The sequence below is a fragment of the Nicotiana tomentosiformis genome, chromosome 9 (assembly GCF_000390325.3).
Source record: "Nicotiana tomentosiformis chromosome 9, ASM39032v3, whole genome shotgun sequence".
In the NCBI taxonomy this organism is placed as follows: domain Eukaryota; kingdom Viridiplantae; phylum Streptophyta; class Magnoliopsida; order Solanales; family Solanaceae; genus Nicotiana; species Nicotiana tomentosiformis.
The window spans coordinates 57,921,260-58,065,438 of record NC_090820.1 but is presented as its reverse complement, the minus strand read 5'-3'; the positions used below and the strand labels follow the sequence as shown (position 1 = coordinate 58,065,438).

The window sequence follows — 144,179 nt, the reverse complement described above, 5'->3', positions numbered from 1 at the left end:
AACCTTCGGGCTCCCCGGTCCCTGAGGCGAAACCAAAAAAGAGGGTGCCTCGTAAGCCTAGAAAGAGCTCTATCTCCTGGGTGCTAGACTTTGATTCTCTTCTTCGGCTCAAGGACGAGCCGGAAGGAGACCTCATTTTCATCGCCCACATAACGACCCTTCCCGGGGGCAGGAGGCATCCGATTGGGAGACTCGTGAGGCCGACCTCCCTCAGACTCGAGAGGTCAAAATAGAGATCTGGGGTGGAACTCCCCAAGACGCCGGCTTCGCTCCGAAGGAAGTGCCCGGTATAATAAAAATTATAGGGACGCCCTTTTACACCGAGTCCATACTCGAGGAGGCCCAAGTAGGAAAGGGGAAGTCCAATGAAGGGATCCATAGCACGGACGATCCCCTTCATTCCTTTTTTGATGGTGTGGACTCGTCCATTTTAGAATATTTTTCTGGGCTAGGTGATCTAGAAGTCCCTAGGAAGGATAGATAGTTGGAAGCTAGTGGGCCGAGTTCGAGCCCAAAACTGATTAATTAGTTCCCTGCTCCGAGTGTGGACCCCGGTTGCAAGAGATCGGTTATCTTCATTGTTCCAGAGGATGCTCGGGTTGTATCTGCTTAAGGAGCAGGCTCAGAAAAGGGATGCGTAGAAATGCCTCAGCGAGCAACAAGACGGGGTCATTAAGGAACTTCAAGCCGAGCTGGATAGGGCTCAAAAAGAAGTATCGGTCCTGAGGCGGGAGCATGCTGACTTGGTTGAAAAGGTAAAGGTCTTCGAAGTTAGAAACGAGGAACTAGTCGTAGTGGCTAACGATAATACCTCGCAGGTCCAACAGAAGATTGACCAGATCAACCAACTATGAAAGGAGATGGATGAGATCCAAGTCATGACCGATGGGTGGAAAAGTATGATGGATCTGCTAGCCTCGGAGAAGGAAACCGCCCAGGCAAAGTTTTCTTCGATAGAGGTTAAACTTTGGGTGGCGAAGTAGAAAGCTAATAAACGAGCTCAACTAAATGAGGATCTCCAAGCACAACTAGGCTCGAACATCGCAGAATGGGACGCCCTTGGTAAAGAGCTCGAAGCAACGAGGTCCAAGTTGGAGACAACCTCGACCGATGTTGAAGAGATGGTGGCCCAATACAAGGCCGATAAGGAGTCTAAGGCCCGACTGAAGACCAATGCCGAATACGTGAGATGACTATCTCAAAGGGAGACTCTCGAAGCGATCCATGCTCGAGGCTTCTACCTATCTGCCGATATCAAGGAGGAAACAAGACTTGAGGCCGAAGCGAAGAAACTAGTCGAACCCGAAGGCTCCGAGGGTTCCGAAGAATCCGAAGGCTCCGGCGGCTCTAGCGACGAATTGGGCTCCGGTGAAGATCATGTGTGAATGCCTTAGAATGTTTTTCTTTGTTTTTGTGTAGATATTTTTTTTTTTATTTCGAGGCCATTTTTGTTGGGCTTATGTAAAGATATTCCGGAATATAAAACATTTCCCTCTTTCGGCAATTTCAAGTCTCTACCTTTTTAGCATCTTTTCATAGTTTCTAATCTTGCAAATATTTCTAATGCCTTAGAATATAATCAAACGTAGTGATAATTCATTTGTTCTTTGGAGGTTCGAACAAAACCTGACCTCGATCCAGTTTTTATTTGCTCGAAGCTTTGAAAACTCAGATCGACCGGAAGTTTTCTCAAGATGCTTAAGTGTTCTTAGATGATACTTTTGCCGAGGGTAACCTTTTGTTAGGTTTTGAATTTTTAGTGAAGGCCTTACGTTTTGATTACGGGCTTCAGACGTCTCCGAGCCATTTTTAGGGGCGGCCATAGCCTTTTAGGTTTAGGCACTATCCATTAGGTTCTGTGCCTCCAGGTTTTGAAAACCCGAGTTTCCCGAACTTATTTCAGACGATAGTCCCCGAGTGAGAGTAGCCCTTGGGCTTAATAGTCCCCGGGTAGGGATAGTCCTTAGGCTCGATGCTCTAAGAGGCAAAAATACGTAATAACAAGGTGGAAACTTTCTTTCATTTCTGTGTGTAAAATACAAGACTGAAAGCGTGTAAAAGCTTGTATTATGGCTAAGGTAGCCTACGCAGGCACGGTTCACTTGACCGTTTGGCCCTTACAATAAATCCTAACCACCGAGCCTAGGCTGTTCAAGCACAAAGTTTCCTTCTTTCCTTGCTAAGAAGCTTGACCCGAGGGTGATGGCCCCCAGTATTCAAGGTCGATCTTGAGAGGGATCGGATACTGTTGATGAGACCATTGACTCCGATTTAAAATTGGTCTTCGATTCTACGTTAGCATGATTTAATGTTGCCTCGTTAAAAACCTTGCCGGAAAACCCATTTGGGATAAAACTGGTTCAAGGGAAAAAGAGTGCAACGCGTGCTTTCAGACCTTATAGTCACATTCTCCTTTAGTTGTTGCCTACAAGGGTTAGTTCAATTCGCGATATTATAAAAAGGTGAATGACATCGTACCTTAGAAGTAGTATCGCTTTAAGTGTGTCATGTTCTAGTTGTTCGGTAGCTGTGCGTCATTTCCTGCTTCGAGTTTGTACGAGTCTTTATCGGTAATCCCAATGACTTGATACGGTCCTTACCAATTCAGCCCCAGCTTCCCCTCGTTCGGGTTCCGGGTGTGCAGTGTTACTTTTCTTAACACTAAGTCCCCGATATTGAAGTGTCGGAGGTTGGCTCTTCGGTTGTAATACCGTTTTATCCGTTGTTTCTAGGCGACCAACTGGACTAGGGAGGCCTCGCGCCTTTCATCCAATAGTTCCAGGCTCATGCTCATGGCCTCACTGTTTGATTCTTCGGTCGCATATCAGAACCTAAGGCTCGGTTCTCCCACTTCGACCGGTATTAGTGCTTCGGCACCGTGGATCAATGAAAACGGAGTGGCCCCGGCACTAAATTTTGAGGTTGTACGGTATGCCCACAAGACTTCGGGCAGAATTTCCTTCCATTTCCCTTTGGCATCGGTCAACCTTTTATTTAGGTTTTGAAGTATGGTCTTATTTGTTGACTCCGCCTATCCATTCCCTCTAGGGTGATATGGTGTTGACAAGATCTTTTTGATCTTATGATCTTCGAAAAATTTGTTTACCTTGCTGCCGATGAACTGCTTCCCGTTATCACACACTATCTAGGTCGGTATCCCAAACCGGTATATTATGTGGTCCCATATGAAGTCAATGACTTCTTTTTCCCAGACCTTCTCGAACGCTTATGAATTGAGCCAAACCAAGTTCCCATGATAGGGGACTGTCAATGTCCATTCCATACTTCATAAACGGCCAAGGTGACAAGACCGAATGTAGTATCTCTCTGGGTTGATAAATCATAGGTGCATGCCTCTGACAGCTGTCGCATCTTCGTGCAAAGTCCTTTGCATCTTTCTCCATGTCGATCCAATAATAGCCGGCCCTGATTATCTTACGAATCAAATATTCTGCCCCCAAATGGTTTTCGCAGGTGCCTTCGTGAACTTCCCTCAAAACATATTCGGTAACTCCCGGCCCCAAGCATATGGCGAGTTGGCCATTGAACGTTCTTCTGAATAGAGTACCTTCGGACAGGCTGAACCTGGCCGCCTTCGTGCGTAGAGCTCTTGATTCTTTAGGATCCGAGGGCAACTTCCTAGTCTTCAAGTAGTCTATATACTTGTTTCTCCAATCCCAAATTAAACTTGTTGAGTTTATTTCGGCATGGCCTTCTTCCACTACCGATTTTATGATATGTACGACCGTTCCTAAGCTGAATTCATCATCATCAACCGATGACCCCAAGTTAGCCAGAGCATCGGCCTTGCTATTTTGATCTCGGGGTACGTGTTGTAGGGTCCATTTGTTGAAGTGATGCAGCGTTACCTGCAATTTGTCTCAATACCTTCGCATTTGTTCCTCTTTTACTTCAAACGTCCCATTGACTTGATTTACCACAAGGAGGGAATCGCACTTAGCTTCGACCACCTCGGCCCCCAGGTCGTTAGCCAATTCGAGACCTACAGTCATGGCCTCATACTCAGCCTCATTGTTAGTCAATTTCATAGTTATAATAGATTGTCTAACTACGTTACCCGTAGGCGGCTTCAATACGATGTCGAGTCTAGACCCCTTTGTGTTCGAGGCACTAGCCGTAAAGAGGGTCCAAATTCCCGAGAAAGTACCCGAGGTTAACAACATTCCTTTTTGACTTCGAGTATTAAGACCGGCGTAAATTCGGCCACGAAGTCTGCCAAAATTTATGATTTGATGGCAGTCCGGGGTCGATATTCGATATCGTACCCGCAAATTTATACGGCCCATTTGGGAAACCGGCCCGAGAGCTTGAGTTTATGCATTATGTTCCTTAGTGGTTAATAAGTTACGACACATATGGTGTGGCATTAAAAATACGGCTTTAACTTTCTAGAGGCGCTTAGTAGAGCGAGCGCCAATTTTTCCAAGTGAGTATACCTTGTTTCGGCCTCGCCTAGAGTTCTACTAACATAACAGATAGGAAATTGCATACCTTCCTCTTCCCAGACTAAGACTCCACTTACCTCTACCTCGGATACTGCCAAGTACAGGTACAGTTGCTCATCCGCCTTTAGAGTATGGAGCAAGAGTGGACTAGAAAGGTACCGTTTGAGTTCTTCCAAATCTTGTTGGCATTCCGGGGTCCAAGAAAAGTTATTCTTCTTCTTCAATAGTGAGAAGAACCGATGGCTCTTATCGGAAGACCTCGATATGAACCAGCCCAGGGCGGCTATGCGCCTGGTTAGCCTCTGAATGGCCTTGACACTATCCACCACGGTGATACCTCGTCTTAACTTCCCGAATGGAACCTATTATAAGGAGCTTGGATACCTCATCTTTGATGAATGCATGCTTGACTCCGAACTGAGGCTGTAAGGCCCCGTAAAATTTTTCTAATGATTTAAGTTTTTAAAGTGCGCCAACGGTATTTGGGAATAACGTATTTGAGTATTAAAGGAGACCTATGGTATAGAGCCACTTCATGTTGAATTGATAATGTATGTTTAAGGTGTGTTGGAACATACTAAGGAGTTTTGGGAATGGCAAGAACTTGTGTGGAACAAGTTGGACACATTAAGTGGAAAGGATGTTTCAATTGGCATAAGACCCAACTTCAAATGAATAGAACTCCCTCAATATAATGACTTAGATGGTGATCTACCTATACAGAAAGTTATGGCCATTTTACTGGACATGTTTCATATGCGCGCCCAGATGCGCGGCCATGCATATTTGAGAGTTTCTGCCTCAGGTGCGCGGCCAATGCGCGGTCGCGCACGTAGGAGCTCATTTAATACCCCCAAGACGGGTAGAGAGAGGGGTTAAGTCATTTTTGACCTAAAACCTAATATTTTAGAGAGAAGTGAGAGTGTTCTAGAGAGAGAAAGTAGATGAAGTATTTTGTTCATCAATATCTTGTTCAAGCCTTGCAATCAAACTAGGAAATCTCACAAGATCTTTACTCAAGAGGTAATATTCAAACCCCTAGTCTTCAATTTCGAGTTTGGGGTAAAAGATGGGTGATTTGGAGTATGATATTTTGGTGTAAGAGTGTTAATTATACATGCTTGTACCAATAAGGTTTGTGGGAAGATTGTTGAGCTAAAATAAGTAAAGATTGGGTTGTGGAATGAAGAAAATCTTGTACAAGAACCTTGTAGCCAAATTTGCATACCTAGTATTTGATAAAATGCTCAAATGAGCTGAAACCATGAATATCTCCATAATTTGTGTTCAATTTTGTTATGTCTCAAATAGATTGGGATTGCTAGAATATCCGGAATGTTGTAGTAATTTAAGGAAAGCTCAAAGCGAGGTATGTTGGCTAAACTTCTCTCCTTGAATTGAATCTCGTGATGTTCTTGTAAGTCCCGAGTTATTCATTATAAATTGACTATTCCGAATAAGCTTTGTGTCAAAAGGTATATGTTCAAAATGTGTTCTGAACGCTCTTGTCATATTATGGTATCATACGAGAATGTGTTCAAGTATGGTATGTGTGTTAAGATGTTATGACTTCAAGTAATGTTTTGAATGAAGGCTATTATGCCAAATTGCGTAAGAAGTCTCGACGTGCTTAAGACTTTTAATTACTCGTGTGCATAATGAAAGTCGTGAATAGAGTTGTTTTGTTGTTGATAATCTATAAAGATGCGTGAAAGTGAAAGGAGAGAGTGGGGGATATAAAGTGTGGTCACCATGCCAAGAATGAAAGTTATACTTCTGGCTAATGGTGCCAATGAAATAAAATAATGTGAGAAAGGTTAAGAAATGAGTCTTGATTCAACTATTCCAAATTGACTCTGAAAATAGAATTATCCAAAAACTCATGTACTCAAGTCATGTCCAAATGTGGTTGTTCTAACTAATGCTATGCTTGGTAGGTATTTCCAATATGTTTTGAGTTCTAACATATTCATGAGTTGAAATTCTGTATTGCCCTTTTGGGGAAAGGTATTTCAAGAGTATTTTATATGATGATGTTTATGATGATAATCCTTGAAAGTAAGGAAATGACAGTGCAGAATATGATATACGGCCACAGTGCCATGAATGAAGAATAATATGTATGGCCAAGGGAGCCAATGAAATAATAATGTTGTAAGTAGTTGAAAGTAATTGTGAAGTAATATATAGTGGGAAAGGTTATGAGACGAATGTATTTGTACTTATATTTCCAATGTGTTATAAGCTCTTACGCCCTCATGAGGAGAGGCTATAGTGTTCCTAAATATTTTAAATGTTCTTGATGTCCTATGATCACCTATGGCAAGTACAAGTAAGTAATGGTATGAACATGAAATGTTGTCGTTTACCAAATGAGAATTATGAGGTGTTATATGTCCCTATGGTTTCTATCATAGTATGTATGCTACTAAAATAATTAATGTAAATGACTTTGATGTTAAGTCCCAAGAATCATGAACATAGCTAATGACCATAAGTTGACAGGAGGGTATATATGAGGTGGAAGAGAGATGTCCTATGCTAAATGATGATAAATCTTACAAAAACGATTTTGGGCCATGTGCCACTGAAATTGGCTTATTGATTCACCATACATGTGCTAATGTAATGAGCGATGTTTATCCATAATGAGCATGAATGTGAAGTTTCCCAATGATCCTATGGACGGTCTATGAAATGCATAGGTGCATTGTATATGAAATCCTATGAACGGTCTATGAAACGCATAGGAATGTTGTGTTATGAAACCCTATGGATGGTCTATGAAATGCATAGGAATATTGTGTTATGAAACCCTATGGACTGTCTATGAAACGCATAGGTATATTGTGTATGGAACCCTATGAACGGTCTATGAAATGCATAGGTGCATTATATATGAAATCCTATGAACGGTCTATGAAACGCATAGGAATATTATGTTATGAAACCCTATGGACGGTCTATGAAACGGATAGGAATATTGTGTTATGAAACCCTATGGACGGCCTATGAAACACATAGGTATATTGTGTATGGAACCTTATGGACGATCTATGAAATGCATAGGTGCATTGTATATGAAATCCTATGAACGGTCTATGAAACGCATAGGTGTATTGTGTATGGAACCATATAGATGGTCTATGAAACGCATAGGTGCATTGTATATGAAATCCTATGAACGGTCTATGAAATGCATAGGAATATTGTGTTATGAAACCCTATGGACGGTCTATGAAACGCATAGGAATATTGTGTTATGAAACCTTATGGACGGTCTATGAAACGCATAGGTATATTGTGATATGAAATCCTGTGGACGATCTATGAAACGCATAGGTATATTGTATTATGAAATCTTGTAGATGGTTTATGAAATGTATAGGTGCATTGTGTATGAGAAGTATAGGTGTACGGTATGAATAAACACTATGGACGATCTATGAAATGCATAAGTGTATAATATGATATGTGAACACTAAGGACGGTCTAATGAGACACTATTAATGCAGACAATAGGTGCCACTGTCGTTGTACTTGTTTGTACATGTTGTTTCAATTACATTATATTATGTGTTCCACATATAAATCATATGGTCATTCTATTTTGAAAGAGGATGTTTTTTGCTATACGTACTAGTGCTATTCGGCAGTACTAACATCCTTTTTACCGGGGGCGCTGCATCTTTAATGGATGCAGGTGGTTCTACAGCAGGTGACATTGATCAGTGATAGCAGTACACTCTTTTCAGCTGATTTGGTGAGCCCCACTTCATTTCGGGGTCATGTATCTTTTGTTTCTCATGTACTGTATTTTGAGGTATAGTTGGGGCCTTGTTGCCGGCATTTCCATATTACTCTTCTATTGTACTTAGAGGCTCCATAGATAGGTTGTGGGTTGTGGTTGATGTTGGGAATTGAACTAGAAATGTTGGTATTTAGAAATCATATTTGTTTTCATTAATTCTATAAACTCATAATATTTTGGAAATTATGAATGAAGCTTCTAATGGGAATAAAAAGGAAGTTGTTAATAAAATCTTTTCAGTGTTTGATTAATGGAGTACATCTCCTCTTTATTCATGGATGAGTTTGGGTAGAAGGAAATCTAACAAGCTTGCTCGGTCGGGTTCTTACGGTTGAGCGCCGGTCGTGCTCCCCAAGTTTGGAGCGTGACAGAGGCCTCTTCTTCTGTTTAACTGGATGGAACTTCGGATCCAAGTTTAGCTTATGAGTGGTTTATGGCGTAATCCGTGTCATATCAAGGTGGGACCAAGAGAAGAAATCTATGTTAGCTATAAGGAATTTAATGAGTTTTTTTCTGAACTCGGGCGTTAACCCTGTGCCAAGGTATACCTTCCGATCGGGCAAGTGTTTGATCAATATGACTTGATCCAGCTCCTCGGCCGTTGATTTGGTGGCATCGGAATCGTCAGGGGCGATGAACGACCTAGGAACTTCGTAGTCATCATCCTCGCTTGCTTCTTGCTTCTCCGGTTCAATCGGAACCGGTGTCGGTGATTACTATTTAGTTCCTTCCTTCCTAAACGGCTCTGTGTTCTTTGATGTCGGGAATGTGGACATTGGGATCACCTCATCGACCACAAATATTTCTTTTGCGGCTGGCTAACCTCCGTAAACCATCTTGACCCCTCCCGGTGTGGGGAATTTCATTGCCTGGTGTTGTGTTGAGGGTATTTCCCTCATGTTGTGAATCCATGGCCTTCTAAATAGAGCATTATATCTCATATACCCTTCAATCACATAGAACTTCATTTCATGAATGGTCCCGACGGTGTTCACCGGTAGGGTTATCTCCCCTTAAGTAGTTTCGTATGCCATGTTGAATCCGTTTAAAACCCAGACTGCAGGCATTATTTGGTCTTGTAGACCCAACTGCTTTATGACCCTCGATCTGATGATATTAGCCGAGCCACCTGGATCAATTAACACACACTTAACTCGATATTTATCTACGAGTACAGACATTACCAGTGCATCATTATGCGGTTGCACGGTGCCTTCAGCGTCCTCATCGTTGAAAGAGATGGCCCCCTCCATTATATAATCTTGGGTTCGTTTTTCCTTTATGATGGACACCTTAGTGTTCTTGAGAATTGGCCCCTGGGGGACGTCGAATCCACCAATGATCATGTTAATGACGTGATGAGGTTCCTCATGTTCGATCTGTTTGTTGGAGTCCCTATTCCTTAAGTGATTTTTGGCTCGATCTCTCAAAAATTCCCGGAGGTGCTCGTTATTGAATAACCAGACCACTTCTTATCTTATTTGTCTGCAGTCCTAGGTCATGTGTCCATGAGTGCCATGTTACTTACACATCGGTTAGGGTCTATTTGGGTAGGGTCGGACTGCAATGGTCGGGGCCCACTTGGTATCTTTGATGCGCCCGATGGCAGATACGATGCTGGAAGCATCGACATTGAAGTTATATTCTGATAATCTCGGTGCCTCCCTGGCCCCAAGTGGCCTGTCGAAACCATTTTTGTTCATGATTCCCCGGCTATTGTGGCCTCGATCGTTCCTTTTTTCATTTCTCGTAGGGTTACGCCCAGATCCGCTACCCATTCGATCTCCGCTATATGGTTGATATCGATCTCTGTTCGGTCTTGATTTATGATCGATGGATCTATTAGACCTGTCATTAGTTTTGATGAGATACACAGACCCGTAGGGGGGCCCGAGTTGATCGTCCTCGACTTTGATTTTTGATTGGTACCTGTTATAGACATCGGCCCAGGTTACCTATTATATCCTGTGCGTCCCAAGATGACGTGATGAATATGAAACTTGTTAATCATGATTTAATTGATTTTAAAGTCATAATATGTCTATATATGATGTTTGGATAGAAAATACGAAGTTTGGGGAAAATCGGATTAAAGTTGCGGAAAAGCCGACTAAGGATTTGCCTAGTAACAGAGCTTTTTGAGAAATACATTTTGTGTGCTATATGATATCTTTTTGGGACATATTATATACCAAATTGAAGGTATTGGAATTTAGTTTACAACGCTCTTAACCGTTTATTCATATGACACCCGGATAAAAGGTTATAAGGGTTAGAAGAAGGACCAATGCTAGGGTGCCAAGTAGCACCTTTTGACTTTTTAAACAAAATGGATATTTATATCCTTATCTAGTTTTTTTCTTCCATTTTCCAGAACACACAACCAAATAAGACCCCTAACTTTACTCTTAAGCTCTCTACAAGATTGTCAAACAAGATTATCATCCCGAGCACAGAATCAAGAAGCGATAACATTAAAATGAACCCTACGACGTAAGTATCGCTATATCGCCTCCCTTTTTCTTTGTAGTTTGAGTTTTGGAAGGTACTTCATAGTTAAGAAAATGTTTACTTTCTGTATTTAAGTGTTTAAATATCACGGAAGGTTGATAAATTTGATTCCTAATAGTTAGAACTCACGGGACGGTGATCGGAAGCCGTGAGTTCGAGTTATTCACTTGTAGCGGACTATTTTGTGGATTGTTTTGTGTTGCTGTTAGGCTGCGTGTTTTACTACTGTTTTGTGGAGTTTTGGAGGATTAAGGTTGTGTATAAACACCACATAAATGCAGGGTGTTGGGCTGGTCATTCGTCGTAATATTTTCGGGCCGTTTGACACTACTACGGTGGTCGTTTTGTGTATGAAGAGATTGGGGTGTGTTGGGCTGTTTTGTAGTATTTTGTGGTGTATATAAGGTTGTAAAATAATGTATAAATGTTGATATTGTTGTGCGATAGTTGTACCTTTCGTAACTTAATGATAGTATTATTGTTGTTGTTGTAGATTAAGGTACGAAGAGTCGAGTTCAACTTGGGGATCAAAAAGATTGTGATAAGGTATGTTAAGTCTATCCCTTCTTTCTTTTGGCATGATCCATACGATACAAACGAAATGAGCAAATGCACAACTTTCATAAATGACTCTATTCATAGAAATGCTAGAGATGCTTATGCTCTTGATTCCCCATGTGTCCTATTATTCTATCATCTGTTCATGGGTCTCAGAAAATACGTAAGTTGATAAAGTTCACTTCTTGATATTAATCAAAGGCATAGTGGTCTTATGACATTCCGAAAGATTTTATTGACGTATTTCTCATGCATTGCATTCATTTATACATGTACATTGACCCATGACCAGATGGCGTTATATACGCGTATATATGTATATATATGTATATGGGATATGGCAAAATGTTACGGCATTATATACGCACCACCACCTGATCAGCTAGTATACGTTGATGATTTGCCCACAGTGGCCGAGATGATATGATGGGATGCCCTCAGAGGCTTGATGATGTTATGAATGCATATACCTAAGCATGGTATGACATTTATACACATATGCATGACATTGTAAATATTAATGATTCACATAGTTATTCAGACATGCATGTCGAGTCTTTTACTCCATGTTTCTCTCATGTCTATTGCTTACTGATTTTCATTCCTTACATACTCGGTACATTATTTGTACTGGCATTCCTTTGCCTGGGAACGCTGCGTTTTATGTCTACAGGTCCCGATAGACAGGTTGAGAGTCCTCCATGTAGGTTATCATCTCAGCGGAAGGTGTTGGTGCGCTCCATTTGCTCTGGAATTGCTTATGTGGTCAGTATGATTAGGACATGTATTGATTAGTATGGCAGGGCCCTGTCCCGGCCTTTATGACATTTATATACTCTTAGAGGCTTGTAGACATATGTCATGTACGTGAAAGATTGTATGGCCTTATCGGCCTATGTTCAGTATACGAGTGATCATTTTGGTCTTATACCGTATGTCACATTTATAAGTTTTATATCAGCTTGGGTCGTCCTATATTGAGTATTCCCTTATGTTTATTCTAGTTAGCCCATGACGGCCCCTTTGGCCCATTTTCCAATGATAGTACGATAAGAAAGATATGTTACATTGGTATTCGGTTAAGTAAGGCACCAGGTGCCCGTCGCGGCCCATCGGTTTGGGTCGTGATAGAAGTAGTATCAGAGCAGTTCTGTCCTAGGGAGTCTACAAGCCGTGTCTAGTAGAGTCTTGTTTATGGGTGTGTTGTGCACTACATTTATAGCATGAGGCTACAGGGCATTTAGGACTGTTACTATTTCTTCTTACTCTAGATCGTATGGTAGAGCACAGTTGTAATAAATTCAAACTCCTAAATTCTATTTTATTTGTTATACAACGACATCTACATCCAGAAAGACAGTTGGTAAGAGATTGAACGTGGTTGTGGAAGAGTTGAGTCCGAGGAACTCGATTTTGCGTCATGCTTATGATGAGTAAATGTAAGGCCTTCAGTAGATTATGTGTGTACTACGACGTGTGAGCTTCTTGATAAGGAGATCTAAGGCATGAATATCTATCTACCCCTATGGTAAGAAGCAACGAGAGAATCAGAAGGTAGATACAAGTTTCAACAAGTAAAAGAAGCTAGGTGAAGAAGGATACGAGGTACCCAGTTAGTGAAGATTATCTGTATTTACAATTCAAGCAGAGAAATATAAGCATTCTGAGTTACTTTCAACAATAACACAGATTTATTCACTTGACAACACCCATTTCAGTTATGCCATGTGGGAGCTAACAGATATTATTTAAGAGAAGGATGGGATATCAGCATCCAGTTGGGGTTAGAGTAACCCAAAATTGTGGATGGATTGTTATCATTAGCTCACATTTCCGAGGGATATTGCAAACGTGGTAATGGTTCTCCCTGTGAGACACCCAGATGGTGCACTCTAGAATAGTACAGTCAGATATGAATACTAGAATGTTCAGAAATTTCAGAAGATTGGTATTGAAATCCTAGAAGGGATAAATATTTACCTTTGTATAGCTCCCGTCCCTAGTAAAGAGAGAGTGTTAGGCGACCCGAAGAGCCAGTGAGTTGAATCAAGGGGGGGTAAAAGTGAAAGAATGTTTTGAAGAAGTTTTCATAATAAGGTGATAGATAGAAATATTAGCAGGAGAATAAAAAGAAAGTAAATGAAGCATTATGAGTAAGATGTGATAAATGGATGATAACGGTAAATCAAAATATGACAGGACTACAGATTCTATAGTCAAGTGAAGGAAAATACAAGAAGTTACAAGCCTTGAGACAATAAAAGAGTATAAGCCATAAAGTCATGTCCCTATTTCGAGAAATGAGTTGGTGACTCATACGTGATTACCACCCTACAGTAATAGAAATTAGTATGGACTAGTGAATAAGATAAATTGAACATGAATTCGGGACCAAAGGATTTGATAATAGTTGACATCGTGAGAACTTCAGAGATCGCGTTTCGGGCGATAATTGAATGGACAACAGAAGAATAACCTTTAAAGGTCATTCAGGAAGACGTTTCCCTAAAACAAGCGGTGTGAGAAGAGTTCAGCTTAAGGGACTAAGTGTGTCAGTTACACTAGGTGTCACCTTTTTGTGTAAGAAATTAAATTATCCCTGGTACAGAAGGGTTACCGCAAGGCAAGAGTCCGTGAAGATGTGAAAAGACGCCAAATATAAAGAGGTGAAACATTTATAGGTAAATCTTCATAGCAATAAATGTTAGTACTCCCCAGGAAGATGGTGTGATATGGTATTAAGTCGGAGTTATGTGGTTAAGGTAACTATGGAATAGTAAAGGAAAAATATGGTAGAAAGGCGAAAGGAATGAGATTGTATTTATTCAAATCCTACGGATATGATAGGACTCCAGAACATTATGTAAGCATGACGACGAGGAGAGGCAAAAAGGGTTCCATCACTAGATGTTATTGATAAATAAGTGCAAATGAACACTGGATACATAAGGAGCCAGTGTGCGGGGTAAGTTAAGACAAAGGATATAACCAAAGAGAGATTACACAGAATATATATATGAGAATGGACTAACGTGTAATTAGTAGTTGATTCAGGAAGAGCCCAGCCATGGATAAATAAGAGGATACAGACAAATCAGCAGGTTGTGCAAAATAAATATAGTGAAACCCAACATAGGGAATTCAGTCTCGCAAATATGATGACATCGTAATCCTTCAGAAATATTCAGATAGGAGTTGGGGTTGTTAAAGGTACCGTATAAGTGTTACGAAAAAAAATGGTGCCACTGAGAAGACAGTCAAAAATTTAAGTTCAGAAGAAACCTTACGAGCACAAGGGCGTGGAGGTAAGTATTTAAGGATAATTATAGGCGAGTAAGAACATCAAAAATTCTTTCGGGTATACGATGTAATAAGTTCGCAGCTTTACAGGAGTTAAAGGGTCCCCCCTAAGTCTACCAAGAAAGACTAGCTAAGGAAATAAGGAAGAAGGCTTCTACTTAAGCATAGTGACATAAAGAAGAAATGGTCTTGTAACAACAGTCTCACAACAACATTGTATGTACTACATAAGAAAGTGGCACCTATCGTGGCTAATGAACGGGAAGAAAAAAATCAAAAGATGATATTTGAAATCATATGAGTTACAGAAAATTCCAATATTTGTGGGCAATGAGATAAGCCATGTATTCATGCAACAAGTGGTAGAACGACCATGAAAAGTAATTGCTTATGTTTAAAGACAACTAAGAAAGCACGAGAAGAATTATCTGACCCACGATTTAGAGTTAGCCACGGTGATTCATGCACTAAAGATGTGGAGGCACTATTTGTATGGCATTCATGTTGATATCTATACGGATCATAAGAGCCTTCAATATATCATCAATTAAAAGGAATTGAATTTACGCCAAAGGAGATGCTTGGAGCTACTGAAAGACTATGATGTTGATATTTTATACCATCCGGGGAAGGCAAATGTAGTAGCCGACGCCCTCAGCCGTAGATCTATGTGTAGCCTGTCATATTTACAGCCAGAGAAGTGTGGGATAAGCCCATGAGATTCATCAGCTAGCTAGTCTTGGAGTTCGATTACTGGACTCGAGTGAAACCGAAGTTACTATCCAGGACACGAAAATATCCTCTTTAGTAATTGAAGTGAAGGAACGCCAGTATGAGGATCATGTGCTAACTCATTACAGAGATACATCCCCTCAAAAGGATAATACACCATTTGAGATTACAGGAGATGGAGTCCTCAAATATCGATGTCGATTATGTGTTCCTAATATGGCAAGGTTGCGCCAGCAGGTTATGGGAGAAGCTCATTATTCTCGTTATTCTATTCATCCAGTAGCGACGAAGATGTATCATGATATCAGGGGAATATACTGGTAGGACATAATGAAGAAGGATATAACAGAGTTTGTTTCTCAGTGCCCTAATTGTCAGCAAGTTAAGATTGAGCATCAGAAACCTGGTGGATTATTACAGGCTATAGAGATTCCGACTTGGAAATGGGAAGTGGTTAATATGGATTTCATCATAGGCTTACCTCGTACCCAACGTAAGTTTGATTCTATATGGGTTATTGTCGATAGATTTACAAAATCATCCCATTTTCTGCATGTCAGGACTACTTATTCAGCAGAGGATTATGTAGGGCTTTACATTAGGGAGATAGTACGACTTCATGGTATCCATATATCTATTATCTCAGATAGAGGTGCTCAATTTACAGCTAATTTCTGTAGGTCCTTTCAAAAAGGATTGGGGACTCCGGTAAGTCTTAGTACAGCATTTCATCCCCAGACAGACGGTCAGGCTGAACGTACTATTCAAACACTGGATGATATGATACGGGCTTGTGTGATGGACTTCGGGGGTATCTGGGATGATCATCTTCCACTTATTGAGTTCGCATATAATAATAGTTATCATTCCAGCATTCAGATGGCTCCATACGAAGCTCTTTACGGATGGAAGTGTAGGTTTCCTATAGGATGGTTCGAGATTGGGGAAACTAAGTTAGTAGGACCAATGTTGCTATAGCAGGTAGTTGAAAAGATTAAGCTTATAAGGTAAAGGCTATTAGCAGTACAGAGTCGTCAGAAGTCCTATGCAGATAATCAACGACGAGACTTGGAGTTTCAGGTAGACGACTGGTATTCCTAAAGGTATCACCGATGAAAGGCGTTATGAGATTTGGTAAGAAAGGAAAGCTTAGCCCACGCTACATTGGACCTTATACGATCATACACAGAGTAGGCTAGGTAGCATATGAGTTAGACTTGCCTTCCAACTTAGAGTCAGTACATCCTGTTTTTCACGTGTCTATGCTCCGTAAGTGTATTGGAGAACCTTCTAGAGTCGTTCCAGTTGACGATGTTTAGGTCACAGAGCAGCTATCATATGAGGAAGCTCCCATTGCTATACTAGATATACAAGTTCAGAGATTGAGAACTAAGGACGTAGCTTTAGTTAAAGTACTTTGGAGGAACAAGAATGTGGAGGAGATGACTTGGGAAGTTGAAGAAGACATGAAGTCTAGGTATCCTCACTTGTTTCCACTTTCGGAGGAGGATCATACTGAGACATCACAGCCTTTAGGTTGGTAGTAGTACCGTTACAGAGGAGACTCTGCCAAAATTTCTATAGATTTCAAGGAGTTTAACATTCGAGGACGAATGTTTCTAAGGGGGAAGATTGTTACACCATGTGTGTCCCAAGGTAACGTAATGAATATGAGACTTGTTAATCATGATTTAATTGATTTTAAAGTCATAATATGGCTATATATGGTGTTTGGATAGAAAATATGAAGTTTGGGAAAAAACGGATTAAAGTTACGGAAAAAACGACTAAGGATTTGCCTTGTAACAAAGTTTTTTGAGAAATAAATTTCGTGTGCTATATGAGGTATTTTTGGTACATATTATATACCAAATTGAAGGTATTGGAATGCAGTTTCCAATACTCTTAACCGTTCATTCATACGACACCCGTATAAAAGGTTATAAGTATTGGAAGAAGGACCAATGCTAGGGTGCCAAGTAGCACCTTTTTGACTTTTCAAACAAAATGGATATTTATATCCTTATCTCGTTTCTTTCTTCCATTTTCCAGAACACACAACCAAATAAGACCCCTAACTGTACTCTTAAGCTCTCTACAAGATCTTCAAACAAGATTATCATCCCGGGCACGGAATCAAGAAGCGATAACATTAAAACGACCCCTACGACGTAAGTATCGCTATATCACCTCTCTTTTTCTTTGTAATTTGAGCTTTGGAAGGTACTTCATAGTTAACAAAACTTGTATTTTCTGTATTTAAGTATTTATATATCAAGGAAGGTTGATAAATTTGTTTCCTAATAGTTAGAACTCACGAGATGGTGATCGAAAGCCATGAGTTTGAGTTATTCACTTGTAGCGGACTGTTTTGTGGATTGTTTTTTGTTGCTGTTGAGTTGCATGTTTTACTACTGTTTTGTGGAGTTTTAGAGGATTAAGGTTGTGGAGAAACACCACATAAATGCAGGGTGGTGGGCTGGTCGTTCGTTGTAACATTTTTGGGCCGTTTGACACTACTATGGTGGTCGTTTTGTGTATGAAAAGATTGGGGTGTGGTGGGCTGTTTTGTAGTATTTTGTGGTGTATATAAGGTTGGAAAATAATGTATACATTTTGATATTGTTGTGTTTGTATTATCTTGAATTTGAAGTAAGTAAGAATTATAGGGGAGATGCTGCCCGTTTTAATAAAAAATAAGCATGTCGTTCGTTATGCGATAGTTGTGCCTTTCATAACTTAATGATAGTATTATTATTGTTGTTGTAGATTAAGGTACGAAGAGTCGAGTTACACTTGGTGATTGGAAATATTGTGATAAGGTATGTTAAGGCTATCCCTTCTTTCTTTTGGCATGATCCATACGATACAAACGAAACGAGCAAATGCACAACTTCCATAAATGACTTTGTTCATAGAAATGCTAGAGATGTTTATGCTCTTGATTCCCCATGTGTCCTGTTATTATATCATCTGTTCATAGGTCTCAGAAAAAACGTAAGTTGATAAAGTTCACTTCTTGATATTAATCAAAGGCATAGTGGTCTTATGACATTCTGAAAGATTTTATTAACGTACTTCTCATGCATTGCATTCATTTATACATGTACATTGACCCATGACCAGATGGCATTATATACGCGTATATATGTATATATATGTATATGGGATATGGCAAAATGTTACGGCGTTATATACGCACCACCACCTGATCAGCTAGTATACGTTGATGATTTGCCCACAGTGGCCGAGATGATATGATGGGATGCCCTCAGAGGCTTGATGATGTTATGAACGCATATACCTAAGCATGGTATGACATTTATACACATATGCATGACATTGTAAATATTAATGATTCACAAAGTTATTCAGACATGCATGTCGAATCCTTTACTCCATGTTTCTCGCATGTCTATTGCTTACTGATTTTCATTCATTACATACTCGATACATTATTCGTATTGATGTCCCTTTGTCGGGGGATGTTGTGTTTCATGCCCGCAGGTCTCGATAAACAGGTTGAGAGTCCTCCAAGTAGGCTACCAGCTGAGCGGAAGGTGTTGGTGCGCTCCATTTGCTCCGGAGTTACTTATATGGTCAGTATGATTAGGACATGTATTGATTACTATGGCGTGGCCCTGTCCCGATCTTTATGACATTTATGTACTCTTAGAGGCTTGTAGACATATGTTATGTACGTGAAAGATTGTATGGCCTTGTCGCCCTATGTTCAGTATACGAGTGATCATTTTGGTCTTATACCGTATATCACATGTATAAGTTTTTATATCAGCTTGGGATGTTCTATATTGAGTATTCTCTTATGTTTATTCTTGTTAGCCCATGACAGGCCGTTTGGCCTATTTGCCAATGACAGTACGATAAGAAATATATGTTACGTTGGTACTCGGTTGAGTAAGGTATCGAGTTCCCGTCGCGGCCCATCGGTTTGGGTCGTGACTTTACCGCCGAGTATTCTATCAAATTCTGTTTCAGCTTCTGTGAAGCCAAGGAGCTTTGGGGGTTGAGTCCTTGAGTGAATGCCTGAACGGCCCAATCGTCCGCAACCGGAGGCAGGTCCATTCGTTCCATTTGAAACCTCGACACGAATTCCCTAAGAATTTCGTTATCTCTTTTTTTTACTTTAAAAAGGTCTGATTTTCTGGTCTCAACCTTGATGGCCCCGGCGTGCGCTTTTACAAAGGCATCTGCAAGCATAGAAAATGAATCAATAGAATTAGGGGGTAAGTTGTGATACCATATCATTTCTCTTTTTTATAGGGTTTCTTTGAACTTTTTCAGTAAAACCGACTCGATTTCGTCATCTTCTAAGTCGTTTCCCTGGATGGCACACGTGTAGGAGGTCACGTGCTCATTTGGATCCGTAGTTCCGTTATACTTCGGAATTTCGGGCATGCAGAGCTTCTTAGGGATTGGCTTCGGTGCCGCACTTGGGGGGAAAGGCGTTTGGACAAATTTCTTGGAATCTAGGCCTTTCAATATCGAGGGTGCTCCTGGGATTTGATCAACTCTGGAGTTATAGGTCTCCATTTTTTTGTCGTTGGCTTCAATCTTCTTCTCCCCCGATTCCACCCACTTTGTCAGTTCCTCAAGCATCCTTATTATTTCGGGGTTGGTCCCGGGCTCAACTTCACCCGGCCTTTCCGTGGCTTGTTCATTCCTACAGGTGTTTTCCCGGGATGGTTTGGGCTTAACTCTGGTGGGGGCGCGCCTTTGGTTCTGCAGCTGGGCAATAGCTGCCTGTTGAGCTTGTAACATTCTGAAGATTGATCTCGTCGCCTTCACCGTTGTGCGTACCCCGAGCTGTTGATCGGGGTCCTCCGTGAACGTTATTCTTGGGGTCGGCCGGTAGGTTTGCATCGATGGCCACATGTGAGTTGGCATCGATCGGGTCCGCAACTGGGACTCAGTTGGGGTCAACAAGGGGCACCTCGTTGCTAGGCACTATATTGTTGTTTTCTCCATGGTGGCCAGACTCAGCATCAACGTTCAAGTGAGCAAATTGAGAGTTTGACATTCTTAAGTTGACCTGAAATTAAAATCTCAAAGAACAAGCGTAAAACATAGTGCGTTATGAAAATTTGTATCAAATTACCACTATTATCCTTAGCATCACGGTGCCAAATTGTTTACCCTTAAAAATGGATAACAATTGAATTGATATGCGATTTTAAAGATATGTGGACTAATTCAATACAAGTGATTAATAGCGTTAGATGAGCAAATTAAAGATGGAATACAAGTAAGACCGAGTTCGGGCTCGATTATGATCAAAATAATCAGCCAGCTCTACTTGTTCCTATTGTATGAAATTTACCACGCCAGCTCTAAGCTTAGTGCATTTATGCCATTCCAATTAAAACATCTAAATTTCATCGGTAAAGACTACACTTACGCCTGCTGCCCAAAGTTTGTAAAAATTGCATGGGGCGCCCTATTTGGTCGCCCACATTTAACCTATACCCATATTTTTAAAATTATTTAACCTATACCCTAATTTTGACAACTTTAGATCCTGCGACCTATGCGCTCCTTTCTTCCTCCTCTTCTTTTCCTCTTCTTCTTCTTCTTTTCTCTCTCAAACATGTTATCTTGTACATGTTATCGTTTCTGAAAATTGGACAAAGCGACAAATCAAGAAGAAAGAAAGACTCGCCACTGCCTCTCAAACATTAATACATCCCAACACAAAGTACGTAAATAATAAAACAAGAGTTTATTGTCAAAACTTGAAGAAGCATCAACTGAAGTTTGGGACTACAGGGACAAACTTCAGACATTACCAGGTTAAATTTTATCTGAAGTTTGCAACTATCATGCCAGAAAAAATTATCTGAAGTTCAAATATAACAAGCTGATTTGTCTGAAGTTTGCACTACAAACTGAAGAACTTCAGACTAATTTATCTGAAGTTTGCACTACAAACTAAAAAACTTCAGACCAATTTGTCTGAAGTTTGCACTACGAACTGAAATTTTTTTTATTGCTTTTGCAAGTCAGGCCAAACTTCAGACGAAAATATCTGAAGTTTTACTTTGATAAGGTCACACTTCAGGCAAAAAATTCTGAAGTTCAAACTTCAGACATAAATTCTTGCTACTTCAGGCCCCGTATGTTTGAAATTACCCGAAAAGTGGGTACGCTTGTAATTTGTTTTACAAAGCGGGTATAAGTTAAATTGTGACCCAAAAACTGGTATAGATGCAAATCTTCCCCCCCCCCAAAGTTTTGAGGTTGCTCATGCAAGAAGACACTAGTTCATCGTTTTAGTTTTTTCGCCTTGTTTTGCGTATAAAGTCATTTGGTTCATGAAAATAATTTCGGGATTAGTTATATTGCAATTTTGATACTAATCATACAGTTTTGGCATGTTTGTCTAATCAAGTAATTACTTGGTCAGCATGTAATTGGATGTAATTGAGGGTGTGTAATTACACTATGCAATTCTCAATGGGGGATTGAGAATTGCTGGTGGTGTAATTACAAGGTTATTTTTTGAATCTCTTTTCTTTTCTTTTAAATTTACTTTTTATTTCTATTTTTTTTTTTAATTTATTTTTTATTTTAACTTTTTAAATTCTTTTTTTCAAATATTATTCTTTTTACATTATTTATCTTTTATTTCCGTATTGTTCATTTACCAACCTTTACTTCACGTGTTTCTACATAATTTATCATGTTTTATTTCTTTTTAATTATTTTTTTTATTTTTTTATTATACTTAGCTATGTTATTATTCTAATTTGCTAAAATATTATACCTCGTAATCTTAGAAAAAATGAGTCATCCGCAAACTTGACTTATAATGAATAATGTCATTAAAGTTGAACTTTGTTATTGGATGAGATTATATGCAAACTTAACTAAGTTAAGATGATAGATTAGCTTTTAACATTTAAATAATATTCTCATTTTCCAACTTTTATTTTTTGTCATTCCATGTAGTTGCTCATATTTTTTATTTCTTTATTTTCTTCATTTAGCATAATTATGCTATTATTCTAGTTTTGAAACTACACCTTATAATATTAGAAATACTAAATCATTAATAAACTTGGCTAATAATGAGTGATATCATTAAAGTAGAATCTCATTATTGAATGAAGTTACAGAACTTATGTCTTCCTTTTCTTTTGAATTATATTTACTTAAATTATGTTGAAACTTATTTATGTTATGTTGTAATTTTACATAAGAGTATTATGTTAATTTTTTTGGATTTTGAATTTATGTTATATTTTCGATTCTATTTTATTTGCTTTAGTAGTATTAACTTATTAATTCAAATTGCATATTATTCATTTTTCCGTTAGAATTGATAGATTATTTTTTCTTAAAACATTTGTGTAATGTTATGACGTTATATTTGTAAATATTAATCTTTTTATCAAGCCTGTGGTCCAGGATATTCTTACAAAATATGTACTTTTAGTTTTTAAATTAATTAAAGTTAAATATTATTAATTTAAAAATTATATGTCAATTATTTTTATAGTAATAGTTACAAATATATGATTAGTAATTAATATATTTTCAAGAAACTATATGTATCTTAAATGTTAAATTTAATATCATTTATAACGGCATATATTTGTCAAGATTCTCCAAGTCGAACAATAAAGAGACTAGATATACTGGTACTGGGACTGGAACGCCAGCCAACACCCAAAATTTGTAACTTTCTCCAAAAATTGTCCAAGGGCAAAATAATGCAATCAGAGCAACGACGTCAAAGTAAGAGAAATTCACATTTATAACTACTCTAATGAACGGTTAAGTTCGACCAAGCTCGAACAACACCTATCGGCCCTCGGCCACGACCTAATGAACAGTTAAGTTCGACCAAGCTCGAACAACACCTATCGGCCCTCGGCCACGACTCAGTGAACGGTTAAGTTCGACCAAACTCGAACAACACCTATCGGCCCCTGGTCTCGACTTAACTTAAAAGAACGTTCGACTAGCTCGATCAACACCTATCAGCATCTGGCCTCAACTTAACTTAAATGTGTGTTCGACCAAATCGAAAAACACCTATCGATCTCTGGCCACATCTCAACTAAGAGACATACTCGACTTGTTTAAACAAAGAGCCGATGCGGCCCACGGCTATTCGGCCAAACAGCTACGGCCATCTAGAGGATAAAAGCAAAGGGAATAAAGAAGCAAAATACGCAAGTACAAAAGTAAAACATGCAAGTACAGAAACAAAATGCAGGAATGAAAAAGGTGCGTATAAAACAGAAGACAACTTTGATATTCAGACGAAGAGTTCTTACAAAAAGCGCTTGAAGACGCCAACAAAAAAAATACAAGAAGTTAAAACTAAAACTAGTGGCCATCACCATCCCGGCCTTCGACGCCCTCTTCATTCTCGCCTTGGCTGTAAGCGGAGTCAAACCAAGCACCGTCCGCAAGCCGGTCTACACCCTCATCCTCATCCTCCTCGGAACCAGATTGAGGCGTAGCAGGATCATAATCACAAGCGAGCCGAACCTTACGAGCTTTTACTCGAGCATCCTCGAAGGCCGCCTCAAAAATAGACCCCGTCGTATTCAAATTACGGAGCACATCCAGTCGGGCCTCAGCGTGGATCCACTCCTCGTACAGCTTCCGAGGAATGTTAGGATACTCAGACGCATTAGACGAAGAGGATCGCGCAAGCAGCTAGGCTTTCTCGGCCTCAAGAGCAGCAACTCGATCATGCAGCTCAGAGTTTTCCTTGTCCAGTTCCCCAATCCTCTCCTCAAGTCGTTCCTCTTTAGCTCTAGCCATTGACAGAACATTATCCCGCTCAGAGCAGAGAGTCCTATTCGCCAGCTCGAGGATGTCAACCTTTCTCCGAGCATCCAGTCGGGAAGACTCCGCCTGCTCGAGCAACTGTTGCTTCTCAGCGACCTCCCCCCTAAGAGTGTCGATTTCGAGCTGGCACCCGTCCAACTGGCTTCGCAGTTGAACCAGCTGAATTTGAAGAATGCTGCATTGGGCCTACAGGCCCTTACTTACCTCGAGTTCTTCTTCTTTTCTCTTCAACGCTCCCGCAAGAACATTGAACCTCTCCACTGCCACCATGAGCTCTTCGTCCTTTTTCTTCAGTTCTTCTCTCAAGACCGGCACATCACCCTCTTCGCGAAGTCGCCTCCGAAGGTCCAGTACTCTCTACGCTACTCTTCGTACTTACCCTTCAACTTCACTTAAATTTCTTTACGTCTCTTCTCCCTCCGAGCACTTTCAATTTCCAGAATGACCGTCTACCAATCAAAGAAAAGGCGAAAGTTAGAACTTAAAAATAAGTTAAGGCAAAAGAAAAAGAACAGACAACAGCCATACTTACCCTGAGAGCGAGACCGGCAATGTTCTTTGACAAGGTACCGCCAGTTATCTCCTTTAGGGTCACACCCTCGGGGTCGGAGCAGAGAGAACCGAGAGCGGGGAACACCTCAGTACTTCACAGTAAATCACGATCCATTGGGATCGTGATGGTCCTAGAACCTCCCTCCATCCTCATCTCAATTTGAGTGAGCCCCTCATTGATCATCCTATGATCGTCAGGGTCCATGTCGGAACCTGACTCATCGCCCTCATCAATGACGTCATTTCCCCTGTCCTCGACTGACGGAGAAGCATCCGCTACCGGCCTAAGATGAAGCCTCCTCCTACCTCGCCAATATGGAGACATCATCAAGTGTCCTCTCGACGACCATCTCCCCCCCCCCCGGGACACCAGCACGCCTGCATTCGCCTCTTCCAGTTGTGGGGCCTCAGAGGTCAACCCAACATCGTCACAGATGTGTATCTTCGCCGTCTCTCAAAGAGTAAAGTCATCCTCCACCAAATCGACGGCCACGAGGACTCCCCCTGCCTTCCTCTTGCGAGGCCTTAGGTCCCCATCACGAGGGGATACAGCAGCTAGGACGGGGGCAGATACAGAAGAATTAAAATTTGTTGCAATATTATAATTCGAATAACTAAACACGTTTATTGCAATTAAAATGCCCTAAGCTTTGAGGTTGCTCTTGGCAATGACCAATCACAAATTTCATTGGACGCATTCCCATCGCAGCAGTTGCACTAGTCCAGCATAACATCATGGGAAGGTCTAAATTTTCATTCAACAAAGAAGTAAAGAAGAATTACATTTGTCCATTAATGGGCTGCAAATGGAAAAGTTATGTTTTTACTTTTTCTTTTTTTGGAGAGATATAGAGGGGACGTATTACTGTTTTCCAATCAAAGTTTACCGCAAATAAAGAAAAACTGTGCTGAGTATTTATCTATTTTGCTTTGTTTCCTCGTAATGATGAGGACAGGATTTCATATCCTGAATTTGTTGAAACAAAATGACAAAAGGGACAACTTACATTGTATTTAAAGCAAAATCTCTGCCAACCATCCGACCCCAACACAACCTAAAATTAGAACCTCCACCGCACCCTTGATGAAAGGTAAATGAACACACAATTCCTCAGAAAAGTGACTGCAGATCAACTATGAGCGCACCAATTATAATACACAGCTGGAAAGTAACTCTGTTCAATGCTTCTGGACATTATGCTTGCATCACTTGAGAACAATTTTTCCAGATCCACTTGCCTTGTCACGCTGGAGAGCTCTAGGGTCCAGTGGAATTGTTCCAATTGATATAAAACCAGAAGATTCAGCAAATCCATTAACTTTTACTGGCATAGACCCCACAGTGACAACATCAACCGACTCCGCACTTGCCAGAGTAATAGCAGTAGTGCATTTAGCTTCTGGGGAATGAGATTTCAAGTCCTTTGGATTGATTGCTAAGGAAGCAATCCTCAACGCACTCTTAGTATTGGGATCTCCATCTACCACGAATTTGTCACCATCACTTGCATTCCCCCTGTTGGTTTTGGAATCTTTCAAATCCAGGTCTGCAGGAACCGCACAAATTTCAGATTGCACGGAATCATTGTGCTTAGATATTGTCTCACCTTCACTGGAAGGGAAATCAAAAATAGAATTTAGCTTGCGTGGAGGATCTAATACAGGCACAAGAAATGGATTTTTATAGCTCATTAGCAACTTGGCTTTCTCTTCCTGCAGGATCTTCTGTCTAGTTTCATAATACATGAAGTCATCTAGTAAAGATGTCCTTGATGCATAATTCTTGAATACTTTCAGCATCTCAATGCCTTTCTTGTAGTGTATCTGCACGTTAACAAATAACGTCAGACTTTCTGTTTTATCTGGAACATCAATGACCTTCCTCGAGTTCACATAAAATGTCATTATAAACTTCTCCTAGACCCAAAAAAAAGAAATATACGACATAGACCCAAAACAGATAAACAACTGCAATATGATCAAAAGCAGTGACCCAAAAAGCGAAAAGTGCAAGAACAACACAATCACAGGGTTTGAAGCGAAAAGTGAAGCAACATGCTTCCTTGAAGTGAAGCGCACAATTTATGGAAAAATAGAAACATATAAAAACAAATATGAATTTAGTACTATAACAATCAAATTATAACTAGACTGACTTATTTCACTATCCAATATAGGACAATGTATCAGCTCCTCAAAGTTGAAATTTAAAGAAAAAATTCAGTTTTAGTTTGGATCACTTTATGTGTCATTGTTTGGAGCGCACACTTCAATGAAGAACAACACTTCCTTGCTTTGCATCGCTTTAAGCGATGAAGCGAGGGCTTTTAATAACACTTATAAAAAAAGGTACCATGAGCGTAAATCCCCTTGAGTTCATTGTCAACGGAGAGAATAGTTGAGTGTGTCTAGTTGAGTGTGTCTACTAATTTCCAGATTCGAAGATATGGAGCTAGATGACAATAAACTAGACTCGATGCAATAGATGGCTAAAGGGATAGGGTTTTATCAGCTTAATCAAGCTATGAGTGGTTGTTGAAGGCAGCACTAGGAGAGTACCCTCAGTGGCCATGGAAGCTTTAGCACATTAAATGATGCACCAACAAAAGTGGCTGGATTAGGATAGATAACACTCCATGAGGCTTCCTGTACACATGATAATCTTTCAAATAAGGCATGGAATTATGCAGTATATGCTACTTTTGTGGAAAACAGTGATTAGTCAAACACCTATTAACATCGCAGATTCATCTGGCAAATTCAATGTGTGTTTCTCAGAATGTTTGTGGTAGTATGGGTGATGCCCGGAGCTTGAAAGACTCGATGCAAGCTCAAATGGACTAAGAAAGAGCAGAAGACTACTATGCCTAAATCCCAAGCTAGTTGGATCGGCAATATGAATCACCACAACCATGTCCCTTCATTTGGACCCGTCTCAATCCAATATTCACGATTTTAGGTTGTCTAAGTTCTAACACCAGAAATTCTCTACAATTTCTATCGGAATGGAAACTTCTTAAGAAGACTAAGAAACCCGACCGAAGTACTGGACGTAAAGAAGCGTACCAACATAACTAAGCCTTGATTCCAACTAATTGGTGCCACCTATGTGAATCTTTTTTATTTTATTTTTTACTCTGTTGTACCCTACATTTTGCTAACTCTGTATGAATCTTTGGTTTACCTCGTGCTCTTTTAATACTTTTAATCACCATGGATAGACACCTACGGACCAATGCATCTCAAGCGACATTCTCTTATTTTATCCTAAGTGTGTTGCTTGCACTCTCTGCCGAATACTGCATTTCCAATTGTGTCTAATCTTGTAATAGCGCACATCCATAAGATCAAACAATCAAGTGACATTCTCATTTAATTTTTTGTGTGCGCTACTTGCAGTTACTGACGAATACGATCATTTCTAATTCTGCTCATCCATCTAAATATCCGCATTTATGTGAAATTCATCTTCTGGATATATTGGACCTTAAAGGGCCAACATTCACTCTCATATACATTGTCAATCTTGCAATCGTTCTTTAGAACTTGTCTTTCACTTTTGTAGATATCATCTTGTGGGATAACACTCCAATAGCACTGCTCCATTTCAACCATCCTATTTTGATTATGTGCTACATCTTCATCTATGATAACATTCTCATCGAATGTTGAGCCTAGCTATCTGTATTCTTTGTGTTTAAGCATCCCGTTCCATCTAATCCCACATCACCTTCACTATTCTTATGACAGCACTCCAATAGCACTGCTCCATTTCAACCATCCTATTTTGATTATGTGCTACATCTTCATCTATGATAATATTCTCATCGAATGTTGAGCCTATCTGTATTCTTTGTGTTTAAGCATCCCGTTCCATCTAATCCCACATCACCTTCACTATTCTTATGACAGCTAAACATGCAACGCGTAAATTCTGTCTTCTATTACAATGCAGCATGGGAGCCCATCCTACGTACATAATGGGTAAGCAAGCACCAACTACCAGCCCAATGCATATCCCTGGTGACAATTACAGGAAATCCGTTGTATGTCCAACCACTATTCCTATAATAAACAGCTCCGCCAATGCAGATTCTTCATGGCATCATCAAAGGACTTTTCTTGGCACTGTATCACAAGCTGTCTCCAGGCCAGTGAATACCATATGTAAGTCCTCCATCTCCCAATAAAGTTTCATCAATCTTCTTAAGAATATATAGCCTGCACTAAAGATCTACTAGGCATAACTTAGAGCCTGTTTGGACATAAAATTTGATGGAAGTTTTTTCCAAAACAATTTCACTTTTTTTCGAAATCGGCGTTTGTTCATAAAATTTCCAATTTTCACTCGAAGATGCATTTTGGAAATTTTCGAAAATTTGAAAAACTCCAAAAAGCTGTTTTTCAAAATTTTCACTCAAATCACTCACAAAACTTCAAAAACAGCCCAATCTAAAATTTATGTCTAAACACAACTCTAAATTTCAAATACCATTTTCACTTGAAAAAACTTTTCACCATTTTTTCGAATTTTACAATTCTTATGTCCAAGAGCCTACTTAAATTGGCTCTCTGGCATTCTTGTAGTGTCCCCACGTTTATGCTGTCATTTAAAAATTTATCATATGGCCCATAATTTTAATGCCATGTTTATTCGCACAACTTTGAATCTCTTTTCTTATATATTGGATCGATGTATTCTTTCTCCACTCGCCAGGCATCCTTCCAATCACAAATATAGCATTAAATAGCTTGATAAGTTATACTATTCCAACACATTTCCAAATCTCTATGGGATAACATCTGCACCACAAGCTTTTTCTTCCCCTCATACTCTTCATGGCATCCTTCATTATTATGTGCAACTAAAGTTTTTTCTATGCATATATATGGAGATATGAAAATTTATCATAGCAATTTGAGTTGAACAATGGAGAAGAGCATAAGAACTTATGGAAAAAGTATTTCACAATGCATACTTAGGGCAACTTGTGATAGAGAGGAATAGTAGAAGTTTTGAGGATAAGTTGTCACCCTTATCTTTGCTGAAGTTCAAATGTCACAAAACTTGTATTTTTGGTGTAACAAAAAAGCTATTGATGCATTAGATCATGTACTGGGGTTCATGGAATATTTGCATGTCTAGCGGATTGAATTCTATCCATTTTTGTAACAACTAACAAGTACAACACAAAGGCATATTCTGCAGAAGGTATTTGTTGGTACCATGAATCCTTGTCCATCCTGATAAATAGACTGAGTAATTGAATAAACAACCTGTTATAATGAGTTTGGAAGAAAAATGTTCATGGAAAGTGAAACAGCTAGCTGATAGGATATCAAATCAAGTTAGAGTAATATAACGCAGTATTAGTTTATATTTGTTCGAATTGTTAGACAAATTTTAATAATTCAAGAAAAGAGGTCAATTTTTTTGTGGAAAAAGGCCAGTTTCATTGGGACAATAAAACTTTTTCCAAGAGACCATCCAAAAGGTTGAAATTAGTTGGTAACAAAATATCCTGCACTCAGTTAATCAGGCATTCAGGCCCATCCTAGATGACTTCCTCAGTGTATTCCCGGCTATTTTTCTTATCTACCAGGACAACCAAAGACCATTTGAATTTTCATGTAATTACATTCACCTATGAAGATAATCTTTCCACATAAGCTCTGCATAAAGAAACAAGAGAAAGGCTAAAGAAAACAAGTAAATGCTGCAGCACTGAAATCATGAGAAAATATATGAGCAAAGCCAATATCCAACCCAGCAAGACAATACTTTTTAGGGAGAAGCACCTCATTGGAAGCCCCTATGCAAATTTATGGAATTGCAGTTCCTTGAATATGGCTTTAATAAACTTCCTAAAGATGTTCACATAGTCAACCAACTTAATATTTCCGGGTCAACCAATAGAAAACGAATTACAGGACAGCATATCAATAGTAAAACAAGAGTAAAAAAAATAAGAATCACAGTACGCCAAATAAGTAACAAACCTCTTGTGTGTCTCTGCTGTTAGTCACTGGCTTGTTCTCATTGTTCTCTAATATAATATGCCTAAAGTTATGATTTGGGACATCCTTTATGATGTGCCACTTCACAGGGAAGCTACCAGACCACTTATCTTGCTGCCAAAAATCCATGTCCTTACAGAAGTTTACAGGGCCAGTCATTTCCGCAACACCACAAAACTGCCCACTAGCATTCACCTTCATTTCATATTTAAAAACAAAACCAATTTAGTGAATTGATTTGAACAATGAAAAGATCTGTGCAATTGAATAATCATAGTTTTGCTTCATGCTTAAAAACTGACCAAACTTGGGAGTAGTAATCACTCACCGAGAAAAAGAGGAATACTGGGCAGCCTCTTGGATTTCCAGCAGCAATTCTCTGAGCATCTTTGAAAGCGCTATTGAGCTTTTTGTTTCCATTAGGTGTAGATGACCAAACATTGTATTTCATACTCTTATGCACATCATCCTCGCTATATGATTTAATAACAAAGAACTTAGCATTCAGAAGATCCAGCACAAAATCATCTCTATTGTACTCATCAGCATGAATAACAATATTCCCTTGTGCATTAACATTCCCTGCTCTTGTTGTGTAGGCCTTAACAACCAACTGATTTTCTGATGTATTGGTCCTAGGTCCTCGATTCTGTTCGTTCAATGAATCAGATCTAACTTTCACATCATTTGGCACTGTCCCATACAGAAACTTGGATCCACCTTTTCCTGCACTAGCCCGCTCATGAGCATCAGATCCAAGATTAAACGAACCACTCGAAGGAACAGTAGCTCTCAGTTGAACATGATTAGACAAAACCTTCCCATGCATAACACATCCTGTAGCTTGAGAAAGTTTACCCTGTCCAAGGATTAAGATATGAACTCAGGAAGCGATCCAAGGGCCACACTCCCATTAAAGAGAAAAAATAATAAATTCACAAATTTTGGAATTAGAATATAAACAGATTGTTGCGGAAGCCGAATATATAAAGAGTGATTAAATCACAACTACTATATCTAAATGGTAGCTAATAAATAGTAAATGAGACAATAATAAAAAGGAACAACAGAAGTTTACGAGATTCAGCAAAATTTGATTTTCTGCCTAGTCCTCGGACACAATCAACTCAAACTTTATTTTACTCCAAAATTACAAGTGAAATACTACAAGAGAGAAAGAAGACTCAAATGCCTTAGGAGATAAGAAGGCAAGTGAGAAGTGTTTACAAATGAACAAAACCCTTGCTATTTATAGAAGGGAAATGACCTTAATAATGGCATACATGACATTACATAGATTGTGATCATGCAATGTAAATGCATGGAAAATGCATCTACCAATTTCCTCCTAAAAGGAGGCTTTCAAATGTTCACACTAGTTCACATTAATCTTGTCAAATTTAACAAATTGGTCTGACCTGCCGGACCAATTTGCTCTGGTGCACTGGTGGTAATGAAGGGAATTCGGAGAAACAATAACATGTACCACTATCACGGTAGTACAGTTATTGGGACAGTAACATTGGCATCCAGTGATGACAAGGAGGAAGAAACAACCAAGCTATGGCACATGCACTTGGGACATGTTGGAGGAAAATCCTTGAAAATTTTATCAGATCAAGGATTGTTAAAAGGTGTAAAGACTTGCAATTTGGAATTTTGTGAGCATTGTATCAAGGGAAAACATACAAGGGTTAAATTTGGAACAAGCTATCCATTATACTAAAGGTATTTTGGATTATGTTTACTCTGATGTTTGGGGTGCTTCCAAAACACCTTCATTAAGTGGGAAACACTATTTTGTAACCTTTATTGATGACTTTTCCCGGAGAGTGTGGGTGTATACGATGAAAACCAAAGATGAGGTGTTGGGAATGTTTCTCAAATGGAAGGCGATGATAAAGACTCAAACAGGCAGAAAGATAGATGATGGCATTTTGAGACATTTCACCTTCAGAAATACACCACAACAGAATGGAGTGGCAGAACATATGAACCGGACTTTGCTGGAGAAGGTTTGGTTTATGTTGTCCAATGCTGGCCTAGGCAAAGAATTTTGGGCTAAGGCAATAACATATGCATGCCACCTCATTAATCGTCTACCATCTGCCGTTATTGGTGGCAAGACAACATTTCAAAATATCAACCAGCAAGCCAAAAAGAATAATAAAGAAACCTGCTCGTCTCATAGAGATAGTGGCTTGTGCAGCCTCAATTGTAGTTGATGGTGTTCCTACCACTTATAAAGATGCAATCGAAAGTTCCGAACAAAATAAGTGGAAGATTGCCATGAATGAAGAAATACAGTCCCTTCATAAGAATCGCACATGAAAATTGGCCAATCTCCCAAAGGGAAAGAAAGCAATTGGGTGCAAATGAGTATTTGCAAAGAAAGAAGGATTTCCTAACCAAGAAGATGTTCTTGGTTAAAGCAAGATTGGTGGCCAATGGATACGCTCAAAAGGAGGGAATTGATTATAATGAGGTGTTTTCTCTAATCGTGAAACACTCCTCCATTGGAGTTTTGTTGGCTTTGGTAGCACAGTTGAATGTGGAACTAGTTCAGTTAGATGTAAAAATTGCATTTTTACATGGACTTGGAAGAGGAAATCTACATGACTCAGCCAAAAGTATTCAAAGTTGCTGGAAAGGAAAATATGGTGTGCGAACTTCAAAAATCGTTGTACGTATTGAAACAATCTTCTAGACAATGGTACAAGGTATGGAAATAAAAAGAGATATGACATTTAAAGAAACTTTGTCTATCTCAGAAAGAATACTTGAAGAGAGTAATAGATCGATTTGTTATGAATGAGAACACGAAGTTGGTTAGCACTCCGCTTGCTCCTCACTTTAAGCTTAGTGTTGCTATGTCGCCGAAGAATGAAGCTGAATGAGAGTATATGTCAAGAGTACCATATGCGAATGTCGTTGGTAGCTTGATGTATGCAATGGTTTGCACAAGACTTGATATTTCACATGTTATCGGAGTTGTAAGCAGTTATACGCATGATCCAGAAAAGGAGCATTGGCAAGCTGTGAAATGGATTCTACGGTATATTCGTAATACTGTAGATGTTGGATTGATTTTTGAGCAGGAAGATAATCAGTATCTGGTTGGATATTGTGACTCGGATTATGCAAGTGATTTGGACAAACGTAGATCAACTACTGGTTATGTTTTCACTTTTGCAAATGCACCTGTTAGTTGGGAGTCTACTTTGCAGTCAATGGTTGCTTTGTCTACTACTGAGGCAGAGTACATGGCAATTACGGAGGCTGTAAAGGAGGCAATTTGGCTTCAAGGGTTGCTTAGAGAGCTTGGTATTGGTCAAGAAAACATCACATCATTTTGTGATAGTCAAAGTGCTATCCAATTAGCAAGGAACCAAGTTTATCATGCAAGGACGAAGCACATTGATGTTCGATATCACTTGTACGAGATATTATAGAAGAAGGTGGAATCATGGTGCAGAAAATTCGGACTACGGACAATCCTGCCGATATGCTAACAAAAGTGATGATTGCGATTAAGTTTTAACATTGTTTGAACTTGATCAACATTGTTGAACTTGGAAGATTGAAATTGAAGACACAATCAAAACTTATCAGTGAGAGAATTGAAAGAGTGGAATCTTGCCAAGTTGGAGATTTGTTAAATTTGACAAGATTAAGGTGAACTAGTGTGAATATTTGGAAGTCTCCTTTTAGGAGGAAATTGATAGATGCATTTTTCATGCATTTACATTGCATGATCACAATTTATGTGATGTCATGCATGACATTATTAAGGCCATTTCCCTTCTATAAATAGCAAGGGTTTTGTTCATTTGTAAACACCTCCAATTCGCCTTCTTATCTCATAACGCATTTGAGTCTTCTTTCTCTCTTGTAGTATTTCACTTGCATTTTTGGAATGAAATAAAGTTTGAGTTGATTGTGTTCGAGAACTAGGCAGAAAATCAAATTTTGCCGAACCTCGTAAACTTCTGGTGTTCCTTTTTATTATTGTCTCATTTACTATTTATTAGCTACCATTTAAATATAGTAGTTGTGATTTAATCCCTCTCTATATATTCGGCTTCCGCAACACAGATAAATCCGTGGGAACACCCTCTCTTTTAAAAGCCAAAACACAATACTGGAAATATCACTAACTAGGATAAATCCTTACAGCATGTACTTCCGAGGATTGAATGGAGAACCTATCAGAAGCAACATATCCATGCATCATAGGCTGCTTGCCTGATCTACCATTAGATTTTGCAATTCCAGATCCTCTGTTAAAACTATTATGACCTGAAGCCGGCTTTAATGGAGCTGGGGTGAAGGTTGGAGATGCTGAAGACAAATTATGCTTGAGACGAGAAACATCAGCTCTATTAGCCGTAGATACGGTACTTTCAACTATCGTACCTGCTCTGTTCACCATAACGTCAGATGTATTCAGTAGCACCACGGGGAAGTACGAAGGAGAAGACACATTGCTTTCATATGATGGGATAGCATAGTACTGTTGTGCTCCTAAATATGAGCCATCAACCCCTGCTACAGCACCAGGGATGTAAGGGTTGTACGGGTTGAACAGAGACTGTGCATATCCGTAGTTAGGTGTATAATACATATATGGGAGATTTTCATTTGGTGCACCCTGAAATGGAAATAAACACGATGTTAGCAAATACAATTAAGAAAGAGACCACAGGAAAATTGAAGAAATTATTTTTTAATAAGACATAAAACTGAGAATGAACTAACCATATACTGAATATCTTGACCATCCAGACCAAAAATTCTTTGGTGGTCATCCCAATCGCTGGGCGATTCAAATCCTAACAAAGTCAAATAATTCTAATTGAGTGTATTGAGGCAATCAATGTCATCTCAAATGGAATTTAAGCAATCCTGTACCTGTACAGAGGTAGCCATAATTGGTGGTAGTAGGATAATATAATCCCTGATCAACAACAAACTCGGGCAGTTCTTCATTGTACATAGTTTCAAAGTTTTGAAGCAGCGGACTGGTGATCTGCATTGGCTCCGTTCCTTGAATCTGTTAAAACAAGGATTCAATCTTCTATCATTACAAAACACCACATTCAAGAATAAATGAGCAATTAATGTCACCGGACATGTTAAAGGCAAAGATGTTTAAGAAAGTCCATTAGTGATCAGTAGCCCAAACTTTACCATATAAGCATCTGCATGTCCTTGTTCAGGAACATTATACATTTCCATACCGGGAACGCCACCTTCACCAGAAATAGAATGCATAAAAATTGTGCCAATCTGACAGTATAGTTTCAAAATAAAACAAAAAGTAGGGAGGAGAGAATATCATTCTTTCTTTCAAAATCCAAACACCATTTGCTTATCAATCTCCAGTATGGACACACACAATTCAAATTGCAAAAATATTCAAGTTATCCACGACCCTAACTAATCCATAGAACGAAAGGAAAAACACATCTTTGTTAAAAAAAAAGCACAAAAATGGAGTAGAAAATTAATAAGTTCAAAATATCAGCAGCACTCCAATGTTCAAATAAGCACAAGTGAAAAAATCACAAAGTTCGACACCCAGATTTCAAAATGACTTAATGGTAAAGCAGCTTAAGAATAAAGCAATAAGCAAATAAATATATTTTGGAACTTAATATTCTTAAATGCAAAAAGTTTAAAATAGCCAATTTCCACAGAATAAGATAAAAACACCAATTGAAGCACACCGTAAAACTGAATACAAAATATAAAATAAAAAGTTACCGAGAGAAGAGCAGAATCAAGCAATAGTTGAGCTGAAGGAGTGAAGACGGATTGAATTAAAGAGCTTTTCACACAAAAAGGAGATTTGCTGCACCATTATTTGATCTCTCAAGGGTTCAAATATAACGCTGTTAAGAAACCATAACCCTAGAGAGAGAGAGAGAGAGAAAAGAAGAAAAAAAGGCGGACTTGTGTTGTGCAAAAATGAGTGTGTTGCCTACACTGCAGGGACGTTCGGTATGGATGTACTTCTCGGCATCTACAGTTTGTATGACGTTACCATAATACCCTCCAACTTCCCCATTCAAACCCACCGAATACTAAAAGGCGGTTGATATCCCTAATCAAGTGATAACATAATAAAACATCTCTTAGCAATTTTAGGACAAAATTAATTAGGTTAGTTAATAATTAATGTCTTTTTAAATTTAAATTTTAAAATAAATAAATTATACACTATGTGTTATTAATAATTAGGAATATTATTTTTGAATTGAATTTAAACATAGAAGAAAAGTTTAATTTGAATTTGAAACAACTACAAGCGATATAGTAAAAAATATATAAAAATTAAAATTTTATATTGAAAATAAAATAGAAGAAAAGTCTAATTGCTTATTCCATATAATGTAGAAAAAAATAATCAAAATATTGATATATTTTATACAAAATAATAAAATAATATATATTTTGGACGAAGTAAGAAATTTATATTATCTAAGTTATATTAAAGGAGATGTCTATGTATTATATATTATATTATCTATACATAATAAAAGGAGAAAAAAATATTATATGAAGCCAAGTGGAAGCATAATAAAAAGCAACTTAACAATTTTAGGATTAAAAATTATTATTCATAAGATTAAGCTAAATGTCAAGATACTACAAAGCCACTTGATAAATTTTATAATTATTCATAAAAATTTTAAAAACCAAAAAAAATAACCAAGATACAATTATAAAGTCAATAAATAATATACAGAAGTATTATTTATAAATTTAGACAAATTGAAGAATGTAAATAATAAAAGGCTTCTCTCTTTAGACTTTTAAACAAAACAATAAAAAGATTCTCTCTCTATAATTTTAATGAATTAAAAATTATAATTTAATAAAAAATTAGGGTATTTAAATTATAAGTAAAATACTAAATGAAAAAACTAATCAAATATAGCTGTAGAAAAAAATATATGAAAAGAGGAAATAAATATAATGTTAGGATATTTATAATTTAAATTAGTTGGAAAAATAATTTCAATAATATAACTCAAAATTTTATTGATAAATTTATACAATTCCTATAAAACACTTAACCACAAAACCCACAGTCTTTTTTAAAAATTAAAAAAAAAAACCTACCGCCCTTAACTCCATCAACAACATCTTCTTAATAAAAACTTATTATTTTCAAAATTTCTATTTGATCCAACTATGCCACCAGATTTCAACATTCTCACAAACGGTGATAATTGTTACGAACAATATATAAATAAAATTTTGTACCATAGCAAGGTTTCTTGGTCGGCCAAAATATTCTCCAATGGATATATATCTATCAAATTATGCAACTTTTCAACCTACTATTTATATTATTACTCGTCTCTTTTCATATTGTTGCACCAATATTTATCAGTTGACGGGTTTATATAATCATATTATCTAATATTTCATGAAGAAAATAAAAAGATGATAAATATTTTAAATACAAATTTTATCTTGAATTTTTTTCAATTTCTTCAAGTACATAAATAACAAAATTGTAATTCAAGAAAAATAGTAGAATTTGGATAGATTTGAATGCATGAATATCCAGTGTATTTATAAGTTCATAAAATAATATCATTTTCAAAAGATACTTACCTCAATTAGGCCAAATCAATACTTAAAATAATTTTTCCTTTAAAATTCACTTCTGCTCGGCTCAAATCTAGCCAAAAATTACTTAATAATATCAAACATTGCAAGAGAAGCCAATTCCAATTAATAAAGGTATGATCTTTATACAATTCCCCAATAGTCAACCCCGGACCCGCCCGGTCAAAACCCGAGTTGAAGGGTAGGTCTCGACTACCCATAGCCCCCACGAGTTCATATATATTATTTTCAAAATCGAGTCCAATTCGACTCTCAAATCTTTTAAAAAAAAAGTCAAAAATCCCCAAAAATTTCTCTTCAAATCTTATGAATTTGATATTAAATCTCATAAATAATCATGTAATATAATTGAAAATTGGTAAAAATTACTTACCCAATAGTTTGGTATGAAAATCATTCCACAAAATCGCCTCTCACCTAATCTAGGGCTCAAAAGGTGATAAAATGAAACTAAATCTCGAAATACTCAGCTATAAACAAGCTGCAGATGTCGCATTTGCGACATGGGATTCGCAAATGCGACGTCCGCAAATGCGTACAAAGCATCGCAAATGTAACCCCTGACAGACCTAGCGAAGATCGCAATTGCGATCAAAAGCCTCGCAAATGCGACGCCACTACAGTAGCAAAAGCGAACCAAAATTTGCAAATGTGGACAGCCCCAGAGTCGCAAATGCGACTCCAATATCGCATTTTCGATAAATTCCCAACTTCCCCAGGTTCGCAAAAGCGAGAAGAGATTCGCAACTGCAGTGGTCGTATTTGCAACCTTCTTATCGCAAATGTTATGGAATCAGCACCAGCATACAAAATTCTAAGGAAATCAATCTGAAACTCACCTGAGCCCCGGGGGTTTCAACCAAACATCCACATAAGTCTAAAAACATCATACGAACTCGCGCGTGATCAAAATAACACCTAGAACCACGAATTGGACCTCAAAACACATGAATTTCCAAAGAAAACTCAAGACCTCTAGAATCACAACCTAACATCTGAATCCTATCAAACCAACTCTGAATGGCACCAAATTTTGCAAACAAGTTGTAAATAGCAAAGCGGACCTATTTCAAGTCCCAAAACCAAATTCCGAACCCGATACACATAAAGTCAAACCTAAGTCAAACTTAGGAAAATTCTAAACCTTTAAATTGTCAACTCTCGGCATAACAAGCCAAATCAACCTACGGACCTCCGAATTCAATTCTGGGCATACGCCCAAGTCTAAAATCACCGTACGAACCTAATGGAACCATCAAAACTCTAATCCGAGATTAATATGTAAAAAGTCAAACTTGGTCAACTCTTCTAACTTAAAGCTTCTAAAATGTGAATCATTTATCCAAATCAATCCCGAACCACTCGAAAATCAAAACCAACGATACGCACAAGTCATAATATACCATGTGAAGCTATTCGTAACCTCAAAGCTCCGAACAAAGTGCAACTTCTAAAAATAACCGGTCGGGACGTTACATTCTCCCCCACTTAAATATATGTTCGTTCTCGAACGTGCCAAGAGTCTCTCCCAAGCCATCAAATCACCGTATAAACCTCTTCGTGCACCTACCCGTGGGTGATCCCACGTCATCCCAATCCATATAAGCCCGACAACACAACCTAGCTGAAGTTCCTTACTGCAACCTTAGTCCATAAACTTTAGAGTCAAATTTCCAATAGCCGGAATCCATTACAAGATCCAATTTCACATCTATATGATGTATAAGTCTGAACAAGCCAAATCAAGCCATAGTCATAACCCAGATTGTAATCATATGATATACCACATAACTAAGATACCCATAGCAGTAGCTTATGACCATAATAGCTGCTCAATGACAAGCCTGGTATCGGTAACAAACCTCATATCAATTAAAACCTTATTCTAAACCTTCGTACACTGCCAATGATGGAGGAACGCGCATAAATTCATAACCACTCATCAGATCAACAAGTCGTGGAGCTCTCTTGCCCGAAAAGAACCATAGCTAGAAATTTAAGTTGGCTAGTGACATTATCCTTCCACAATACCTTAATCGAGTCTGATAACACTCATTCCAGGTCAAATAACCTCACCCCATCCAGTACAAGTTGCTCTACCAACATGGCACAATGATCCTATTTAGAGCCACATACCATGCAATTCGTGCACCAAACAAGCAACAACTCGGATGTACCCAAAGGATGAAAAGAGAATCAAATGAGAGAACCGCCTCACAGCTCAATAGATACCACTACGAAATGCAATGCTATGAAGCCATCTCACAAAGGAGAAACAAAACACACGAAATGAGCACAAAGGATCATATCCCAACATAACCCTGCTGCGATGCATGACCCGATCCCAACACCGGTCCACCTGGACAACCTCGAGGCATGAGTCTCACAATCCATAACCATATGTGTAATATTCAACAACCACGCGAGGTGCATGACCATAACCACGGAGAAACAAATATCACTATATTTATACCACAAACGAGAAGACCATAACCAAGGCGCAATCAACCATTCAACATCCTGGGAGCTATCTCGCTTGAATTCTGCCACAAAGCCTAAACAGTACCGCATCATATGTAAATAGTCAACAGTCTCACAATCCATCGTGGCGTAGAAGAGTAACACATAGAACACATCATAACACGAATAAGGTCAACTCTAACAGATGACACCACCCGCTACAATAGTTGTGCCGAGTTAACAAATCTGACCCGATGTAGAATACACATCCTCATTAGGCCTACCAGTGGCTAGGGGTAGGCATAGTGTGGGCAAACCCGAAATCCAATTTTTTTAGATTTTTGGTTTGCATTTTCGGATTACGGATTGGATTTTGGATTTAGTTTTTATTATTTTTGGATTGGATATTGGATTTGATACTTCGGTTTTTTGGATATCCGAAAATCTGAAGTTTTTATACTTTATATTTAGTCAATTATCCATATGCAAATAGTAATAAGATCAAATACTATACCCAATAGATATTATCTCATATATTCAATATTAATTACTAAGTTATTGTGAGAATACTTTCTATTTGGACATAGTTTTACTATTGCTACTTCGTATCGGCCGTATTAATGTCTCCATTATATTTTCTTGATAATAATTTCATTACTTGAATATTTATCTAGATGATTGCAGTGAGAATGGGGAACTTTTCATGCAATTTAATATGAGTACTTCATTTGGATAATTTATTTTTGTAAAAATAAGAAGCATCTCAACTTATAAGCCCAAAATCAAAAATCAAAAATATCCAAACCGATTAATCCGAAACCAAATTTAAAATCTGATCCAGTCCGAGCTTATTTGGATTGGATTTGGATTGTCATTTCTTCAATTCAAAAATCAAAAATCCAAACCAAAATTTTATATCCAATCCGACCTGCCAGAACGCCCACCCCTACCAGTGGCCTCTAAATCGATTCTAATCATTCCCGAAATAGGTAGATAACCTCCAAAAACCCGTGAAAACCTATGCATAGCACATACGATCAGTCGTCAACCTCTTAACATACCTTTACCATTCACAACCCTGGAACAATCTACCTCCGAGAACATTCTAAGTCTTCAAATCCTTAGAATACCAGAATCTTCATATCCGATCCCAACTACACAACTCAAATGACTAACACATTCCTCATACACGAACATCCCACGAGAAATAATTCCATAATTCTTTCGTGCCACATAGAAAAATCTGAACATCAGTCGTCGATCAATCAGGTGATTACCGTAATACCAATCAGGCATCCGCAAGTCAAAGCACAGTGCGCCTTCTGGAGTGCGCACCCTTCTCAGGTGCTATCAAATAATGCTAGAATTCTTCTAAATATATGAAATCGTCCATGCTATCAAGAGCTCGCGACCCCATCTAGGAGAAAAATCATAACACACAATATATTCCTTATGCCGGTAGCAGATGTCACGACCTAATTTTTTCTCCGTTGGGTATCGTGATGGCACTTAGTCTTAGGGACTAGGTAAGCCTAACAATAATTAAAACAATAACATTATTTAAATAGAATCTCTTAAAATTCTCAAAACCAGTAGTACAAGTCATCAACTCTACAGAGTGTTTGCTAGAAAACTTCTAAATACAACTGTCTAGAAATAAGAATAAACAGTGCAAAACGAAAAAGGTGAAGGTAACTCTAAAGCCTGCGAATGCAACAACAGGTTTACCTTGAGTCTCCATAGCAACAGTCCACACAGCTAGCTAACGAACAAGTACCTGGATCTGCACAAAAATGTGCAGAAGAGTAGCATGAGCACACCACAACGGTGCCCAGTAAGTATCAAGACTAACCTCGGTGGAGTAATGACGAGGAACAATCAAGACACACACTGGTTTAATAAACTGAACATATATAAGTACATGAATAACAGAAGTATGATGTCTACATAAAGACTATGCAATATGGCTCACCATACAGTAATAACATTAAAGCAAGAAACAACAAGTATCGGCGAAATATCATGAAAATGACGCAGACAAAGTGAATGCAACACAACCTAAATCCGGAATCACGAATACAACAAGGACAAGTAATAACTTAGTAATTACAACCGCTTTTACATCAGGTTTTAGTCAACAACTCCACGAGGTACTGAACCTCGGATAATTTACAACTCACGGGTTTCAATACCTGAACCCTAACACTTGGCATCCTATGCCCTCATAACACCTCATAATCACACTGGCGACTCACGTGCCAATAGAGCCATTCTCACATAGAAGGCAAGTAAACAAGGGTGAGCATCTATGCTCAACAATATCAAGAACACCTCTTATCCGATAAGAGTGCTTAACTACGTGTATGCTTGTGCAAGTGTCCTAACATAGTCCATACCAGCAAATAAGCATAAGGAAGAAGAAGAACGGACAACACGTAGAATATTTTCTCACAGCTTTCACAAGATAAAGCTCATACAGGTACGTATACCACTACACAAATATCAACAACAAGCATGCCCCCAGGCCATAAATCATCACAAATCAATCCCTGACATAGCCCACCTTGTCTCACCACGTGTGCAATAGTAACATAAATGCCCGCCTTGTCTCGCCACACGTGCATAATAATGTTCCCACCTTGTCTCGCCACATGCGCAACCCATAAATATATATATACATATCCTGCCTTGTCACGCCGTATGTGCAAATATCAATGGTAACAATAGCACGGCAGAAACCTCGTGCAACCCCATAGTAACAACCGCACGACAGAAACCTCGTGCATCACAATAATAACAACTGCACGGAAGAAACCTCGTGCATCACCACAACAAGTACCACAACAACAATGACAATAATACAAAGTACGACAAGTAAATCAACTCAAGAACTTTTAAATAACAGGAAAATGTGGGACCAAATCACAAGGAATAACCACAGTAAAGAATGCTAGGCGTAAAGAGAACAACTCAACAAAGGGAAACTAATGTGTATCAAGGATCCCACAATATACATTTCAACAACAGGGAAACTAACACGAGTCAAATAATTCCAAATAAAACAAGTCGACTAGGATATAAGATATCTAAAACTTCTTTTAAGGTTGAGAAATTACTAAGGATTTTCAATAATTTAATTAAGGATAAGCAGCGGAAAGATAATCATAACCTCAATTAAGACTGAACAAATTATAAGATGATATAATAATAATTTCAAATAAAGATAAGCATTTATGAAAAGATAGCATGACAATAGAAGAGGTAAAATATTCAGTTAAGTCAAATAAGAGTCAAATGGGCAATAAGAGTGAATCCTGAAAGCAATTAATTCTAATTAAAGCATGTAGAGGTGAAACTAGTAAATAGGAACTTAATCATATCAAGAACAACTTCATACTCAGTGAATATAAGGACCTAAGAATCCTAAAAGGCCAATTTTTCACAAATAAGTCCGAGCACGCACTCGTCACCTCGCGTGCATGGACTACAATCAACATAGAAGACTCAATCCAAAGGGAAAAATCCCTCACACAAGGTTAGGCAAGATACTTACCTCAAACCAAGCTCAACCAATCTGTAAGAATGCCCTTTTTTTAATTATCCGACTCCGAATGGCCCAAATCTAGCCAAACACAATTGCATAACATGAATACAACCATAATAGACTCATCTAATTAATAAAATCAATACTTTAATAAAAATCCCGAAATCCGCCCTAAAGGTCGACCCGGGCCCACGTCTCAGAATCGGGTAAAAGTCACAAAATACAAACACGCATTCACGCACGAGTCTAACCATACAAAAATCATCAAATTCTGATACCATTTCGTCCCTCAAATCATGATTTTTTATTTTGAATTTTTCTTTCAAAAACTACCATTTTCCTCAACTCAAAACACAAATTAAATGATAAAAATAAAGATAGAATCATGGAAATAAATAAATTAGAGGTGAAGAACACTTACCCAATCGATTTGCATGAAAAACCCACAAGGAAACGCTCAAAACCGAGCTCTAGAACTCCAAAAATGGCAAACCCTCATAATAGAGGACTTTATATTCTGCCCAGGGGTTTTGTGCATCGCGAACGCGGAGAAAGGGACGCATTCGTGAAAAAGAGAAACAAAGCTGCCCAATTGTTCTTCGCGAATGCGTCGCGAAGAGGAAAAATATGATGGCCCAACGACTGCTCTTCGCGAACACATGAAGTAGTATGCGAACGCGAAGAGTGTAATGGAATATCTACGAGAACGCGTAAGTGACACGCGAACGCAAAGAGGAAAATGATCACCAGTGCCCAGGGCCTGGTTTGCACTTCGCGAACGCGAGATAGGGAATGCGAATGCGAAGAAGGGGTGGCAGAACTTCGCGAACGCGAGAGGGTAACTGCGAACGCGAAGAGGAAATATTTCACCCTCCAAAATAACACTACGCGAACGCGAAGGCAAGGACGCGAACGCGATGAAGGAAACCAGATGACAGATAATAGCAGTTCAAAAATAGGGGGAAAGACCCGTATCCCATCCGAAACTCACCTGAGGCCCCCGGGACCCCGTCTAAACATACCAACAAGTCCCATAACCTAACACGGACTCGGTCGAGGTCTCAAATCACATCAAACAACGTCGAAACTACGAATCGCACCATGAATCGAACATATAAATTTCAAATCTTTCAACTTCTAAAACCTGTGCCGAAACCTATCAAATCAACCCGGAATGACGTTAAATTTTGCAGGCAAGTCCCAAATAACATAACGGAGTTGTTCCAACTCTCGGAATCGCATTCCAACCCCAATATCAAAAGGTCCACTTCCGGTCCAAATCTCCAAAAAATCGACTTTCGCCATTTCAAGCCTAAATCAGCTACAGACCTCGAATTTATAGTCCGGACATGCTCCTAAGTCCAAAATCACCCAACAAAGCTAATGGAACTGACGGAACTCCATTCCGGAGTCGTCTTCACATAGTTCCGACTACGATCAAAATCCTAAGACTTAAGCTTTCGTTTTAGGGACTAAGTGTCCCAAATTACTCTGAATCATCCGGTAACTGAATTCAATCACGCACGCAAGACAATACACATAATATGAAGCTGTTCAGGGCCTTATGCTGCCGAACGAGACTTAAGTTCTCAAAACGACCGGCCAGGTCGTTACAGCAGACATCCGGCCCAAGTCATTGTCGACACTATCACGAACTCTTCAAGACTCGTCCGCATATAACCAAGCCATCAGAACTGAATTCCCCCAACTCGACCAAGTCACGCAAGCCGTCAATCCAAGAGTACTGCCACAAAATGCTGGTAAAGAATTACCACACCAAAAAAACCCATTATCTTTATTGATATGATGACCTAACACCACCGAGCTGACCCATTTCTTCGAATCCTCCCCAACTTGTCTTTAGGTTAACACTTCCCCTTGTTCGTACATAATGATCCTAAACCAAAGCTCACTGCAGGAGATCCTAGCATGAACCACATTGTCCGAAATCCCATAAACCACTGTATTTCCTCTAAAGCACCCAAAAATACCGCAACCAAGATACCCACTCTAAAGAGACCTTCTGTGAATCTGGCGGTGTTTCTCTAACCTCTATGATACTGAAATGTAGAATTAATAATGATACAAAAACACTGCAAGTCCCAGCATTATCCCATGCAAATCTCAGACCTTATCCATATACAATTTCGGGGAACCCTTTAATACCACATATATACTTGAGGCCAAAACTGATATATCATATGACCATGCAATCTGATCGTCGATAGTAGACTCCCCCACTTAGCGCGAAGCCATAAGACATAACATCTGATTATCCATACTACCAACCTTTATAGCTCATACACACCAATTATAAGATACCTCAAATCATCTACTAAGCGCATGTCCATCCTCGTGACAGTCAAGCCTGCTTCCTCAAGTGCCTTGAATGACAATATGTACCATTCACTTAATAGAAGTCCCATACAAAACACATAGTCTCTAATACCACTAACTATCATCAAATCGACATCCTCTCATGACCCTACTACAATCACGTAGACTAGGCAACCGATTAAATCTTCCCAAGCTCACACTCACCAACCAGATACCAGAACCAGTTGCACCCCACACGTGAACAACTAAAAGATCTATCAATACATCCCCGTCCTAAGTCTAGACGACACATTGAGATAATGATCGAGCATCCATGGCTCCCTCGTTGCCTATCAATAGCATCACAAACCGTCGATGCTTAGCTGATACCGAATGCACAATTTTGTATACGAATGGATGCAAGGGAAGGTAAAATATGTGCTTCAAACTGAATTAATGTCGCACGATAAGGAATGAAAGAGGTGGAATTTCCTAATAGTTCTGTAGCCTCTCGAAGATAAGTACAGACGTCTCCGTTCCGATCCGCAAGACTCTACTAAAGTTGCTTATGACTCGTAACACCAATGAACCTAGAGCTCTGATGGCAACTTGTCACGACCCAAAATCTCACCTTAGGAATCGTGATGGCAACTAGTCTCTAAAACTAGGTGAGCCTAACGCATGAAGAGATCTAACAAAGATAACCAACTTAACTACATAAAACTTAAACTAATAAATGAAATAACGTAACTAAAACTGAACAATGTTATGTAATCCCTAAAACTGGTAGTACAGAGTTATAAGTTCTATTGACACACACTTAAATTTCTATATACAATATTGTTTTGAAATAAAGATAAATAACATTGAAGATAATATTCGAAGGTGACTCCGAGGCATGTGAACGTCAAGCAGGTATACCTTGAAGTCTCCAGTCGCGTAGACACAACTCTCAAAACCATCACGATCAGAAGTACCCGGATTTGCATAAAATGTACAGAAGCGTAGCCTGAGTATACCACAGCGGTACCCAATAAGTATCAAGACTAACCTCAGTAGATTAGTGACGAGGTAAGTCGAGACACTCACTAGACATAAAACCTATGCAAGATATTAGCGTAAAGCTAGCAATGGAAAGAACATCAATGTAAAGCTAACATCGTAGAGATTATTAATATAAAACCAACAAAGGAATAATAAAAACACAATTGGCAACAAGCAGTAAACGAGTAGTGAAAGAGTAACATATTCAGAACACATACGAAATATGAATGAACTCAATTAAGGAAACAAATGGCAATTCAAATGATCAAATATTTCCCAACACATGACTTACAACAAGAATTACCCCGAGGCACCACACCTCATAACCACAAATCATGAGCCACAATTCCAAATCTTACACGTATGGCACCTCGTGCCCATAATTACAATCACCTTCGCACGCCAAAGCCAACATGCTACCATGTACATTAAATTCGTGTCAAATATCAATTAAATGTTCAAGAGAATTATTTAAATAAAATAAGGCATAACAACAATTTCGATTAAAGTAAAGCGTCAAATGAGATAATGTGTTTATTTTAGAAATCAAGTAAATTATAATAAAGTATAATTTATACAAAATAGAGTGTCAAATAAGCTTAGTTTAGAAATCAACAAGGTAAAGTAAAATAACGTGTATAAACAAAGTAAAACATCAGTTAAGTTAACGATTTAAATATAGAAATTGGTTAAAGTAAAACATGATAACAATTTTAAGTGAAGTAAAATATCAAAAGGAGTGATGAGTTTAATTTGAGAACCTAGTTAAAGGAAAAGGTGATAACCATTTTAAATAGTAAAGCACCGAGTGAGATACCGAGTTCAATCTTAAGAGATACATAAAATAAATCATGTTAATAATTCTTTTATTTAAAACAGTTATGTTACCAACAACTCAATAGAATATGAGATAATGACCCCGCATAAGTAAATTCATCTTGTCAATCAATTCACCAACTAACAACGGAAGCGATGTCACGACCCAGTTTCCCTCCTTAGGATGTCATGATGGCACCCAGTCTCTAAGACTAGGTAAGCCTAACATTCATGAATACTTAGCGGAATTTAACAACTAAGATAACAAGATAATTCAAAAAAACTCATAATAAATCCGAAATAGAACATGTATAACAAAACTCCTCAAACCGGTGGAACTGAGTCATAAGCTCTACATGAATATACTGTAAAATCCCTAGTACAACACTGGTATATAAAGAGTAAACAATAGCAAATGAAGTACAAAAGGTGACTCCGAGGCCTGCGAGCGTTGGACAGATATACCGTAAGAACTCTGAACTATATGGTCTACTCACTGACGCCTAGCCAGAGTCGAGGTACCTGGATTTGCATAAAAATATGTAGAAGTATAGTATGGGTACACCACAATGGTACCCAGTAAGTATCAAGCCTAACCTCGATAGAGTAGTGACGAGGCCAAGTCAAGACACCTACTAGGACAAGATAAGCAAAACAATAATATGATAACGGTAGGTAATGGAAAACAGAGAAATGAGTGATAACAAAGTAGTTAGTAACGTAAGCTAATGACATGATTTTAAGCAAAAAGGCAACAAGAAGGAAACTCATAATGAGAACCTTCAATAATCAAATACGGACAAAAACTAGTAAGACGAGGAAGAATAAACGCAACAAAAACTATTCAACCAATAAATCTTTTCAATATGAAATGTATAACAAGAATCACAACTGAGGTACTGCCTCATATTCACATTTCACAATTTCAATCACAATCTTTCTTTATATCACCGCGTGAGCCTTATATTTAGTTTTAAAAATTATTTTTTCGAAATAGCTACCCGCGTTTTAGCCCTCCTTATCTCACCGCGTGGCTTCAAGTAGTTCCCTTACTAGCAACACGCGTATCAAGCCACCTTATCTCACCGCATGCGTATCAACCCCTAGCCTTATACCACCACATACTTATCAATATCACAACACAATCACAACTCGCACCACAAATATCCATATGCCACAACTTGCCAAAAACTCAACAATACCAAGGTTTCTACAGGCTCAACCACAATCTATACAATAATCTCAACAACAACAAGATAAATGAGGAATACTCAACTAGGAAAGATACCTTAACAATTAACAATTTCACCTCAATATGATAACAACTTTTACAACTTCAATACCAATAACTCAACAAGAAGATATTCCACGAAATAACAACCTCAAGTAAGAGTAATTTAACAATAAAGAGGTAAAAAGGCAATAAAAAAAATAACAACTTTAACTAAAACATATGAGAGAAAATATAATAAGTAAGAGGTGGAACAAGTGCTACAACGTCAAATAAAGCATGTAAAAGTAGATTAACAATGAAAGATGCGACATGCTATAATAATTCAATTAAAGGCATGGAAAGAATCCAAATAGCCTAAACCGATCAAATACCACATATAACCCGTGTACCCACTTGTCACCTAGCGTACACGGCTTTCACATAACACAAATAGTACCATCAACCCAAACCCTAAGGGGTAGTTCCCACATACAAAGTTAGATAGGATACTTACCTCAAACAAGCTAAATCAACCCACTAGTAAGCCTTTCCCACGAAAATTCAACTCTGGACGGCTCGAATCTATCCAAAATAACTTAATACCATAAATACAAACTGTAGGAAACTATTCCGGATAATAAAGTTGAAATCTTTAAATGAAATAAAAAAGTCAACTCAAAAAGTCAACCCTGGGCTTGCACCTCATAACCAGACCAAACTTACAAAATCTGAACACCCATTCAATAACGAGTCCAACCATGCTAAAATTATCCAATTCCAGCCTCAAATCAACCTTCAAATCCCCAATTTTCACTTTAGGAAGTTTTACAAAAATCCTCCAATTTCCTCACTTTAATCCACTAAATAAATGATAAAACTAAGATGAAATCATGATTAATTAACAAATCCGTGTCAAAAATACTTATCCCGATCCAAGACGTGAAAATCCCCTCCAAAATCGCCCAAACCCGAGCTCTACCACTCAAAATATATTAAAATGAACCAAACCCTCGAAATAAAGTACTATTTAATCTGCCCAGTTACTACTCTATGTGATCGCAAAAAACAAATTCCACCAGCTCATAAAAGCCTCTTACGCGATCGCGAGACTACAGTCGCAAACATGATGACCAGTCACCCTCAAGCAACGCGATCGCGGTCGAGTCCATGCGAACACGATGAACAACGCGTGCCACCACACATCCTCTCCTTCCTAATACGCAAACGCGAACACGATCCCTCACCTGCGTTCGCGATGCATAAGCACCCCAACCTTCGCGATCACATTCTAAACTTTGCGAATGCGAAGAGCAAAAATCATTCAGACAACAAGGACTCTACGCGATAGCGACTAATCCTTCGCGAATGCGATGTTGAAAACCAGAGACACAGAAAACCAACAGTTTTAACACATGAATGAATGGTCCGAACTCAATCCGAAACACACCCGGGCCCCCATCCGGACATACCATCAAGTCCCAAAACACAACACGAACTTACTCGAGGCTTTAAATCACATCAAACAACATCAAAACTACGAATTACATCCCAATTCAAGCATAATGAACTAATGAACTTCCAACTTCTAAAGCTAATGCCGAATCATACCAAACCAACTCCGATTGAATTTTGCATACAAGTCATAAATAACACAAAGAACCTATTCCAACTTCTGGAACCAAAACCCGACCCAGATATCGACAAAATCAACTCTTAAACCTTTCGACCTTCCAAACCTTCAACTTTCCAACTTTCGCCAATTCAAACCAAAAGCGACCTAAGGACCTCCAAATCAATATCCAGACATACGCCTAAGTCCAAAATAATCATACGAAGCTATCAGAACCATCAAAACTCTATTCTGGAGTCGTCTACACAAAAGTTAAGCTCCGCTCAACTCTTTCAACTTAAGCTTTCAACTTTGGGACTAAGTGTCTTAATTCACTCCGAAACTTCGTCGGAACCAATCCAACCACCCTGATAAGTGGGTATTTTACCAACTTATCTCGTCTTTAATCTTAAAAGTTTGCTATGTTTGATTGATAAAATCGTGTGTTTAATGTCATATACTTATATTTTGCAGGTTTTATGTGATTTAGAAGTGTTCGTGAAGAAACCAAGTGAAAACGAGTCAAAAGGAACTAAAATGAACAATGGAAATATGCCTAGTGAATTACCCTTCGTGAACGCGAAGCAGCAGGAAAATAAATCTTCGCAAACGCGAAGGAGAGATCGCGAACGCGAAGCAACAGGAAAACAAACCTTTGCGAACGTGAATATATGATCACGAATGTGAAGAAGAAACGGGCGAAAAAACTGGGCAGTTCTTGAATTTTACGTTTTTGACCCCCAAACCTTTTAATACACGATCTAGCTTATTAGAAACACATCTTTGGAATCTTTGGCAGATCTTTGAAATATTTTTGAGTCTCTTAACTAGAGAACACAAGTTTTGGAGCTAGGGTTCTTGCACACACAATTGGGTCTTGAAGATTTAAAACTTTTGGTTGTGAATTTCTTACCCATTTATGTTTATTTCTTCATTTTCTTGCTTTGTATTGAATATCTAAGTGTGTAGTATTTTTTTCAATACTTGAATCTTGTTTATGCGAATATTCATATTTGAAGTGTGGATTAATTATCTTGTTGTACTTATGTATTGAACGATTTTTATTTATTATGAAGTGAGCTATTATTTCTTTAATTATTCTTGTTTTTAAATATTTCCAAAGGGATTAGCTAACCCTAGGACTCGCACATTCACTTCGAATTAATTTTGAAAAAGATAATTTGGGGTTGGGAAAGATTAATTAACAAGAACTTGAGGCGTTAACCCTCACTTTATAGATTCTACCTAGGGATAGGATTGAACTACTTGTAGCCATATTCGGGTGTGCTTAATCTCTTAATTATTTTAGGAATAATTTAATTAGGAAGTCTTGTTAGTTTTCGGAAGAAACTAATATAGAATTATGACACGAGGCTAATTAACATAAACTCGCTCATATTTGTAAAATCGTGAAATACATTGGATCATTACTTAAGTGTAATTCCCAATGCATCCATGCTTATAGCCATTGGTCAATTTACTTGTTTTCTAGGTTAGTTTAAATTTTCGCATTTAGCTATAATATTTTCACAATCACCCTTTAAGTGTTTGACTTAGCATAACAAGTGATAATTCTCTTACATGCCTAATTGCCTACATATTTTTCTCTGTGGGATTTGATCCCGACTCATAGTTGGGTAAACTATATTGCATGCGACTGTGTCCATTTATTTTTTAGAAGTGGATTTGAACGTCATCAAAATTGGCGCTGTTGCAGGGGACTTCCAGGTTTTGTTCTTCGCGTTCGCGTAAGGTCCACCGCGTTCACAAAGAGCAAAAAATTTTCACCCAGAAATAGACCTTCGTGTTCGCGAGCAGACCATCGCGTTCGTGAAGGTCATCTTCATCGCCCAGAGATATTTTTCTTTTAGGCATATTTCCAAACAGTTGGTGTGCCTTCTTTTCTTTGTTCATTTTTTCAGTCCATTATAGCACAGATCTTGCCCAATTTTCTTCAATAATAAGACTCTCACACTCAACCAACCTCACCTAGTAAGCAACAGCAAATTTCACACACAAGGTTAACATTTAAGACTCAAAATTTTGAACCTTAAGCACAAAACAACCATGGCTACTCTTCAACCACTTCACACCAATAAAAGGAAGAAAACTTTAGGAGACAAGAGAGAAAATCACATACCTTGAGAATGGCGAGGGAGACTGCAATGAAATTGAAGATTATGGGGAATTTGGTTTTTGGGGTTCAAGGAGTAGGAAGAACTATTCTTGAGCCAAGAGGGATTAAACATTGATTTCGAGTGTTTTAATATTTTAAACTTACTTGAGGCTCACGTTTGCGTGGGACCAATTGCCTTCGCGAAGGGTTAAAGTTGGCCAAACAGTCGAGAACGCAACAAAGGCATCGCGGACGCGTAGGCTTAAAATTTTAATACCTCTCGCGAACGCGAAGGACCATCACGAACGCGAAGCAATGCTTCTGCAATTTCCAGCAGCTACTGGTTTTTGGTTGTCCGGTCACCCCGACCTGCTCAAATTAACTCCAAAAATTCTAAAACATGGCAGATTAGTCAAAAATAATATACTAAGCTATTCTAAAAAAGAAAATTTCAAAAACGACTAAACATTTTGAAAACGATGGGTTGCCTCCCACCAAGCATCGCATTTACCGTCGTGGCACGACGCGAATCAAATTTATCCCTTTTCTTGCCACTTGGACGATATGAATTTGGCACCTAACTTGGAATCAAGCTTGTGACCACGAGCAGCGGGGGGTGGTAAGCAGATGATCATGCCAAATATCAATTTCTTCATTTTGCATTTATTGGCTTTCTTTTGATGAATGCCATTTTGCGTTCTTGAATTTTCAAATTGCAAGATGTATGACTTTTGTCTTTCTTCTTTGCACTCCCACATGGATTCACATGGCTCAATTCCCATATCACCATACAAGTCTAAAGCTGAAAAGTGCTTGGAATGAGATATCAAACTCTCAACTTGCAACTTTTTCCGGATTTCGACATCCTTTTTTTCCCCTGAACTAGAGGCAACTTCAACCATATTTTCAATTACACCGGTTGACTCTAATTCCATATTTTTCTTGGCACCACTAACAAGCATGGAGTAGGTTGGCAGATGTTCAATTCTTATTCCTCAAAATAAAGCTCACTTTCTTCCTCGAAGTTGGACTCTTCTTGACCTCTTTCCACACTCTCAAGTTGGTGGGCATAATGAGCCTGAACCAATATTTTCATTTGATCTTCCAAAGTGTGGATATTCTCATCATTGTGAGTCAAAACTTGTTTCAAGTCCTCGAGTGCCAAGTTGTGCTTCTCCTCATTTTCAAGAATGGCCTCCAACATGAGCATCCTCCTCTCATTTTGAGTATTTAAGAGTTCTTCTTGGTTTGATTCATTAAATAGTCTCTTAGGTTATATGTGACTTCTTTGAGTTCATTGGTTTTAATTGGATTCTAGATTTGTATTCCACTAGAGTTTTTATGTGCCATGTGTGGTGAGATTTATTATGAGTTCTTTTGCATTATTTGTAGTCTAGAACTTACCCGGAATATGCTTCAAGGCGAAATCCTAGACTAACTGGGTTTGAAAAATGATATTAGGCATTCCTTGGACTATTACTATGCCTTAAATTTCCTTCCCATGCATATTTTCCCTAGTCAACCCCTTTTGAGCCTTTAAACTTTTTCTTTGGCAACCATATTACAAGCTTTAACACTTCATTATTTATTGATCTATATTTTGGCATCCTACCTCCCTAAAGTACTTTGAAAGTGTAGACATAGGCTAAAAGCCTAAGTTTGGGGGTGAAGTTTGGAAAAGTTGTGATGTAAAAGTTGCTTAAAAGGTGAAAGGTAGTAAATAGAATAAAAAAATTATAGTGGGAACCTTCCTTGATGAAAAAAAAAAGAGTAAGAAAGAAGAAAAAGGAAGGAAAAATAAGGAGTTATGAATAAAGGGAAGATTAGGTGTAGAATGAAAAGTGAAGAAATGATGGAACAGTTTTTGAAGGAAGTGTGCTTTAATTATTGCAAATTGTAGTGCTTAGGGAGGTTTTGAGTCACTCTTATCCAAATTGTGCCCTACCTTACCCAAAGACCTACATTATAATCAAAGTCCTACTTGATTTTGAACCAAGTGTGTCTACATTAGTGGAGAAATACATGAAGGGCAAGCCTATGGCACTACTTATGTGCATTTGAATATCTTTGTGTGTGTGTGTGTGTGTAAGAGAGAGAGAGAGAGTTAATTCTTTCCATTTGATATCCCATTTATATTTTGAATTACAATTTATGAGTGTGAGATTCTCTCTTAAGTGTGAGGGCACATGAGATTTGAGTTGTGAATTTAATCCCATTTTCAATTGGGAGGAATGAACAAGGGAAAGTTATTTGTGATAAAGAGGCAAATTTTGGAGCTTTAGTGTCATGACTTGATTGCTACTTTGATTAGCATAATGTTTGAACACTTGAATTGTAATGAAATTTATGAGAAGTTTTTGGTGTTTCATATGATTTGGATTAATTGTTGGTACCAATCAAAATCATGTGTTTGTACGTAAAGTAGACCTTTTGACTTGGAATGATATTGATGCACTATTGAGTTAAATACTTGGAAGTGGATTTTGTGCTTTGATTACTTGAGGACAAGCAATAGTTTAAGTTTGGGGGGTTTGATAAGTGGGTATTTTACCAACTTATCTTGTCTTTAATCTTAGATTTTTGCTATGTTTGATTGATAAAAGCGTGTGTTTAATGTCATATACTTCTATTTTACAGATTTTATGTGATTTAGAAGTGATCGTGAAGAAACCAAGTAAAAACGAGTCAAAAAAGAGCTAAAATGAACAATGGAAATCTGCCCAGTGAATTACCCTTCGCGAACATGAAGCAGCAGGAAAACAAACCTTAGTGAACGCGAATGAGAGATCGCGAACACGAAGCAGCAGGAAAATAAACCTTCGCGAACGCGAAGAAGAAACAAGAGAAAAAACTGGACAGTTCTAGAATTTCACATTTTTGACCCCCAAACCTTTTAATACACTACCTAGCTTATTGGAAACATATCTTTGGCATCTTTGGCAGATCTTTGAAGTATGTTTTAGTCTCTTGACTAGAGAACACAAATTTTGGAGCTAGGGTTCTTGCACACACACTTGGGTCTTGAAGATTTGAAGCTTTTGGTTGAGAATTTCTTACCCATTTATTTTCATTTCTTCATTTCCTTGCTTTGTATTGAATATCTAAGTGTGTATTATTTTTTTCAATACTTGAATCATGTTTATGCGAATATTCATATTTAAAGTGTGGATTAAATATCTTGTTGTGCTTATGCATTGAACGATTTTTATTTATTATGAAGTGGGTTATTATTTCTTTAATTATTCTTATTCTTTAATGTTTCCAAAGGGATTAGCTAACCCTAGGACTCGCCCATTCACTTCGAATTAATTTTGGAAAAGATAATTTGGGGTTGGAAAAGATTAATTAACAAGAACTTGAGGCGTTAACCCTCACTTTATAGATTCTACCTAGGGATAGGATTGAACTACTTGTAGCCATATTCGGATGTGCTTAATCTCTTAATTATTTTAGGGATAATTCAATTAGGAAGTCTTGTTAGTCTTCGGAAGAAGCTAATATAGAATTATGACACGAGGCTCATTAACATAAACTCGCTCATATTTGTAAAATCATGAAATACATTAGATCGTTACTTAAGTGTAATTTCCAATGCATCCATGCTTGTAGCCATTGATCACTTTACTTACTTTCTAGGTTAGTTTAAATTTTCGCATTTAGCTATAATATTTTCACAATCACCCTTTAAGTCGGCTTAGCATAACAAGTGATAATTCTCTTACACGCCTAATCGCCTACATATTTTTGTCTATGGGATTAGACTCCGACTCATAGTTGGATAAATTATATTGCATGCGATCGTGCCCATTTACTTTTTAGTAATGGATTTGGACGTCATCACAACCCGGTAAGTCACATAACCATAAATGAAACTATAAGAGACAATAAATAGGAGAACGAGGCTACAATATACAAAATAATCTGCTGGGTCATTACAAGCACATATTGGCACATTAAAGCAACACCTTAAATCACATATAATGCATGAGTCACACGAGAAGTCACAATTGTTCCAACACGAGAATAACAATAAACAACCAATTACGGTCAAAATACAAGTGAAGTGATTTAAGGAAAGACAATAATCATTCAATCAACGAGCCATTCCAACATAGAATACATTAGGAATCACAGCCGAGGATAACTCTACAGTCACAAACAATTACGACATATCAAATCCGTTGCGATGCGCAACCCGTTCCAACCATATCATCATCATATCCATCCTTATTTCTTCATATCATGTCATACTATTTCAATACTGTTGCGGCATGCAACCCGCTACCAAACAATATAAATTAAACGAACAAGTTATAACCAACTACGACGTATCACAAAATAAAACGTAATAAAGGAACCAAAAAAAGAAAGTCACATAGCGGATAAAATAGTTATATGATAGCATACAAAATCAAATAGCAAGTAATGACAGTTAATAAGTAAATACACGAATCCAAAGAATCTATTAACAATTAAGGCATGTAACGAATAAAGGCACGAATTCGACAAGTAATTGTAAATAACAATTAAAGCATATAAGAGTAAACTTGACAGTAAATAATAGAACATGTACTAAGAACTTCAAATAAAGCATGTAAGAGTAAACCTAACAAGAGAAGGTATAACATAAAATGACAACTTCAATTAAATGCATGAAAGAAGCCTAAGAGTCTAAACCGGTCAAATACCACATATAAGCATGTGTACATACTCGTCACCTCATGTACACGTCTTCCACATAATTCAAATGGTACAATCAACCCAAATCCTAAGGGGTTCCCCCCCTCCCCCCACAAAGTTAAGCAAGATACTTACCTCAGGTAGGCCAAATCAATACTCAAAATAGCTTTTCCTTTAAAATTCACCTTCGTTCGGCTCAAATCTAGCAAAAAATGACTAAATGATATCAAAGAATGCAAGTGAAGCCAATTCCAATTAATAAAGCTATAATCTTTATACAATTCCCCAGAAGTCAACAAAAGTCAACCCCGGGTTCGCCCGGTCAAAACCCGAGTAGAAGGGTAGGTCTCGAATACCCATAGCCCCAAGAGTTCATATATGTATTTTGTTTAAAAAACCGAGTCGACTCTCAAATCTCAAATTTTTACTTTTTCAAAACATAATAAAAAATTTCTCTACAAAACTCATGAATTTGATGTTAAATCTCATAAATAATCATGTAATATATCTGAAAATTGGTCAAAATCACTTACCCAATAGTTTGGTATAAACATATCTCCACAAAATCGCCTTCCATCGAGTCTAGGGCTCGAAAGGTGATAAAATGAGACTAAATCCTAAAAAAACACAGTTATAAACAAGCGGCAGATGTCGCATTTGCGACATGGGATTCACAAATGCGACGTCTGTAAATGCGACGTCTGCAAATGTGGACAAAGCATCACAAATGAGACCCATGACAGACATAGTGAATATTGCAATTGCGATCAAAAGCCTAGCAAATGCGAAGCCACAACAGGTAGAAAAGTGACCCAAACATCGCAAAAGCGGACAGCCCAAGAGTCGCAAATGCGACTCCAATATCGCATTGCGATAAATGCACAACTTACCCAGGTTCGCAAAAGCGAGAAGAGACTCAAAAATGCGGTGGTCGCATTTGCGAACTTCTCATCGTAAATACGATGGAACCAGCACCACCACCACCACCAACAACAACAACCTAGTAAAATCCAACGATAGAACCGGTACCAACACACAATTTTTTAACAAAACCAATCAGAAATCTGATACTCAGCCGAGCCCCCAAGGCTCCCAACCAAATATCTACACAAGTCTAAAAATATCATATGAACTCGCTCGCGCGATCAAAATGCCATAATAATATATAGAACCACGAATCGGACCTCAAAACGCATGAAATTCCAAAAAAAACTCAAGAACCTCTAGAATTACAACCTAGCAATGAATATTATCAAACCATCTCTGAATGATACCAAATTTTGCAGACAAGTTTCAAATAGAAAAAAGGACCTATTTCAAGTCCCAAAACCAAATTTTAAACCTGATAGCCATAAAGCCAAACCGGGGTCAAACTTAAAAAAATTCTAAACCTTTAAATTGCCAACTCTCGGCATAACAAGCCAAATCAACCTAGGGACCTCCGAATTCATTTCCGGGCATACGCCCAAGTCCAAAACTACTGGGCAAACCTAACAGAACCATCAAAACTTAATCCGAGATCATATACGCAAAAGATCAAACTTGGTCAACTCTTCCAACTTAAGCTTCTAAAATGAGAATCATTCATCCAAATCAATTTCGAACCACTCAAAAATCAAAACCAACTATACGCACAAGTCATAATACACCATGTGAAGCTATTCATGACCTCAAATATATGAACAAAGTGCAACTGTTCAAAATGACCGATCGGATCGTTACAAGAATACACTCAAATTTGAGTGTATTTGTACAAAATATAATGTATTTGTATCATTGTATGTGACTCAATAGCAAAGAAGAGAAGAAAGTGTGCCGGAGATGATGTCTTTCGGCCAAGAAAAACACTGTATACAATGTATTAATACTAAGAAATGGAGACAAATAAAAATTCGGCTAGATCTAAGAATACACTATCATATTGTATATACCAAAATCTGGTCAGGCGAATGTTGTATTTAATTCAGCCACAAGAAATAAAATATACTCAAATCTGAGAAAATACACTCGGATCTAAGAAATCTGATCGATTGGCCATGGATTCCAACCAGAGATGACAGTATCAGTGGAGGTAATGATGAGGCCGATCTGGATTGAGGAATTTGAGGTACTAAATTTAGGAATTTTCATAGCTGGTGATAGAAACAAGAGTAAAAATGAGAGAAAATAAATAAAAAGGCGGTCGGACAGTAGTGTCCCGGCAGGTTAGGCCGGTGGTGGTTCTCCAGTGAGATTGAAACATAGAGAGAGAGAGAGAGAGAGAGAGAGAGAGAGTTTTAGGGAGATGGGGGAGGCGTCTAGGCTATAGTACGAAGATGAAAGGAGGAAGAGAGAAAAAGGTTACTTTAGAGTTAGAAATCCCTTAGAGAAGGTATTTTCTATAAAACCTAATTTGTAGCTATATATTATAATAAGTTTAAAGTGTATGTATTTATAATAAATATAGTGTATAATTTAGTTATACCATGTAAAATTTCCATATCACTATAACACGTTGCGCCCATTTCTTCTAGAATATCTATTGCATTGTTTACATTATTTAAAAAATAATAAGTTATTTATTGTAAAACTAAAACCCACCTAACACTCGAAAAAAGTTTGAAGAATAATGTATGTATCCGAACTCTCAAATGCTTAAACTAAAACTATTCAGTAGACATATAATATATGTATAACTATGTATAATCAGTGTATTATGATGACCCGATAAGTCGTTTTGAGTTCTAGCCCTTATTTCCGTGTTCTGAAACCTCTATTAGCTCCATTTAGTGTTTCTCAATTTGCGTGCATAGTCCGTGTCTTTTTTCGGAAAGATTTTGTGTGAAAATTTGAAAATAATATGATTTTTGGTTTTAAAAGTAACTTGAGTTGACTACAGTTAACATTTTGTGTAAATAACCCCGGATAGGTATTTTGACGATCCCAGTGGATCCATTTCATGATTTTGGTCTTAGGCATATGCCCGGGAATTGAATTCGGAAGTCCCTAACTTGATTTGACTTGATTTATCGAAAGCTAGTAACTTGAATGTTTAAATATTTCCTATATTTGACCGTAGGTTGACTTTATGGCTATCGGCTTTGGATTTCAGTTTTGGGACTTGATATAGGTTCATTTTGCTATTTGAAAATTATTTACAAAATTTGGTGCAAAACGGAGTTGATTTGATAGGATTCGGACTCTCGGTTGTAAATTTGGATGTTCTTGAGTTTCTTTAAAAAGTTTCATGCATTTTTATGTCTGATTCATAGTTCTAGGTGTTATTTTGGTGTTTTGATCGCACGAGTGAGTTCTTATGATGTTATTATACTTGTGTGCATGTTCGGTTTGGAGCCCGAGGGGCTCGAGTGAGTTTCAGATAGGCTACAGACCATTTGAACTTAGAAAGATTGCTGGTTTCAGCCATTTGCTGATATCTGGTGTCTTGTGCTTCGCGATCGCGAAGCTACTCTCGTGATCGTGAAGGGGAAGTTGGTCTAGGGGCGAATTTCTTCTACGCGAATGCGGGGAAGCGGTCACGAATGTGGAGTAATTGAGGGTTGACCCTTCGCGAACGTGACCGTTCCCTCGCAAATCCGATGGGTTATGGTATCTGGGCTGCAGGTTGGGCAGTACTCTATGCGAGCGTGATCCTAGGCTCGCGAATGGAAAGGCTGGGGGGTGAGGCCATCACGAACGTGTAGGGATTTTTGGCAGATGTGCATCATGATCGCGTGAGGTGCTTCCTGAACATGAAGAGCACCTGACACTGAGTGCTATAAACTTTCAAAAAACGGGATTTGAGTCATTTTTCACCATTTTCAAGTTTGAGCTCGGCCTAGAGACGATTTTGAAGAGATTTTTCATCCCAACTTCATAGGTTAGTAGATTTTAACTCGTGTCCTTACATTTCCATAAACACCCATTGATTTTAACCTTTAATCTATGCTTTTTCATGGTAGAATTTAGGGATTTAGGTGAATTTGGAAGAGGAAGCCCTTTTAGTTGGAAGAGGAAGCCCTTTTTAGTTACAAGGGTGAATTTGGAAGAGGAAGCCTTTTTAGTTGGGATGCCTAGTTGAAATGTAACCTGAGGACGACAAAAACTTTCTATTGTCCCTTATTATATATAGTAATATTGAGAGATTTTGAGAGTAAAAGTACGAAGGGTGATGCCATGCCGGTGAGTAAAAGCACGAAGTACGATTCTGTGCCATTTTATTTATGATATTACATGGTGAGGACGAGAGTAAAAGTACGAAGGGTGATGTCGTGCCATCTTCATTTCTTTGCCTTATTTGATTTCCGGTTTTGGTAATTTACTTGGTTATATTGTTGCTTATTTCTGAAGATGTTATTTTGTGATTCGTACTTGCCGTTTTTATGATATTTCCCCTTCCGCATGTCCCCTCCCAATTAATATTTTATCGTTCTACTTATTATTTTGCTGCTTAATATGTATTTGTACAGGGTTTTTACGTGGATGTTTTGCCATAGCCTTGTCACTACCTCGTCGAGGTTAGGCTGGACACTTACGGAGTATATTGGATCGGTTATACTTATGCTACACTTATGTGCTTCTTGTGCAGATACTGGTATTGGTCCTAGCGGTGCGTCTTCTCGGATCACATCGCTTTGGAGACTTGAGGTAGATCTGATAGCGTTCGTAGACCTTGATGTCCCCTTCCATTTCCTATCTTTACTGTTTATCTCATTTGAACAGTTGTATTTATTTCAAACTAGACTTGTAAACTTCTAGTTGCTCATGTACTTGTGACACCAGACTTTTGGGGTTGAGTTAGACAGCGTTATGTTATGGGTTTATTTCATGTATTTCAGCTTTAATCATCGTTAATAATTGATATTATTTTGTTTTGAACTATTTAATTATTAAATTGTTTAACTAATGTTGGCGTGACTAGCAAAGTGACGTTAGGTGCCATCACGACCCCGAGATTGGGATCCCGGGTCATGACAAGTTGGTATCAGAGCACTAGGTTGCTTAGGTCTCACGAGTCATGACTCATGAGCAAGTTTAGTAGAGTCTGGAGGATCGGTACAGAGACGTTTGTACTTACTTCTAGAAGCTATGGAGTTTTAGGAAAATTTCACTTCTTTCTTTCCCTATGGTGTGATTTTATTCTATCATTGATGTTTGAATCATTCCATTCTTGTTCTCTCGCAGATGGTGAGAACATACACAACATCTACGGCCGGGTAGGAGTCGGAGCCCCATGTTGCAGCCACTACCAGGGGTAGAGGCAGAGGTCAAGCTAGAGGCCAAGGCAGAGGCAGATCTTAGCCTAGAGATCGTGCAACAGCACCCACTGTGGAGCCTTGGATTGGTCATGAGGAGGAGATCCCAGCTCAGACTGCACCAGTCAGACCCGCTCAGGCCCCGAAGGGATTTATAGCCACTCCCATGCTTCAAGATGCTTTACTCCATTTAGTGGGCCATATGGAGAGCGTGGTCCAGACTGGTGCATTTTCGGTGGCACTAGTTGTCTCTCAGGCTGGGGGAGGAGCACAGACTCCCGCTACTCACACTCCAGAGCAGATAACTCCCATATATCAGAATTCAACAGTCCAGTTAGTTGGGGTAGTTCAGTATGTTGTTGCTACACATACCAGGGAGAGGCCCGCGATGTCTTCTAAGGGACTGATGAGATTAGATAAGTTCACAAAGCTCTTCCTTATTCACTTTAGTGGTGCACCTTCTGAGGACCCACATGATTATTTGGACCCTTGCTACGAGTTGCTGAGCAACATGGGTATTGTTGAGTCTAATGGAGTAGACTTTGCAGTGTTTCAGATGACAGGTTTGGCCAAGAGATGGTGGGAGGATCATGTGCGGAGCAGATCAACTGGTTCACCACCACACACTTGGGATCAGTTTTCACTGTTGTTACTGGAGAAATTCATTCCTTTCACTTTGAAAGAGGAGTACCGCATGTAGTTTGATCGCCTTCAGCAGGGTAGCATGATTGCTACCCAGTATGAGACTCGATTTGTGGACCTAGCTCGCCATGCAGTTATCTTACTCCCTATTGAGAGGAAGAGAGTGAGAAGATTTATTGATGGACTTACTTTCAGTATTAGGCTACAGATGGCCAAGGAGATCGGAGATGATATTTCTTTCTAGAGGGCCGTAGAGATTGCTAGACGGATCGAGATGGTTTGTGGTCAGGATATGGGCGGTATCTAAGAAGAGGCCTCGTCATTTTGGTGGTTTCAGTGGTGCCTCATCTTGAGGCAGAGGTTCGTTTGGTAGACGCTATCCTCCCAGGCCGATTCAGTCAGCGCTTTAGGCATCCCACAGTGCTTCGGGTAGTCGTGGTTCTTATGGGTCTCATCATGAGCAACTAGCCTACAACGCACCACCAGCTCCTATTAGTGTACCTCTGATCCAGAGTTATTAGGGTGGTTATCCAGGTCTTCAGGGACAGTTCCAGGGTCAGCAGTCACAGCAACCGAGGGCTTGTTATACTTGTGGAGATCCGAGGCACGTTGCAAGATTTTGCCCTAGGTCACAGGGCGACATGCCAAGCGAGGTTCTTGTGCCATGGTTCTGGCACCAGTTGCTTCACCGCCCTCTCAGCCAGCTAAAGGCGGGGTCAGGCTGCTAGAGATGGAGGTCAAGCCATTAGAGGTGGAGATCGGATCATTAGAGGTAGAGGCCGTTCGAAAGGCGGAGTTCAAAGTGGTGGGGCCCAACCTCATTTTTATGCATTTCCAGCTAGACCTAAGGCAGAGTCATCTGATGCCGTCATCACATGTATTGCTCTAGTTTGCCATAGTGATGCTTCAGTTCTATTTGATCCGAGCTCTACTTATTCCTACGTGTCATCTTTTTTTGCTTCATATTCGGTTATGCCTCGTGATTCTGAGTGCTCCTGTATATGTGTCCATGCCTGTGGGAGATTCTATTATTGTAGATCATGTTTATCACTCATGTATGGTTTCTATCGGGAGCCTTGAGACTAGTGTAGATCTCCTACTTCTTGATATGGTGACACCGCGTGAACTGCTGATAAGCTAGGTGGCAATGCAAGCTTGTAGGTCACCTCCCCCACTCTCTATAAGATCTCAAAAGGACCAATATATCTAGGGCTCAACTTGACCTTCTTCCTGAACCTCATCATACCCTTCATGGGTGAAACCTGGAGCAAAATCCTCTCTTCAACCGCTCTGAAGAATAGGTAGCCACCACCAGAATGAAATGCGCCGACTTGGTCAACCTATCGACAATGACCCATACTACATCAAATTTCTTTAAAGTCTGTGGGAGCCCAACAACGAAATCCATGGTAATACGCTCCCACTTCAACTCGGGAATCTCAAGTCTCTGAAGCAAACCACCAGGCATCTAGTGCTCGTACTTCACATGCTGACAGTTCAAACACCAAGCCACATACTTTACTATATCTTTCTTCATTCTTCTCCACCAATAATGCTGTCTCAAATCCCGGTACATCTTAGCGGCACCTGGATGAATGGAATACCACGAACTGTGGGCCTCCTCAAGAATCAAACTCACGCAACCCATCCACATTGGGCACACAAATCCGACCCTGCATCCGCAACACCGCATCCTCTCCAATAGAAACCTCCTTGGCAGCACCGTGTTGCATCATATCCTTAAGGACAAGCAAATGGGGGTCGTCATACTGACTCTCTCTGATGCACTCATACAAAGAAGACCGAGAGACCGTGCAAGCAAGCATCTAACTAGGCTCCGAAACATCTAACCTCACGAACTGATTGGCCAAGGCCTAAACATCTGATGCTAGCGGTCTCTCACCAATTGAAATATATACAAGGCTACCCATACTCACCGTTTTCCTACTCAAGGCATCGGCCACCACATTGGCCTTCCCGAGATGATATAAAATGGTGATATCATAGTCTTTTAATAGCTCTAACCACCTCCGTTGTCTCAAATTTAGATCCTTTGTGAAATGTGACGACCCGATAGGTTATTTTGAGTTCTAGCCCTTATTTCCATATTTCGAGACCTCTATTAGCTCCATTTAGTATTTCTCGATTTGCATGCGCAGTACGTGTCTTTTTTCGGAATGATTTTGTGTGAAAATTTGAAGAAAAAAATGATTTTTGGTTTTAAAAATAATTTGAGTTGACTACGGTCAATATTTTATATAAACGACTCCGAATCAGTATTTTGACAATCCCGGTGGGTCCATATCATGATTTTGGATTTGGACGTATGCCTGAAATTGAATTCAGAAGTCCCTAACTTGATTTGACTTGATTTGTCGAAAGCTAGTAGCTTGAAAGTTTAAATATTTCCTAGATTTGACCGTAGGTTGACTTTATGGCTACCGGGTTCGTATTTCAGTTCAGGGACTTGATATAGGTTCATTTTACTATTTGAAACTTGTCTGCAAAATTTGGTGCAAAATGGAGTTGAATTGATAGGATTCAGACGCTCGGTTGTAAATTTGGAAGTTCTTGAGTTTCTTTGAAAATTTCATGCATTTTGATGTCCGATTCATAGTTCTAGGTGTTATTTTGGTATTTTGATTGCACGAGCGAGTATGATATTATTAAACTTGTGTGCATGTTTGGTTTGGAGCCCGATGGACTCGGGTGAGTTTCGGATAGGCTACAGACCATTTGAACTTAGAAAAATTATCGGTTTCAGCTATTTGCTGATACATGATGTTTTGTGCTTCGCGATCGCGAAGGCGAAGTGGTTGCGAACGCGTAGCAGTGGAGGGCTCCCCTTTGCGGACACGACCGTTCCCTCGCCAACGCGATTAGTTGTGGCATCTGGGGGGGAGGGGACAGTCTGGGCAGTACTCTACACGAACGCGAACCTAGGCTCGGGAACGCGAAGGCCAGGGGTGAGGCCATCAGAAACACAAAGGATACATCGCGAGCGCGTAGGCCTTTCTGGCAGCTATGCATCGCGATCGCGTCAGGTGCTTCGCGAACGCGAAGAGCACCTGACTCCCAATGTTATAAACTTTTAAAAAAGGGGATTTGAGTCATTTTTCACCATTTTCAAGTTTGAGCTCGGTCTAGAGGTGACTTTGAAGAGATGTTTCATCCCAATTTCATAGGTTAGTAGATGTTAACTTGTTTCCATATATTTTTATAAACACCAATTGATTTTAACCTTTAATCTATGCTTTTTTATGGTAGAAATTAGGAATTAAGGTAGAAATTGAGGATTTTGAGAAATTGAGATTTAGACCTCAAATTGAGGTTGGATTTCAAAACTAATCACATAATTGGGCTCGGGGATGAATGGGTAATTGAGTTTTGGTCTGAATCTCAGGTTTTGACCAAGTGGTCCCGGAGTTGACTTTTTCCAAAAATCATTAAAGATTGAATCTTTTTCTCTTGTGGGTAGTTTCTAAAGCCTATTTTGAATTATTTGAACTATATTTGGTTAAATTTGATTGGTTTGGAGGCTAATTCTAGAGGAAAAGCCGCAGTTGAGCATTGATTTGGCTGCAGAGTGAGGTAAGGGTAGTGGTTAACTTTGACTTAATGGATTAGGACTTGTGAGTTTATTTGCTACGTGAATTATGCGTGGGAATGATGTATATGTGACGCGACAAGTACATATGCGTTGTTATTGGGTTAAAGCATGTGGGTGAGAATTATTTCTTTGTTCTAAGTTGTTTATTTGACTTTGTTTCTCCATGCTTAGGTTAGATTATTACTTTTAACTATTCGTCTCATATTTATTGATTATTTTGAAGATGTTGGGAATTTTTGAAAGTTGAGTTTGATATCCTGGCACTACAATTGAAGTGAAATTATTTCCCGCCTTGTATTTGTTATTTGGATTTGTATTGTTGATTTGGTGAGGAAGAGTGAAAAATACGAAGGGTGTTGTCGTGCCTTATTTGCATTCATTATCATACTAGTATTGTTAAGCCCGTGCAGAGCCCCTGTCCAAGTCCAATACTAAAAATTAAATGGATAATCATCGGATTTACTATTTATAGTTCTAGTCGGTATAAATAGATTATACACAGATTATATACGGCTATAAACATATCAAGTGTATATTATACATTCGCCAACTATTTTAGTTTAAGTGATTGGGTGAACGGCTATTTGGGTTAATTCTTCTAATTATTTATAGACATAATTTCAAAACATTTCTCTTGGTTTGCTTCGGTAATACTAATTACCTCTCATATGGTTTAAATACTATAATTACCTATTTTGTTTCTATTTTCTTGTTAAGAAACTGGTTTGAAGTGATATATTTGCTATAATATTTCGTAATTACCTTCCTCAACCTTACTTATTAGTTTTTAAGTTTTGTAACATAAATCTCTCTTTTATAAAATAGAAAAGGATACTATATTGTATTATTTGACTAATCTTTCTAATCTTTAAAAGATAAAAATTGATTATTTATGAGATTAATTCGGTAAGAAAGAAAAATAAAAGAAAGCTTCATAGCTTTGCATTTGAATTTTCTTTAGCGAAAATCTATGTAGATTCAAGATGTAAATTTGTTAATATATAACGAGGCATATGGTTATCTTTAATTTTACTTCAACGTTGCTTTTTATCTCTATTACTTTAAGATGCAGTTTATCAATAACTTTTCTTCTTGTTGGACAGTTCTTTTACTTTATACAAATAATTTTATGTTCTTGTGCTTTCAAGTGTTTTTATCTTTTATTATATACTTTTAATTATTCGTTATTATTTTGCAGTAAGAAAGTTTTACATTTATGTTGGATGTTTATTACACATGGCTTGTAAAGTATAGATTTTGTTTTCTGGTTCTTGATTTTTTTACTTCCAATGCTCTTACATAAATATAATGGAGATCATCAGTAACTCTAGCCAAGTAATGTAATATAGCAACATTATCTTTTTTTTAAAGAGCTGCAGAACCTTGAAAATAACAATGAAATTACAAAAGGGTAAAACTTAAAAACATTGAAATTAATATTGTTACCAAAAATCATAATATGGAAGGTAAATATAACATTACAAATCACAAGGTTGATAAGTGTTATAATGGTAAATATGGTGGATCTTTGAAATCACCTTATTTATTTTTTGCCCACTCTTGTCTATATTGTGTAATAAAATATAAATTTTAAAATATTAAGAAACTTATATATGAATTTAAAATTCACATCAAGATTGAACTGGCTGACCACTAGTTGCATTGCACTATTTTCCCGTAAACAGTTGGAGTAAAAGCTACAACTTGTATTGTTTGTTATGTTACGACTTAAAAAAGGCAAAATACGTAAATGACTCTTTTAAGTTGTCCTCAACAACTAGATAGACAATTTAACTGACTCATTTATTATTTTGACACTTTAAGTGACTTTTAAGTATGTAAAGTAAACCTTTTACCATGGCATGACAAAGTGTGTATTTTTTTATTCATATTTGAACGTGTGATATCCTCAAAATTAAAGCTTTTTCCCTTTAAAAAAAAATTGACCTTAATTACCTAGTTACCTTTTCTTCACACTTTTCCTTCTCCAAATTATGAAAGAAGAATTAACATTTGGAAGAAGGTTGTTATTTAATTTGTTGAAATAGCATGTGCAACTTTAGTGCATCTTGGTAATGGAGAACATGAAAAGGAGGATGCAAATATAAAACATCAAGAGTTAAATTGTAGGGAAGGTACTTCACGAATCATGGTGGAAGAAGTTAACAACAAAAAATATGTGTTCACTAAATTTTGCCATAATTTCCATAGTGGAAGGATTGACAATGAAGGCATCAGGATGGCAAATGAAATTTCCGATCTGCATGAACATAATCGTTCACCTTTATCTTGCTAAAGCTCAAATAGTAAGCCAACATAGAAAAATTGGCATCTCAAAATTTGAAGTTGCAACAAAAACATTAGTCACTTATGTTGTGCGCGTTCTCCAGTGAAAATTGTTTGGTGCCAAAATGGGTGGGCTACTGGTTGAAGGCAGCAACTTCGGTGCCTTTGATGGCAGCAACTGTTGGCGAGGTTTCGAAAATTTTTACTCCAAGAAGAAGAAGATGAAGAAAAGGTAGGGTTGGGGGGTGACATTGCCGGAGGTTTACCGTTGGTCAAAGGAATCGTTAGCGGCTGTGTAGGGAAGATCGTATCTGTTGGTGACATTGAGGGAGGGGGTCAGTTTTGGATTTTTATTATTATTGTAATTTCCTTTGAGTTTTAAAATTACATATCTCAATATTTTATTGGTCATTTGACATGTAAGTATCTCACACTGTGGTATTCGAGATATAAAAGGTGTGTTTATCATGTCACTAGCGAAGTTAAAATGTCTATTTGATCGTTGTGGACAATTTAAAGTGATCGTTTGTATTTTGCCAAAAACTAAAAGTGTTTTAAAATGACCTCGATGTTTTTTAGTTTACTAAAATGGAAGTAATAATAATAAAGAAATATAGTAGGAGTAAAAATGAGGCTTATGAAGAAGTTATAGTACATATCACGTCACCCGTAAAAGTTAGTCTAAGGGGTTATGTCTTACCAAAAAGGTTTGAAAGTGACTTGATTTATGGACAATACATTTTAGTAGTTAAAGTAATATAGGATAAATACAAGGGTGAATTTGGAAGAGGAAGCCCTTTTAGTTGGGATGCCTAGTTGTAATGTAACCTCAGGACGACAAAAATCTTTCTATTGTCCCTTATTATATATAGTAATATTGAGAGATGTTGAGAGTAAAACCACGAAGGGTGATGCAGTGACGGTGAGTAAAAGTACGAAGTACGATTTCGTGCCATTTTATTTATGATATTACATGGTGAGGACGAGAGTAAAAGCACGAAGGGTGATGTCGTGCCATCTTCATTTCGTTGCCTTATTTGATTTTCGGTTTTGGTGATTTACTTAATTATATTGTTGCTTATTTCTGAAGATGTTATTTTGTGATTCGTAGTTGCCGTTTTATGATATTTCCCCTTCCGCTGTTCCGCATGTCCCCTCCCAGTTAATATTTTATCGTTCTACTTGTTATTTTGCTGCTTAATATGTATTCATATAGGGTTTTTACGTAGATGTCTTGTCATAGCCTTGTCACTACCTCGTCGAGGTTAGGCTCGACACTTACGGAGTATATTGGGTTGGTTATACTCATGGTACACTTATGTACTTCTTGTGTAGATACTGGTATTGGTCCTAGCGGTGCTTAGAGGTGCGTCTGCTCGGATCACATCGCTTCGGAGACTTGAGGTAGATCTGCTGGCGTTCGTAGACCTTGATGTCCCCTTCCATTTCCTATCTTTACTGTTTATCTCATTCGAACAATTATATTTATTTCAAACTATACTTGTAAACTTCTAGTTGTTTGCTCATGTACTTGTGACACTAGATTTCTGGGGTTGAGTTAGACCACGTTATGTTATGGGTTTATTTCATGTATTTCAGCTTCAATCATCGTTAATAATTGATATTATTCTATTTTGAACTGTTTAATTATTAAATTATTTAACTAATATTGGCTTGCCTAGCAAGTGGACGTTAGGCACCATCACAACCCTGAGGTTGGAGTTTCGGGTTTTAGATATTAGCTAGAAAAAGTAAATAGTAAATCTAGTCGATTACTTTGTTAAAGACCCCCAAAAGTTTGTTTTATTGATATAATATTTCTGAATTTTATTGTTATACTATTTATGTTGGCCAACCTCTCCAAGGCAAAAAGTGCTCTTGTTTTCCAAAAAAAAAATACTTTTTTTCAAAGTTGAGGTGTTTGGTCAAACTTTTAGGAAGAAAAAAAAATTGCTTTTGATTAAAAGTGGAAGCTGTGTTTATGTTTTCTTTTGGCAAAAATATATTTACCAAAAAATTGTATATATCAAAATAATCTGTCACGACCCCAAATTCCCACCTTAGGATGTCGTGATGTCACCTAATCTCTAAGACTAGGTAAACCTAACACATGCTGAGTTATTAACAAAATTAAACCATTTAACCATTAAACATGAACCAGTAATTGCAATACATAACCAACAACAATCAATAGATATACAATATCCCCAGACCGGTAGTACGAAATCATAAGCTCTTCTAAGGGTAACTAAGAATATCAAATACATCATTATTTGGAATGGAAATAAAATAGTAACAAAGTAAAATTTCAGAAGGTGACTCCGAGTGTTACAACCCATATTCACGTACGTTAAATCGCATCGTAAGTTAGTCGACGTAAATATGAAAAAAGATTATCTTTGAGAGGATAAAAAATTAATCCTATTGGCCTTAGGTGTTACAAGGGTGTATAAGAGTGGTTAATAAGTATTAGAAGTTAGAACCTAAACGAATCGAAGAAAACGAGTTTCATCGGAGGGACCAAGGTTATGGATATTAAGGGTTAAGAACAATGTCACATATGTGCCGGGAAGAATAGAGGTTAAGCAAATGGAAGAAAATGCATTTTGACAATGTTCGAGAAGTAGGGTGCCAATATTATACTTATGTTATTATACCAACAACAACAATACAATATCAATAACCAATCACCACCCATTCAGCCCCTTTAAAAATGCAAGAGCAACTCCCACAATCTAATAAAACAATATCCAATACTAGTCCACAACTTCTAGTTACTGCTCCATATGGTTTCATGAAGCAAATACTTATAACACTTATACAAGCTCACACACATGAAGAAAGTGGGATTTCTTACCTTAGATATCCAAGAATAACTCCTATTCCAACTTTAATTCAACTAGAACTTGCCATGAACAATTCTTGCTCCTACAGTCCATGAAGGACAAAATGAAATCCCATAACATGGAAGAAGAATCAAATTGGACTAATCTCCTAATCTATTCACCTTTAAAACTTTGAAGAAGAACTAAACTTACCTCCATATATGACTAAAAACGTTGCTTGTGCATAGGGTTTAATTGAGCAAAGTGAAGCTTCAAGTTGCTGGAGGTTTAGTAATTATACAACTTAAGATTGATTAGGTTGCTGATTTCTCTTCACAACAAAAACGTTTCACCACTTGAGAGCCTCATTTAGCTTGGAAAGTTTCTCATGAACATGTGTAGAAATCTTAATTGACCTTAGAAGGGTTCATACACTATTTTGGATGTTCTCTTGAACAAGATAAACGTTTCCAACCTATTATTTCACTTGGAGAAGAGTTTTTCTCCACTTTGAGAACTGTTCTTTACTTTGGGAATTCTTTTGAAGCAAGGAAGAAAAAGAAAAACCTCCAGCAACTTGAAGCATCACTTTGCTCAATTAAACCCTATGCACAAGCAACGTTTTTAGTCATATATGGAGGTAAGTTTAGTTCTTCTTCAAAGTTTTAAAGGTGAATAGATTAGGAGATTAGTCCAATTTGATTCTTCTTCCATGTTATGGGATTTTATTTTGTCCTTCATGGACTGTAGGAGCAAGAATTGTTCATGGCACGTTCTAGTTGAATTAAAGTTGGAATAGGAGTTGTTCTTGGATATCTAAGGTAAGAAATCCCACTTTCTTCATGTGTGTGAGCTTGTATAAGTGTTATAAGTATTTGCTTCATGAAACCATATGGAGCAGTAACTAGAAGTTGTGGACTAGTATTGGATATTGTTTTATTAGATTGTGGGAGTTGCTCTTGCATTTTTAAAGGGGCTGAATGGGTGGTGATTGGTTATTGATATTGTATTGTTGTTGTTGGGTATAATAACATAAGTATAATGTTGTTGTGCTGCAGAAATATTCATGGGAGAAGAAAGGGATTTAAACTATAGTTTGTTAATCGTAAACCAAGCTTATCACTCGTAACAATTGTTAAATAATTTGAGAGGCTTAATATGATTATTGTTGATATTGTTTGGGCTGTTTGGTGGTTGTTGTAACTTGTGGGGAGTTATATAAATAGAGGAGATGTTGCCTGTTTTACCATAAAATAGGCTGTGATCGATATATAATAGTTACGACGGTTAAATGATAACGATATTATAGGTTCTCTTATTGTAGAATAAGGAGCCGTGACATTTGTATAGCTTGAGGTTGGGCAGTATATACAAGGTATGTGAGGCTATCCCTTTCTTTCATTTTCACGACTCCAATTGAACACAAATGTGAATGAACGAGCTTCCAAAGATATTCCACTCTTAGAAGCTAGCAGTACTTACATTGTTTCCCTTCTTATGGAAAGATTTATGTTGATGTTGCCTCTCTTATTCTTGTGTATCAAATATTATTGGTATTTCTTGATTCTTGTAATATTCATGATGACGAGATAACTCTAATAACATATACGGAGGTTATCGGCCATACGTTACTCCGAAAAGGTCAGAGTGTGATTCCATGAGTGTAGCATGCATTATATATGTGTACCTATTTTACACTACCACGTGCTATAGTCGGACGGGTACGACACCTATTGTGCAACCACTAATCAGTTGGGTTTTATCGAGCTCCACATGGCCGGGTACAATTCTATCGAGCCTTAGGATGGCCAGGTACGATTTTACTAAGCCTATTTTGGCCGTATACGATATGATGATGCTGATGCCCAAAGAGGCTTATGCTTTTAAAAAAAAAAAAAAAAAAAAAAAAAAAAATATATATATATATATATATATATATATATATATATATATATATATATATATACATACATACATACATACATACATACATTTCATGTCAGTCGCCCTCAAAGGCTCTCAGATGTTGCATGTTGTATATTCTCTATACCTCTTTACATTACTGTTCTTATTTATGCTTTCCTGCTTTACATGCTCAGTACTTTATTCGTACTGACGTTTCTTTTATTCGTGCATGCTGAATGTCGTGCTGTAGGTCCTGATAGACAGGTAGACGAAGCTCCCCCACCACAGTAGGCTGCCTAGTTTAGCAGTTATTGGCGAGTTCCCTTCTCCGGGCTTGCCGTGGTCTTGGTATGCATTTTTGTTAGACATTTTGGGTATGTCGGGGCCTTGTTCCGGTAATATTACAACACTTATGTTCCTTTACAGGCTCATAGACAGGTGTCGTCTCATGTATAGTTTTGGATAGCCTTGTCGGCTTATTTTTGTTGTATATAGCTTTATGACAGCCTTGTCGGCCCATGTTATATATGTTTATGTCATTATCTGTCATTGTTGGCTATTTATGATTTATGTCTATCATTTATGTTGACCTTGTTGGCCTTTACAGATAATAAGAAAAGGTTAGATAAAATGTACGTCGGTGCTCGGCAAGTGTGGCCCGGGTGCTAGTCATGGCCCTCCAGTTTGGGTCGTGACAAACTTGGTATCAAAGCAAGTCTGACCTAGGGGATATTTATGAGCCGTGTCTAGTAGAGTCTTGATTATGGATGTGTAGTGTGCCACATTTATAATTAAGAGGCTACATGACATCTAGGGTTGTTACCTTCCTTCTGAATCTAGATAGTGCGTTAGAGCGGGGTTGTAAGTGTTCATCTCTAATATTCACCTTGTTTGCTTTTAGCGATGCCTTCGACCAGAAAGTAGACGACTCGTATACAACTTGATCAGTATGGTAAAGTGCACTTTGGACAGTGTCGTTGAGGTTCTGATGCATTCTATTCTTGCGAACAGCATAGCCATATGATGCGGGATTGTCCTAACAAAGGAGATGATGGTATGGCTCAGCAAACTGGATCTATGACTGGTTTTTCTTCATCAGTTCGACTTCCAGCACGGGGTTTTCAGCAGTTGGCGGGTCATGGTAGATGAGGGGGTGCAATGTTGAGTTTGAGCAGTACTCAGAATCAAATGTATGCTCTAGCAGGTCAACAGGACCTCGAGTCATCTCCAGATGTTGTCATAGGTATATTGTTTGTGTTTGATTATGATATATATGCATTGATTGATCTGAGATCTACATTATCATATGTTACACCTTTCGTGGCTCATAAGTTTGGTGTTGAACTGAATTGATAAGTAAACCACTCGCGATATTCACTCTGGTAGGAGATTCTGTGATTTCTAGAAGGGTATACAGAGGATGCACAATGATAATTTGTAGTTGTCAGACCTTGACGGATCTATTTGAGTTAGAAATGGTTGATTTTGATGTGACAATAGGAATGGTTTGGTTGGCATCATGTTACGCAAACATTGATTGTCATACGAAGATGGTTAGGTTTCATTTTCCCAGTGAACCCGTCATTGAATGGAAGGGAAACATTGCTATGATGAAAGGTAGGTTTATTTCCTATCTTAAGGCGATAAAGATGATCTCAAAGTGTTACATTTATCATCTCCTTCACGTTAGAGATGCGGAGGTGGATCTGCCTACTCTACAATTTGTTCCCGTGGTCAATGAATTTCCAGATGAACTTCCAGGCCTTCCTCCTGAAAGGGAGATTGAGTTTAGCATTGATGTGTTACCTGTCACTCAGCCGATCTCTATCCCTCCATACAGAATAGCCCCCGCAGAGTCGCGAGAGTTGAAGGCACAGTTGAAGGAAGTGCTGGATAAGGGCTTCATTAGGCCTAGCACTTCACCTTGGGGTGTGCCAGTTTTGTTCGCGTGGAAGAAAGATGGGTAGTTAAGAATGTGTATCGATGATCGACAATTGAATAAGGTTACTATAAAGAACAAGTATCCACTTCCAAGTATTGATGAACTGTTTGACCAATTACAAGTTGCCAAATATTTTCCAAGATTGACTTACGTTCAGGGTATTATCAGGTGAGGGTTAAGGAGAAGGATATTCCAAAGACGATCTTCCGAACGAGATATGGGCACTTTGAGTTCTTAGTGATGTCGTTCGGGCTAACAAATGCCTTGGCAGCTTTTATGGATCTCATGAATAGTGTATTTAGACCCTATCTTGACGTGTTTATGATCGTATTCATTGATGACATTCTAGCGTATTCCCACTCGGAGGCGGAACGCACGGGCCACTTACGGATAGTATTACAGACCCTCCAGGATCATAAGTTATATGCTAAGCTCTCCAAATGTGAATTCTAGTTAAATTCAGTAGCATTCCTTGGCCATGTGATATCTGACAAAGGTATTAGTGTCGACACTCAGAAGATCGATGCAGTGAAGAATACCTACAACACCGTTAGAAGTCCGCAGCTTCCTGGGGTTAACAGGATATTATAGGTGGTTTGTAGAAGGGTTTTCCTCTATATCAGCACCATTGACTAAGTTAACACAGAAAGCTACCAAGTTCCATGGGTCTGATGCTTGTGAACGCAGCTTTCAGGAGTTGAAGAATCGATTGACGTCAGCGCCCTCACTTTCCCAGAAGGAACAAAAGGTTATATGGTATATTGTGATACCTAAAGTATCGGTTTGGGGTGCCTATTGATGCAAAAAGGAAAAGTGATTGCTTTTGCATCGAGACAACTGAAGAAACATGAAAAAATTTACCCGACTCATGATTTGGAACTGGCTGCAGTAGTATATGCTTTGAAGATATGGCGACAATACTTATATGGCATTCATGTTGAAATCTACACAGATCAAAAGAGTTTACAATACATATTCAAGCAGATGGAGTTAAATTTGAGGTAGCGAAGGTGGCTTGAATTACTGTAAGACTACGATGTCGAGATATTGTACCATCCCGGTAAAGCCAATGTTGTAGCAGATGTTCTCACCCGTAATTCAATGAGATGCGTACTACATATTGAGGCAGGCAGACAAGGGTTGACTAAATAGATTCATCATCTGGCCAATATGAGAATCAGATTGTTAGACTCTAATGACGAAGGTGTTACGATACAGAATATGGCAGAATCATCTTTGCTAGCCGATGTGAAAGCATGACAATATGAATACCCTACCTTAGTATGATTGAGAGAGGGCATTTAGCATCATAAGATTACAGCTTTCGAGATCGGAGAACATGGGGCACTGAGATACCATAGCCGATCATGTGTGCCAAATGTGGCAAGGTTGCGAGAGAAGATTATGATAGAAATCCATCAGTCCCGATATTACGTCCATCCTGGCTCGACAAAGATATATCATGACATTAAGGAGCTGTATTGGTGGGACAATATAAAGAAGACTATTGCAGAATTCTTAGCCCAGTGTCCTAATTGCCAACAAGTAAATATCGAGTAGTAGAAGCCCGATGGACTGATTCAGAATATAGATATTCCAACCTGGAAATGGGAAGCGATTAATATGGACTTCATTACTGCATTACCTCGATCTTATCATATGTTTGACTCCATCTAGTTGATAGTTGATCGACTTACAAAATCTGCCCACTTTATGCCGGTTAACACAACTTACACGGCTGAAGATTATGCGAGGTTGTATATCAAGGAGATTGTTAGGCTTCATGGTGTGCCAATATCTATTATATCAGACTGAGGTGCTCAGTTTATGGCTAACTTTTGGAGGTCATTTCATAAGGGTTTAGGCACACACGTGGATCTCAGCATTACATTCCATCCGCAGACTGACGGACATACCAATTGTACCATTCAGACACTCGAAGATATGCTACGAGCATGTGTTCAGGATTTCAAGGGTAATTGGGATGAACATCTGCCACTCATAGAATTCGCCTACAATAATTGCTACCATTCCAGTATTAACAAGGCCCCGTACGAGGCGTTGTACGAGTAAAGATGTAGATCCCTAGTTGGATGGTTTGAAGTTGGTGAAAAAGAATTATATGGGCCAGATTTGATTCACCAAGCCATTGAGAAGGTGAAAGTGATACAAGAACAACTGAGGACATCACAAAGTAGGCAAAAGTCTTATTGTGATGTCCGACGTCGTGATCTAGAGTTTGAGGTTGGTGATTGGGTTTTTATGAGGATCTCACCAATAAAATTTATGCGTTTCGGAAAGAAGGGTATGTTGAGTCCACGGTATAACATGCCATACAAGATTCTTCGATGAATTGGACAGGTTGCTTATGAGTTAGAATTGCCAACTGAATTGGAATTCATCCACCCAGTATTTTATGTATCTATGTTGAGGAAATGTATTGGGGACCCTTCTCAGGCCGTCCCTATCGAAGATGTACAGGTTATAGAGGATCTATCATGTAAAGAAGTACCAGTGGCTATATTAGATCGACAAGTCCGCAAGCTGAGAACAAAGGATGTAGCCGTCAAAGTATTGTGGAGGAACAAGAATATAGAAGAAATGACATGGGAAGCGGAAGAGGAGATGAAGTCTAAATACCCTTACTTATTCCAGATTGAAGGTTCCTAATAGCCGACCCCTTACATATACTCCTTGCCTCGTACGTGTATACTAAATCATTTTCTATTTATCCTTAGATAACGAGGAAACCGGGAGAACGCAAGATGCAAAGAAAACTGAAACGGCTCTATGAGGTACACAATAGTGAGAGAATACTTCTCCCTAATACAAAATGGAAATACACAGTTAATGTACATACCTATAATGTTTTGCATAGCCTGGTGGAGCATTAGGTTGGGTTTAACTGCTTGCAAGTTGGGCTAGTGTCCATTTTATAGGGAAAACTCTGTCGATTTTTTTTGGTCATAATCCATGATGAGTTAGACTCCCAATAAACCCTTACATTTGAGGATGAATGTTCCTAAGGGGGGAGGGTGTTACACCCATATTCGCGTACGTTAAATCGCATCGTAAGTTAGTCGACATAAATCCGAGAAAATATTATCTTTGAGAGGATAAGAAGTTAATCCTATTGACCTTAGGTTTTACAAGGGTGTATAAGAGTGGTTAATAAGGATTAGAAGTTAAAAATTAAATGAATCGAAGAAAACGAATTTCATCGGAGGGACAAATGTTAAGGATATTAAGGGTTAAGAACAATGTCACATATGTGTCGGGAAGAATAGAGGTTAAGCGAATGAAAGAAAATGTGCTTCGACAATGTTCGAGAAGTAAGGTGCCAATATTATTTCAAGCACACATATTTTATATTACTATATATATATATATATATATATATATATATATATATATATATATATATATATATAGGGATTATCTATAAATAAAGGAATAAAATGAGGTGCTTGCTTCACCATCACAGTTAATAAGCTACTTGCTTGTCATCACCTTGATGAACAAGTATATGAGTCATACAAAGCATATACATCTATTTTTGGGCCCCATAGTACATAAAGTAATTATACAACTTGAGATTGATTAGGTTGCTGATTTCTCTTCACAACAAAAACGTTCCAGCACTTGAGAGCCTCATTTGGCTTGGAAAGTTTCTCATGAACATATGTGGAAACCTTAGTTGACCTTAGAAGGGTTCATACACTATTTTGGATGTTATCTTGAACAAGATAAACGTTTCCAACACTATTTCACTTGAAGAAGGGTTTTTATCCACTTTGAGAAATGTTCTTTACTTTGGAAATTCTTTTGAAGCAAGGAAGAAAAAGAAAAACCTCCAGCAACTTGAAGCTTCACTTTGGTCAATTAAACCCTATGCACAAGCAAAATTTTTTGTCATGTATGGAGGTAAGTTTAGTTCTTATTCAAAGATTTAAAGGTGAATAGATTAGGAGATTAGTCCAATTTGATTCTTCTTCTATGTTGTGGGATTTCATCTTGTCCTTCATGTACTGTAGGAGCTAGAATTGTTCATGGAAAGTTCTAGTTAAATTAAAGTTGAAATAGGAGTTGTTCTTGTACATCTAAAGTAAGAAATTCCCTTTTCTTCATGTGTGTGAGCTTGTATAAGTGTTATAAGTATTAGCTTCATGAAACCATATGGAGTAGTAACTAAAAGTTGTGGACTAGTATTGAATATTGTTTTATTAGATTGTGGGAGTTGCTCTTGTATTTTTAAAGGGGCTGAATGGGTGGTGATTGGTTATTGATATTGTATTGTTATTGTTGGTATAATAACATAAGTATTATTGTTAATGTTGTTTGGGCTGTTTGGTGGTTGTTGTAACTTATGGGGAGTCATATAAATAGGGGAGATGCTGCATATTTTATCGTAAAATAGGTTGTGATCGATATATAAAAGTTATGATGCTTAAATGATAACGATAGTATAATTTCTCTTATTGTAGAATAAGGAGCCGTGACATTTGTATAGCTTGAGGTTGGGAAGTATATACAAGGTATGTGAGGCTATCCCTTTCTTTCATTTTGCACGACTCCAATTGAATGCAAATGTGAACGAACGAGTTTCCAAAGATATTCCACTCTTAGAGGCTAGCAGTACTTACATTGTTTCCCTTCTTATGGAAAGAATGATGTTGATTTTGCCTCTCTTATTCTTGTGTATCAAATGTTATTGGTATTTCCTTATTTCTATAAGATTCATGATGACGAGATAACTCTAATAACATATACGGAGGTTACCGACCTTACGTTACTCCGAAAGGGTCAGAGTGTGATTCCATGAGTCTAGCATGCATTATATATGTGTACCTATTTTACTATACCAAGCCGCGCTAGTGTCAGACGGGTACGACACCTATTGTGCAACCGCTGATCAGTTGGGTTTTAGCGAGCTCCATGTGGCCGGGTCCGATTCTACCAAGCCTTATGATGGTCGGGTACGTTTTTATCGAGCCTATTACGTCCGGATACGAAATGATGCCCAAAGAGGCTTATGCTTTAATAAGTATATATATATATATATATATATATATATATATATATATATATATATATATATATATATAACATACATTTCATGTCAGTCGTCCTCAAAGGCACTCAAATGTTACATGTTGTATATTCTCTATCCCTCTTTACATTACTGTTATTATTTATGCTTTCCTGCCTTACATGCTCAGTACTTTATTCGTAATGACATCTCTTTTATTCATGGATGTTGCATGTCATGTTGTAGGTCCTGATAGATAGGTAGACGAAGCTCCCCCACCACAGTAGGCTACCTAGTTCAGCGGTTATTGGCGAGATCCCTTCTCCGGGCTTGTCGTGGTCTTAGTATGCATTTTTGTTATAGACATTTGGGTATGTCGGGGCCTTGTTCCGGTAATATTACAACACCTATGTTCCTTTACATACTCATAGACAGGTATCGTCTTATGTATAGTTTTGGATAGCCTTGTCGGCTTATTTTTGTTATATATAGCTTTATGACAGCCTTGTCGGCCCATGTTATATATGTTCATGTCATTATCTCTCATTGTTGGCTATTTATGATTTATGTCTATCATTTATGTTGACCTCATTGGCCCTTACAGATAATAAGAAAAGGTTAGATAAAATGTACGTCGGTGCTCGACAAGTATGGCCTGGGTGCTAGTCATGGCCCTCCAGTGTTACAACCCATATTCGCGTATATTAAATCGCATCGTAAGTTAGTCGACGTAAATCCGAGAAATGATTTTATTTTAGAGGATAAGAAGTTAATCCTATTGGCCTTAGGTGTTACAAGGGTGTATAAGAGTGGTTAATAAGTATTAGAAGTTAGAAGTTAAACGAATAGAAAAAAAACGAGTTTCATCCGAGGGACCAAGGTTAGGGATATTAAGGGTTAAGAACAATGTCACATATGTGTCGGGAAGAAGAGAGGTTAAGCGAATGGAAGAAAATGCGTTTCGACAATGTTCGAGAAGTAGGGTGCCAATATTATTTCAAGCACACATATTTTATATTACTACACATTGCCATATATTATATATATAGGGATTATCTATAAACAAAGGAATGAAAATAAGGTGCTTGCTTCACCATCACATTTAATGAGCTACTTGCTCGTCATCACCTTGATGAACAAGTATATGAGTCATACAAAGCATATATATATCTATTTGTGGGTCTCATAGTACATAAAGTAATTATACAACTTGAGATTGATTAGGTTGCTGATTTCTCTTCACAACAAAAACGTTCCACCACTTGAGAGCCTCATTTAGCTTGGAAAGTTTCTCATGAACATGTGTAGAAATCTTAGTTGACCTTAGAAGGGTTCATACACTATTTTTGATGTTCTCTTGAACAAGATAAACGTTTCCAACCTATTATTTCACTTGGAGAAGAGTTTTTCTCCACTTTGAGAATTGTTCTTTACTTTGGGAATTCTTTTGAAGCAAGGAAGAAAAAGAAAAACCTTCAGCAACTTAAAGCTTCACTTTGCTCAATTAAACCCTATGCACAAGCAACATTTTTAGTCATGTATGGAGGTAAGTTTAGTTCTTCTTCAAAGTTTTAAAGGTGAATAGATTATGAGATTAGTCCAATTTGATTCTTCTTTCATGTTATGGGATTTCATCTTGTCCTTCATGGACTGTAGGAACAAGAATTGGTCATGGCAAGTTCTAGTTGAATTAAAGTTGGAATAGGAGTTGTTGTTGGAAATCTAAGGTAAGAAATCCCCCTTTCTTCATGTGTGTAAGATTTTATAAGTGTTAGAAGTATTAGCTTCATGAATCCATATAGAGCAGTAACTAGAAGTTGTAGACTAGTATTGGATATTGTTTTATTAGATTGTGGGAGTTGCTCTTGCATTTTTGAAGGGGCTGGATGGGTGGGGATTGGTTATTGATATTGAATTGTTGTTGTTGGTATAATAACATATCTATAATGTTGTTTTGGCTGTAGACAAATTTACAGGGGAATAAAGGGATTTAAACTATAGTTTATTAATCGTAAACCAAGCTTACCACTCGTAACAATTATTAAATAGTTGAGAGGCTTATTATGATTATTGTTGATATTGTTTGGGATGTTTGGTGATTTTTTTAACAGGTGAGTCATATAAATTAGGGAGATGCTGCCCGTTTTACCGTAAAATAGGTTGTGATCGATATATAATAGTTACGACGCTTGAATGATAACGATAGTATCATTTCTCTTATTGTAGACTAAGGAACCGTGACATTTGTATAGATTGAGGTTGGGCAGTATATACAAGGTATGTGAGGCTATACCTTTCTTTCATTTTGCACAACTCCAATTGAACGGAATGTAAACGAATGAGCTTCCAAAGATACTCCACTCTTAGAAGCTAGTAGTACTTACATTGTTTCCCTTCTTATGGAAAGATTGATGTTGATGTTGCCTCTCTTATTCTTGTGTATCAAATGTTATTGGTATTTCCTGATTCCTAAAAGATTCATGATGACGAGTTAGATCTTATAACATATACGGAGGTTACCGACCTTACGTTACTTTGAAAGGGTCAGAGTGTGATTCCATGAGTCCAGCATGCATTATATATATGTACCTATTTTACTCTATCGAGCCACGCTATAGTCGTCTGGGTATGATACCTATTGTGCAACCATTGATCAGTTGGATTTTAGCGAGCTCCACGTGGCTGGGTACGATTCTACCAAGCCTTATGATGGCCGAGTACATTTTTACCGAGCCTATTACGACCGAGTCCGATATAATGATGATGATGCCCAATGAGGCCTATGTTTTTAAAAGTATATATATATATATATATATATATATATATATATATATATATAAAAACATTCATTTCATGTCAATCGCCCTCATAGGCACTCAGATGTTACATGTTGTATATTCTCTATCCCTCTTTACATTACTGTTCTTATTTATGCTTTCCTGCTTTACATACTCAGTAGTTTATTCATACTGATATCTCTTTTATTCGTGGATGCTAAATGTTGTGCTGCAGGTCCTGATAGACAGGTAGACGAAGCTCATCTACCACAGTAGGCTGCCTAGTTCAGCGGTTGTTGGCGAGATCCCTTCTCCGGAATTGTCGTGGTCTTAGTATGCATTTTTGTTGTAGAAATTATGGGTATGTCGGGGCCTTGTTCCGGTAATATTACAACACTTATGTTCCTTTACAGGCTCATAGACAGGTGTCGTCTCATGTATAGTTTTGGATAGCCTTGTCGGCTTATTTTTGTTGTATATAGCTTTATGACAGCCTTGTCGGCCCATGTTATATATGTTTATGTCATTATCTGTCATTGTTGGCTGTTTATGATTTATGCCTACCATTTATATTGACCTCGTTGGCCCTTATAGATAATAAGAAAGGTTAGATAAAATGTATGTCGGTGCTCGGCAAGTATGGCCCGGGTGCTAGTCATGGCCCTCCAGTTTGGGTCGTGACACCTAGGCGTGCGAATGCAATGTTAGGTATACCTAGAAGTCTCCGCCGCAACTCATAATCAACTAACTAATGACTGACACTCTCTGAGGTACCTAGATCTGCACAAAAGATGTGCAGAAGCGTAGCATGAGTACACAATGGTACCCAGTAAGTATCAAGACTAACTTTAGTGGAGTAGTGATGAGGTACAGTTAAGACACCTACTAGACATAATAACCTATGAAATAGTTGATATAAAGCTAACAGAGGAACAAATATCAATGTACAGTTAAACTTAGAAAGAGCAACAATAATAATGTTAACAATGGAAAAATGGAAACTACAAGTAGCCACAAGAAGTAAACAGGTGATAACGCAACAAGTAATCAGAACACAGTTAAAGTGCCAGTGATGCCAATTAAGGAAACAAATGACAACCAAATAATTAGCTGTTCCATCACAAGGTTATGCAAGAATCATCACGAGGAGCCACACCTTTACTCACGATTCACGAGTCCCAGATCATGAAATCATAATCACATGGAACCTTGTGCCCATATTATCAACACAACTGCACGGAAAAACTTACATGCTACACGGACAACTAACGTGCCAACCGATAATACCTCAGATCTGCATGGATGACTCACGTGCCAATAGAAACAATATCTCATACCCGTACGGACAACTCACGTGCCACCAGTCCAAACCACACACAGAAAGCAGGTATACAGTAATACTTGTACATGATCAATAAGCATCAGGGTTCATATTCCTGGACTGATATAGGTGACATGTTATGGTGTATGCTTGTGCAAGCGTACTATCACATCTCAAGTCAATATGTAAAATCAGAGATATCGAATAGAATATTGGAAACAACATAACAAAACCCGTAGTATGCATGATACACACAAGAAAGTCACACCACGACACAAATATCATCGATAAAAATGCCCTCAGGCCATCACAAATCATCCCCGACATAACCCACCTTGTCTGGCCGCGTGCGCAACAATAAAGTGAATCTCGTCTTGTCTCGCCACACATTCATCGGTAATTATCCCACCTTGTCTCGCCACATACGCAACCCAATATATATAGCTCTCCTTGTATCATCCCATGTGCAAATATCAATAACAACAATAAGCACAGACAACTCACGTGCAAACACCCCATCAATCCTCTCAACAATTCCACATGTGCCAAGACACAACAACATAACATAACAACTCTCACCACACGTGCCCATATGCCACAACACTTTCATAACAATAATACCAATACCACAATAATACATAGCCCGCGGCTCAACACCACTGAGTACAATAACAACAATAATAACACGAGAGTACGGTAAGTAGATCAACACAAGAATTACAACGACACAATGAAATGGGAGAATAAACTCAGCAATGAAAGAGATGACATGTAACAATGACTTTAAATAAGAATAACTCAATAATAAAAGGGGTAACATGAAATGAGACTTCAATTAAGAATAACTTGACAATAAAAGAGGTTACAACTTTTATTAAAGCATATATGAGCAAGCTTGACAATAAAAGTAGAGCATGTACTAACAACTCAAATATAGCATGTCGGAAAGTATAACTTGATATGACAACTTCAATTAGATGCATGAAAGAATCCTAATAGTCTAAACCAATCAATATCCACATACAAGGCTGTATACACACTCGTCATATCATGTACACGTCTTTTACATAATCAAATGATACAATCAAACCCAATCCTAAGGAGGAGTTCCCCTACACGAGGTTAGGCAAGATACTTATTTCAACTAGGCCAAATCAACACTCAAAAATAGCTTTTCCTTTACAATTCACCTCAGCTCGGCTCTGATCTAACCAAAATCGACTTGATAACATCAAATAATATAAGAGAAACCAATTCCAATAAGTAAAGCTATGATCTTTATACAATTCCCCAAAAGTCAACAAAAGTCAACCCAAGTCTCGCCCAGTCAAAACCCGGGTCCAATGGTAAATCTTGACTATCCATAACCCCACAAGTCCATATATGTGTTTTCTTTCAAAATTCGAGTCCAATTCGACTCTCCCAAATTTTTATTTTTTAAAACATAGACAAAGTTTCCCAAAATTTCACTTTGGTTCTCAAACTTTTGATGTTAAATCTCATATATAATCATGTAATATAGTTAAAAATTGATCAATATCACATAACCAATGATTGTAGATAAAAATCCTCTCTCCAAATTGCTTCCTACCGAGTCTAGGGTTCAAAGATATAAAAATGAGACTAAAATCTCGTCTTGTAGCCCATATGTTCACGCGCAGGTGTCACAAATGCGAAGAATGATCGCAAAAGGAATATCCATCACAACCCTGCTAACGTCGCAAATGCGACAATATTATCACAAATGCAAACACTGAACATTTTGCAAAAGCAACCTAATGATCGCAATTGCGATCCTGCCTAGCCCAGAACCCCATCGCAAAAGTGTACAAAATGTTCGCAAATGCGAACCTAACAGACCCCAGTGAACTTCGCAAATGCGACTCCCACCTCGAAAATGCAAACAAAGTCTTGCATTTGCGAGGCTTGTAGCACGTGTTCAAAAACTAGCAAAACTAAAACTCTTCCAAACACTCCGAAACGCGTCCGAAACTCACCCGAGCCCTCGGGGCTCCAAACCAAACATTCACACAAGTCAAAAAATATCATACGAACTAGCTCGTGTGATCAAAATACCAAAATAACATCTAGAACCGCGAATCGGACATCAACATACATGAAATTCTATATTGAAACTCAAGAACTTCTAAAAACACAACCTCGCGTTCGATTCCTATCAAATCAACTCGGAATGACGCCAAGATTTGCAAACAAGTTCCAAATAATAAAATGAACCTATTCCGAGTCCCAAAACCAAAATCCGAACCCTATAGTCATAAAGTCAAACCATAGTTAAACTTAAGGATTTCTAAACCTTCATATTGCCAACTTTGGGCAAAACAAGCCAACTCAACCTAGGGACCTCCAAATTTAATTCCGGGAATTTTCCCATGTACAAAATCACAACAAGAACCTATCGGAGCAATCAAAATACCATTTCGAGTTCGTTTTCACAAAAGTCAAACCTCGGTCAATATTTTCAACTTAAGCTTCTAAAATGAGAATTACTCATCCAAATCACTCCTGAGACATCTGAAAATCGAATACGACCATACACGCAAGTCATAATACACAATTTGAAGCCACTCAAGACCTAGAACCACTGAGTGGAATGCTAAAGTTCAAAATGACCAGTCGGGTCGTTATATTCTCCCCCTCTGTTACACCCCATATTTTCGTACGTAAGATTACGCTGTAAATCAATTGATGTGAGCTCAGAAATAAGATCATCTTTGAAAGTATATAAAGCAAGTTAATCATGTAACTGTGAAGGTTACAAATATATAAGATCATGAATAACAAGTACAAAGAGGGTTGGAAGGCTTAGAAGCTAAACGAATTGAAGAAAATAAGTTTCGTCGAAAGTCGATAAGTTGGGAATGTTATAACATATACTTTTGGGGTGAGACTGGGGTGCTTAGCATGATAAGGACGTTATTTTATGAGTTATATTAGTTGTATGATAGTCGTGTGTTATTTTTTGAAGTCAAGTGAGTTGTGGAACAAAAGTTGGCAAATGTCATCACAAGTTACATTCATAATGTGCTGAAAATTAGGTGAAATGTAGCTGAGCTTTTCTCCCAATATACTTGGAATTACGGGATGATCCACCAATCAAATTGAATATCTAAGAGTCTAGTTTCTAATTAACCCATTTGTCAATAAGATATTGGATTAGAGATATATTTGTATTTTTGCGAGACTATGCAGACTAAATAGGTGACAAGTAGGTGTGTCACCTACCTGCTTAAATGAAAGGACCAAATATGTCGAAAAAGGGGCTATTTGGGGCCATCCAAAGAGCCCTTTAAGGGATAGTTTCCTTAATATATAACACTCTTTTTATATCAAAAGGATCATATATAAGACCCTTCAAACTTCTCCCAAAAATTCAACACAAAACCCTAAATGATTTTCTCTTCTTTTCAAGTTCTAGTTGGAGAAAAACCTAAGGGTTGAAGAACCAAGATAGGAGATGAGATATTCACCAAATAAGGAAAGTATACTACCCTCTTTCATCCATTTTTTCTGCTGGAAAAGTAGATAAATTCGTTCTATAATTGTAAGAACTCATGAGACGATGATCGAAAGCCGTGAGTGCGAGTTATTCAACTTGTATCGAACTGTTTTATGGGCTATTTCGCTTTGTTGTTGGGTTGTCTATTTTGCTACTATTTTATGGAGTTTGGGAGGAGCAATGGTGTGGCAAAACACCACATAATGGAGGAATGGTGGGCTGGTCGTTCGTCGTTACATTTTTGGATTGTTTGACACTACTATGGTTGTCGTTTTATGTATGAAGTGATTGGGGTGTGTGGACTATTTTGAGGTATTTTGTAATGGATATAAGGTTGGAAAATTATGTATACATGTTTTTATTGTTGTGTTCTTGTTGTTGTTTGTGTTATGTCGAATTGGGAGGAAGAATAGATTATAGGGGAGATGCTGCCCGTTTTATTATTAAATAAGCTTGTCGTTCGTCGTGCGATAGTTGTACCTTTCGTAACTTAATGATAGTATTATTATTGATGCTGTAAATTAAGGTGCAACGATACGTGGTTGTTGGAAATATTGTGATAAGGTATGTTAAGGCTAAACCTTTTCTTCATTTTGGCATGATCCCGTAACTACATGCATTTGATAAGGAGAAATAAAGAGATGTTCGTATTCATGAACTTATGTACATTATCCTAGTCTCATAAGTTATAGTATTCTCCCTTATCGGGACTTTATATTCAGTTAAGTATTATCTTCTTCCAGTTAAGAGAGCAGATGGTGTATATATATATATATATATATATATATATATATATATATATATATATATATTGTATTACTAAAGTTTTACCACCATCGAGCTAGAATCGGTGGGCAGGCCCCTATTGGATAGTATTACGTATTTTCACAACCATCGAGCTATAATCGGTGGGTAGACCCCTATTGGGCAACCTATGATCAGATGGTAAGTTATATACCGATTCTACTATGGCCGAGCACCGATGAGCGATCTAGAATGGTCGAGATACATAGCCTCGTATGGTTGAGCGCCTATGAGCGAGTCTACTACGGCAGAGCAGTTACACGTACCGAGCCTTATAGGTCCGGAAAGCTATTTTACTTACTATATTGAGAGAGTTGAGTCAGTAGTAGTGGGGAGGCATATCTTCAGATTATCTTGACTCCCAGTTACTTTTAGTTATTATATTATCAGTTCAGTTTCAGCTTTCAGTTATTCTATTGCCTTACATACTTAGTAGTACTGACGTCCCTTTTGTTGGGGACGCTGCATTTCATACTTGCAGGTACTGATAGACAGCTGGATAGACCTTCCCAGTAGACAGAGTCAAACATCAACTTGGTTGGTAAGCTCCAATTTCTCGGAGATACCAGGTTTAGACCTTGGAGGCCATTTTATATATACAGGTTTGATGGGAAGGTCGAGGCCCTCTCCCGACCATGATATAGTTCAATTATCTCTAGAGGCTTGTAGACGAGTCCTGTGTATTTTGTATGTTAGTATTATGGCCTTGCCAACCTTGTGTACATGTTAAGTTTGGTATTGCTAGTTGTAGACGTTCATGGCGGCCTCCTCGGCCTGCACAGTTATGTATATGAGCTTTTGGGTATGTTTACCCTTATATTAGAGAGACATTATTTTCAGATGATTCAGAATCTGGCCCCATCGGCCTTGATTGGTATTGTCAGCTTGCAGGTAGGTCTCACTGGCCTAAGTTGAGAGATACCCCTCCACAGTTCATGGTTATAGAGTGGTACGCTCGGGCCGAGTATGGCACCGAGTGCCAGCCACGCCTCCCTAGGTTTGGGGCATGACTAAAGTGGTATCATAGCAGTTTTATCCTAGGAAGTCTACAAGCCATGTCTAGTAGCGCCTTGCTTATAGATGTGTTGTGCTCCCAATTATATAAATATGAAGCTACAATTAAGAGTATGTTACCCTTATTTCAAATCCAAATCGTTCTATAGAGCTGAGTCATAAGAGTTCGAGCCAGGACTTATGTTTGCTAATGATATAGATGTGAGGCCCCTCAAATTTTCTATTAGTCCGAGGCCATAAGCATGCTCACAAGTCGCTTAAGTGTCGTCTTTCCTTCCACGAGGGATTAAGCACTGTAAAAACTTATATGATCATGATATTAAGTGTAGGAGTTGTATTGGATATTGTTGAGGGCCTAAGGAGATCCCTAGAACTAAGCCATGTTGGGAACTATGCAATGGGCTAAAGTTTAAGATAAATTCGCACAACATCCGGCTTCAAACGCATGCTGCTACCAAACTATAAAGACTTAGGTGGTGATATACCTATCAAATCAAATCCATTTGAGTCTATTTTCCAACGCATCAAACCGTTTGTCATTTGGATATTTCTACAAAATGTTATGGCCATTTTACCGGACCTATGCCATATGCGCGCCCAGATGCGCGACCGCGCATATTAGAGGGTATTCTGCCTTGTGTGCGAGTACAGACGCGCAATCACTTGCCCAGGAATATGACCATGCACGAAAGAGCCCTATAAATATCCCCAAGGCCGGGTAGAGAGAGTGTCTAAATCATTTCTTTGAGCTAGGGCTTGCTCTATCATAGAGAATCCATCCTATACTTCCCTCCCATGAACCAAGGTAATGTTTTTGGAGTATTTTGAGTTGATTACTACTCCTAAACACTTATATTAACAAGGATTAATCTTGAAGATCTATAGATTTCCATTCAAATCCCCAAATTGGTCAAGAACACTACATGTTGGGATTCTCAAGAGTTTCACTATAAGAGGTATGTCTACCATCTCTAACTAATCTATGGTGATTAATTATGTATGAAATATGTGTTATGACTTATGGGATGGTGATTGGAAGCCATAAGTGCCTAACCTAGGTTGTGTTGGTATTGTAGAGATTGTAAAATGAATTAATTGAGAACATTTATGGGTTGGGAGTGAAGTGTTGGGTATGCATGTGCTAATGGAAGTTGTGAGGTGAATCATTGGTGTGGAAGGTGGTTGTTAGGTGAAGAAATTCCATTGAAAGAGGTTGTAGGAAGATATGCACATTAGATGTTTGATAAAAAGTCTAAATGACTTAAAGTATAGAAATCTTACTAATATTGGCGCAATTGTGTTGCATTGTTGTAGATTGAAGTTGTTTATTGTGGTGGACCATCGTAGTATTATTAAGGGGTGAATTTCAGGTATGAAGGCTAAACTCTTTTTCTGGTATTGGAATTCCTGTGTTATTACAAAACTCCATCGTGTAAAGTTCGGACATGGAATGCTATTGATGTGGAGTATTCAAACTAGTAGAATTGATGCTTGAATGGCATAATGTGTTAGAACCCTCGTGTGTTAATGATTCTCTATTTTTGACTTGATCATGTTATACCCCTTTGGGAAGAAGATCTTGTATGAAATCAATGTGATTAAACACTTATTCTCATATGATGAAACTTTATGAATTTACACTTGATAAGGCCAAAGGTGCCAAATAGTTGATTAAAAGGGAACTCTTTTGTACATATTATTATCATTTTAAGAACTCGAGCTGTGTAATCATGGTTACACCTCTACCCGCATATGTTGGGGTGAGGTGGAGGGGCCGCTTTATGTAGAGGTGTGGTATTGTAATTACACCTCCACCTGCATACATTAGGGTGAGTCGGCAGGGCCGCTTTGTGTATAGTTGTGGTATTGTGAATACACCTCCACCCGTATACATTGGGGTGAGGCGACAGTGCTGCTTTGTGTAGAGTTCTGGTATTGTGATTTCACCTCCACCCGCATACATTGGGGTGAGAAGTCAAGGCCGCTCAGTGTAAAGGTAGTTGTAGAGGATTCCCATCTTGAAATTTATAAGTGTTATTGGAAGTTCTTAATAAATCTGCTTTGACTTTTATGGCTACATAAGCCCTATGACTGTTACCATGATTCTTTATATTCATGTTGTATTTCCAAATCCTTGAATAGGTGTCTTAGTTTTCATACTAGTACTATTCGACATGTACTAACGTCCCTTTTGCCGGGGGCGCTGCGTCTTTAATGGATGTAGGTGGTTCCACAGCGGGAGGCATTGACCAATGATAGCGGTACACTTTTTACTAGCTGACTTGGTAAGCCCCACTTTACTCCGGGGTTGTGCATATTTTGTTCCATGTGTATTATGTTTTAAGGTATAGTTGGAGCCTTGTTGCTGGTGCACCATCATTGTATTCTTTTATATCTATTAGAGGCTTCGTAGACATAGTCTGGGTTGTGTATTAGTGTGGGAAAGTTAAACTAAAGATGTCGTAATTGTATCTCATGCTTCCACTGTAAAACTATGGTTGTGAAATGTATTGTTTTGGAGACTTATAAATGAAGTAACTAATGGTGATGGAACTAGTGTTGTTCATGAACCCTCGTGGTATAAATTAATGAAGTTTATATTCCCTTTATTTATGGGTGAGTTGGATAGAAGGAAATCCAGCAGGCTTGTTCGGCCGGGTTACCTCGGTTGAGCGTCGGTCGCGCTCCCCGAAGTCGGGGCATGACAAACTTGGTATCAGAGCCTAAGGTTTTAAAGTGTCCTAGGATGTATCGGAGTTGTGTCTAGTAGAGTCCTTCTTATTGGTTTGTTGTAGACCACATCTATAATGAGGAGGCTATTTGGGCACTTAGGAATAATACCCTTCTTTGATGTTCTCGATCGTGATAAAGCTTATTGTAAGATTTTTCCTCCTTTAACTCGTGCTTTACTCTAATTTACAGTACATGGCGCCTAGGAAGAAGGCAAGAACTTGCCAAGGAGACAATATCGCCCCAGGAGTGGCAGTTGATTCGATATTTGATGATGCGGGTGTGCTCCCGAGGGGTGAGGATATTCCCCCAATTACTACTCCGCCTGAATCTACTATTCCTGCTCAGACTGCACCAGTTCCTACACTTACTGAGGGTGCAACGGTCCCTCCAACTGATATTCCAGTTCCACCTCCAGCTTCTGGTCCCACTGTTTCTGATGGGGATCTTAGGGGAGCCATACAGATGTTGGCTCAGATAGTGGCCTCCCAGGCCCAGAGATCAAATGTTGCACCTGCTTCTTCTAGTTAGCCAGAGGATTCCGCTAGTTCTAGGGATAACAAGTTTCTCCAGTTGGATCCTCTAGTGTTCACAGGTACTAATCCTGAGGAGGACCCCTAGGACTTCATTGATGAGATGCACAAGACTTTCTGAGTTATGCGTGCTACCGAGACGGAGGGAGTGGAGTTGGCCTCCTACCGCCTGAAAGGGGTGGCCTATTCTTGGTTTGAGATGTGGGAGGACTCCCGTGAGGAGGGGAGCCCTCCGGCAAGGTGGAGTGAGTTCACTAATGCTTTTATGGAATTCTTGCCTGCCGAGACTAAGGTGGCCCATGCCGCTGAGTTTCAGAGCCTGAAGCAGGGTAGCATGAATATGTGGGAGTACCATATGGAATTTGCACGCCTGTCCAAGTATGCTATTCATATGTTGCCTACTGTGGAAGCTAGAGTGCGCCAGTTTATGCAGGGCCTTAGCCCCTTGGTTATTAATGAGGCAGCTACGACTGCCTTGAATTTTGATATGTACTATGGGAAGATGGTGGCGTTTGCTCAAGCTATAGAGGATCGTAAACTAAAAAATAAAAGGGAGCGCGAGGGTAGCAGCAAGGCTCGGACCGCGGGCAACTTGGGTAGTTATTCTGGTGGTGGTAGGTTGGCATTTAAGGGAGGGTCATCAGGTCCATCTCAATCATTCGCTCAATATTCGATGAGTGCACCACCATCCGGGCCGGCCTAGTCAGGGCAACAGGGGACCCCACCAGCAGGGTCGGCCTGAAGGGAGATTTTAGCAGCAGCGGAGGCCCCCATGCCATAAGTGTGGGATGATGCACTTTGGGGTTTGCTTTATGGACCTACCTATATGAGGGGTCACATTCAGAGGGATTGCCGCTCATCCCACCGGATCATGGGCAGAGGTGCGGCACAACCAGCTAGCTCTGCAGCTACTACATCTACATCACCTCCTTCAGCTCAAGGCACAACACCCACAGGGAGTGGTGTAGCTAGGGGTAGTGCACAGAGTTCGGGAGGACCTAATAGATTTTATGCTATGCGGAGGCATCAGGATTCAGAGGCTTCTCCAGATGTTGTCACAGGAATATTGACTGTCCAATCCCATGATGTATATGGTCGTATTGATCCCGGTTTCACTTTGTCATATGTCACTCCTTATGTTGCTATGGAATTTGGGATAGAATTGGAACAACTTCATGAGCCGTTCTTCGTATCTACTATGGTTGGTGAGTCTATTATGGCCGCACAGGTTTATAGGGATTGTGTTGTCATGGTGCATGGTTGGGACACCCTGGCCGATCTTCTAGAATTGGGGATGGTTGATTTTGATGTAATAATGGGGACGCACTGGCTTTATTCATATTTTGCTAAGCTTGATTGTCGAACCAGGACTGTTAGGCTTGAATTTCCAAATGTGTCAGTGATTGAATGGAAAAAGGGGGGAGGGATGTGGTGCCTAAGGGTAGGTTTATTTCCTACCTTAAGGCCACGAAGATAATTAGCAAGTGGTGTATCTACCATTTAGTCCTGGTTACGGACACCGATGTTGCGGCACCTACACATGAGTCCGTGCCTGTTGTGAATGAATTTCCGGAGGTCTTTTCGGCTGAGCTTCCTGGGATCCTACTAGACAGGGAGATTGACTTTGGGATTGATGTGATTCCAGGCATACAACCTATATCTATTCCACCCTACAGAATGGCACCGACAGAATTGAAGGAACTAAAGGAACAATTGAAGGACTTGCTCGAGAAGAGTTTCATCCGGCCGAGTGTGTCGCCTTGGGGCACACCGGTTCTCTTTGTAAGGAAGAAAGATGGGTCACTAAAAATGTGTATTGACTATCGGCAGCTCAACAAGGTCACGATCAAGAATAAGTACCCATTGCCAAGGATAGATGAATTGTTTGATCAATTACAGGGTGCTAAGTATTTCTCCAAGATCGATTTAAGATCCGGGTACCACCAATTGAAGATCAGGGAGCAGGATATTCCGAGAACGGCTTTCAGGACCCGGTATGGGCACTTTGAATTTCTGGTAATGTCTTGTGGGCTAACAAATGCCCCGACAAATTTCATGGATCTTATGAACCAAGTCTTCAAGCCTTTCCTTGACTCATTCGTGATAGTGTTTATTGATGATATTCTGGTATATTCACGAAGTCGGGAGGACCATGCCGATCACCTCAGGGCAGTTCTACGGACTCTACATCTACACAAGTTGTCTGAAAAGTTTTTGAAATGTGAATTTTGGCTTGAATATGTTACATTCTTGGGGGCATGTCATCTCCAGAGAAGGAATTAAGGTTGATCCTCAGAAGATTTCAGCAGTGAAGAACTGGCTTAGACCTACTACCCCGATTGAGATTCACAATTTCTTGGGCTTAGCTGGATATTACAGGAAGTTTGTGGAGGGGTTCTCTACTCTTGCCTCTCCGTTGACTAAATTGACATAGAAGGCGGTTAAGTTCCAATGGTCAGATGCTTGTGAAAGAATCTTACAGGAGTTAAAATCAAGATTGACTACGTCACCGGTGTTGACCTTACCAGAGGGTACATATGGATTTGTGGTATATTGTGATGCTTCAAGAATCGGACTTGGGTGTGTATTAATGCAACATGGCAATGTTATACCTTATGCTTCTAGGAAACTCAAGAATCATGAAAAGAACTATCTAACACATAACTTAGAGCTTGCAGCGGTGGTCTTTGCGTTGAAGATTTGGCATCATTATTTGTATGGGTCCATGTGGACGTATTCACAGACCATAAGAGCCTTCAATATATTTTCAAATAGAAGGAATTGAATCTAAGGTAGAGAAGATGGTTGGAGTTACTCAAGAATTACGACATCGATATTCTATATCATCCGGGGAAGGCTAATGTTGTAGCGATGCTCTTAGCCAAATATCTATGGGTAGTTTGGCAGACTTGGAGGCATATCAAAGGCTGTTGGACAAGGAGGTTCATCGGTTGGCTAGTTTGGGAGTTCGTCTTGCGGATTCCAGTGAAGGAGGAGTGATTGTGCAAAATAGAGCTGAATCATCGCTTGTGGTGGAAGTCAAGGAGAAGCAATACAATGATCCATTGTTGGTGCAATTGAAGGAGGGGATTCATAAATATAAGACCATGGCCTTTTCTCTTGGCATGTGTGATGGTACACTAAGGTACCAAGGGCTTCTATGTGTTCCAAATGTAGATAGTCTCCGGGAAAGAATCATGACAGAGGCTCACACTTTGAGGTATTCCGTGCACCTGGGCTCTACAAAAAATATATCATGATCTTAGAGAGGTCTATTGGTGGAATGATATGAAGAGGAATGTAGCGGACTTTGTGGTGAGATGCCCAAATTGTCAGCAAGTGAAGGTCGAACACCAAAGGCCTGGCGGGTTGGCACAGAACATAGAAATTCTAATGTGAAAGTGGGAAATGATTAATATGGACTTTGTGGTAGGACTACCTTGCACTCCTTGTAAGTTCGACTCGATTTGGGTAATTGTGGACCGAGTCACGAAATTAACACACTTCTTGCCGGTTAAGGCTACCGACACAGCGGAACCGTATGCTCAGTTGTATATCAAAGAAATAGTCAGGTTGCATGGCACTCCAGTTTCTATCATTTCTGATCAGAGGGCATAGTTCACGGCTAATTTTTAGAAGACGTTTCAGCAAGGTTTGGGTACTCAGGTGAATCTTAGTACATCCTTTCACTTGCAGACTGACGGGCAGGCAGAGCGGACTATTCATATGCTTGAGGATAAGTTGCGATCTTGTGTTCTTGACTTCAGGGGTAGCTGGGATGATCATTTTCCGCTCATAGAGTTTGCCTACAATAACAGTTATCATGCTAGCATTCAGATGGAACCGTTCAAGGCTTTATATGGTAGGAGATGTAGATCTCCCATTGGGTGGTTCGAGATTGGGGAAGCAGAACTGATAGGGTCGGACCTTGTGCATCAGGCTATGGAGAAGGTTAAGATCATTACAGAACGGTTGAAAACTGCTCAGAATCGTCAAAAGTCTTATTCAGATGTGCGCCGTAGAGATTTGGAGTTCAAAGAAGATGATTGGGCATTCTTGAAGGTTTCCCCTATGAATGGTGTAATATGGTTTGGTAATTAAAGGAAAATTGAGTCAGAGGTATGTCGGACCGTACAGAATCACTCAGAGGATTGTTCAGGTGGCTTACAAGCTAGAACTACCTCCAGAGATATCTTTAGTGCACCCGGTGTTTCATGTATCGATTGAGACTAAAGAGGTTAATGAGGAATTGACTTATGAAGATATTCTAGTTGCCATTCTTGATAGGCAAGTCCGCAAGCTGAGAAACAAAGAGATTGCCTCCATGAGAGTGTTATGACGAAACCAACAAGTCGAAGAGGCCACCTGAGAATCCGAGGAAGAGATGAAGAAAAAGTATACTAATTTATTTGAATAGCTATGTGATTGTGTCCATGATGTTGAAATCTAACTTTCTACAAATTTTGTTTCCCCCTGTAAGGATTCTCCTTATTGGTAGTGTAATGTTTATGGCATTGTGGCTGGTGTTGTTTCCATTGTTTTACATCGTTGAGTTGTGGTTATGTTGTTAGGACTGGCTTTGGGATTCTCTGGCGAAAGTTTTGGAAATTTAGGGAGTTAGTCAAAATTTGGGACTGCTGGTGTGCGAAGTAACAATTGGGTCACATTAGATGCTAATGGAGAATTTTGACCCTCATTCGAGGATGAATGATCTTAAGCGGGGGAGGATGTGAGGCGCCTCAAATTTCCTATTAGTCTGAGGCCATAAGCACACTCACAAGTCACTTAAGTGTCGTCTTGCCTTCCACGAGGGGTTAAGGACTGTAAAAACTTAGATGATCATGATATGAAGTGTAGGAGTTGTATTGGATATTGTTGATGGCCTAAGGAGATCCCTAGAACTAAGCCATGTTGAGAACTATGCAATGGGCTAAAGTTTCAGATAAATTCGCATATGATCCAACTTCAAACGCATGATTCTGCCAAACTATAAAGACTTAGGTGGTGATATACCTATAAAATTAAATCCCTGTGAGTCTAGTTTCCAACACATCAAACCGTTTGTCATTTGGATATTTCTACAGAAAGTTATGGCCATTTTACTGGACATGTGCCATATGCACACCCAGATGCTCGGCCACGCATATTAGAGGGTATTCTGCCTTGTGTGCGCGGCCAGATGCGCGGTCACTTTTCCAGGTGCGCGACTGCGTATGTAGGAGCCCTATAAATAGCCCCAAGGCCGGGTAGAGAGAGTGGCTAAGTCATTTCTTTGAGCTAGGGCTTACTCTATCAAGGGGAATCTGTCCTATATTTCCCTCCCATGAACCAAGGTAGTGTTTTTGGAGTATTTTAAGTTGATTACTACTCCTAAACACTTATATTAACAAGGATTAATCTTGAAGATTCATAAATTTTTATTCAAATCCCCAAATTGGTCAAGAACACTACAAGTTGGGATTCTCAAGAGTTTCACTATAAGAGGTATGTCTACCATCTCTAACTAATCTATGGTGATTAATTATGTATGAAATATGTGTTATGACTTATGGTATGGTGATTGGAAGCCATAAGTGCCTAACCTAGGTTGTGTTGGTATTGTAGAGATTGTAAAATGAATTAATTCATAACATTTATGGGTTGGGAGTGAAGTGTTGGGCATGCATGTGCTAATGGAAGCTGTGAGGTGAATCATTGGTGTGGAAGGTGGTTGTTAGGTGAAGAAATTCCATTGAAGGATGTTGTACGAATATATGTACATTAGATGTTTGATAAAAAGTCTAAATGACTTAAAGTATAGAAATCTTACTAATATTGGCGCAATTGTGTTGCATTGTTGTAGATTGAAGTTGTTTAGTGCGGTGGACCATCGTAGTATTATTAAGGGGTGAATTTCAGGTAAGAAGGCTAAACTCTTTTTCTGGTATTGGAATTCTTATGTTATTACAAAACTTCATCGTGTAAAGTTCGGACATGGAATGCTATTGATGTGGAGTATTCTAACTAGTAGAATTGATGCTTGAATGGCATAACGTGTTAGAACCCTCGTGTGTTAATGATTCTCTATTTTTGACTTAATCATGTTATACCCCTTTGGGAAGAAGATCTTGTATGAAATCAATGTGATTAAACACTTATTTCTCATATGATGAAACTTTATGAATTTACAGTTGCTAAGGCCAAAGGTGCCAAACAGTTGATTAAAAGGGAACTCTTTTGTACATATTATTATCATTTTGGGAACGCGAGCTGTGGCATCGTGGTTACACCTCTACCCGCATACATTGGGGTGAGGTGGAGGGGCCCCTTTGTGTAGAGGTGTGGTATTGTGATTACATCTCCACCCGCATACATTGGGGTGAGGCGACAGGGCCGCTTTGTGTATAGTTGTGGTATTGTGAATATACCTCCACCCGCATACATTGGGGTGAGGCGGCATGGCCACTTTGTGTAGAGTTTTGGTATTGTGATTGCACCTCCACCCGCATACATTAGGGTAAGGCGGCAAGGACACTCTGTGTAAAGGTAGTTGTAGAGGATTTCCGACTTGAAATTTATAAGTGTTATTGGAAGTTCTTAATAAATCTGTTTTGACTTTTATGGCTACATAAGCCCTATGACTGTTACCATGATTCATCATATTCATGTTGTATTTCCAAGTCCTTGAATAGGTGTCTTGGTTTTCATACTAAGTACTATTCGATATGTACTAACGTCCCTTTTGCCGGAGGTGCTGCATCTTTAATGGATGCAGGTGGTTTCACAGTGGGAGGCATTGACCAGTGATATCGGTACACTTTTTCCCAGCTGGCTTGGTGAGCCCCACTTCATTCCGGGGTTGTGCATCTTTTGTTTTGTGTGTATTATGTTTTGAGGTATAGTTGGAGCCTTGTTGCCAGCACACCATCATTGTACTCTTTTATATCTATTAGAGGCTCCGTGGACATAGTGTGGGTTGTGTATTATTATGGAAAAGTTAAACTAAATATGTCGTAATTGTATCTCATGCTTCCACTGTAAAACTATGGTTGTGAAATATATTGTTTTGGAGACTTATAATGAAGTAACTAATGGTGATGGAACTCGTGTTGTTCATGAACCCTTGTGGTATTAATTAATGAAGTTTATATTCTCTTTATTTATGGGTGAGTTGGGTAGAAGGAAATCCAGCAGGCTTGTTTGGCTGGGTTACCTCGGTTGAGCGCCGGTCGCGCTCCCCAAAGTCGGGGCGTGACAATAGAGATGCTTGCAATTAGAAAAACTACAACTATCCAGAGGGCTAATACATTAGTAGGTAAGGGCACTAGTAGAGAGAGAATTCTTTACGACGTGGCCCTGTTTGAGGCCCTATCAGATCGTGCATACCAGATGTGTGAATTTCCAGCTTAAGACCATAAGATGGAAATATCAAACACACCCGATGAATAGCAGGCCATTGGAGTATTAGAAGGTAAAAGTATAAGTTTCAACAGGTAACAAAAGCAAGGTGAAGGAGGGTATGCGGTACCTAGTTAGTGAAGATTATTAGTATTTACAATTCAAATAGAGAAATATAAGCATTCTGAGTTACCTTCAACATCAACATGGGTATGTACAATTGGCTACACCCATCTCAGTTATGCCCTATGGGAGCTAACATATATAGTTTAAGAGAATGATGGATATCAGGATCCAAATGGGTTAGAGTAACCCAAAATGGTAGTTTGATTGTTAGCGTTAGCTGACATTTCTGAAGGATATTTCAAACGTGGTAATAGTTCTCCTTATAGGACACCCAAGTGGTGCACTCTAGAATAGTACAGTAAGATCTAAATACTAGAATGTTCAGAAAATTCAGAAGATAGGCACTGAAATTCTAGAAGGGATAAATATTTACCTTAGTATGACTCCCGTCCCTAGTAAAGAGAGAATGTTAGGCGACTCGAAGAGCTAGTGGATGGAGCTAGGGGAGCTAAAAGCGAAAGAATATTTTGTTGAAGTTTTCAGAATAAAGTGATAGATAGAAATATTAGTAGGAGAATAAGAAGAGAGTAAGTGAAGCATTATAAGTAAGATGTGATAAATGAGTGATAACGGTAAATCAAAATATGACAGGATGACAAAATCTATAGTCAAGTGAAGGAAAATACAAGAGGTGATAGGCCTTGAGACAATAAAAGAGTATATGCCACAAATCATATCCTTATTTCGAGAAATGAGTTGGTGACTCCAACATGATTACGAGAAGGCTAAGTTAGACCCCCCGGAGTAATAGAAATTAGTATGGGCTAGTAAACAAGATAAAATAAAAATGAACTAGGGACCGAAAAATTTGATAATAGTTGACATCGTGAGAATTTCAGAGATCGCGTTCCAGTAATAATAGATTGGACAATAGAAGAATAACCTTTAAAGGTCATTCAGGAAGACGCTCCCACAAAGCAAGCACTGTGCGCAGAGTTAAGCTTAAGGGACTAAGTGTGCCGGTTACACTAGGTGTCACTTTCATGCATAAGAAATTCAGTTATCCCTGGTACAGAAGGGTTACTGCAAGCCGAGTAAGGGTAATTGAAAATATGGAAAGATGCCGAAGATGAAGAGGTAAAATATTTATAGGTAAATATTCATAGCATTAAATGTTAGTACTCCCCTAAAGGGGGAAGATGGTGTGATATGGTATTAAGTGTGAGTTAAGTGGTTCAGGTAACTATGAAATAGTAAAGGAAGAATGCGATAAAAAGGCGAAAGAAATGAGATTGCATTTATTCAGATCCTACCGATATGTTACAACTTCAGAACATTATGCAAGCATGACATCGGGGAGAGGCAGTAAGGGTTCCCGGCCAAGATGTTATTGATAAATAAGTGTGAATGGACACATGATACATAAGGAGCCCGTGTGAGGGGTACGTTAAGACAAAGGACATAACCCAAGAGAGATTACGCGGAATATTGATATGAGAATGGACCAACAAGTAGTTAGTAGTTGATTCAGGAAGATCCTAGTTATGGCTAGACAAGAGATACAGATAAATCAACAGACCGTGCAAGGTAAACGTAGTGAGCCCCAACATAGGGAATTCAGTCTCGCAGATATGACATTATAATCCTTAAGAAATATTCAGATAGGAGTTGGGGTAGTTATAGGAACTGTATAAGTGTTACGGAAATAATAGAGAGTGCCACTTAATCAAAATTTGAGTTCAAAAGTAAACCTACGAGCACAAGGACACAAAGGTAAATAACTAAGGATAATTATAGGCGAGTAAGAACATCGAAATTTTTATCGGGTATATGATGTAATAAGCTCGCAGCTTTACAAGAGTCTGAAGGTCTCCCTAAGTACTACAATGAAAGACTAGCTGAGGAAATAAGGAAGAAGGCTTCAACCTAAGCATAGTAACTTGAAGAAGAAATGGTCTTGTAACAATAGTGTCACTACAACATTGTATGCACTTTATAAGAAAGTGGCACTTATTCTAGCTAATGAACGGGAAGCAAAAATGAAACGTGATATTTGATATCATATGAGTTACAGGAAATTTCAGTATTCGTGGGCACTAAGATAAGCCAAGTATTCATGCAACAAGTGGCAGAACGAGCAGGAAAATAAATTGCTTATGTTTAAAGACAACTGAGAAGGCACAAAAAGGAATTATTCGATGACGCGACACCACATGGAATTATCTTCTAGCACATAAACAGGATAGATTTTGAGGACGGACGTCGAACTTTCTAATAGTAATCAGCGATATGTCCCAAATATCATTCTTCTTACATCTCGTTGACATGGGGTGTGTAGGTAATCTGAACCCCCATGGTCAAAATAAAACACCTAGTGTCAACATAGTTTGACGCCGGGGCAACTTTCAAAATCAAAAACCAACCAACCTGATTCTCGTTACATCCGAGATATGTAAAAAAAACTCAGCATAGAGCCCGGCCGCATACACATCAAAATCCATTCAATCAATCCATCCATCACCCATGTCCCAGTGTTACCACAGTCCAACACTGTGGCAATGTTGGAAGCAATGTCAAGATCACACGATCTTTTTCGTCCTCGAACATTTGTCTTCCACTCCATGAGGCTACGATTCATAAGTAACACTCAGTTACATTCCAGAACTATACGCGACCTGATTCTCGTGCAACCTGAGATAGGTAGGCAACTCAGAAACCAAAGTTCGATCACAATCTTCAAAATATCCTCATTCCCCACTCTGTCATATCGGGTCAAAAGTGAGTACGGTGTCAATTGTTTTGCCCGAAGACTCTTACACGATCTCCGGTCAAAGAGGGGCAGCTGTTGACAGTCAATTTTGACCCTCCGTATTTAAAAGTAACTTCTATAGGCTTCCTAGTCAAAAAATGATAAAAATATAATTTTTGCACATTCTTTAGTTTTAATTCAATTTATTGATAATTATTCCTATTTTTACAAAATATGGGAATTTCTTTCATTTTATTGCAATTAGTTAAATACTACCGTTTTGTGCATTTTTATAAATTTCAAATAATTTATTGATAATTATCCCATTATTCAAATTTTAGGATATTCTATCAATTTATTGTCCTTTCAAAAAATAAAATATTAATTAATACGACACAGTTGTAGTAGTTATATTTTCAAATAAATATTACAAGATTTTCTAATTAAATAATTATTTTTTTAATTCGTAGTACAGTCTATTCAATTACATGAAAGTCTGTAAAATTTATTTCAAAATACGAATCAAGTCTAGTTAAATTAATGTCCAATCAACATCTAACGTGACAAGACATTTTATGTGACAAAATATTAATGTTACGTGACAATGACAAGTGATATAACTTGATGTGACATTATATCTTTTACTTTTTGATCACATATTTTTTAATTTGCATTTATCTTTTACTTTTTGGGCAAATGAAGACCACACATTTTATACATGTTATAAAATATAAAAAAAAACACACTGGGGGGCAAGGATCAGAATTTTTAAGAGGTTTCTAATAAATCCTAAGATAGCTCTCACTCTCTCATTCTTGAGAGAACCGGCCGTCACTCTCCACTTTGCTCTCTCTCATTTAAGAGAGCAGATCTCTCTCTATCTTTGCCAACAATGGTCGGCCGGATTCGGCCACCCACGACAGCCGCAACTTCACATGTTCTCCCAACGCGTCTTTCCTCTCCATGGTTGCCGGTCGCCGCCGCCCGATTTTATCACCGGCTTGCTGGCGCATCTGCTCCGACCATCGTAGTCCTCTCACTCATTTTGTGACGCTGCTCCGGCTTTGCTCAAAACCCGCCGGAAATGATTATACTTTGTTGAACTTGTAGATCTGAGACGTGGCCGGAGAAAAACAAACTCCGAGGACCCCATTTTTTCTTTTTCTGGTCACCATTGCTTTATCTTTGGCCAGATCTTGTCGATACCTGGCGTGACTGGCTGGAAAAATCAAGCACGTCGACCTCTCTGATTTTATCTTGCCCGTCGGTTCTCCGGCGTTCGAGCCGTTGAGCGGCGTGGTGGATCCATGAGTGGAGAAACTCGACTGTTTCGCCGGGAATTTCTGCCGGAATGCGACGCCTCGTGTACTTTATTTTGATACCTTGACTGTCTTTAACATGTTTTAATCACGGGTTCTTGTGGCTTCTGATGGACAGTTGGACGTTTGGTTATCAGGGATGGTTTCCTTCTCAAAAGCTACACATTTGTTTGGTGAATTACTGTTAATATTTCTTGATATTCTGATGTTATTTGTTGATTTTTCCATGTTCGTTTGACTGCTCCATTGACTAATTGTTGAGGCCCTTGATTTGCCCTCCTTGTAGCCGTTCTGACAGGGTTCGTGCTGGTTTAATATTCCTATTTCATTGTGATTCCGGCGTTAGTTACTAATATTTTTGAGGTTGTGTGATGGTTTTTGACTGATAAAGGATAAAATACTACACTGTCCCTCAGTTCCAGAACCAAATATATTTATGTGGCGATGACCAAAGCAAAACAAAAGACAGAATGAGAATATTCGTGCTTTAGGAGGGAACACAGTTGGCCGCCGGAGTTACAACTAAGTCGATGTTTGCATACTAATGTATTTTCAAAAGAAATTTATTTCAAAATTAGTAATATTTAATGTATTTTACTTTATATTATCTTACTAACAATTTTACATTCTCTTTTGTGAGGTACGAAGTCGCTTTGAAAAATGATGCTGAGTTGACTTGGTATCTCTGTCGAAATTCCGCTTTGTACTTCCTGATCTCGGATGTACTTAAAACATAAAGTATAGTAAAGAAATGTCGTATTTGTTTGCTTGCTTTGATGCTTATCTATTTACCAAACACTTAGGGTGAATTGTATCTAGTTAATAATCGGACTAACTTGCAATATTTTGTGTTGAGTAATTCTTGTAGTTTGTATGAGATGTTGAATATATTTTGTAATATGGTTAATTAATTTAGAATCAATGAATACCTAACTAATTAAATTAATCATATACATAAAAAATAGAAACATATCATTTTCTTCCTTGTATGTAAATTCTTCTTTAATTGACGTGCTCCAGATTATTTAATTTGTATAGAAGTTGTAATTAAATTATTATACTAGTGGTGAGCACCCTTCACTTCAATCAAGAGGTTTGAGTTTGAGTCACTCCAAGAGCAAGGTAGATAGTTTTTGGAAGGAGGAAATCGAAGGTTTATCGGAAACAACCTCTCTACCACAAGATATGGGTAAGGTCTGCGTACATATTATCCTACTCAGATCTTACTCGTGTGATTATACTGAGTTGTTATTGTTGTTTGTTTGTATAGAAGTTGTAATTAAATTATTATACTATTCTTTGAGAGACTTAGGCTTGCCTCACATAATTTGTGTTTCAAAATCATGACTCTAGAGATGTGTTTAGTTGCTCATTGAATGATAACCCGTTCTTTAGCACAAATATTTTTTTTTATATTGATGGGATAATTTTCTATGCCATAAACATTTTGACACATTTTCTTATATCGCATTCATTCTCTATTCATCAAATTAATTCTTATACTTTATTCATTATATGCAAAGGTTGTTCAAAGATTATTCTTTTTTACCTTTTGCCAATCACGTAGAGTAAATTTCTATTTTCACATTTAGCTTTTTCACTTAAATAGCTAATCTTTGTATATGAATCAATTATTTCAAAGTGTATTCGTTAATTAATATTCTTTTTTTTACTTACTATTACATATTATCTTAAATTTTTATTTCTCTAACAACTTATATTTTGTTCATTCATTGTAAAATCCTTTCATATTATGGTCTTTAGATTAAAAGTTCAAGACATAGTGTTCTTTGATGTTCTTTATTACGTTCGTACTTTAATCAAATGCATACATTATCCACTTTTTACATACTTAACCTATTCTTTAACCTACCAAATTATATTCTTTGTCTTGTACCCTAATTTGTTAATGTAAATTATTTCATACACTTTATTCAATTACCTTTTACTACATGTGCATATAAATATTTTATTATTTGCTTGCCAAAAATTAATTGTCCTCTATTTAATTTACTTGCTTAATTTTCTTGTAAATGTTAAACCAACTATTTCTCATCTTATTCATTACACAAAACTACTCAAAGGTGATTCTTTCTCACTTATGGCCGGTTATTTGATGGTAAGTTATAATTATGTGTTTAGTCGCTTATTGCACTTTATTCATGTTCGAGTTTTAATTGATAGTGTTTTTTGTACTTATTATGTGTTTTATACCTTGTAGGAGTGATTTCGAGTGATGTAGATGTTATGGAATGAATTCGAGCTATTTAGAGTTTTGAAGTTTGAGTAAAAGTCCAAGGGATTAAGACGGGATCGTGTTCGGGGGTCGAGGACCATGTCTGGACGTCAAAACACAAGAAAAATTTGTACTCTGAGAAATCCTCACTGTCGAGGCGTGTGGGGCACCGCGACTGTACAAATCTCTGTTGCCTGTCAGAATTAGCTCTTTGGATTTTTCCACTAATGCCTTGCATGGTGCGTCGCCCAATGCATCGCGTCTGTGCAATTTTTACAAAGTGAAAATCCAATTTCGGCTAGGAGAAGGTGGTTTCGTCTGGGCCCCCTACTTGGTATAAATATATGGAACAACGTTATTTTAGGGACTTTTGACACATATTCAACCTAAGGAGCCTAAGAAGGAGTCGGAAGAACACGAGCACAAGGATTTCATCATTCTTTCCTCACTCAAGATACGAGTTTGGATTGAATTTATGTTTTTCTCTACTTCAACTTTATTTGTGATGAGTTATTCCATATTTATGGAGTAGTTCTTTTTAGAATTTGATGGATTTGGTGTATTGATGATTGTTTGTGGATTATAACTCTAGTTTTTATGTATTGAAGCGGTTTTGGACAATTTAATTGCTGCATCTATATTAACTTGTTCATGTAATCGATAGAGGCATAACTTGTGATATCCTTGCATTATATTGTTGGTTGAGTTTTTTTATTCTTCTTAGTAATCGAAAAAAGCTAGTTGAAGCATTGATTAAACCTAGTTAGGAGGATAATCGAGAGATGTTCTCCTAAAGACAAATTCACTATGCATTCTTGCATATCTTCCTGTGCTTAAATTGGTTCATTTCTTGAGGTTAAGACTTAATCGAGAGAGGAGTTTTTATTGAACGTTTAAACTAATAATTGAGTGAATTCGAGACTCACTTGAATATTAGAAGTGAATTATCTCGAGTTAGATCTCGAATAATTATCTTGCACCTATCCTATCAACCTTTATTTTCTCTCAGTGTTAACTTTTTTGCTTACCTTTGTTTCGATTGTCATTAGTCAATAGCTTTGGCTTGTTAGTTAACTTTAGTTAGAAATCATCTAAATCTCAAGTGTTGATCATCTTAGATTGCAATCAAGTTAAAAACTACGAGAATACTATTTAAATCCAATCCTTATGGATATGATATTATACTATACTATATTTGATTAGCGAGCATAATTTGAGTGTATGTTTCGAGATCGTCAAATTTTGACGTCGTTGCCGGGGATTGGCAATCAATAGCGTTTGAAATAGTTTATAGTGCTAATTCAGAAATTTTTCTTTTCTCTTTTTTCTTTTTTTTCTTTTTACGTTTGGTGTTCTTTGATTGTGCGCATGTGCCAGGTTAAGAGTGGTGCATGACTCGAGCTTCTGTGAAAGAAGTTCTACCATACGAGCCAAAGATAGAAAAATAACTGCGACAGCTGAGGAAGGAAAGAAATCTCATCGAGACATCAGAAAAGGTTAGGCAATCCTCAACCAAAGAAACTATGGCTGGAAACGGTGATAATAATGTAGATTTGGCTGCAAGAGAGGCAGTCCAACAACAAGAAAAAACTGCACGGGATGCTGAGGAAGCAACTATTAGAGATGCACAAAATATCTATGAAGAAGAGAGGGGTCTCAGACTTAATCAACATCAACCCTTGCCTGGGAGACCATTTGGCGATTATGATAGACCGGTCTACTATCAAGGATTATCCAGTGTTAGATCACCTCCAATTGCAGCAAACAATTTCGAGTTGAAGCAAGGGTTGCTTCAAACCCTTTAGAATTATTGTGTCTTCAGAGGGAAGCCAAACGAAAATCCAAACACTCATCTAATGGACTTTGAGAAAATTATGAACACCTTTCAATACAATGGGGTGTCACAAGATGCAATATACTTAAGGGCATTCCCCTTTTCACTTAAAGATGATGCTAAGGAGTGGCTTCAGAGTTTTTCCAGTGAATCGATCAGAACTTGGGAGGAGATGACCAGAAAATTCCTTGATAAATATTTCTCCTTAGCTAAAACGGGCAAGTTTAGAAGAGAAATCCTTCTGCCAGAAAGAGACTGAAACTATTTTTAAAGCATAAGAGGTTTAAGGAGATAGTTAGAAAATGTCAATATAACGGAATTGAAATCTAGATGCAACTCCAGGATTTTTGGGAAGGATTGACACCAGCCTCACATAGAACATTGAACAATGCAGTTAGAGGCTCTTTAATGAAGAAGACTCCAGAGAAGATAGTTATAATTCTTGATGAGTTATCTGAAGATGCAAATCAGTGGCCCTCTAAGAGTGCTGAAAGAAGAAGATCAACTGGTGTTCACCAAGTTGATGCTAATACATCTGTGCAGGTACAACTTGATGTTATGGCTAAAGAAATACGAAACCTGACCTTATCCTCGATACAAAATAAGCCCCACACAACTTGTGATATATGTGGAAGATGACACCCTACTCATGAGTGTCAAGCCTCAACTGAGGAAGTGAATGCTGTGGGAAATTATAATGCAATGGGTTAGAGACACCCCGGTTTTTCTTGGAGTTCACCTGGAGGTACTACGAATGCTTGGCAACAAAATAACTCTAGACCCCAGGGACAAGGAGCTCCAGCATACCAAAATCAGCAATATCAGCCTCAATAGCTCATTCAGCATGGTCTAGAGGATCTTATAAAGGCTTTCATTATCAAGACATATGAGAGGATGGACGCCCATGGAGCAGCTATTAAAGAACTGGGCACTGGTTTTCGAAACCTAGAGAGACAAATGAGACAAATTGCAAAAATATTATCTGAGAGGGCTCCAGGAACTCTCCCCGCTGATACTGAGAGAAATTCTAAAGAAATAGTGAATGTTGTAACTCTAAGAAGTGGGCAAGTGTTGAAAGATCCCACCCCGATCCAAAATGATGCGAAACTTGAAAAAGAAAGTGGGGAGCAGCTAAAGAATGGTGTTGATAAAAAGAAGAAAGGCCCGATGAAAGCAGAGAAAAAAAAGAAAGACAAAAAATTGAGAAGGGAGGAACATGATGAGAGCGAGCATATGCCTGCTTTACCTTTCCCTCAAACGTTATATAGAGAAAAGTTGGATAAACAATTTGGGAGATTTCTGGATGTGCTGAAACAGATTCATGTAAACTTACCATTCATAGAAATGCTCTCACAAATGCCCGCTTACCCCAAATTCTTGAAGGAGATCCTTAAAAAGAACAGGAAGATAGAGGAGACCTCAGTGGTCAAGCTCACAGAGCATTACATCGCGATATTGCAAAACAAACTCCCACAAAAGTATGGAGATCCAGGGAGTTTTACTATACCTTGCTCATTAGGAACTATCAATTTTGATAAATCTTTATGTCATTCTGGTGCCTCAATTAACTTTATGCCTCTATCTATTTACAGGAAACTAGAGAAGGAGATTGGAGAGATAAGGTCGATGCCAATATCTTTGCAGCTGGCGGACCAAATGACTGTAATACCCGAGGGGATAGTGGAAGATATATTAGTTCGGGTGGATAAGTTCATATTTCTTGTGGATTTTCTAGTTGTGAATATGGAGGAAAATAAGGAGCCCCCTCCAATCCAAGGAAGACCATTCTTAGCAACGGGTAAAGCTATATTAGATATACACGAGAGAAAACTCATGCTTAGAGTGGGTGAGGAGACTGTGACTTTTGAGTTGAATATAGCAAATGGGGCACAAAAAGAAAAACCAGCTGCAACTGTTGAGTGAAAAGTGAAGGGCTCAAAAGAGAATGCTGTAGTGAGCGAGAAAGATAAGTGTGAGGTGTACCTCAAAAAGACTGAGAAGAAGCTATCTGCATGGATGTGTGCATTAGTTCGAAGGCGAGGAATGTAGCCCGACTTCGACTCAAACCCAAACTAGATGTTCAGGGAAGTTTTCTTTACCTTATTCTTTTTAATTGTGTGTCATGGGGACATGCCATAACTTAAAGTGTGGGGTGGGAGTTAGTTGTATGTTATATGTATATGTGTATGTTGTAGTAGTTGGAAAATTGAAAAAAAACATAAAACATTGAAAAAATTTCGATTTTTTTTGACGATGGATATCATTCGACGGGTTTCTTGAGGGATTAAAGTCAAAGGAAAAAGACAAATAGATTTTCTATTGTTAGGTAGTGTATTAATTCCCCCTTGGTTTTTCTTTGTGCCGTGGTTCTTTTTCAAGGGTTTTGTTTGAACCAAGTGTAGTTAGTTTTTATTTTTATTAGTGGTAGGAAACCTTGTGTTATGATTTGAATTGAAAGTAATATCTCTTAACTTTATTATACCTTGAGAATAATGAGTGCTTTAGTTGTGATGCTTAAGCTCAGTTTTTGACTCTTATATAAGTACCTTAAATTGTATGATCTTAACTTTGCTTAACTGCTTTGACTAGAGTGTCTTGATAGTCCAATCCTAAGTGGGTTATGTGCCATGTGTGTGTGAGGTCTTGTGTTATTCTATGCATTGCATTTGATGTCTAGAACTTGCCACATGTATTTTCAAAGCGAAATAGTAGTTTTATTCAGTCTTGGAAGTGATTTAGGCATTTCTTTGTTGAGCCAGATATATGCTTTTACCCACCTAATTATTATGTATCGTAGTTAAACCCTTTGAGCCTGTATTCATGTTTCTTTGGCAACCACATTACAAGCTTTACCCATTTGTTTGAATTGACCATCTATTTGAACCTTATACCTAGCGTGAGCACTTGAAATTGTAATGAACTTTGAAAAAGCTGAAGTGTGGGGTGGTTGGTTTGGCTTTTGAGTGGAACTATTGAAATAAGGAGATAGGTGCACTGGTTTAAAAAAATAAGAGCCACTTGAATTGAATAAGGAAAGAAAAAAAAAATTGTTGTGCAAAATATTCCTTGGCAGTGGGGACTCTTGATGTAATTATGCTTAAAGAAGTAAGGAGTTAATGTATATTGATGTGAAGGTGGAGTTATGATTTGACATAAGTGTGGGGTTTTGAACAATGAAATGTATGTATTAAAGTGCTTAGGGAGGTGTAGTCACTCTTATATCTAAATGTATCCTACCCATTTCGCAGCCTACATTACAACCAATTAAATTCCTAGTTGATCCTTGACTGAATGAGCTCAATTAGTAGAGTAATACACTACGGACAAGCCTATGGTACATCTTGTGTGGCATATAAATATTGTTTCTGAGAGTGAGTGAATTCTTTCTATCTTGAGTTCTAAATTGTTCTTAAACTTTATTATGTGTATAACTACTCTCTATTGTTATGTGAGGGCACTTGATTCATGAAGGAAAGGTAATGCTTGACCTCCGTGTTAGAGTAAGTGAGCGGGTTATAAATAATGCGTGGTGCTTTTGAGTCAAATTTTAAGGCTAGGATGTTACGGTATTGTGCTTAATCTATTTTAAATATTATTGGTGTGATGAGTTATTAGAGTTGTTGAAAAAATGTAGTGTCTATATGAAGTGTAGTTTGATTGCTCGAGCACGAGCAATGGTTTAAGTGTGGGGTGTTGATAGTAGGCTATAATTACGTATTTTAGTCTCTTATTGCACTCTAGTTCACTGCACTTTATTCATGTTCGAGCTTTAATTGATAGTGTTTTGCACTTATTGTGTGTTTTATGCCTTGTAGGAGTGATTCCGAGTGATGTAGATGTTATGGAATTAATTCGAGCTATTTGGAGCTTTGAATTCTGAGTAAAAACCCAAGGGATTAAGCCAGGATCGTGTTCGGTGGTCGAGGTCCAAGTCTGGACATCAAAACGCAAGGAAAATATGTACTCTGAGTAATCCTCACTGCCGCAGTGCGTGGGGCGCCGCGGCTGTACAAATCTATGCTGCCTGTCAGAATTAGCTCTCTATATTTCCCCACTAATGCCCCGTATGGCGCGTCGCCCCATGCGGCACGCCTGTGCAATTTTTACAGAGTGAAAATCCAATTTCGGCTAGGAGAAGGTAGTTTCGTCTGGGCCCGACCCTACTTGGTATAAATACATGAAAAAATATTATTTTTAGGACTTTTGATACATATTCGACCTAAGGAGGCTAAGGAGGAGTTGAAAGAATATGAACACAAGGATTTCATCCTTTCTTCCTCACTTAAGACACGAGTTCTGATTGAATTTATGTTTTCCTGTACTTTAACTTTATTTGTGATGAATTGCTCCATATCTATAAAGTAGTTCTCTTTAGGGTTTGATGGATTTGGTGTATTGATGATGGTTTGTGGATTATAACTCTAGTTTTTATGTATTGAATCGGTTTTGGATGATTTAATTGCTGCATCTACATTCACTTGCTCATGTAATCGAGAGAGGCATAACTTGTGATATCCTTGAATTATATTGTTGGTTGAGTTCTTTAATTCTTCTTAGTAATCGAAATAGGCTAGTTAAAGCATTGATTAAATCTAGTTAGTAGGATAATCGAGATAGGTTCTCCTAAAGATCAATCCACTACGCATTCTTGCAAATCTTCATGTGCTTAAATTGGTTCATCTCGTAAGGTTAAGACTTAATCGAGAGAGGTATTTTTGCTGAACATTTGAACTAATAATTGAGTGAATTTGAGAGACTCACTTGAACATTAGAAGTGAATTATCTAGAGTTAGATCTCGAACAATTATCTTGCACCTATCCTATCAACCCCTATTTTCTCCCACTGATAATTTCCTTGCTAGCCTTTGTTTCGATTATCATTAGTCAATAGCTTTAGCTTCTTAGTTAACTTTAGTTAGAAATAATCTAAATCTCAAGTGTTTATCATCTTGGATAACAATCAAGCTAGAAACAACGAGAATACTATTTAAATCCAATCCTTGTGGATACGATATTATACTATACTATATGTGATTAGCGAGTATAATTTGAGTGTGTGTTTCGAGATCGTCATTATTTTAAAGTAAGTTTTCCTTTTCTTTTAGCCCATCACTCAAAATAGTTTATCTCTCGACATAAATCAAATTCTTCCAAGTGCATTCTTTAACTACAGTTCGTCTAGTTAATTTACAAAATACTTCCCTTGTTACAACATATTTCCTTTGCATTTTGTCAATTTATATAAATATAATTCTCACCTACTTCATCCCCTTTTGTATATAGTTTATCATACATAGACATTTATTTTTCACCATGTGACATTCTTGTTCAATCACTCTTCATTCAAGCTATTTCACCGTTCTTTGTATATAACAAATTAATCATTCTTTTGAACCTTCCCTCATTTATTTCATTGATTCCACAGGAACCACATTTTGTGGATCTTGAGGGATGCCTAACACCTTCCCCTCGAGATAACATGAACCATTACCTAGGATCTCTGTCACGACCCCAATTTCCTTCCGTAGGATATCGTGACGACACCTAGTCTCTAAGACTAGGTAAGCCTAACACTTACTAAATAATTATAAGAATTCAACCATCAAATGAAAATTTTGAGATAAAAATCTTATACAAATTACAATTCCCAAAACCGGTAGTACAAGTCATAAGCTCTATTGAGTTTGCTAGAAAAACACTGAATACACCTGTTTGGATGGAATTAAATAGTACAATGAAAATATCAGAAGGTGACTCCGAGGCCAGCGAATGCGACGACATGTTTACCTTAAGTCTCCACAGCTCGACCAACCAGCTAATACTCAACAACAACCGAGGCACTTGGACCTGCACAAAAATTTGCAAAAGTATAGTATGAGCATACCACAACTGTACCCAGTAAATATCAAGACTAATCTTGGTAGAGTAGTGACGAGGGACAGTCAAGACACCTACCATACTAAACAACCTGAACAAGTGTGTAGATGAACTAATAGAGAAATAAAATTAATATAAAGCAAAGTAGGATAAGGAATACAAGACAATACTTGCAATGATACACTAGTAACAACAATATTCAACAGGAATCAGTCAGGTAATAATGCTATAGAGTAACTAATCACAGTCTAAGTCTGGGGAAACCAAATAAAGGGTAAACCACCAACAACTCTATGAGAACAACCGCTTTCACACCAAACTTGTTCAAGCATTTCCATGCGGTACCGAACCTCGTAATCACAGCTCACGGGTCCCAAATCATGAACCCTAATCACTTGGCATCTTGTACCCATATTACAACTCATAACCGCACAGACGACTCACGTGCCAATAGAACAATCCTCACACAGAAGGCAAGAAGATAAGAGTACGTATAATGGTTAATGTCGTCAGGATTCATCTTTTAAAACTGATATGGGTGATTTAACTATGTGTATGCCTGTACAAATGTTCTACCATAATTCCAGTCAACAAAAAAGAGTGGAGTCAATGAATGACACATAAGCAACAATCACCATGAAATGTACGGTGTAATAGAAGCAACAATGAAGTTTGAAGCAGCGACCAACACAACAAGATTAGCTACACAGAGCTGAGCAAATAGTGTGACACGGAGGAAAATAATTAATAGTATTTTAAGGAAAACAACAATCAAAGACAAGTGCACAAAAAAGGGACATGACAACAAGAGCACTCGCGAGGTACCGCCTCGTAGTCTCAAATCGTAAATGAATCACAACTTTCCTTATATCACAGCGGTAGCATTTATATTTAGTTTTTGAAAATTATTTTTCCGAAATAGCATCCCGCATTTTAGCCCACCTTATCACACCGCATGGATTCTAGTAGTTCCCTTACTAGCCACGTATTTCAAGCCAATCTTATCTCACCGCATGCGTATCAATAACAACCGCACGACAGAAACCTTGTGCAACACAATAACAACCGCACGGCAGAAATCTCGTTCAACACAAAGAACTAGAAGAACGAACTCACACAGAAAGACACAACAGGGAAATAATAGTCTCAACAAGAATAGTTCGACAAGGGAGAGGTAATGTGTAAACAACTTCATATTTGATGGACATACGAACCTAAGATCACTAAAAGGTCATATTTCCACAAATAATTCCGACCACATACTCGTAACCTCGCATACTCGGCCTTCACATGGCACAATTAGCACAAAGATCCAAATCCTAAGGGGTAGTCCCCCACAGAAGGTTAGGCAAGATACTTACCTCAAAGAAGCTAGACTGTTACTCTAAAATAACCTTCTCGAGTGAAATACCCTCCGAACGACTCAAATCTAACCAAAATAACTTCAATTCATAAATAAAACTCATATAAAATAATTCTGGATAATAAAGCTTCAATCTTGAACAAGAACTAAAAGTCAACCCAAAAGACTAACCCCGGGCTCTCACCTCAGAACTAGACCAAAATTATAAAATTCGAACACCCATTCAATAACGAGTCCAACCACACAAGAATTACCAAATTTCGATAACGAATTGCCCTTCAAATCTCCATTTTACATTTTTGAAAAATTATGCAAATTTCTTAATTTCTTCCATTTGATTCACTAATAAATGATAAAAAACCATATAATCATGAAATATAACCAATTTCAGATATAGAACACTTACCCAAACCAAACTCGTGACGAATCCCTCCAGAATCGGCCAAAACCGAGGCTTCCACCTCAACCAAAATAATGAAAAATGACTGACTTCGATCCTTTATGTTTCTGCACAGAATCGCACCTATGAAACAATTTGCGTCCTTGCGATGTCGCTTCTACGGAGTCCACTACCAATTGAACCCATCGCACCTGCGGTAGAAAGTCCATTTTTGCGCAAATGTAGGTGCGAGTTGCAAATGCGCTTTTGTGCTAACCTCGCTTCTGCGTCCCCAGGCACCACTTTTGCGATCACGCAGGGCGGAAAATAACATCGCACATCTAACCACTGCCCTGATCCTTCCCAACCGCTTTTACGGCTACTTCCTCGCTTATGCGACTGCGCACCTATGACGAAATCCATCGCAGGTGCGATGGCACTAGTCCAGAACTCCTCAGCATTTCTAAAGTCCAAAAATCCGATCCGTTAACCATCTGAAATCCACCCGAGGCCCCCGAGACCTCAACCAAATATACCAATACATCCTAAAACAAGATACAAACTTAGTCGAGGGTTCAAATCACATCAAACAACGTCAAAACTATGAATCGCACCACGAATCGAACTTATGAACCCCCAAATCTTCCAACTTCCAAAACGCCTGCCAAAACATATCAAATCAACCCGGAATGACGTCAAATTTTGCACACAAGTTTCAAATGAGATAACTGAGCTAATCCAACTCTCAGAATTGCATTCCGACCCCAATATCACCAAGGTTAACTCTCAATCAAACCTCTCAACCTTCTAAAATTTCAACTTTCCAATTTTACCAAAATGCTTCAAATTACCCAACGGACCTCCAAATCCACATCCGGACGCACGCCTAAGTCCAAAATTACCATACGAAACTGTTGAAATAATCAAAATTCTATTCCGGATTCATTTTCTCAAAGGTCAAACTACGGTCAACTCTTTTCATTTAAGCTTCAAAAACAAGAATTATTCTTTCAATTAAATACCGAATAATCTAAAAACCAATCTTAACCACACACGTAGGTCATAATACACATTACAAGGCTTCTCGATACCTTAAGCCACAGAACGGGGCGCTAATTCCCAAAACGACCGGTCGGGTTGTTACAATTTCAATGGTTTCGTAGACTACAATTAAGGTGTACATTACATAGTGTAGTATAGGTGTCCTAGTATACCTTAAATACTAGGTGATGACTCTAAACTTAAATTAACCTTGTAGTGTACTATAATTTGTAGTTTGTTTTGACTTGTGCAAAATAGGGTGCAACAGTATCTGCGAGACTGAATTTCCTATATTGGGTTTCACTACGTTTATCTTGCATGATCTATTGCTTTATGTGAGACCTCTTGTCTAGTCATAAATAGGCTCTTCTTGAATCAACTACTAACTACTCGTCAGTCCATTCTCATATCTATATTCTGCGTAACCTCTCTTGGGTTATGTCTTTTGTCTTACCTTACTTTTCGCACTAGCTCCTAATGTATCAAATGTCCATTCGCACTTATTTACTAATTAAAATCCTGGCAGGGAGCCCTTACTGCCTATTCTCAGCATCCTCCTTACATAACATTCTGGATTCATAACATATCTGTAGGATCCCAGTAAATGCAAACGCCTTTTTAACGTATTCTTCCTTTACTATTTCATAGTTACCTAAACCACTTAACTTTGACTTAATACCATATCACACCATCTTTCCACCTATAGGGGAGTAATAGCATTTAATGCTCTGAAGTTTACATGCATATGTTTTACCTCTTCATCTTCGGTGTTTTTCTATATTTTCAATGACCCTTACTCACCTTGCAGTAACCCTTCTGTACCAGGGATAACTGAATTTCTTACACAAGAGGGGGACGCTTAACGTAACTAGCACACTTAATCCCTTAAGTTAAAATCTGCTCACAATGCTTGATTTTAGTGAAGCGTCTTCCCGAATGACATTTAAAGGTTATTCTTCTATTGTTCATTCTATTGCTGACGGAACACGATCTCTGAAATTCTCCTGATGTCAATTATTATCAAATCCTCTGGTCTCTAAATTTATCTTGTTTACTAGCCCATGCTAATTTTATTACTCCAAGGGTCTACTTAGCCTTCTGGTAATCGCGTTGGAATCACCAACTCATTTCTTGAAATGAGGATATAACTTTATGGCTTATACTCTTTTATAGTCTCAAGGCCTATCCCCCTTTATCTTTTCCTTCACTTGACTATAGACTCTGTCATCTTGTCATATTTTGATTTACCATCATCACCCATTTATCACATCTTACTCATAATGCTTCATTTACTCTCCTCTTATTATCCTGCTAATATCTCTGTCTATTACCTTATTCTGAAAACTTCAACAAAATATTCTTTCACTTTTAGCTCCCCTTGTTCCATCTCACTGGCTCTTCGGGTCGCCTAACATTCTCTTTTTAGTAGGGGCGGGAGTGATACTAAGGTAAATATTTATCCCTTTTAGGATTCCACTGCATATCTTCTAAAATTCCCGAATGTTTTAGTATTCATATCTGATTGTACTATTCTAGAGTGCACCATCTGAGTGTCTCACAAGTAGAGCTATTATCATATTTTCAATATTTTTCGGAAATGTCAGCTAACTCTAACAATCCATCCACCATTTTGGGTTACTTTAACCCCAACTAGATCATGATATCCCATCCTTCTCTTAAACTATATCTGTTAGCTCTCATAGGGCATAATTGAGATGGGCGTGGCCAATTGTACATACCTCTATTACTATTGAAGGTAACTCATAATGCTTATATTTCTCTGCCTGAATTGTGAATACTGATAATCTTTACTAATTTGGTACCTCGTGCACTCTTTCATCCTGTTTTTGTTACCTGTTGAAACTTATACTTTTACCTTCTGATACTCCCATGGCCTGCTATTCGTGGGGTGTGTTAGATATTCCCATCCTAAGGTCCTAAGCAGGAAAACTTGCACCTCCGGTATGCACGATATGATAAGGCCTCAAACTGGGCCATGTCATCAAGAACTCCCCCTACTAGTGCCCTAACTTTCTACTATATTAGCCCTCTAGCCAGCTGTAATCTTTTTAATTGAAAATATATATGTATCATCAGCAAACATAAGTTCTGGCTCAAACTCTTATGACTCAGCTCTATAGCATAATTTAGATTTGAAAGAAGGGTAACAGACTCCTAAATGCCTTGTAGCTTCTTGTTTATATAATGTGGTGCACAACACATATATAAACAATGCTCTACTAGATACGACTTATAGACTCCCTAGGATAGAACTACTCTGATACAATGTTTGTCACGCACCAAACCTGGGGAGGCATGGCCGGAACCCGGTGCCATATTTGACCCGAGCATACCACTCTCTAACTGTGAACTCTAGAAGGGTAACCCTCAACTTAGGCCGATGAGGCCTACCTGTGACCTAACAATACCAATCAAGGCTGACAAGGCCACCATGAATGTCGATAACCAACAATACCAAACTAACATGTACACAGGGCTGGCAAGGCCACAATACTGATATATAAAATATACAAGACTCATCTATAAGCCTCTACAGATAACTCAACTGTATCATGGTCAGGACAGGGCCTTGACCTGCCCATCAAACCTGTATATATAAAATGGACTCCAATGCCTAGACATAGTAACTCCGAGGAAGTAGAGCTTACCAACCAAGGTGATGTTTGACTCTGTCTACTGGGAAGGTCGACCCAACTGTCTATCAGGACCCGCAGGGATGAAATACAGTGTCCCCAGCAAAATGGATGTCAGTACGAATAATGTACGAGTATGTAAGGCAAAAATATTAGTACATAAAAGACATGAAAGAAACATAAGTAAAGGACTCAACATGTAATTCTGAATAGCTGTGTGAATCATGAAACATTTATAATATCATGCATATGCAGATAAATGTCATATCATGCATAGGAATATGCATACATAACATCATCAAGCCTATAAGGGCATCCCATCATATCATCTCGGCCTCAGTGGGCGAAATCATCAACGTATGCCAGCTGATCAGGTGGTGGTGCATATATAACGTTATATCTTTCCCCATACCCCATATACATATAATATATGCGTATATAATTCCATCTAGTCATGTGTCAATATACATGTATAAATGAATACAATGCATAATGAAGTAAGTCAATAAGATCTCTCGAAATGTCATAAGATCAATATGCCTTCGGTTAATATCACAAATAACCTTTATCAACTTACATATTTTCTGAGACCCATGAACATACGATATGATAATAGGACATATGGGGAATCATGAATGTAGGCAACCCTAGTACTTCTAAGAATAGAGTCATTTGTGAAATTTGCGTGTTTGCTCATTTCGTTGTATCATATGGATCATGCCAAAAGGAAAGAAGGGATAGCCTTAACATACCTTATCCACGAATTTACAACTGTTGCACAAGTCGTCGCACCTCTTACAGATGGTAATCTGTATCATACAAAGAATTGGTATCAATATCAACTTCATATTCTGCAGGGAAGTTCATTTAGTCATTTTATTGAACAACTTATGTGCATAACTTCATAGGGTCTTTTATAGCTCCAATTCAACATGTTATAGCACAATTATCTTCATATTCAATTCCCATACTCCTCACCATGATATCCATACCTTTACAATTTCATTTGGTATCTTAAAACATGTAAAAATAGCCCACACAACATAGCTCAACTTCAGGTTTCATAGTTACTAGTTTCTTCAAGTATCCTCCAACAAAATTCAACCCAAAAATTGTACAAACTTAAGATTAGGTTATGGAAGATGAAACTTACCTCAAATATACCAAGAACCCTCTGTTTTTTAACTCACTTCAGCACCAAGTAAATTCCTAAGTCGTCACAACAAGAAGGGAACATAGTTAATGGTAACCACGATATCCTTTAGTTGAACTTGCGTGGTTTATCTTTGGATTCACTATAGGATCATGAGGGAACCCTTGGATAGCATCTAGAAGGGTTTAAGAACTGTTTTGGTCAAGAAAAATGAGTTGAAACGACTTAGAATTGATTTATATACAAGATGGAGTTTTACACCGACTTTGTAGGTCCCAAGGATGCTGCTTGCGCAGTCTCGCAAAAATGCGAATATCTCTCAAATATGACGTCCTATTGATGAACGGTTTAATGCGTTAGAAACTAGACTCATAGAAATTCAACTTTATATGTGTATCACCCCATAATTCAAAGTACATCGGGAGTAAAATTCAGCTAAATTTGACCTAATTTTCAGCACATTTATGAATGTAACTTGTGATGACCTTTGTAAACTTTTGTTCCACAACTCGCTTGACTTCAAAAAATAATACATGAATATCATAAAACTAAAAAAACACATAACATGACCTCCTTATCATGTTAAGTACCCTAGTTTGTAAGGCCCCGTAAAATGTCGCAAAGGAAAAATAATGTTTCATTATGCCGGACTAGGCTTACGTGTTTGAGGATTGTAGAAAGTGAAGGATATGTTGAGCGCTTGTGTTCTAGACTTCAAAGGTAGATGGGATGATCATTTTCCACTCATAGAATTTTCCTACAATAATAGTTATCATGCTAGCATTCAGATGGCACCGTTCGAGGCTTTATATGGAACGAGATGTAGATCTCCGATTGGGTGGTTCGAAATTGGGGAAATAGAGTTGATAGGGCTAGACCTCATGGATCAGGCTATGGAAAAAGTTAATATCATTAAGGAACGGTTGAAGACTTCTCAGAGCAATCAGAAGTCCTATTCGGATGTTCGTCGTAGGGATTTGGAGTTCGAAATTGGGGAAACAGAGTTGATAGGGCTAGACCTCGTGGATCAGGCTATGGAAAAAGTTAATATCATTAAGGAACGGTTGAAGACTGCTCAGAGCCATCAGAAGTCCTATTCGGATGTTCGTCGTAGGGATTTGGAGTTCAAAGAAGATGATTGGGTATTCTTGGAAGTTTCCCCTATGAAAGGTGTAATGCGATTTGGTAAGAAATGAAAATTAAGTCCGAGGTATGTCGGACCGTACAAAATCATTCAGAGGATCGGTGAGATGGCGTACAAGCATGAGCTACCACCTGAGATGTCATTAGTGCACCCGGTATTTCATGTGTCTATGTTGAAGAAAGTAGTTGGATATCCGACACTCATTGTTCCGGTTGAGACTACTGAGGTTAATGGGGAATTGATGTATGAAGAGATTCCAGTTTCTACTATTGATCGGCAAGTCCGAACGTTGAGAAATAATGAAATTGCCTCAGTGAAAGTGCTATGGCGAAACCAACAGGTTGAAGAGGCTACTTGGGAGGCCGAGGAAGAAATGAAGAAAAAGTATCCTTATTTGTTTGAATAGCCATGTATTTATAAAGTTGTGTTTTATAAAAAATTCTAAGGATTACCTTCTATGAATTATGTATCATTTGTACAAATTGACGTTAAGGGTGTTCTTTTCTGGTAATATATTGCTTCTGAGGCCACAGTTGGTGTTGTTTTGTGTTATGTTACATCGTTGGATTATGTATATGTTGTTAGGATGTGTTTCTGGCATTCTCTGGTAGGTGGATAGGCCCAGTTACAAGGGAGACTCTGGCGAAATCTTTGGAAATTCGGGGAGTTTGCCAAATTTTGAAACTACTGGTGTGTGTGAATTAATAATTGAGTTACATTGAATGCTAATGACAGAATTTGACCCTCATTCGAGGACGAATGATCCTAAGTAGGGGAGAATGTAAGGCCCCATAAAAGCTCGCCGCGGCTCGAACTTTTTGGGATGAACAATGTACTGGAAAGTGAAGGAACAATTTGGCCAGAAAAATGTATTTATGCAGCCGCAGAATCACTCTGCGGACCGCATAATGGTCGCATAATGAAGCATGTGCGAGGCAGTTTGGGCAAAAGTATGCGGTGCATTATGCAACCCCAGAACAGGTCTGCGGGCCGCATAACTACCGTAGACCCATGCAGATTTTTTCCAGTTTTGTTTGGCACCAATTCTGCGATCACATATGCGACCGCATATCCTTTTCCGGAGCTTCATTTTTGGATTTTTATAACCGACCCTACTTCGTTAAATAGATGATTTGTACCATTTTTGAGATAAAATCTGACATTTTGAGAGTGAGAGAGTGCCCTAGAGTGAGAGAGTGATCTTTAAAAAATTGTCCTTCAATTATTGCTCGAAGCTTTGAAGATTAACAAGGAAAACTCACTAGGTCTTCATCCTAGAGGTAAGATTCTACACCCTAACTCCTAATTTCGAAATTTATCTGAAAATGGGTAATTAGAAAGATAATATTTGGGTATGAGAGTTTTTTTATTTTACATGCATGTGTTATCAAAGGGGTGTAGGAAGATTGTTGAACTAAAATGGTAAGGAATGGGTTGTGGGATGATGGAATCCTCCATAAAAGGACCTTGAAACCTTAATGCACACTTAGTGTTTGATAAAATGCTCAAATGATCTAAACCATGATCATCTTCTTAATTTTGGTTCAACTTGTTATATTTCTAAAATAGATTGAAGTTGCTAAGAATTTCGGAATATTTTAGAGTTTAAGGAAGCTCAATTGAGGTATGTTGGCTAAACTCTTATTTAAGAATTGGAACCCCAATATCCTTGTAAGTTCAACGATATTTATTACAAATCAAGTATTCCGAATAATTTTTGTGACAAAGATATATGTTCAATTCGTGTTTGAAATGCTCTTATCATATTATATTATAAATTAAGGATGTGTCCCTAACTCTGGATTGTGTATCTACATGTTATGATTCCAAGTCGTGATTTATGTGGAAATAATTATGCCAAATTGTGTAGAGATTGTGATTGGGATTACACCTCCACCCGCATACAATGGGGTGAGGCGTCAATGCCGCTTTGTGTATGATTTTGGTATTGTTGTTGCACCACCACCCACCTATACACATTGGGGTGAAGCGGCATGGCCGTTTTGTGTAGGTATTGGTATCATTGATGCATTTTCACCCGCATATATATTGGGGTGAGGCGGCGAGGTCGCTTGTGTTAAAATGATTATTGTGTTTATACCTCCACCCACATACATTGGGGTGAGGCGGCAGGGCCGCTTGAGTAGAGATTTGTTATTGTGCTTACACCTCTAGTTACATACATTAGGGTGAGGGGGCGAGGCCGCTTTGTGTGAAAATGGTTACAGAGGATCTCATCTTAAATTCTATAAGTATTAATGACAACTCTTGATGAGCTTGCTTTTGTTTAAACGACTATCTATGCTATTCTATTATCTCCTTGATTTATCATATTCATATTGTATTTCCGAGTTCTTAAATTGGTGTTTGGTTTGCATACTAGTACTATTTGATATGTACTAACGTCTCTTTTGCCGGGGGCGCTGCATCTTTAATGGATGCAGTTGGTTCCACAACGGAGGATACTGACCGGTGATTGTAGTGCTCATTCTTCCCAGTTGACTTGGTGAGCCCCATCTCATTCTGGGGTTGTGCATATTTTGTTTAGTATGTGATATCGTGTTTTGAGGTATAGCCGGAGCCTTGTTGCCGGCAATACCATTGTACTCTTTGGTATTTCTAGAGACTCCGTAGACTAAGTGTGGGTTGTATATGGGTGTTGGAAAAGTTAAACAAGTTGTGTTATGATTAAATCACTCATTCCACTTTGAACCATGAAGGTGTATGTGTGTTTTGAGAATTTTTAATGAGGTAACTAATGGTAATGAATTGGTATTGCAGACATGATCATCTTATTGTTTGATTAACAAAAATATGTATCCTATTTATTCATGGATGAGTCTGGGTAGAAAGAAATCTAATAGGCTTGCTCGTCCGGGTTTACTAGGTTGAGCACCGGTCGCGCTCCCCAATTTCGGTGTGTGACAAACTTTGTATCATAGCCTAAAGTTTTAAAGTGTCCTAGGGTATCTCAGAGCCGTGTCTAGTAGAGTCCTTATCGGTGTGTTATCGACCACATCTATAATTAAGATGCTATTTGGACATTTAGGAATAATACCCTTCTTTCATGCTCTCGATCGTGTGATAAAGCCGGCTGTAAGATTGTTCCTCCTTTAACTCGTGCGTTGCTCTAATTTTCAGTATATGGAACCTAAGAAGAAGGCAAGAACTGGCCAAAGAGCGAATATCAGCCCGGGAGTGGTAGTTGATCCTATATTTGATGATGCGGGTGAGCACCCGAGTAGGTGAGGATATTCCCCCAGTTACTACACTTCCTGATTCTACCATAGCTGATCAGACCGCACCTATCCCTACACCTACTGAAGGTGCAACGGTTCCTCCAACTGATATTCTAGTTCCACCTCCAGCTCCAGCTTCCGATTCTGGTGTGTTTGATGTTGATCTTAGATGAGCCATACAGATGTTGACAAAGATAGTGGCTTCTCAGCCCCAGAGATCGAGTGTTGGGCCTACTTCTTCCAATCAACCAGGGGAATCTGCTAGTTCCAGGGTGAACAAGTTTCTTCAGTTATATCCTCCAGTGTTTACGGGTACTGATCCCGAGGAAGACCCCAAGGACTTCATTGATGAGATGCACAAGATTCTCCGAGTTATGGAGTTGGCCTCCTACCGCCTAAAAGGGGTGGCCTATTCTTGGTTTGAGTTGTGGGAGGAATCTCGCGAGGAGGGAAGCCCTACGGCAAGGTGGGGTGAGTTCATAGATACCTTTATGGATCATTTCTTGCCTACCGAAACTAAGGTAGCCCGTGCCGCCGAGTTTGAAAGCCTAAATCAGGGTAGTATGAATGTGTAGGAGTATCATATGGAGTTTGCGCGTCTGTCCAAGTATGCCATTCACATGTTGCCCACTATGGAGGCTAGAGTGCGCCGGTTTGTACAAGGCCTTAGCCCCTTGGTTATTAATGAGCCCTCTACAACTGCCTTGAATTACGATATGAACTATGGTAACATGGTGGCATTTGCTCAAGCCACAGAGACCCGCAAATTGAAGAATAGAATAGAGCGTCAGAGTAGCAGCAAGGCCCGGTCCGCAGGCAACTTTGGTGGTTCTTCCGGTGGTGGTGGTGTTAGGTCGGCATTCAGGGGAGGGTCATCAGGACCATCTCAATCATTCGCTCAGTATTCGATGAGTGCACAGTCATCTGGACCCATTCAAGGCAACAGGGGACCCCACCAGCAGGGTCGCCCCGACCGAAGGTTTTAGCAGCGTAGGCTCCCATGCCCTAAGTGTGGGAGGATGCACTTTGGGGCCTGATTCATGGACCTACCTATATTCTATGGGTGCGGTATGAGGTGTCACATTCAGAGGGATTGCCACTCGTCCCGCCAAAATATGGGTAGAGGTGCGGTGCAACCAGCTAATTCTCCAGGTACTACATCCACAACACCTCCACCTTGAGGCACCCCAGCACCCGCAAGGCGTGGTGCACAAAATTCGGTAGGACCCAACAAATTTTATGCTATGCGGAGGCGTTGGGATTTAGAGGCTTTTCCAGATATTGTCACAGGTATATTGTCTGTCCAATCCCATGATGTATATGCTCTTATTGATCCCGGTTCCACTTTGTCATCTGTCACCCCTTATGTTACTTTGGAATTTGGGATAGAACCGGAACATCTTCATGAGTCGTTCTCTGTATCTACTCCAGTTGGTGAGTCTATTTGGCCGCGCGGGTTTATAGGGATTGTGTTGTCACGTTGCGTGATCGGGATACGGTGGCCGATCTTATGAATTGAGAATGGTCGATTTTGATATGATAATGGGGATGGATTGGCTATATTCATGTTTTGACAAGCTTGATTGCCAAACCAGGACCGTTAGGTTCGAGTTTCCAAATGAGCCAGTTATTGAGTGGAAGGGGGATGATGTGGTACTGAAGGGTAGGTTTATTTCTTACCTTAAGGCCACAAAAATGATCAACAAGGGGTGTATTTACCATTTGGTCTGGGTTACGAACATCGATGCTGAGGCACCTACACTTGAGTCTGTGCCTGTTGTGAATGAATTTCCGAGAGTCTTTCCGAATAAACTCCCTGGGATCCCACTAGAGAGGGAGATTGATTTTGGGATTGATGTGATGCCAGACACATATCCTATATCTATTCCACCCTATAGAATAGCACCAACAGAATTGAAGGGGCTAAAGGAACAATTGAGAGATTTGTTAGAAAAGGGTTTTATCCGGCTGAGTATGTCACCTTGGGGCGCATCGGTCCTTTTTGTAAGAAAGAAAGATGGGTCACTGAGAATGTGTATTGGCTATCGACAGCTTAACAAGGTCACAATCAAGAATAAGTACCCACTGCTAAGGATACATGACTTGTTTGACCAATTGCAGGGTTCTAGGTACTTCTCCAAGATCAATTTAAGATCCAGATATCACCAATTGAAGATCAGGGAGCAGGATGTTTCGAAAATAGCTTTTAGAACCCGATATGGGCACTTTGAATTTTTGGTAATGTCTTTTGGGCTAACAAATGCCCCAACAACTTTCATGGATTTTATGAATCGAGTCTTCAAGCCTTTTCTTGACTCCTTTGTGATAGTGTTTATTGATGATATCATTGTATATTCACACAATCGAGAGGACCACACCGATTACCTCAGGGCAATGTTGCAGACTCTGTATCAGCACCAGCTGTATGCGAAATTTTTGAAATGTGAATTTTGGCTCGAATCTGTTACATTCTTGGGTCATGTCGTCTCCAGAGAAGGAATTGAGGTTGGTCCTCAGAAAATTATAGTTGTGAGAAATTGGCCAAGGCCTACAACTCCAACGGAGATTCGCAGTTTCTTAGGCTTAGATGGGTATTACAGAAAATTTGTGGAGGGGTTTTCTACCCTTGCCTCTCCGTTGACTAAATTAACTCAGAAGGCAGTCAAGTTCCAATGGTCAGATGCTTGTGAAAGGAGTTTCCAGGAACTGAAATCAAGATTGATTACGTCACCGGTGTTGACCTTACCAGAGGATACAAATGGATTTGTGGTATATTGTGATGCTTCAAGATTTGGGATTGAGTGTGTATTAATGCAATAGGTCAAGGTGATAGCTTATGCTTCTAGGCAACTCAAGAATCATAAAAGGAATTATCCAACACATGACTTAGAACTTGCAGTAGTGGTATTTGCATTGAAGATTTGGCGTCATTACCTTTATGGGGTCCATGTGGATATATTCACGGACCATAAGAGACTTAAATATATTTTCAAGCAGAAGGAATTGAATCTGAGGCAGAGAAGATGGCTTGAGTTACTCAAAGATTACGACATCGATATCCTGTATCACCCGGGAAAGACCAATGTTGTGGTGTGTGCTCTTAGCCGAAAATATATGGGTAATTTGTCTTACTTGGAGGCATATCAAAGGCCATTGGCCAAGGAAGTTCACCGATTGGCTAGTTTGGGAGCTCGTCTTGCGGACTCTAGTGAAGGAGGGGTAATTGTGCAAAATAGGGCTGAATCATTACTTGTTGTGGAAGTCAAAGAGAAGCAATGCAACGATCCATTTTTGGTGCAATTGAAGGAGGGGATTCATAAACATAAGATTATGGATTTTTCTCTTGGCTTTGATGATGGTACGCTAAGGTACCAAGGGCGGTTATGTGTTCCAAATGTGGATGGTCTCCGGGAAAGAATCATGACCGAGACTCACACTTCTAGGTATTTCGTGCACCCGAGCTCTACAAAAATGTATCATGATCTTAAGGAAGTCTATTGGTGGAATGATATGAAGACAAATGTAGCGGACTTTGTGGTGAGATGTCCAAATTATCAGCAAGTGAAGGCCGAACACCAACGGCCCAGTGGCACAGAAAATAGAAATTCCAATGTGGAAGTGGGAAATGATTAATATGGACTTTGTGGTAGGACTACCGTGCACTTCGCACAAGTTTTACTCAATTTGGGTGATTGTGGATCGACTCATGAAATCAACACACTTTTTGCCGGTTAAGGCTACAGATACAGCAGAACAATATGCTCAGTTGTATATCAAAGAAATAGTCAGGTTGCATGGCACTCCAGTATCCATCATTTCTCATCGGGGAGCACAATTCACTATTAATTTTTGGAAGAAATTTTAGCAAGGTTTGGGGTACTCAGGTGAATCTTAATACAACCTTTCACCCGCAGACTGACGGGCAGGCAGAGCGGACTATTCAGACACTTGAGAATATGTTGCACATTGTGTTCTAGACTTCAAAGGTAGCTGAGATGATCATTTTCCACTCATAGAATTTGCCTACAATAATAGTTATCATGGTAGCATTCATATGGCACCGTTCGAGGCTTTATATGGTAGGAGATGTAGATTTCCTATTGGGTAGTTTGAAATTGGGGAAGCAGAGTTGATAGAGCCAGACCTCGTACATCAGGCTATGGAAAAAGTTAAGATCATTAAGGAACGGTTGAAGACTGCTCAAAGCCGTCAAAAGTCCTATTCGGATGTTCGTCGTAGGGATTTGGAGTTCAAAGAAGATGATTGGGTATTCTTGGAAGTTTCCCCTATGAAAGGTGTAATGCGATTTGGTAAGAAATGAAAATTAAGTCCGAGGTATGTCGAACTGTACGGAATCATTCGGAGGATCGGTGAGGTGGCGTACAAGCTTGAGCTACCACCTGAGATGTCATTAGTGCACCCGGTGTTTCATGTGTCTATGTTGAAGAAAGTAGTTGGAGATCCGACACTCATTGTTCCGGTTGAGACTATTGAGGTTAATGAGGAATTGAAGTATGAAGAGATTCTAGTTTCTATTATTGATCGGCAAGTCCGAAAGTTGAGAAATAAAGAAATTTCCTCCGTTAAAGTGCTATGGAGAAACCAATAGGTTCAAGAGGCTACTTGGGAGGCCGAGGAAGAAATGAAGAAAAAATATCCTTATTTATTTGAATAGCCATGTATATATAAAGTTGTGTTCTATGAAAAATTCTAAGGATTACCTTCTATGAATTGTATCATTTGTACAAATTGACGTTAAGGGTGTTCCTTTATGGTAATATATTGCTTGTGAGGCCACATTTGGTGTTGTTTTGTGTTATGTTACGTCGTTGGATTATGTATATGTTGTTAGGATGTGTTTCTAGGGTTCTTTGGCAGGTGGATAGGCCCAGTTACAAGGGAGGCTCTGGCAAAATTATTGGAAATTCGGGGAGTTAGCCAAATTTTAAAACTACTGGTGTGTGTGAATTAATAATTGAGTTACATTGAATGCTAATAACGGAACTTGACCCTCATTCAAGGATGAATAATTCTAAGTGGGGTAGAATGTAAGGACCCGTAAAAGCTCACCGCGGCTCAGACTTTTTGAGTTGAACAATGCACTGGAAAGTGAAGGAAAAATTTGGGCAGAAAAATGTATTTCTGCGGCCCACTATGCAGCCGCAGAATCACTCTGTGGACCGCATAATGGTCGCAGAATGAAGCAAGGGCGAGGCAGTTTGGGCAAAAGTCTGCGGTGCATTATGCGACCGCAGACCAGTTCTGTGCTGCATTATGTGACCACAGAACAGGTCTGCCGGCCACATAACTACCGCAGACCCAGGCAGATTCTTTCCAGTTTTTTTGGCACCAATTCTGCGATCGCATATGCAACCGCATACCCTGTTCTGGAGCTTCATTTTTGGGTTTTTATAACCGGCCCTACTTTGTTAAATAGACAATTTGTACCATTTTATGAGCTAAAATTTGACATTTTGAGAGTGAGAGAGTGATCTTTAAAAAATTGTCCTTCAATTATTGCTCGAAGCTTTGAAGATTAACAAGGAAAGCTCACTAGGTCTTCATCCTAGAGGTAAGATTCTACACCCTAACCCCTAATTTCGAAATTTATCTGAAAATGGGTAATTAGCAAGATAATATTTGGGTATGAGAGTTTTTTATTTTACATGCATGTGTTATCAAAGGGGCGTAGGAAGATTGTTGAACTAAAATGGTAAGGAATGGGTTGTGGGATGATGGAATCCTCCATAAAAGGACCTTGAAGGAATGCACACTTAGTGTTTGATAAAATGCTCAAATGAGCTAGAACCATGATCATCTTCCTAATTTTGGTTCAACTTGCTATATTTCTAAAATAGATTGAAGTTGCTAAGAATTCCGGAATATTTTAGAGTTTAAGGAAGCTCAATTGAGGTATGTTGGCTAAACTCTTCTTTAAGAATTGGAACCCCAATATCCTTGTAAGTTCCAAGATATTTATTACAAATCGAGTATTCCAAATAAGTTTTGTGACAAGGATATATGTTCAATTCGTGTTTTAAATGCTCTTATCATATTGTATTATAAATTGAGGATGTGTCCCAAACTATGGATTATGTATCTACATGTTATGATTCCAAGTCGTGATTTATGTGGAAATAATTATGCCAAATTTTGTAGAGATTGTGATAGGGATTATACCTCCACCCGCATACATTGGGGTGAGGCGGCAATGCCGCTTTGTGTATGATTTTGGTATGGTTGTTGCACCATCACCCACCTATATACATTGGGATGAGGCGGCATGGACGTTTTGTATAGGTATTGGTATCGTTGATGCATTTTCACACGCATATATATTGGGGTGAGGCGGCGGGGCCTCTTGTGTGAAAATTGGTATTGTTTTTACACCTCCACCCGCATACATTGGGGTGAGGCGGCAGGGCCGCTTGAGTATAGATTTGTTATTGTGCTTACACCTCCAGTTACATACATTAGGGTGAGGGGGCGAGGCCGCTTTGTGTGAAAATGGTTACAGAGGATCTCATCTTAAATTCTATAAATGTTAATGACAACTCTTGATGAGCTTGCTTTGGTTTAAACGGCTATCTATGCTATTCTATTATCTCCTTGATTCATCATATTCATATTGTATTTCCGAGTTCTTAAATTGGTGTTTGGTTTGCATACTAGTACTATTCGATATGTACTAACGTCTCTTTTGCCGGGAGCGCTGCATCTTTAATGGATGCAGTTGGTTCCACAACGGAGGATACTGACCGGTGATTGTAGTGCTCATTCTTCCTAGTTGACTTGGTGAGCTCCATCTCATTCCGGAGTTGTGCATCTTTTATTTTGTACGTGTTATCGTGTTTTGAGGTATAGCCGGAGCCTTGTTGCAGACTAGTACTATCATTGTACTCTTTGGTATTTTTAGAGGCTCCGTAGACTAAGTATGGGTTGTATATGGGTGTTGGGAATATTAAACAAGTTTTGTTATGATTAAATTACTCGTTCCACTTTGCACCATGAAGGTGTATGTGTGTTTTGAGAATTATTAATGAGGTAACTATTGGTAATGAATTGGTATTGCATACATGATAATCTTATTGTCTGATTAACGAAAATATGTAATCTATTTATTCATGGATGAGTCTGGGTAGAAGAAAATCTAATAGGCTTGCTCGTCCGGGTTTACTAGGTTGAGCGCCGGTCGCGCTCCCCAGTTTCGGGGCGTGACATAGTCTCACCCCAAAAGTACACGTTATAATATCCCCAACTTGTCGACTTTCGACGAAACTTATTTTCTTCAATTCGTTTAGCTTCTAAGCCTTCCAACACTCTTGGTACTTGTTATCCTTAATCTTTAATATTTGTAACCTCCAAAGTAATATTATTAACTTACTTTATGTACTTTCAATGATGATCTCATTTTTGAGCTTACATCAATTGACTTACGATATGCTTTTACGTACGAAAACATGGAGTGTAACACATTTGAAGCGTATTTGGTATTGTTATTGTCGATTCTCGGTCTTGACAGAATCTCAGCTATCTCTTTTCCTGGGTAAGTTAAAATATTCTTCTTGAGAGACCTTTTACATGTTAGCATTCCATTCTTATTTTGTTCTTGTATGGTTATAATATGCTAAGTAGCAATACCATGTCGTGTATAACATAATGCTGCAAAATGTTTAGTAAGGGGGATTGAGTAATAGTTGCTTGGTTGATTATTCATGTTGTATTGAGATCATAATTTACATAAGAATTTGAAGAAGTACATGTATTTAATCTTGTGTTAAAATTGACCATTTTCCACGCTTTTTCCCCATAGAAAATCAAATATTATAGTGAATAAACAGGAAGAAGAAAATTACTGGTTGCTCTTGATGATCAATTCTACATCAAAGATTCAATACCAAAATGGTTGCCTTCAGAAGCTGTTGATATTGCTTTTTCTTGCATGTAAAATAGACACCAGTTTCCACTTACTTGCTGAGTAAAATATATGAAATTTCTCCTACATCGTAGCTTGCTGGCATTAATCCACATACAACATTCTTCATCCGCAAACAATGTTCTATGCCAAAGGCTTTCCATTTTAATCCACAACTTTGGAATATCAAGCATGTAAACTTCAACATCATCCACCTTTTTAATGGATCTTTTAGAGATCAAGAAAATCAATAAATTCTTTTTTATGTGGTAGTGTATAAATTCATTTTATGAAACTGTTTATTGTCCTTGTTAATCAAAGGTTGTGTAAGAGGAAACAATTGCTGCAATAATTCTCTTTTTATTTATAAGTGATTTGATTTGTTCATCTTTTTATGGTATGTTACTTATTATAGATATTTTGATTATTATCATCTTTCCACTTTTAATTAGTTCATTCATTTATTTATTTTTTAAAATAGATATGATGGATAAAAGTTCGTTGAATATTAGGAATAGTGTCGACTAAAGGTATAGAGATGGAGTAGACAACTTTCTTAATTGGACATTCAGTCAACTAATGGTGAACACTATGATTCAGTATCCTTGTAAAGGGTGTATGAATATCATGTTCAAGCTAAGGGTTGGTGTAAGAGGAGATTTATTGAGGAAGGGTTTCTTGAATTTTTATAAAGTGTGGGACTTTCATGGAGACGGATTAGTTAGAGTTGAAACTTCCAATACTACAATTAGTGATGAAGCATAAGATGATAGCATTGAAGAGGATAATATTACTGAAATGATTCACGATGCTTGTGGATATACGAATGTGGAGGATAATAATACTAATAATAATTCAGAGGACAATGAAGAGCCAAATGTACATGCAACTAAGTTCTACAAATTGTTAGAAGATGCTGCGACAAAATTTTATCCTGTTTTTTAAAAAGTCTCGAAGTTGTCTTTTGTTGTTAAACTACTTCACTTAAAGTGTCTTAACCATTGGAGCAACAAATCGATGGATGCGTTGTTGAGATTCTTTAAAGAAGTTCTTCTGGAGGGGTCATTTGTGCCAAATTCTTTCTATGAAGCAAAGAAAGTTCTTTGTGACCTCGGTTTGGGGTACACAAAAATTGAAGCATGTCGGAATGATTGTATTTAATATTGGCGTAATTATGCCGATGTCCAAGCATGTCCTAAGGGTGGTAAGTCTAGATGGAAGTCCAAAGAACATAGAGGCAAGAAAGTAGCTCATAAAATCTTGCAGCATTTTCCAATCAAACCAAGGCTTTAAAGATTGTACATGGCAAGAGAAACAACTAAAAGGATTAGGTGGCACAAAGAGGAAAATATTGATGATGGTGTCTTGCAACATCCGTCTGACTCAATAGCATGAAAATCCTTTGATGCACGACATCCCACCTTTTCGGCTGAGTTAAGAAATGTTCGATTAGGTTTGGCGAGTGACGGGTTCCAACCTTATGGGAACATGAGTTCTAATTATACAATTTGGCCAGTCGTAATAGCTACGTATAACTTGCCACCATGGGATTGCATGAAAAATCCATATTTCACGATGACACTTCTTATTCTAGGCCCCAAGTGTCCAGGAAATGATATCGATATATATTTACAACCAATGATTGAAGAGTTGAAAGAATTATGGGACGGGGTGGAGACTTATGATGCACACTCAAAATTTAATTTTTTGATGTGTGTAGTTATCATATGGATGATCAATGACTTTACTGCAAATGGAAATAATTCAGGATGGTCAACCAAACGTAAGCTTGAATGCCCTTATTTCCATAAAGATGCACAATCGACTTCCTTACGTAGTAAGTTGTGTTATATAGGTCATTGTCGATTCCTTCCCATGGACCATCCATGGCAGAGAAGTAGGACGTTATTTGATGGGAAAGTTGAAATGGGAGTTTAACCTAACTCCTTTAACAGGTGATGAAGCACTTGTGAAATTACAAGCTTTGGGTAATGTGACTTTTGGTAAAGGACAAAAGAGAAAGCGTGATGTTCAAAACAATGCTTACAATTGGAAGAAGAAAAGTATATTTTTCCAATTGCCTTATTGGAAGAGTCTTATGTTACGACATAACCTTGATCCGATAATATTATATCAACTTTCATGAATATGGTTGGAAAGACAAAAGACACATTGAAAAGTAGATATGACTTGATGGACCCTGGAATTAGATAAAGGTTGCATCCAATTGAGGATGGGAATAATATTTTATTATCAGCAGCATGCTATGAATTGTCCCCAGAAGAGAAGCTGAAGGTATGCAGTTTCTTAGCTAATCTGAAGGTTCCTGATGCCTTTTTCTCAAACATTTCAAGGTGTGTTAACGTACAGGAAAAAATGATACATGGATTGAAATGTCACGATCATCATGTATTGTTGCAAGACATTTTTTCAGTAGCTATACGTGGTTTGCTACCCAAGGAAGTGTGTGATCCAATTATAGCCTTAGGAGATTTTTTCAAGAATATATACTCTTAAGTGCTTGACGATTGAAAATCTTGATATCCTAGAGGTAGAAATTCCTATTATTTTGACAAAACTTCAACTTGTTTTCCCTCCAGTGTTCTTTGATGTCATGGTTCATATAAGGCCACGTAAAAGTTTACCTAAAACCTAGGGTTTCGTGGTGTCAAAATAGGCTTACCTATTGACGATTGTAGGGATTCTTCTAGAGAGATATAGTGCTATAGAGTGAGAGGGGAAGTTCCTAAGATTATCATTCATCAATTGTTGCTCAAAGTTGAAGAATTTACAAGAAGAACTAACTAGGTCTTCATCCTAGAGGTAAGATTCTACTCCCCAACCCTCAATTCCGGGATTTAATTAGAAACAGGTAATGAGTAAGGCAATTTTTGGGGATGGGAGTTGTTCATTTTGCATGCATGTACTATCTAAGGTTGTTGGGAGATTATTGAGCTCAATTAGGTAAATTTTGGGTGGTGAATTAGAGGAACCCACCATGGGAGGACCTTGAGATCATAATGGCCACCTAGTGTTTGATAAAATGCTCAAATGAGCTAGAATCATGAACTCCTTCCTAATTCATATTCAATGTTGTTGTGTCTCTAAATAAATCAAAGTTGCTCGGATTCCGAAACTGTGTAGTTAATTAAGGAAAGCTGAAAGAGAGGTATGTTGGCTAAACTCTTCTCTTAGAATTGAACCCCACAATGGCCTTGTAAGTCCCGTGATGCTCATTATGAATTGATTATTCCAAATAAGCCTTCTGTCAAAATAAATATGCATTCAATATGTATTCCAAAGATTCTTGTTATGTTGAGTTACTGTTTGAGAATGTGGTAAAGTATGGGCTGTGTGTTATTATGTTATGATTTAAAAACGTGATTCTAATGAAAGCTATCATGTCAAATTGTGTAAGAAATCACATGTGCCTAAGACCGTAAGTTGTTCAAATATGTGTTTAAAGTCTTAAATTTAAAGGCCTTGTCGTTGATTATCCATGATGATATTTGACAGTGAAAGAAGAGAACATAAAATATGATGTGCGGCCAACGTGCCAAGAACGATATTGCGTCATGGCCATTAGTGCCAATGAAATGAATGATATGCAAAAGATTATGGAATAAGTGGTAAATCCTTTTAATAGTAAATGATTTGGAAATATCGATTAGCCACCGAGGAAGGGTAGGTCGAAATAGCCTAACCCCGAAACTACACGTGCCGATGTAGAAGTGATTGAGGGGTAAACCCACGTGTTAATGTGATGAGATGTTTTTGCCTTATATGGGATGAGATTGATGTGTTTAGTTGTTTCCCCTTATATGGGATGAGATTATTGCTAGCGAGATGTGATGTGATGTCGACCCACATGACATTGTGGTGAGATGGCTTAGCCGATCGGGCTGAGATCGGATGCCATATCGCGCACATGGTGGTATTGTGAGTGGATGTCTTGGGGTGAGACTGCTTAGCCGGTCGGGCTAAGATCGGACTCCGTGCTAAAACATGGTGGTGTATCGGTGCTAAAGATCTCCCAACTTAAAAAGATTGAAACTTACTTGAAATTTGCCTTTCCACTAACTTGACACCTTGATACTATTTGATTCCCTTATTGATTTCCTGTTTCCTTCTCCGTTTGCTGTTTCTATTGAGAGGATGTTTAGTTTTACATACTAGTACTATTCCATATGTACTAACGTCCCTTTTGCCGGGGGCGCTGCATCTTTAATGGATGCAGCTGGTTCCATAGAAGGTGGTATTGATTAGTCATAGGAGCACACCCTCTCCTCAGCTGACTTGGTGAGCCCCACTTCATTTCAGGGTCCTGTATCTCTTGTTCCATGTACATAGTGTTTTGAGGTATAGCCGGGGCCTTGTTGCCGGCACTGTCGTAGCACTTTTTTGTTCCTGTTAGAGGTTTCGTAAACATAGTGTGGGTTGTATCTATTTTTGGAAAAGTTAACTAATATTATTGCAGCATGCAACCCGATCCACACAACATCATCATTAACCAATATTCGGTCATAATATTCATGGAGCCAGAATTCTCATATTTTCACAATATTCACTCTCTAACTCATAAATATATGTATAAGGAAACATATTTAAAGGCACCGGATTATAATAATAAAAATATGGATAAAAGCACATACGGCTAAAAGATGACTATGGTTAATCATGTTATTCACTGAATTTCCAATAAACAATTTCACGTTCAAAAACGTTTTTCATAACATTTAATATGAATAGATCAAACCATGTAACCACCAAATCATGAATCAATAAAACAAATATATGACTACGGCTTAGCAAAGAATCTCAATATGGAAAAACCATCATCTAGCCCAATTCAACAATTTACAATCTAATTCATCTAAGCCATAATTAAAAATTATCACGTATTCATAGAATCAATGAAACATAAATATTAAGCTCACATATCCCAAACAAGGCACAATTTAAGCCAAACATTACCGGATAGGGGCACAACCTAGCTACAGATAAACGTTCACCACCTCGCATATACGTAGCTCCTAAATCGAGCTACAAGTAGCTAATAGATCACATATGGGGAGAATTCGCTCTTACAAGGATAGAAAAGAGACTTACCTCCACCCGACAGTCTTTAACCTTCCAAAATAGCTTTCCCTCTCAAATCAACCTCCAAATGATCTGAATCTAGTCAAATACAACTCAATAACGTCAAACTAAGCCATAGTAAATAAATCCAAAAAATAAACATCAATCTCTAATTAAATTTCCAAAAGTCAACAAAAGTCAACTCGGGCCAACATGGTCAAAACTCGAGTCAAGGGTTGATCTGGACTACCCATAACCCTACGAGTCAAAATATATGATTAAATTCCAAAATCGAGTTCAAATCGACTCCCAAATCCCCAATTTATACTCTATTAAAGTTTAGACAAAAACCTCAATTTTCTCCTCAAAATTCAATGATTAAAGTGTAAGGCCCCGTAAACAATTTCACCTAGAACCTGGGGCTTCGTGATGCCAAGGTAGGCTTATGTGTTTGATGAATGTAGAAATTCTGTGGCTTGCAAGCTCGCCGCGGTACAGACTTCTTGGGTTGTACAGTGCATCAGGGAGTTGAAGAAAAATTATTGCAAAGTAGGACGTTTTTGCGGTCCATTATGCGATCACAGATCCACCGCGGAGTGAAGTAAAGAAATGGGCCAATTTTTGAGATTATTTTGCGGTCAACTATGCGACCGCATTATCATTTCGCGGGCCGCACATCCATCGCAGAACCAACATGAAGATTTCCGGAGGGAGATTATGCGGTCCATTCTGCGGCCGCATAATTGATATGCGGGCCGCAGACCTGGCCGCAGACTGGACCAGGCCAGCCCAGTTTTTGGGACTGTTTATGCGGTCCATTTTGCGGGCCGCATACCTGCTCTGCGGTGCACTCTGCGACAGCAGAGTTGAGTTCGGAGGGTCCATTTTTTGATTTTTATAACCCGACCCCATTTGATTAAAAGCCATTAGGTCTCGTTTAGAAGGCAAAAATATGTCATTTTAGAATGAGGGGTGTGTTTTAGAGAGAGAGAGAGGAGGAAGCCCCAAGTACTTTGTTCATCAACCCTTGCTCAACCTTTGAAATTCAACAAGGAAAACTCACAAGGTCTTCACCCAAGAGGTAAGATTCTACTCCTTAGCCCTCAATTTCGGGATTGGATAGAAAGTAGGTAATGAGAAGTGTGATTATTGAGTGTTATTTATGCATGCATGTACCATCAAGGTTGGAGGGAAGGTTATTAAGCTCAAATGGGTAAATATTGGGTTGTGGGATGAAGAAATCCACCATAGGAGAATCTTGAAACCTTAATGCACACCTAGCGCTTGATAAAATGCTCAAATGAGTTGAACCCATGAATATCTTCCTAGTTGGGGTTCAAATTTGTCATGTCTTTACTAGATTGAAGTCGCTAGGATTCTTGGAATGTTGTAGTAAGGAAGGCTCAAGCGAGGTATGTTGGCTAAACTCCTCTTGTCGAACTTCGATGAAATTCATTTTCTTTGATTTTCTTACACTTTCTCCTTCACGAACTTACTCATCATGTGTTTAAAATAGCATAATGCTTATAATCTCAAAATAATCCCATTCCCGTACTTATATTGATTAACTTACAATAAAACTTTAACGTACGAAAATGCGGGATGTAATATCTCATTTTTGAGCTTTCATCAATTTACTTATGGCGTATTTTTACGTACGAAAATATGAGGTGTAACATCATTCTCCCCTTTGGAATATTCGTACTTGAATGTTGACTGATGCACTTATAATTCTCATAACTCATAGCTCTTGCGAATACTTTAATATTCTTCTAGCCATGTAGGCAACTGTTCTTTGAATAAATCGAAAGCCTAGGGTATTCCCCCCTTTAGTCCTCTTTCTCATACCTCGACTTGTGATCGAAATCTTTCCAATCTCGAAACTGTTGCTACCTCCTATCATGAAGCCTGTATGACTTTGACTTTGTAAGTGCACCTATGCGACTCTTCTCTTCTTTTCCCTCCACCTTTTAGCTAATCTCTAGGCCTCACTTTGTAAACATATAAAGAGCTTAATAAGATGTCCCTCTGGGCATCTATAGGTATACTTGAAATTCTTTGCTCGGTACTTTTTTTTTGAACTTACGAATATTGCTATATCTTATTTCATAGGTCCGATTATCCATTCGTATGATTCTGCTGCATCTAGGTAGGTCATACTACACCATAATTCTTACTTTGATTTATCGTTACTGAGGTATGTTACCGAACTCCAGGTTACATTCGGTACTTATCCCATATGTATAAATCTAAGTCATTTAATGCTTCCTCATTACTTGTTCATCTTAAGAATGTTGGCCTAATCTCACCTCATACTTTGTGACTTGTGTCCATCCATTGTCGATTCACCTCAATATTGATCTATCATCTGCCACTGCTAACTTAATCTCTTATGTAACACTGCCGCTAGGGCTCACGTCTCATTGGGGACATCTAGAATAATTAGATTGATCCACCTAGGGGCGATACTATACTTCCATAACCGTATTTCATAGTATCCCAATGCGATTCACCTTACGTGGGTATTTTAATCCCCTTCAAGTCATTACTCAATTGAAGGCCCAAACGCTTTTCTTTATCCATCACAATTACACCCTCATTCTACCACCAGGGCAGCATTCCATTTCTTCTAAATACTATTAGTCTTAGACTCCTTTGAGTTCATTCAAGCTATACTGAGCTTTCCATAACTTAGAGAAACCATCAGCTCTCTTGTTTTTATGGGCTTAATCCCGAGGATTTATCCATTCCCATCACCTACTCACTTGCCCTTTCTTATCCTTACTCCTGTCTTCCTAAAACCTTGCCGCTTTACCATACTTTAGCTTGCGACCTACACATATCTATTTATATTACTCGCAACCTTCCTTCAACTTGCTTGCACCATAGATTTCCTTATGTTATTTTGGAACATCAAGAGAGACATCACATCATCTCAAACTCTTCTTTACTCTTTTAACTAGACTTCTCGATGCCTAGAAACCATAGGCTGGAAAATATGCCGCTAATGACACCGTTATCCTTCTTGGATACTGAATCCCAATGCTTCTAGCCTTTTATCTGAGGTATGGACTATTTACCACCTTCTGTATTTAAGTATCTCGTACGTTGTTCATCTTTACCTTACTTATCTTAAAATCTCGTATCACATCTTCTATCTCTTTCATGACCTCCCTTCCATAGAGGTATAATTCACATCAACAACTTGAAGCTCTATTATAATACTCGCACCTCGTTACACAATCCAGTAAGAGCTTTATACTGACTTCTTATGAGGTTGGTACCCTTCTAACTGGCTTTATCATGGGGTCATTATAGAATATGGTTGTTGTACTCTCTTGTAGTTGTAGGTCTCGGCCAATTCTTCACTGCATCGATCTTCTGAGTGTCGACACTAATACCCGCATCAGATATCACATGGCCAAGGAATGCTACTGAGTTCAGCAAGAATTCACATTTAGAGAGCTTAGCATATAACTTATGATCCTGAAGGGTCTGGGCATAAGCCTGAATACGGGAAATATCCATGCCCTCTACCAAGGAGGCTGTTGTGCACTCATTTATCAGATGTGGTCACCCTATCACTCATCTCGGCCACCATATGGGGAGTATACCTTGATAAAGAATCAAACTATATACTATACTCTCATGCACTCATATTACCCTGTCGAAGGTTCAAGAACTTATCAGCTCTAGCTCATCGTATCTCAGCTGGTAAGTAGTGATGAAGAAAGGCCTCAGAAAATTCCTTCCACACGGCTGGAGGAGCGTTCGGACCCCTAGATCTCTCCCAACTATCATACCATAAAATCGCTAAATCCCATAACCGATAAGAAGCCAACTCTACTGCCTCTGTATCACTAGCATGCATAACACGCAATGTACAATGAACCTGATCAATAAATGTTTGCGGGTCCTCCTTGGGGCTTGATCCGGTAAACACTGGAGGGTCTAGATTAATAAAATCACGAACTCCTGCACTAACCGGTTTATCAGCAGCACCGGTATTCTGCCTCTGAGCCTGAGCAGCTACTAAGCTACTCAACAACTGCACTGCACTGCGCATATCGTGGTCTGTAGTGCCAGACGGAGGAACTGGATGTACTGGGTGCCTCCTAATATCCTCTGGAGGAGACAGAGAGGTATGAGACGGCATCTCACTCTGAGGCTCACTTTGGCCTGCTATGGCTGGAGGCACCTGAATGTTACCCTCTCCTACAGCTGTATCAAGCCGTTTACTAATCGCTTGCTTCCTAGTCGAAGGCATCGCTAAAAGAAAACAAGGTGAATATTAGATATGAACACTTACGACTCAACTCTACGCACGATCTAGATTCAGGAAGAAGGTAACAACCCTAGATGTCACGTA

The 144,179-nt window shown here is 38.5% G+C and overlaps 5 protein-coding genes and 1 long non-coding RNA gene across 8 annotated transcripts; 5 read left to right on the top strand and 1 right to left on the bottom strand.

Annotated features, from left to right (window-relative positions):
- Nucleotides 1-25,489: 25,489 nt before the first annotated feature.
- LOC104101430 (YTH domain-containing protein ECT4-like) lies at nt 25,490-36,771 on the bottom strand. 3 transcript variants are annotated; one of them, XM_033657442.2, is made up of 9 exons: nt 36,541-36,771; nt 35,965-36,026; nt 35,686-35,827; nt 35,533-35,606; nt 35,191-35,425; nt 34,949-35,115; nt 31,103-31,633; nt 30,757-30,969; nt 25,490-26,580 (listed from the first exon to the last, which is right to left on the bottom strand). In XM_033657442.2, exons 2-9 carry the CDS (start codon nt 36,010-36,012, stop codon nt 25,963-25,965), a joined length of 2,028 nt encoding a protein of 675 aa, XP_033513333.1. In that variant the 5' UTR covers nt 36,013-36,026; nt 36,541-36,771; the 3' UTR covers nt 25,490-25,962. The 3 variants fall into 3 exon arrangements, with proteins under 3 accessions (XP_033513333.1, XP_009607164.1, XP_009607165.1); XM_009608869.4 differs by having other exon boundaries at nt 34,949-35,425; XM_009608870.4 differs by lacking the exon at nt 35,965-36,026 and having other exon boundaries at nt 34,949-35,425.
- A 39,422-nt stretch (nt 36,772-76,193) lies between these two features.
- Nucleotides 76,194-76,685, top strand: LOC138898847 (uncharacterized). The gene has a single exon (XM_070184953.1). The coding sequence runs from the start codon at nt 76,194-76,196 to the stop codon at nt 76,683-76,685; it is 492 nt and encodes a 163-aa protein (XP_070041054.1).
- Nucleotides 76,686-94,650: 17,965 nt separating this feature from the next.
- Nucleotides 94,651-95,088, top strand: LOC138898846 (uncharacterized). Its single transcript, XM_070184952.1, has one exon. The coding sequence runs from the start codon at nt 94,651-94,653 to the stop codon at nt 95,086-95,088; it is 438 nt and encodes a 145-aa protein (XP_070041053.1).
- Nucleotides 95,089-95,211: 123 nt separating this feature from the next.
- On the top strand, nt 95,212-95,862 carry LOC138898845 (uncharacterized). The gene has a single exon (XM_070184951.1). It carries the CDS (start codon nt 95,212-95,214, stop codon nt 95,860-95,862), a length of 651 nt encoding a protein of 216 aa, XP_070041052.1.
- Nucleotides 95,863-105,336: 9,474 nt separating this feature from the next.
- LOC138898330 (uncharacterized) lies at nt 105,337-108,753 on the top strand. The gene is made up of 2 exons (XR_011410814.1): nt 105,337-107,085; nt 108,118-108,753. It is a non-coding gene; the product is annotated as an uncharacterized lncRNA (long non-coding RNA).
- Nucleotides 108,754-110,296: 1,543 nt separating this feature from the next.
- LOC138898844 (uncharacterized) lies at nt 110,297-111,889 on the top strand. Its single transcript, XM_070184950.1, has 4 exons — nt 110,297-110,509; nt 110,849-111,013; nt 111,098-111,444; nt 111,559-111,889. Exons 1-4 carry the CDS (start codon nt 110,297-110,299, stop codon nt 111,887-111,889), a joined length of 1,056 nt encoding a protein of 351 aa, XP_070041051.1.
- Nucleotides 111,890-144,179: the final 32,290 nt, after the last annotated feature.

Bases quoted from the DNA above. Each gene is read 5' to 3' on its own strand.
- LOC138898844 (XM_070184950.1), top strand. From the start codon at position 110,297: ATGCAACTCCAGGATTTTTGGGAAGGATTGACACCAGCCTCACATAGA. The intron at 110,510-110,848 runs GTACAACTTGAT...TTCATTATCAAG, and splicing joins ATGCTAATACATCTGTGCAG to ACATATGAGAGGATGGACGC. The intron at 111,014-111,097 runs GTAACTCTAAGA...AGTGGGGAGCAG, and splicing joins CTAAAGAAATAGTGAATGTT to CTAAAGAATGGTGTTGATAA.
- LOC138898845 (XM_070184951.1), top strand. From the start codon at position 95,212: ATGAGGGGTCACATTCAGAGGGATTGCCGCTCATCCCACCGGATCATG.
- LOC138898847 (XM_070184953.1), top strand. From the start codon at position 76,194: ATGGTTGATTTTGATGTGACAATAGGAATGGTTTGGTTGGCATCATGT.
- LOC104101430 (XM_009608869.4), bottom strand. From the start codon at position 36,012: ATGGAAATGTATAATGTTCCTGAACAAGGACATGCAGATGCTTATATG. The intron at 35,607-35,685 runs GTACAGGATTGC...TGACTTTGTTAG, and splicing joins TTATGGCTACCTCTGTACAG to GATTTGAATCGCCCAGCGAT. The intron at 30,970-31,102 runs GTGAGTGATTAC...TATGAAATGAAG, and splicing joins CAGTATTCCTCTTTTTCTCG to GTGAATGCTAGTGGGCAGTT.
- LOC138898846 (XM_070184952.1), top strand. From the start codon at position 94,651: ATGGAATTCTTGCCTGCCGAGACTAAGGTGGCCCATGCCGCTGAGTTT.